Genomic DNA, 102,306 nt, shown 5'->3' with positions numbered 1-102,306 from the left:
AATGCCCACTCAGATCACACCCTGACCAAACACCCTGACCAAACATAGAAACATACAAAGCAAACTATGGGCAGGGTGTGGCAGAGAATGCTTTATATCAGCTTTCATTTCTTTCATCACATTCCCAGTGGATCAGAAGTTTACATACACTCAATTAGTATTTGGTAGCATTGCCTTCAAATTGTTTAACTTGGGTCAATTGTTTCGGGTAGCCTTCCACAAGCTTCCCACAATAAGTTGGGTGAATTTTGGTCCATTCCTCCTGACAGAGCTGGTGTAACTGAGTAAGGTTTGTAGGCCTCCTTGCTCGCACACGCTTTTTCAGTTCTGCCCACAAATTTTCTATATGATTGAGGTCAGGGCTTTGTGATGGCCACTCCAATACCTTGACTTTGTTGTCCTTAAGCCATTTTGCAACAACTTTGGAAGTATGCTTGGGAGCATTGTCCATTTGGAAGACCCATTTGCGACCAAGCTTTAACTTCCTGACTGATGTCTTGAGATGTTGCTTCAATATATCCACATAATTTCCCTCCCTCATGATGCCATCTATTTTGTGAAGTGCATCAGTTCCTCCTGCAGCAAAGCACCCCCACAACATGATGCTGCCACCCCCGTGCTTCACGGTTGGGCTGGTGTTCTTCGGCTTGCAAGCACCCCCCTTTTCCTCCAAACATAACGATGGTCATTATGGCCAAACAGTTCTATTTCTGTTTCATCAGACCAGAGGATATTTCTCCAAAAGGTACGATCTTTGTCCCCATGTGCAGTTGCAAACCGTAGTCTGGATTTTTTATGGCGGTTTTGGTTTCTTTTAAGACTATTTATACTGTGGTTTAAAGATACCAGTTTCCTCCAGCATCTTCAATGTCCTTTGCTGTTGTTCTGGGATTGATTTGCACTTTCTCACTAAAGTACGTTAATCTCTAGGCTCCTTCCTGAGCGGTATGACGGCTGCGTGGTCCCATGGTGTTTATACTTGCATACTATTGTTTGTACAGATGAACATGGTACCTTCAGGCACCCAGACTTGTGGAGGTCTACAATATATTTTCTGAGGTCTTGGCTGATTTCTTTTGATTTTCCCATGATGTCAAGAAAAGCGGCACTGAGTTTGAAGGTAGGCCTTGAAATACATCCACTGGTACACCTCAAATTGACTCAAATGATGTCAATTAGCCTATCAGAAGCTTCCAAAGCCATGACATCATTTTCTGGAATTTTCCAAGCTGTTTAAAGGCACAGTCAACTTAGTGTATGTAAAACTTCTGACCCACAGGAATTGTGATACAGTGAATTATAAATTAAATAATCTGTCTGTAAACAATTGTTGGAAAAATGACTTGTGTCATGCACAAAGTAGATGTCCTAACCGACTTGCCAAAACTATAGTCTGTTAATAAGAAATTTGTGGAGTGGTTGAAAAATGAGTTTTAATGACTACAACCTAAGTGTTGGTAAACTTCCGACTTCAACAGTTGAAAATCTGAGGTTGTTTTAAAGGTACAAATTCAACATCCTTTTTTGTTCTATTGGTTTGTCTGTTGAAATGTTGTTACCATGATGACATAATCCTGCATTTGAAATTTCACCCTCAAACCAACAGTTTACATTTAACTTTTTTTCAAATCCAATTTGCGTTGACAAATTACTTTGAAGCAACATTGATTTAACTGATCTGTGCCCAGTGGAAAAACTCTTTAATGTGTCTATGATCTCAAACCCATTCTGTATCCCAAATGCTAAATCAGTCTGTTCAGTTTAGTTCTCACAGCATCACTTCTCTAAGGACGCTAAAAGCAGCCATTGAGCAAAAAGAGGATTCCCCTTCCCCATTCAGACTAAAAACAAAATAGCACAAAACAAAGTGCAAGGCAATTTAGGTCCCAAAGTAATGTGGCATAATGTTAACAGAGGGCTAAAATAGTATTATAACACCCCCATCATGCCATTTATAAGTGGGTCAAGTGTAAAATAATTGCATAAAATCTTGTGATAATAATAATAATCAACCCATAAAGGGAATCAAAACTCCATGGAGATCTTAGTCTTTCTGGAAGTTTCTGCCAAATCCTAATTTGTCTGGTTTGTTCACGCTTCACAGTACACCCATATTCGAGAACGGTCTGTGAGGGAGGAGAGTCTTAGCGAAGGCTTCTCTGACAAGTAATGGGTGGCTGTACTGTCCTAATTGGGAAAACACAAAAAAAACATCAAACATGGCTTGCTTGATTTAAATGCTCATGTGCCTTTAGGCAGAAATGCATGTTGTTAGATGCAATATACTTCCTTCTAGAACATTTGTTAGCATTTTCTCTGTGACCATTTAGTCTGGAAGGACTTACATAATAATAGTTGGTTTAACACAGTAGCTATTTGTGCTGGGCTGTTGGGACAGTTTCAGAGGTTGTTAGGCATTGATTCCCAGCCACATGATAAATAAGCCTTGCCAGTGGAAAGCACCCAAGCAGAAAAAGGACATCATCATGGGAAATGTAATAGGATGTGCTTCAACAGCTACATGTTCAAATCAAATTTTATTGCTCACATACACTGTACACATGGTAAGCAGATGTCATTGCAAGTGTAGCGAAATGCTTGTGCTTCTAGTTCCAACAGTGCAGTAATATCTAACAAGTAATCTAACAATTCAAGAACAACTACCCAAAGGGATGGAATAGGAATATATACACTACCGTTCAAAAGTTTGGGGTCACCTAGAAGTTTCCTTGTTTTTGAAAGAAAAGCTATTTTTTGCCCATTTAAAATATAATCAAATTGATGGGTGGGGTTATATCCTTCCTGTTTGGCCCTGTCTGGGGGTGTCCTCAGATGGGGCCAGTGTCTTCTGACCCCTCCTGTCTCAACCTCCAGTATTTATGCTGCAGTAGTTTGTGTGTCGGGGGGCTAGGGTCAGTTTGTTATATCTGGAGTACTTCTCCTGTCCTATTTGGTGTCCTGTGTGAATTTAAGTGTGCTCTCTCTAATTCTCTCTTTCTTTCTCTCTCTCAGAGGACCTGAGCCCTAGGACCATGCCTCAGGACTACCTGACATGATGACTCCTTGCTGTCCCCAGTCCACTTGGCCGTGCTGCTGCTCCAGTTTCAACTGTTCTACCTTATTATTATTGGACCATGCTGGTCATTTATGAACATTTGAACATCTTGGCCATGTTCTGTTATAATCTCCACCCGGCACAGCCAGAAGAGGACTGGCCACCCCACATAGCCTGGTTCCTCTCTAGGTTTCTTCCTAGGTTTTGGCCTTTCTAGGGAGTTTTTCCTAGCCACCGTGCTTCTACACCTGCATTGCTTGCTGTTTGGGATTTTAGGCTGGGTTTCTGTACAGCACTGAGATATCAGCTGATGTACGAAGGGCTATATAAATACATTTTGATTTGATTTGATCAGAAATACAGTGTAGACATTGTTAATGTTGTAAATGAATATTGTAGCTGGAAACGGCTGATTATTTTATGGAATATCAACATAGGAGGCCCATTATCAGCAACCATCACTCCTGTGTTCCAATGACACGTTGTGTTAACTAATCCAAGTTTATAATTTTAAAAAGGTTAACTGATCATTAGAAAACCCTGTCGCAATTATGTTAGCACAGCTGAAAACTGTTATTCTGATTAAAGAAGCAATACAACTGGCCTTCTTTAGACTAGTTGAGTATCTGGAGCATCAGCATGTGGGTTCGATTAGGCTCCAAATGGCCAGCAACAAATAACTTTCTTCTGAAACTCGTCAGTCTATTCTTGTTCTGAGAAATTAAGGCCATTCCATGCGAGAAACTGACAAGAAACTGAAGGTCCTGTACAATGCTGTGTACTACTCCCTTCACAGAAGATCAATTAGCCTTTTAAAATTATACATTTGAATTAGCTAACACAATGTGCCATTGGAAGACACGAGTGATGGTTGCTGATAATGGATCTCTGTACGCCTACGTAGATATTCCATTAAAAATCAGCCGTTTCCAGCTACAATAGTCATTTACAACATTTACAATGTCTACACTGTATTTCTGATCAATTTGATGTTATTTTAATGGACATTTTATTTTATTTCTAAATGACCAAACTTTTGAACGGTTGTGTACATCTAAATATATGGATGAGCGATGACTGAGCGGGATAGGCAAGATGCAATAGATATATACATATGAAATAAGTAAAGTGGCATTATTAGCGACTAGTAATCCATTTATTAAAGTGGCCAATGATTTCAAGTCTGTATGTAGGCAGCAGCCTCTCTGTGTTAAGTAATGGCTGTTTAACAGTCTGATGGCCTTGAGATAGATGTTTTTCAGTCTCTCGACCCCAACTTTGATGGTCCTGTACTAACCTTGCCTTCTGGATGGCAGCGTGGTGAACAGGCAGTGGCTCGGGTGGTTGTTGTCCTTGATGATCTTTTTGGCCTTTGTGACATCGGGTGCTGTAGATGTCCTGGAGGGCAGGTAGTTTGAACACGGTGATGCGTTGTGCAGACCGCACCACCCTCTGGAGAGCTCTGCGGTTGTGGGCGGTGCAGTTGCCGTACCAGGCGGTCATACAGCCCGAAAGGATGCTCTCGATTGTGCATATGTAAAAGTTTGTGAGGGTTTTAGGTGACAAGCCTAATTTCTTCAGTCTCCTGAGGTTGAAGAGGCACTGTTGCGCCGCCTTCACCACACTGTGTGTGGGTGGACCATTTCAATTTTCCGTCATGTGTACGCTGAGGAACTTAAAACATTCCACCTTCTCCATTGCTGTCCCGTCAATGTGGATGGGGGGGTGCTCCTTCTGCTGTTTCCTGAAGTCCACAATCATCTCTTTTATTTTCCTGACACCACACTCCAAGGGCCCTCACCTCCACCCTGTAGGCTGCCTCGTCGTTGTTGGTTATCAAGCCTACCACTGTAGTGTCATCTGCAAACTTGATGATTGAGTAGGAGGCGTGCATGGCCACGCAGACATGGGTGAACAGTGAGTACAGGAGGGGGCTGAGCACACACCCTTGTCAGGCCCCAGTGTTGAGGATCAGTGGTGGAGATGTTGTTTCCTACCTTCAGCACCTGGGGGCGGCATGTCAGGAAGTCCAGGGCCCAATTGCACAGGGCTGGGTTGAGAGCCAGGGGCACAAGCTTAATGATGAGCTTGGAGGGTACTATGGTGTTGAATGCTGAGCTGTAGTCAATGAACAGCATTCTTACATAGGTATTCCTCTTGTCCAGATGGGACAGGGCAGTGTGCAGTGTGATGGCATCGTCGGTGGACCTATTGGGGCGGTATGCAAATTGAAGTGAGTGTTGGAAAGTCTTGTCAAATTAATGTCATGACGTTATGATGGTATGATACAGGGGATGTTGGCTAAAAGTACAAAATTTGAGTGCAATACAGTTTTCCAGTCCCAAAGTGAGTCTACTTTAACTTTAAGAACTACATTTGAACATGAAAGGAAACGGTAAATACTATGCTAACGATGGTTGATGTATAGAACTAAAATGAGTCATAAGAGATATGTACTCCAGCTATACTATCAAATTAATTATGCTACTGATAACTTTACATTGAAAAACATGAACTCAGTCATTCTGATATTCATTCTTTCATATCATCTTTGGCACGTTATAGACCATCTGAATCTCTAGGGCTCATATTAGTACACATGCGAGCAAAATAGGCTGACATGTTTTCATCTCCCACTATACTTCTATGAGGTGGATTACAGTATATAATAGGCCAGCAACATGCAATACTGTAACAAACAAATGTATAGTATAATTTTTTTTAAAGTGACAATCTTTGCATTCATCTACCATCTATCTTAAAATGATGGATTTAGACACCATGTACCTTATATTTCTTCCATATTCAGCTTACTCTTATTGTAAAAAATCTTTCGGATGGAACGTTAAACGGGTGTCCGGACTCTCTAAGGTCATTAAAGATCCCATGGCACTTATCGTAAGAGTAGGGGTGTTAACCCTGGTGTCCTGGCTAAATTCCCAATCTGGCCCTCAAACCATCACAGTCACCTAATAATCCCCAGTTTACAATTGGCTCATTCATCCCTCTCCCCTGTAACTATTCTCCAGGTCATTGCTGCAAATGAGAAAGTGTTCTCAGTCAATTTACCTGGTAAAATAACAGATAAATAAAAAAAAATAAAAGTTATACTTAAAACTGGTTCACAAGCAGATTTGTAAGAATGTCTCACCACATGTTCAAGAATGGCTTTATTCAGATTACAACCTCTAATTTTCAGTTATTTGAAAATGGAATCTCGAAAAAAATAAAAATGTCACTATTTTTTTAAACGAGCCATAGAAAGTTGGATGCAATTTCAGTTTAATCCACCAGAAAAGACAGAACAAATATAACAACAAATATTATGGTTAAACTCAAATATACTGATTGATTAAAAAAAACTAAAATTATATCATAAATAGGACTGGTGGAGTCACACATGCAGCGAACAAAAATATATGGAAATGTCTGCTGTACAACCAACTAATTGCAGCATTACCGCAAAAATGGAAGAGGCATGTGGAAAGGGGAGAATGTAAGGAACTTCTCTGTCAGCCCTTCATTAAAGACCAAAATTGGTTAAAGAAAATTGTGATAAATAAAAAAGTATACCAGTTTAATTTAAGATCGCAAAAATGGACAGCTGTGCCATACAAATTGCAAAGTAGTCGGGAAGATATTTTTAATGTACCAATTTCATGGCACATGGTTTATGAACTGATACACAAAACGATTCCGGATTCAAAACTTTTTTCAATTAATATTATTATACAAAAATCTTGCAACCAATAGAACGTTATATATATGGGGGACACAACCGTCCCAGCTCTGCACATTTTTCTGCAAAGAGAATCATTAGATCATTTGTTGTGGTACTGTCAATATGTATCTGGTTTTTGGTCGCAGGTTCAGGGATGGCTCTTGAATTGCAACATTTACCTGGAGCTAACTACAAATAGCACTGCTAGCTAATTTGAAAAGTCAGTCAATCGATCAATAATATAATAATACTCTTAGCAAAAATGTTTCTTTAATTTACCATTTGTAGAAACTATGATAATAGAACATTTCAAAACTTTTGTGAAACATCACAGCTGAAAAATGAATGGCAAATCATTTTGAAGAGTGGGACTAAAAGTAACAAGATAACTCATGTAAAATATACTGTTTCCATAAAATGTACATAGGTTCATAACTTCTGTGAAACCGCACAGTTAAAAATATATGGCCAATAGAAATCAAACTGGATGGTCTTCATAGATAGATGTGAGGGATTGAGGGTAGCTGAAGGATAAAAAAAACAATTACATACATACAGTTGAAGTCGGAAGTTTACATACACTTAAGTTGAACTCATTAAAACTTGTTTTTCAACCACTCCACACATTTCTTGTTAACCAACTATAGTTATGGCAAGTTGGTTAGGAAACTCTAATTTTTCCAACAATTGTTTACAGACAGATAATAGCACTTATAATTCACTGTATCACAATTCCAGTGGGTCAGAAGTTTACATACACTAAGTTGACTGTGCCTTTAAACAGCTTGGAAAATTCCAAAAAATGATGTCATGGCTTTAGAAGCTTCTGATAGGCTAATTGGCATAATTTGAGTCAAGTGGAGGTGTAGCTATATCAACATAACCTAAAAGGCAGCTCAGCAAGGAACTGCAGCACTGCTCCAAAACCGTCATAAAAAAAGCCAGACTACGGTTTGCAACTGCACATGGGGACAAAGATAGTACTTTTTGGAGAAATGTCCTCTGGGCTGATGAAACAGAAATAAAACAGTTTGGCCATACCGACCATCATTATGTTTGGAGGAAATAGGGGGAGGCTTGCAAGTCAAAGAACACCATCCCAACCGTGAAGCACAGGAATGTTAAAAGCGTGTGCGAGCAAGTAGGCCTACAAACCTGGCAGCATCATGTTGTGGGGGTGCTTTGCTGCAGGAGGGACGGGTGCAATTCACAAAATAGATGGCATTATGAGGGAGGGAAATTATGTGGATATATTGAAGCAACATCTCAAGACATCAGTCAGGAAGTTGAAGCTTGGTCGCAAATGGGTCTTCCAAATGGACAATGACCCCAAGCATACTTCCAAAGTTGTGGCAAAATGGCTTAATGACAATAAAGGTATTGGAATGGCCATCACAAAGCCCTGACCTCAATCCTATAGAACATTTGTGGACAGAACTGAAAAAGTGTGTGCGAGCAAGGAGGCTCACAAACCTGACTCAGTTACACCAGCTCTGTCAGGAGGAATGGGCCAAAATTCACCTAACTTATTGTGGGAAACTTGTGAACGGTTACCTGAAACGTTTGACCCAAGTTAAACAATTTAAAGGCAATGCTACCAAATACTCATTGAGTGAAGGGAAACTTCTGACCCACTGGGAATGTGATGAAAGAAATAAAAGCTGAAATAAATAATTCTCTCTACTATTATTCTGACACTTAACTGACCTAAGACAGGGAATTTTTACTAGGATTGAATGTCAGGAATTGTGAAAAACTGAGTTTAAATGTATTTGGCTAAGCTGTATGTAAACTTACGACTTCTCTCTCTCACACACACACAAATGTTTGGGACACAGCTACTCATTCAAGGGTTTTTATTTATTTTGTTACTATTTTCTACATTGTAGAACAATAGTGAAGACATCAAAACTATTAGGAAGGCTTTTTCAACAGCTCTCTCTTGAAGGAGATCCCACATATGCTGAGTACTGCTTTTCCTTCACTCAGCGGTCCAACATCCCAATTGGGCTGAGGTTGGGTGATTGTGGGGGCCAGGTCATCTGATGCTGCACTCCAATACTCTTATTCGTCAAATAGTGCAAACACAGCCTGGAGGTGTGTTTTGGGTCATTGCCCTGTTGAAAAACAAATGATAGTCCCACTAAGCGCAAACCAGATGGGATGGAGTATCGCTGCAGAATGCAGTGTCACCAGCAAAGAACCCCCACACCTCCTCCTCCATGCTTCACGGTGGGAACCACACATGCAGAGATCATCCGTTCACCTACTTCGCGTCTCACAAAAGACACGGCGGTTGGAAACAAAAATAAAACATTTGGACTCAGTACTTTAGTTCAGACCAAAGTACAGACTTTTACCAGTCTAACGTCCATTGCTCGTGTTTCTTGGCCAAATCAAGTCTCTTCTTCTTGTTGGTCTCCTTTAGTAGTAGTTTCTATGCAGCAATTCGACCATGAAGGCCTGATTTACGCAGTCTCCTCTAAACTTTGAATGTTGAGATTTCTGTTTGTTACTTGAACTTTGTGAAACATTTATTTGGACTGCAATCTGAGGTGCAGTTAACTCGAATGACTTATCCTCTGCAGCAGAGGTTACTCTGGGTCTTCCTTTCCTGTGGCGGTCCTCATGAGAGCCAGTTCCATCATAGCGCTTGTTGATTTTTCCGGATTGACTGACCTTCTTGTCTTACAAAGTAATGGTGGACTGTCGTTTCTCTTTTCTTATTTAAGCTGCTTTTGCCATAATATGGACTTGGTCTTTTACCAAATAGGGCTATCTTCTGTATAAAACCCCTTCCTTGTCACAACATAACTGATGGTCTCAAACGCACTAAGGAAAGAAATTCCGCAAAATAACTTAAGGCACACCTGCTAATTGAAATTCATTCCAGGGTACTACCTCATTGGTTAAGAGAATGCCAAGAGTGTGCAAAGCTATCATTAAGGCAAAGGGTGGCTAATTTGAAGAATCTCAAATATAAAATATATTTAGTTTTGTTTAACACTTTTTTGGTTACAACATGATTCCATGTGTGTTATTTCATAGTTCTGATATCTTCACTATTATTCTACAATGTAGAAAACAGTCAAATATAAAGAAAAACCCTGGAATGAGTAGGCGTGTCCAAACTTTTGACTGGTACTGTGTAATATATATAAAAATGTAGAGGTTTGAGGTTTGGAAGCCACAATCCATCTGCGATATTAAAGCTGATCTACCACCTAAAAGAAAATATATATTGACAAAAATAATATCAATCAACATTTTTTTTGGCTGACATTGTTTACCGATTGACGGTCTATGACTGAAATAATGACGCACAACCAAATTTCACCTCGTGTATAACAGAAAGTTGAGACCCCGACTAAGTTCCTTTTTTGTTCACAAGAGGCTGTGGGGCCCAACGCGACCGCTTATGCTTAAGGCCAGTTCTACCAAATGGCACCCTATTCCCGATATAGTGCATTACATTTGACCAGGGCCCATAAGAGCTCTCGTCAAAAGTAGTGCACTACAGGGCAAGTGGCTCACTCCAGAGCACAACCACAGTAGGCTGCCTAACTTGGGATTTAAACACCCGTCTACTATCTGGACTTACAAGCTACATCCTATGTCAGCTAGGCTAGACCATACTACATTAGAGTCCTGAGCCATGTAATCCGAGGTCATCTCTATCCATCCTAATATCATTACTTATGCACTTTGTTCAACTGAAAGAATTCCTATTCCTAACGACTGACAATAAGAAATGGAAAGATTATCCAGAGTGCCCTCTGTTGTCCTCCAGTCAGCAGCAGTGTGTGCTTAGTCTGCTCCGCGTGTGGAGGCAGCCCCCTACTGTCCTCCCATACTACAGTATAGGGGCGACCCACTCCTCTCCTGGCACTGTGGTGGAGGCTGAGGCCCAGCCATTTGTCCGGATGACCTCGCCGGATTCTCTGAGGCTGCACCATACCCGCCCGTGTCTGTTGGCGCTAGGAATAGATTGTTATCACCTCCCTGCCTCCGCCACGTACCAGCAGCACACGGTCCAGTCCATCCATAAGAACCTCCAGAAACTCCATGTCTACAGGCCATGTGGTCAAGGAGAAACAACCGCATAGACACTGACGTGGAAGAGTACTAATGGTACAGTGATTTGAAATATCAAAAGTAAAAGTCATGGGGGCAATAACCTAAAAGTCTTTAATTTTAATTTAGATGCAGACACCTCAAAGCAGTTCCTCATCAACAGTTCATGCCTATGTACAATGCCGTCTGTGAAAATGTATTGCGGATTCTCTATATTTGCATATTCTTTACACTGAATGTTATCAGATCTTCAACCAAAACCAAATATTAAATAAAGGGAACCTGAGTTAACTAATAACATTTGTATACTTGAAAAGTTACGCAACATTGGTGCTGAGCAATTACTAGATTATTTTAATTTTTTTACTAATTGACCAATGTCTATAACACTATACAAAAGTATGTGGACACCCCTTTGCTGACAGGTGTATAAAATCAAGCACACAGCCATGCAATCTCCATAGACAAACATTGGTCATAGAATGGCCTTACTGAAGAGCTCAGTGACTTTCGAAGTGACACTGTCATAAGATGCCACCTTTCCGACAAGTCAGTATGTTAAATTTCTGCCCTGCTAGAGCTGCCACGGTCAACTGTAAGTGCTGTTTCTATGAAGTGGAAATGTGTAGGAGCAACAACAGCTCAGCCGCGAAGTGGTAGGCCACACAAGCTCACAGAACGGGACCGCCGAGTGCTGTATGCACATAAAAATCACCTGTCCTCGGTTGCAACACTCACTATCAAGTTCCAAACTGCCTCTGGAAGCAATGTCAGCACAAGAACTGTTCGCCAGGAGCTTCATGAAATGGAAATCTTAACAATACAGCACACAATAACATTCTAGATGATTCTGTGCTTCCAACTTTGATTCAGCATGACAATGCCCCTGTGCACAAATCTAGGTCCATACAGAAATGGTTTGTCGAGATCAGTGCGGAAGAAATTGGCTGGCCTGCATAGAGCCCTGACCTCAACCCCATTAAACACATTTGGGATGAATAGGAACGCCAACAGTGAGCCAGGCCTAATCGCCCAACATCAGTGCCCAGCCTCACTAATGCTCGTGGCTCATATGGAAGCAAGTACCCACAGCAATGTTCCAACATCTAGAGGAAAGTCTTCCCAGAAGAGTGGAGGCTGTTATAGCAGGTGTCCACATACTTTTTGTCATGAAGTGTAGTTTAGCACAGAAAACATGGTAATTAACTACAATGATCATAATCCATTGCGTTTCTACTTGTCCGGTGTGTGTGTTTCTTTTACACATGCTATGATAGGTTAGTGTGGGACATAGAGAGAATAGAAAAGAATGTGAGCTCGAGAGGGATAGCGAGCAGTTGCTTCGCCAGGTATCTCTACTTGAAAATACATGATCTGTGATTGATAGTTGGTATTCAGCAGTCATAAAAGTATGCCTTATTTATGTCTGGCAAAAACCCTGCATTCCACAATAAGCTCCTCATACCAAAGGTCAAGCATGGTGGTGGTGGTAGTGTGATGATTTGGGGATGTTTTGCTGCCTCAGGACCTGGACAACTTGCCATCATTGAAGGAACCATGAATTCTGCTTTGTATCAGAGAATTCTACAGGAGAATGTTAGGCCATCTGTCTGAGCTGAAGCCCAGCTGGGTCATGCAACAAGACAATGAACCAAAAACACACAAATTCTACATAAGAATGACTTAAAAGAAACAAATATAACATTGTGGAATGGCCTAGTCAAAGTCCAGACCAAAATCCAATTTAGATGTTGTAGCAGGACCGGAAACGAGCAGTTCATGCTTGAAAAGCGGCAGGTAGCCTAGTGGTTAGAGCGTTGGACTAGTAACCGAAAGGTTGCAAGCTCGAATCCCCGTGCTGGCAAGGTAAAAATCTGTCGTTCTGCCCCTGAACAAGGCAATTAATCCACTGTTCCTAATGCCATCATTGAAAATAAGAATTTGTTCTTAAATGACTTGCCTAGTTAAATAAAGGTAACAAAAATAAATAAATAAAAGGGCACAATTGTTACTGAGTTAAAGCAGTTCTGCATGGACCAGTGGACCAAAATTCCTCCACAGAAATTAGAGACTGATCAACATCTACAAGAAGTGTTTGATTGCAGCTAAAAGTGGTACAACCAGTTAATGAGTGTAAGGGGGTAAATACTTTTCCACACAGGGGAACTGAGTGTTGCTTAATTTTGTTTAATAAATAAATAGGTATCCAATTTTTGTGTTATTTGTTCAGTCCCTGTATCTAATATTATGTTTTGGTTGAAGATCTGTTAACATTCAGCGTGAAAAATTTGCAAAAATAGAGAAAATTAAAGGTAGAACATGTGTTTTCACAGCACTGTACATCATAGCTTCAGTCCCTGTCAGTCTATTTATTACTGTAAGATGATACTGACTCAGACAGTGGACACTCCGTTATCCAGTTCAGAGTATACTAGTGGTTTAAAAAAAGGATACAATTCTCGTCACCACCCTTGTTTTTGGGCGGTCCAGGCATGTTCAGCAGCACCAGCTGAGCTCCCTGGGATTTGTTGACCACAACCTCATTCAACTTGACCGCGGTGTGCATCCTCCTCACGTTAGACTGGTTCCTACAAAATAGGAAAAATAACAGGTTAAACTCAAGAATAACAACTTTCATGTCTTCTACTTGGATTGAGCCCCAAAAGGCACCGTTTTTTTAATTGCCAGCAGCATACCACCCTGCATACCACTGCTGGCTTGCTTCTGAAGCTAAGCAGGGTTGGTCCTGGTCAGTTCCTGGATGGGACACCAGGTGCTGCTGGTGTTGTAGGGCCAGTAGGAGGCACTCTTTCCTCTGGTCTAAAAAAATATCCCAATGCCCCAGGGCAGTGATTGGGTACACTGCCCTGTGTAGGGTGCTGTCTTTCGGGTTGGGACGTTAAACGGGTGTCCTGACTCTGAGGTCATTAAAGATCCCATGGCACTTATCGTAAGAGTAGGGGTGTTAACCCCGGTGTCCTGGCTAAATTCCCAATCTGGCCCTCAAACCATCACGGTCACCTAATAATCCCCAATTTACATCCCCCTCCTCTCCCCTGTAACTATTCCCCAGGTCGTTGCTGCAAATAAGAACGTGTTCTCAGTCAACTTACCTGGTAAAATAACAGATAAATAAATACATTTTCCCTATATAGTGCACTAGAATTTGACCAGGCCCTGGTCAAATGTAGTGCATTATATAAGGAATAGGGATACATTGTATGCCTTATATTCTACTACAGGCTTCTACTATAAACATGACATCATACCTGTCATAAGCATTCATGATACGTGACTTGACGGTATCATGGCAAAAATGTACAGTAAGCCAATTAGCTACCCTAAGTAATGTATAACAAATGCCTCCATAGCCATACTATAGATTATACTGATAAAACATGGTTCAGGAGTAATGTCATGTTGATACTGCATGTAACAGTAGGCTTAACTAAATCTAGTTAAGGAATATTGCAGGCAGAAGTAATTGTTGATTTGACAAGAATAATATCACGCCTCAAGGCATATTTGTTAGATATAGTTGAATTCGGAAGTTTACATACACCTTAGCCAAATACATTTAAACTCAGTTTTTCACAATTCCTGACATTGAATCCTAGAAAAATTCCCAGTCTTAGGTCAGTTAGGATCACCACTTTATTTTAAGAATATGAAATGTCAGAATAATAGTAGAGAGAATAATTTATATCAGCTTTTATTTATTTCATCACATTCCCAGTGGGTCAGAAGATTACAAACAATTTAAATACTAATTGAGTGTAACGTCAAACGTTTGAGGTAGCATTCCACAAGCTTCCCACAATAAGTTGGGGGAATTTTGGATCATTCCTCCTAACAGAGCTGGTGTAACTGAGTCAGGTTTGTAGGCCTCCTTGCTCGCACACACTTTTTCAGTTCTGCCCACACATTTTTTATAGGATTGAGGGCAGGGCTTTATGATGGCCACACAATACCCTGACTTTGTTGTCCTTAAGCCATTTTGCCACAACTTTGGAAGTATGCTTGGGGTCATTGTCCATTTGGAAGACCCATTTGCGACCAAGCTTTAACTTCCTGACTGATGTCTTGAGATGTTGCTTCAATATATCCACATAATTTCCCTCCCTCATGATGCCATCTATTTTCTGAAGTGCACCAGTCCCTCATGGAGCAAAGCACCCCCACAACATGATGCTGCCAACCCCGTGCTTCACGGTTGGGATGGTGTTCTTCGGCTTGCAAGCCTCCCCCTTTTCCCTCCAAACATAACAATGGTCATTATGGCCAACCTATTTTTGTTTCATCAGACCAGAGGACAAAGTACAATCTTTGTCCACATGTGCAGTTGCAAACCGTAATCTGGATTGTTATGGTGGTTTTGGAGCAGTGGCTTCTTCCATGCAGAGCGGCCTTATGACAATATAGGTCGCGTTTTACTGTGGATATAGATACTTTTGTACCGGTTTCCTCTAGCATCTTCACTAGATCCATTGCGGTTGTTCTGGAATTGATTTGCACTTTTCTGGAATTGATTTGCAATGTTCATCTCTAGGAGACAGAACGCGTCTCCTTCCTGAGCCGTATGACGGCTGCGTGGTCCCATGGTGTTTATACTTGCAAATTATTGTTTGTACAGATGAACGTGGTAGCTTCAGGTGTTTGGAAACTGCTCCCAAGGATGAACCAGACTTGTGGAGGTCTACAATTTATTTTCTGAGGTCTTGGCTGATTTCTTTTGATTTTCCCATGATGTCATGCAAAGAGGCACTGAGTTTGAAGGTAGGCCTTGAAATACATCTGCATGTACACCTCCAATTGAGTCAAAGGATGTCAGAAGCTTCTAAAGCCATTACATTCCAAGCTGTTTAAAGGCACAGTCAACTTAAGTGTATGTAAACTTCTGACCCACTGGAATTGTGATACAGTGAATTATATATGTATTATTATCTGTCTGTACACAATTGTTGGAAAAATGACTTGTGTCATGCACCAAGTAGATGTCCTAACCGACTTGCCAAAACTATAGTTAGTTAACAAGAAATTTGTGGAGTGGTTGAAAAACGAGTTTTAATGACTAAGTGTAACTTCCGACTTCAACTGTATTTTTAGTACCAGTCAAAAGTTGACACACCTACTCATTCAAGGGTTTTACTTTATTTGTACTATTTTCTACATTGTATAATAATAGTGAAGACACCAAAACTATGAAAGAATACAGAATCATGTACAGTGGTAAACAACAAAAGTGTTAAACAAATCCAAAAAAAGTAGCCACCCCTTTGTCTTGATGACAGCTTTGCACACTCTTGGCATTCTCTCAACCAGCTTCACGAGGTAGTCACCTGGAATGCATTTCAATTATCAGGTGTGCCTTGTTAAAAGTTCATTTGTGGAATTTCTTTCCTTCTTAATGTGTTTGAGCCAATCAGTTGTGTTGTGACATTGTAGGTGTGGGTATACAGAGGATAGCCCTATTTTTGTAAAAGACCAAGTCCATATTATGGCAAGAACAGCTCAAATAAGCAAAGATAATCATTACATTAAGACATGGAGGTCAGTCAATCCGGAAAATTTCAATAACTTTTAAAGTTTCTTCAAGCGCAGTTGCAAAAACCATCAAACACTATTATGAAACTGTCTCATAAGAACAGCCACAGGAAAGGAAGACCCAGAATTACCTCTGCTGCAGGGGATAAGTTCATTAGAGTTACATGCACCTCAGATTACAGCCCAAATAAATGCTTCACAGACTTCAAGTAACAGACACATCTCCACATCAACTGTTTAGAGGAGACTGCATAAATCAGGCCTTCATGGTCAAATTGCTGCAAAGAAACCACTACTAAAGGACACCAATAAAAAGAAGAGACTTGCTTGGGCAGAGAAACACAAGCAATGGACATTAGACTGGTGGAAATCTGTCCTTTGGTTTGATGAGTCAAAATTTGATATTTTTGGTTCCAACCGCCGTGTCTTTGTGAGACGCTGAGTAGGTGAATGGATAATCTCTGCATATGTGGTTCCCGCCATGAAGGAGGAGGTGTGATGATGTGGGGGGGTGCTTTGCTGGTGACACCGTCAGTGATTTATTTAGAGTTCAAGGCACACTAAACCAGCATGGCTACCACAGCATTCTGCAGCGATACGCAATCCCATCTGGTTTGCGCTCAGTGGGACTATCATTTGTTTTTCAACAGGAGAATGACCCAAAACACACCTCCAGGCTGTGTAAGGGCTATTTGACCAAGAAGGAGAGGGATGGAGTTCTGCATCAGATGACCTGGCCTCCACAATCACCCGACCTCATCCCAATTGAGATGGTTTGGGATGAGTTGGACAGCAGAGTGAAGGAAAAGCAGCCAACAAGCACTCTGCATGTGTGGGAACTCCTTGAAGACTGTTAGAAAAGCATTCCTCATGAATCTGGTTGAGAGAATGCCAAGAGTGTGCAAAGCTGTCATCAAGGCAAGGGGTGGCTACTTTGAAGAGTCTCAAATATAAAATATATTTAGATTTGTTTGGTTACTACATGATTCCATATGTGTTATTTCATAGTTTTGATGTCTTCACTATTATTCTACAATGTAGATAGTAGTAAAAATAAAGAAACCTTTGAATGAGTAGGTGTGTCCAAACTTTTGACTGGTACTGTATATATGCTTACCATTATAAGCATATATAAAATAGTCTAGGCAAGTTAGGCAAGGTCACACATGCTGAGTGAATGTTATCTTTTCCACGTAAATCAACTAAGAGAGAGAACTATACATGCTGTTGGAAGAGGAGGAGGAGAGAAGTGAAGAAAGACACCACACACCCCTCTTTGCACTAAGACAAACTATAAGGTCACGACATGAGGGGGGGAAAAGGATCACACACATACTTAAGACTAAGGGAAACTTGACTTACAGACTCTCCCACTCTCTAGAAGAGAGGAAACAAAACAAAACATAGGTATGTTTATAATATATACATCTCACCATGGTTAATCACACATTTCAGACACAAATAGGGAGAACAGGGCATCAATGCAAGGCACACCTGATAATTGACTAGTCTGAACATCCTGAGAACCGAGTATAGTTCAAGTAAAGGTACATCATACTCAGTCTAGATATTTCAAGTATGTAACAGTACTGTAGCTATTGTAACCATTATTCTATATGTGCACTAGACAGGTGCATCTATGGATTGAGTAGTTTCTGTTGGCAGTGCTAATACCATTTTCACACTACCATAACCAGGCCAGTACAGAACAGTAAGACTCAGTTCAGTAGTGTGAAAGGGGTATGTCTGACAGTGTACTGCCGTGTGAGTCTCTAGGGGAGATACTTACGGTTTCATATTGAAGAGGTCCTTCACGCCCACGTTCGGCTCGCCGCGTTTACGGTTCCTCTCGGCGATCAGCTTGTCTTTGGTCCAGGTCATGTGGACGTGGTGGTCGGAAGTGGCGGTAGCTGTGTCACTGAGGTTGGCATGGGACTTAGTGCCCAGTTTAGTGATCAGCTGAGCCTGGGGGATAACACTGGTGTCACTACAGACCCAGGCAGGATGCTAAACAAAGCAGTGCCTCCTGTCAGATAGGATCAGGAGGCTGGCACAACTGTAGAATGGAGACTATCCTTATGTTTTGCATTATCGGCAAGAATGATAATGTTAATCCAAGCAATAGATCCATAATGGATTATGGATGACATTCTCATGGTTGCATTCGTTCATCTGTCTACTCCATGGAAAAGGCATGAAATATTACTGTACATTTCAATGCTTCAACGTTAAAATAACAAAGCTCCATAAAAACAATGCATGACATAGAAACAAAATAAAGTGTACTATAGCAAACAATAATAATAAAACATACTACAAATAAATCAAAGTGAAGTTGAAAAATGAAAATGATGGAAACAATTAGGAAAAATGGGATTACATTTCTAATCCAAATTGAAGTTGGAGGCTTGGGGTTGGCGGTTTGGCCAGCGCACCAAGAACGTTCTAAGTTTTTGGTTCTAAGAAGATTGTTGTAAAAAGATCTAAGTGTAATACTTGCTACAAAGTTACTGAGCCGATAACTCTCACGTAAGTGGATGCAGGAGTAGGGTGACAAGGACACAAGAGGACCACAGCCATAGAAATCCTATAATTCAGTTCTCTTTCATTCTTTTGCCACAGTCATATTCATTGAGTAATGGTTCAGGGCGCTGCTTCCAGAAACACATACAGTATTGGGGTACGCTTTTACTGGAACACCTTAGTCATTCCTTACGATTTCCTCAAGAATTGACAAATCACAGCTTTTTTAGAAAAATACTTAATAGCTGTGGCTCTGTCCATGTCAGATATAGGCATGAGGATGGGCTAAAGGGTGGAGAGGGAAAGGAGATTGCTTATGGGATGTTTATGGGATGGTTCTGAGGCAGACACATCACATGGCTGCTGGGCTACCTCCTCATCTTCCCGTATGTCCATGGATATGGACAGGCTTGGGACCTGTAGTGTGTTTGAGGCCTGTAGTGTCTCCACCACGGAGGACTTCTTCTTCTCGATGGAGTTACGTGACTCGTCTGTGATGCTCTGAATCTGAAGCCCAACCCGATGCGAGCCCAGAACATCCAACACAGCAGCAGGAAATCAGGACAGGCCAAAATGTCACAACAGTCAGTCCATATTACGAGCCACAAACAACAAGGAAGAACTACTGTAACAGGAATGAACAAAAATATGATCTATCCCGCGTGTGAAGTGCAACCTTTGTCCCCGTCCTTGATTTAAATACTGTGCATAGGCCTACAGTCAACATTCAAAGCAGTGACCAAGTGTTCACTTGTCAATATAATGATGTTTTATCCACTATTGTACAAAAGCTGAAGAAAATACGCACATCCAGGTACTTTCTGCAGGTGCTGGAGATGTAGGAAAACACAGTATACTGCTGCTCATGCTCCCAGGTGATTTTATTTACAACAATGTTTTGACTTAAACCCTTCAGTTTCAAAATGTACATATTGTGTCTTATCCTAACCTTCCTTGTGTATGATCATATATTTTGATACTTTTGTGAACCTATGTTATATAATTTTACCTCCCGTTTCATTAGCCTTCCGCCCCCACCTGGATATGGATGCCTGATGAAGGGTCGAACTGTTCCATATAGAATCACCTGGGATCGTGAGCAGCAGTGTGCGCCGTTTCCCTTTTGTTGTCCACTATTGAATCACCTGGTTACACCACAGGAGGCTGCTAAGGGGAGGACAGCTCATAATAATGGATGGAATGGAGTAAATGGAATGGTATCAAACACATGGAAACATGATGAGTATGATACCATTCCATTGATTCCATTCCAGCCATTACTATGAACCCGTCCTCCCCAAACCACCAACCTCCTGTAGATTAAACAGAACCTGACAAGAGTTGAGCATCACATTACCTCTCTCTCCCGCTCGGTTTTGGACAGCTGCATCTGTTTCAGCATCTGAGAGCGCTGCTCCATCACCAGGGTCTTCTCATAGGTGAATGCTGCAATGTCACTATCGTGCTGAGGACAGAAATACAAAGAAACTGGCAAAAAAAGGGGGCAAAACCGTTGACAAGTGGTTTCTTATTTATACTATAGCAGGTATGATTAAGTGTGAGTGCAGCTGCTTACCATCTCCACCACCTCCACTACAGCGTTGAGACGGAGGTGATACAGGAACATCTGCAGGTCCTTCTTCATCTGAATACTGTTGTCATTCATCTGAGCCACTGTGAAGATACGCATCTTACACTTCCTCCACACCTGGGACAGATAAGGGACAGAGATATAGAAAAAAAGGAAAGAAACTATGAGCGTCTATGAAACTGTTCTAAATGATATAGTGCTTCAGTCCAATATCAGTTGTGGAAATTGTTTAATGGCCCCTTGCAATTAACAAAAAACATTTCTGGCCATTATTAGAATGTAGTGTGTACATACTTTTTCTTCTTTTTTTACAAAGCAACAGTATACAGTACCCAAAGGCATATGGTGCCAATGCCACAATACCTTGTGTTGGCGCAGTAAGAAAGGCAGCAGCATGAGAAGACCTCCATCGTGAACAATCCACCACACGTCTATGGTGCCCTCCCCCAGACGGTCCTGGTTGCAGGGGAACTTGTCAATGTTCTTAGCAACCAACAGGGCCTGATGGGCTGACGTAGTCTCTCTCACTGTCTCTGTGGGATAAGGAGGATATTTACTGTACTGCTTGTATTGTTATCAGTGCAAGAAACCCACATAATTAGGCCCCACAGTTTTGACTGACTCTGGTCAGGTAATTTGGTCAGGAAAAACTCTTAACCCGGCCTATAAACATACAAAAATGTTCTCAGAACCTAAAACCAAATCTCAATAGATAGCTACGCTAGCTTAATTTTTCAAATGTATGTGGATGTTGTCAGAGGCTACTTATTATGACATACTTGATGCTCCTTAAATCTACTGTAGACTAGTATAGCAAACGATGGTGTGTAGTGTGGAGGATACTAGAGTATGGTGTGTGTACCAATGAAGTTCTTCCAGGGGTAGGAGTCCTCAGCCTGTTTCCAGCCCCCAGGCCAGGCCATGAGAACGGCGTTGTGTTTCATGCCCCCCAGCCCTGCCGACTGGATCAGGTGGGAGAAACCATCCCGCAGGTTAGAGGACACCACCACGTGGCAGAAACCTTTGGTACGCTCCAGGTGCATAGCCGACTTAACGTTCTGCACCAAGAAAAGACAAAAAACATCAGGAGAAAATATAATGAAAGAGTGAAGAGGAGGATGAATCGATGGGAAAGTGAAAATAAACACTTTCAAAATACCGATAGTGGATGAAACATTTGATGCAAGAATACAGTGGCAAGAAAAAGTAAGTGAACCCTTTGGAAATACCTGGATTTCTGCATAAATTGGTCATAAAATTATCTGATCTTCATCTAGATCACAACAATAGACAAACACAGTCTGCTTAAACTAATAACACAAACAATTATACGTTTTCATGTCTTTATTGAACACACTGTGTATACATTCACAGTGCAGGGTGAAAAAAGTATGTGAACCCTTGGATTTAATAACTGGTTGACCCTACTTTGGCAGCAATAACCTCAACCAGACCTGCACAAAGGGCAGGAGGAATTTTGGACCATTCCTCTTTACAAAACTGTTTCAGTTCAGCAATATTCTCGGGATGTCTGGTGTGAACTGCTCTATGAGGTCATGCCACAGCATCTCAATCGGGTTGAGGTCAGGACTCTCCAGTAGTCATATTTTCTTCTGTTGAAGCCATTCTGTTGTTGATTTACTTCTGTGTTTTGGGTCGTTGTCCTGTTGCATCACCCAATTTCTGCTGAGCTTCAATTGGCGGACAGATAGCCTAACATTTTCCTGTTAAACTTGGGATTTCATTTTTCCATCGATGATAGCAAGCTGTCCAGGCCCTGAGGCAGCCCCAAACCATGATGCTCCCTGCACCATACAGTTGGGTTGAGGTTTTGATGTTGGTGTGCTGTGCCTTTTTTCTCCACACATAGTGTTGTTGTTGTTGTTCCTTCCAAACAACTCAACTGTAGTTTCATCTGTCCACAGAATATTTTGCCAGTAGCGCTGTAGAACATCCAGGTGCACTTTTGCAAACTTCAGACGTGCACCAATGTTGTTTTTGGACAGCAGTGGCTTCTTCCGTGGTGTCCTCCCATGAACACCATTCTTGTTTAGTGTTTTACGTATCGTTGACTCGTCAATAGAGATGTTAGCATGTTCCAGAGATTTCTGTAAGTCTTTAGCTGACACTCTAGGATTCTTCTTAACCTCATTGAGCATTCTGCGCTGTGCTCTTGCAGCCTTCTTTGCAGGACGGCCACTCCTAGGGAGACTAGAGTGCTGAACTTTTCCTCCATTTATAGACAATTTGTCTTACCATGGACTGATGAACAACAAGGTTTTTAGAGGAACTTTTGTAACCCTTTCCAGCTTTATGCAAGTCAACAATTCTTAATCTTAGGTCTTCTGAGATCTCTTTTGTTCGAGGCATGGTTCACATCAGGCAGTGCTTCTTGTGAGTGTTTTTTATAAGGCAAGGCAGCTCTAACCAACATCTCCAATCTCGTCTCATTGATTGGACCAATTAGCTTTCGGAGAAGTCATTAGCCTAGGGGTTCACATACTTTTCCCAACCTACACAGTAAATGTTTAAATTATATATTCAATATAGACAAGAGAAATACAATAATATGTGTGTTATTAGTTTAAGCACACTGTGTGTGTATTGTTGTGACTTAGATGATCAGATTACATTTGATCAAATCCAGGTAATTCCAAAGGGTTCTTACTTTTTCTTGCCACTGTACTATGCAGAAAGTATGAAGAAAAATCACCCATGGGATGTAAGTCTTTATAAATGCTTTCTAAACTTGGACCTTAAGTCAAGAGTGAGTGACCAAAATAATGTTTCAACATGTATGGCTAATAATTGGAAACATCTATACAGCTGACTGCAGGAATCTTTACGGAGCCAGTGGAGTTAGATGGCACAAAGCGTTTTATTGACCTCTTCGTACTTGAAATAGACTAGTCAGAACATATCATTGAATTTGGCCAGAGGGTAGCATGACAGAACAAGACTGAAATGCAGCTTTCATCAGACTGTAATCTGGGACGAGGAAGAGGACAGAGAGTGAGGTGCACAGAGAATTATGTAATTATGTATAAAGTTGTAACATTTTGTCCCAGAGGGCAATTGGCTTTGCAGCAGGTAAAAAAAACATATAAAATCTACATGGATCACAATGGATCACCAGTACTCATCTCTAACAGCTTGCCTCTATGATGTTTCAGTGCACCCCTCTGACCTGCCAGCAGGTGGCAGAGCTTTCTGTTTTGAGATCATGAATTGAGAACTCAATACACCTCAATGAGGTGAAAGCAAAGGAGTAAGCAAGCCTGTTAGAGTCAGGGATAATAATGCATATACTAGCACTTGTAGTGTGCTTGCCAAACGCCTGCTTGACAAAGACTCCAGCCACCCGAGAGATGGACTGTTCTCCATGCTCACATCCGGCAGGCAGTACCGGTGCATCAAGGCTCAGACCAACAGACTCCTAAACAGCTTCTATCCCCTGGCCAGCCATAAGACTGTTAAATGGCTAACAACTACTGCTCTCCCTCTCCCACAGACTATCCACACAGACCATCCACAGGTCTCCACCGATGTATTACTGCATTACACTGCTGTCCATTGATTATTGATTACCATTAGTATTTATCTATTTATCCTGCTACTGGTCACTATTACTACTGTTTACATGTTTATACATACACATTAATATATGCCAGTAGTCTATTACCATAAGTATTTATATATTGCTGCTACCAGTTACTTTTTCAGCAGTGTTTACATGTACACTGAGTATATAAAACATTAAGAACACCTGCTCTTTCCATGACATAGACTGACCAGGTGAAAGCCATGATCCCTTCTTGATGTTACTTGTTAAATCCACTTCAATCAGTATAGATGAAGGAGGAGACAGGTTAAAGAAGGATTTTTAAGTCTTGAATTTTTTTGGGCATGGATTGTGTGTGTGCCATTCAGAGGGTGAATGGGTAAGCCAAATAATGAATTGCCTTTGAACGGGGTATGGTAGAAAATTGAGTGTTTGAAGAACTGCAACACTGCTGTGCTATTCACGCTGAACTTTTTTGGTTACTACATGATTCCATATGTATTATTTCATAGTGTTGATGTCTTCTCTATGTAGAAAATAGTAAAAAATTAAGAAAAACCCCTGAATGAGTAGGTGTCCAAACTTTTGACTGGTACAGATCAAATCACATTTATTTATAAAGCCCTTCTTACATCAGCTGATATCTCAAAGTGCTGTACAGAAACCCAGCCTAAAACCCCAAACAGCAAGCAATGCAGGTGTAGAAGCACGGTGGCTAGGAAAAACTCCCTAGAAAGGCCAGAACCTACCAAGAAACCTAGAGAGGAACCAGGCTATGAGGGGTGGAGCCTCTTCTGGCTGTGCCGGGTGGAGATTATAACAGAACATAGCCAAGATGTTCAAATGTTCATAAATGACCAGCAGGGTCAAATAATAATAAATCACAGTGGATGTCGAGGGTGCAACAGGTCAGCACATCAGGAGTAAATGTCAGTTGGCTTTTTATAGCCGACCATCTCTACCGCTCCTGCTGCATGTATGTATGTATGTATGTATGTATGTATGTATGTATGTATGTATGTATGTATGTATGTATGTATGTATGTATGTATGAGTGATGCACCGATATTACAGTTTTGGCCGATATCCGATAATTTCTTTGCCAAAAAACCCGATACCTGATATTAAACATTTTAGCGACCTTTTAAGCATTCTAGTACAGTTAAATAGTTAACACACACCCATGGACGCTGTGGTCTAAGTGCAAGAGGTCATTGTTTGCAGGCTGGTTGTATTGATGCTAGCTAGGTACCAAGGTAAAAGCTAGCTACTCCAGAAGCTGCGGTCGAACAAATTATGCTTTATTACCAACGCGGTATTGTCATCTACCATGACAGAGATTGGTTGATTGTCAAGGACAATGAAAACCATTATCAAGGAATTCGCCTTTGAGTTGTCTCGCTGAAATATTGTTACTCTTTCAAATGACTGCTTGACTTGTTCACTGCTCGATCCACACAGCTGACATTGTGGGCAAGTTTAGGAATGCTGTGTTGCACGTATCGTAATTTACGTCATGTACCTTTGTTATATAGGTATGCACGTCAGCTTTGACATTGGTTTTGCACATCTGGCGTTAAACTAGACATCGGGCCGATATCAATTTTGGCATTTTTAGCTAATATCGGGCCGATTCCGATATGTTCACCGATATATCGTGCATCCCTAGTATGTATGTATGTATGTATGAAAATATCAGTGATGTTATCCTCGCAAGGGGAGGGTGCTAGAGTATGGAAAACAGAGGTGACAATAATTTTGACCGTTATCTTTCGAGATTCTTAAAAAAAAATGTTTCAATAAAATCTATTTTTCTGAGCAATTGTATTAGTATAAAATAATATACCAATAATTTTGAGCATAGAATATCACTCAGTACTTGTATTTATTTTACGCAGTCTTTTTTGCTCATATTTATCAAGGTTGCCAATAATTATGGACCTAACTGTGTGACTGACTGCAATAAGGGGAATTTAAAAAGAGTGTATTGTCTTTTACATAAACAAATTAACTATGCTATTGTTGATTTGATTTCACACCACATAGCCTAGGCTACTAAGCACAGTAACATAATTCAACAAAAAATATGCTATTCTCTTCTTTTGAAATACATTTTATTTGTTGCATAAAGTTTTTTAAGGCCTGCATAAATGGAAATAATAATAGATTTCTTTGTGATGGTGTATATTAAATGGACTTAGACTGGTAAAATAAATGCCTGCAGCATTGGTCAATTCGAATTTGTCGAGGCCCGGCTATTCTAGTTTTAAAGAGAAAAAAAATAGATTTTGTGTCTGTCATATCATTAGTATTGTATCCTCTTCTACATTATTAAATTGAAGGATGACCAACATGTCTTGTTGTCAAGATTCACATGAGGGTGTTTGTGAAAGAAAGTAACTTAAAAAGTAATATAACGCGTTACTCTGCACAAAGTCATTTTCATAAAGTAACGTGTTACTTTGAAAGTAAGGAGTAAAATATGACTTTCCCAAGTAACAAATCCCAACAATGGATACGAATTCCCTGCCGCCATGATCATGTGATATGAGTGTCTCAGTCTCACCTGCTCTGCGCTCTTGGCCTCAGCTCCCAGGGTCATGTAGGTGCCCTCAAGCACAGAGCTGACGATGGTCAGGCCTTTCCCTGCCTTCAGCTGGGTGGTGAAGGACAGCAGACGAGGGTGTTTCACCCCCAGGTCTGAATCCAACTTCAGTAGCACCAGTAGCTGAGGCCTGGGGGGAGAGATAAGGTAAAGTACAGTCAGTATATGTCAATAGATAGGCATCAGGAAAAGCCCAAAAACTAGGTCACCAGACAGAACATCAAGACAACTGTGTGTATTGTGCATCAGATCTACACTAGATTCTACTGTCTTCAAACTGACAATGCACCCCTGTTTTGATTTCTAAGACATTCTTGTATCTTTCACAACTAAAGCTGCGAAATAACTCTAAATCTAGTATATATAACCTGTTTCAAATTGTCCCTTTTACGCTCAACATAGCCACTTCAAATGCCCACTCGCTCTGTCATGGGAAAAATATCCTTTCTATTTTATTCAGCTAAGTTCAATTATATTTTTCTTACTATAAAATCATATAAAATAATGGCACAGGACTTATAAGCATAACTCTTCAGCTAAACTAACAAGCCTACAAATCAAATCAAAGTCTATTTGTCAAGTGCACCGAATACAACAAGGAATACAACCTTACAGTGAAATGCTTACTTACAGGCTCTAACCAATAGTGCAAAAAAGTTATTAGGTGAACAATAGGTAAGTAAAGAAATAAAAAGTAAAAAGACTGAAAAATAACAGTAGCGAGGCTATATACAGACACCGGTTAGTCAGGCTGATTGAGGTAGTATGTACATGTAGATATGGTTAAAGTGACTATGCATATATGATGAACAGAGAGTAGCAGTAGCGTAAAAGAGGGGTTGGCAGGTGGCGGGACACAATGCAGATTGACCGGTTAGCCAATGTGCGGGAGCACTGGTTAGTCGGCCCAATTGAGGTAGTATGTACATGAATGTATAGTTAAAGTGACTATGCATATATGATAAACAGAGAGTAGCAGCAGTGTAAAAGAGAGGTTGTGGGTGGAAAACAATGCAAATAGTCCGGGTAGACATTTGATTACCTGTTCAGGAGTCTTATGGCTTGGGGGTAAAAACTGTTGAGAAGCATTTTTGTCCTAGACTTGGCACTCCGGTACCATTTGCCATGCGGGAGTAGAGAGAACTGTCTATGACTGGGGTCTTTGACAATTTTTAGGGCCTTCCTCTGACACCGCCTGGTGTAGAGGTCCTGGATGGCAGGCAGCTTAGCCCCAGTGATGTACTGGGCCATACACACTACCCTCTGTAGTGCCTTGAGGTCGGAGGCCGAGCAATTGCCGTACCAAGCAGTGATACAGCAGTGATGTTGCAGCTGTAGAACCTTTTGAGGATCTGAGGACCCATGCCAAATCTTTTAGTTTCCTGAGGGGGAAATAGGCTTTGTCGTGTCCTCTTCACAACTGTCTTGGTGTGTTTGGACCATTCTAGTTTGTTGGTGATGTGGACACCAAGGAACTTGAAGCTCTCAACCTGCTCCACTACAGCCCCGTCGATGAGAATGGAGGTGTGCTCGGTCCTCCTCCTCCTGTAGTCCACAATCATCTCCTTAGGCTTGGTTACGTTAAGGGATAGGTTGTTATTCTGGCACAACTTGATGGTGTTGGAGTCATGCCTGGCCATGCAGTCGTGGGTGAACAGGGTGTACAGGAGGGGAATGAGCACTCACCCCTGGGGGGCTCCAGTGTTGAGGATCAGCGTGGCAGATATGTTGCTACCTACCCTCACCACCTGGGGGCGGCCCGTCAGGAAGTCCAGGATCCAGTTGCAGAGAGAGGTGTTTAGTCCCAGGATCTTTAGCTTAGTGATGAGCTATGGTGTTGAACGCTGAGCTGTAGTCAATGAATAGCATTCTCACATAGGTGTTCATTTTGTCCAGGTGGGAAAGGGCAGTGTGGAGTGCAATAGAGATTGCATCATCTGTGGATCTGTTTGGGCAGTATACAAATTGGAGTGGGTCTAGGACTTCTGGGATAATGGTGTTGATGTGAGCCATTACCAGCCTTTCAAAGCACTTCATGGCTACGGACATGAGTGCTACGGGTCTGTAGTTATTGAGGCAGACTCAATCAGGGACATGTTGAAAAGGTCAGTGAACACCTGCCAGTTGGTCAGCACATGCCTGGAGCACACGTCCTGATAATCCGTCTGGCCCAGCAGCCTTGTGAATGTTGACCTGTTTAAAGGTCTTACTCACGTCGGCTACGAAGAGCGTGATCACAGTCGTCCAGAACAGCTGATGGTCTCATGCATGCCACAGTGTTGCTTGCCTCGAAACATAGCAGGATTTCTTATAAGCTTCCGGGTTAGAGTCCCGCACCTTGAAAGCGGCAGCTCTACCCTTTAGCTCAGTGTGAATGTTGCCTGTAATCCATGGCTTCTGGTTGGGGTATGTACGTACAGTCACTGTAGGGACGACGTCCTCAATGCACTTATTGATAAAGCAGGTGACTGATGTGGTGTACTCCTCAATGCCATTGGAAGAATCCCGGAACATGTTCCAGTCTGTGATAACAAAACAGTCCTGTAGTTTAGCATCTGCTTCATCTGGCCACTTTTTTATAGACCGAGTCACTGGTGCTTCCTGCTTTCATTTTTGCTTGTAAGCAGGAATCAGGAGGATAGAGTTGTGGTCGGATTTATCAAATGGAGGGTGAGGGAGAGCTTTGTACGCCTCTCTCTGTGTGGAGTACAGGTGTACTAGAAGTTTTTCCCCTCTGGTTGCACATTTAACATGTTGATAGAAATTAGGTAGAACTGATTTAAATGTCCCTGCTTTAAAGTCTCTGGCCACTAGGAGCACCGCCTCTGGGTGAGTGGTTGGTTGCCTGTTTGGTTATTTCCTTATACAGCTGACTGAGTGCGGTCTTAGTGCCAGCGTCTGTCTGTGGTGGTAAATAAACAGCCATGAAAAGTATAGCTGAAACCTCTATAGGCAAGTAGTGTGGCCTGCAATTTATCACAATATACTCTACTTCAGGCAAGCAAAATCTTCCTTAGACTTCCTTAGATTTCCTCCACCACCTGTTGTTTACAAATATGCACAGACTGCCCCCCCTCGTCTTACCGGAGTGTGCTGTTCTATCTTGCCTGTGCAGTGTATATCCCGCTAGCTGAATATCCATGTCATGGATCCACGTCATTCAGCCACGATTCCGTGAAACATAGGATATTACAGTTTTTAATGTCCCTTTGGTAGGATATTCGTGATCGTACCTTGTCTAATTTATTGTCCAATGATTGTGAGTAATATTGACGGTAACGGCAGCTTTCCCCCTCGCCTTCTGCCGATCCTCACGAGTCATCCCGCTCTGTGTCCTCTGTACCTGCGTCTCTTCCTCTTGCAAATAACTGGGATGTTGGCCTTGTTGGGTGTTAGGAGAATGTCCTGTGCGTCCTGCTTGTTGAAGAAAATAATCTTTGTCTAAGCTCCTTTTTTGCCGTAAGATACGGTTGCAGAAACATTATGTACAAAATAAATGACAAATAACGCAAAAAAAAAAAAAAAACACATAACAGCACAATTGGTTGGGCGCTAGTAAACCTGCAGCCATTTCTTCCGGCGCCATTTTCTGTCAATGCCTATGGCATGGAGCATAGCAAGATAACATAGGCCTACAGTAGGCCAACTCATACTCTGATCTTCTGAAACACATTTTCTTCATATCATAATGTTTGTTTGGACCCAACTAAAATAAATAATGGATTTATTGTGATGGTGTAAATTAAATAACACTTATTTGACTTTCTTTTTTAAATGTTCCAAAGGTGTAGGTCAGCAGCTTTGTGTGCATGAAGGCCAGGAGTGGTTAATGTACATTTTCGGTCAATTACAGTGAGACCGGCAGTCTTTGCATGACAATAACCGTCTGACAAAATTCCATGACTCTTTGAAGAGGAAGGGTTTTACCCTTAGTTCATCAGGAGTCATCGCCATCCTACGCTCTACACAGTTCTCAACCTCTCACCTCCAGTTCTTAGTGTGTGTTGGCACCTCCTCCAGGCGGATCAGAGCGTAGCGAGCAGCGTTCAGGGACAGCCCTCTGATCCCGTCTCCCCACTCCTTCTCTGCCCTGAGAGGAAAGAGAGTTCAATTATAGATTTGGTTTAACCTTCATACAACTAGGCAAGTCAGTTAAGAACAAATTCTTATTTACAATGACGGCCTACCCCGGCCAAACCCTCCCCTAACCCAGACGACGCTGGGCCAATTGTGCGCCGCCCGATGGGACTCCCGATCACGGCCGGTTGTGATACAGCCCGGGTTGTGATACAGCCCGGGATCGAACCAGGGTCTGTAGTGACGCCTCTAGCACTGAGATGCAGTGCCTTAGAATGCTTCGCCACTCGGGAGCCCGAGATCAGAGAGTGGGTTAAAAAAGGCAGGAACACTATAGGATGACAGAGATCTCACACATTAGGTAACAAAAACAATGCACCAAACTGAAACCAATGCAATGCACCAAACTGTAACTGAAGCAAATTATAACACACAGTCCATTACATGGGTTAAAGAAAGGGTGGGACACGTGTAGGGATGTGTGATACAGTGTTATATTGCATTGTGTGGGGAATGGCCACTACATAAGTGCTGTTAGTCACACATTTAAGTACCACAACCAATGTAATTACAATACAGTACAATGTTATTGAGCTGTAATTGGGAAACCAAACTCTTACCCTCTGTACTCAATGTACTTATAGATGCATCCTGCAATGGACATGGCTACCAGGGCATAGTACCAGGAGGAGATGAACATGAGGGAGAGACAGAGACTCATCCCCAGGAATGACAGAGTCCTGTAGGGACCAGAGAACAGGACAACAGGGGCTTATTTTTTGGATAGGCATTAGGTCAGTGTTCCTTAGTCCTGATATTTCTTGGACACCTACTTTTATTCCACACCAACACTAACAAACCTGATTTAATTAATCAAGGGCTTGATGATTAGTTGATTGGTTGAATCAGGTGGGTTAGTGCTTGGTTGAAATAAAAAAATCTAACTTTGTTTGTCACAAACACCGTATACAACAAGTGTAGACCTTAACGTGAAATGCATACTTACAAGCCCTTAACAAACAATGCAGTTCCAGAAAGAGTTAAGAAAATATTTATCAAATAAACTAAAGTAAAAATGATTAAAAAGTAACAAAATAAAAATAACGAGGCTTTATACAGGGGGTACCGAGTCAATGTGCAGGGGTACAGGTTAGTCAAGGTAATTTGTACATGTATTTGATTAATTGTTCAGCAGTCTTATGGCTAGGGGGTAGAAGCTGTTAAGGAGCCTTTTGGTCCTAGATGTGGCACTCTGGTACCGCCTAGTATTAGAGGTCCTGGATGGCAGGAATCATGGTCTCAGTGATGTAATGGGCAGTACGCACTACCCTCTGTAGCGCCTTATGGTGAGATGCCTGAGCAGTTGCCATACCAGGCAGTAATGCAACCGGTCGGGATGCTCTCGATAGTGCAGCTGTAGAACTTTTTGAGGATCTGGGGACCCATACCAAACCTTTTTAGTCTCCTGAGGGGGAAAAGGTGTTGTCGTGCCTTCTTTACGACCGTCTTTGGACCATGATAGTTCGCTGGTGATGTGGACACCAAGGAACTTGAAACTCTCGACCCGCTCCACTACAGTCCCGTCGATGAGAATGGGAGCCTGTTCGGCCCGCCTTTTCATGTAGTCCACGATCAACTCCTTTGTCTTGCTCACATTGGAGGTAGAGGTTGTTGTCCTGGCACCGCACTATAGGCTGTCTCATCGTTGTCGGTAATCAGGCCTACCACTGTTGTGTGGTCAGCAAACGTAATGATGGTGTTGGAGTCATGTTTGGCCACTAAGTCGTGGGTTAACAGGGAGTACAGGATTGGACTAATCACAAACCCTTGAGGGGCCCCCATGTTGAGGATCAGCTTGGCAGACGTGTTGTTGCCTACCCTTACCACGTGGGGGGCAGCCCGTCAGGAAGTCCAGGATCCAGTTGCAGAGGGAGTTGTTTAGTTCCAAGGTCCTTAGCTTAGAGATGAGCTTTGTGCGCACTATGGTGTTAAACGCTGAGCTGTAGTCAATGAACAACAATCTCACATTAGGTGTTCCTTTTGTCCAGGTGGGAAAGGGCAATGTTGAGTGCGATTGCACCATCTGTGGATCTGTTGGGGCAGTCTGCGAATTGGAGTTGGTCTAGGGTATCCGGGATGATGCTGTTGATGTGAGCCATGACCAGCCTTTCAAAGCACTTTATGGCTACTGATGTGAGTGCTACGGGGCGGTAATCATTTAGGCAGGTTACCTTCGCTTCCTTGCGCACAGGAACTATGGTGGTCTGCTTGAAACATGTAGGTATTACAAACTTGGTCAGGGAGAGGTTGAAAATGTCAGTGCAGACACTTTCCAGTTGGTCCGCGCATGCTTTGAGTACACGTCCTGGTAATTCCTCTGGCCCCGCGGCTTTGTGAATGTTGACCTGTTTAAATGACTTGCTCACATCAACTACTGAGAGCGTTTTCACAGTCATCTGGGACAGCTGGTGCTCTCATGCATGCTTCAGTGTTGCTTGCCTTGAAGCGAGCATAAAAGGGCATTTCTCTCGCTAATAGGCTCGGGTCACTGGGTAGCTGGTGGCTGGGTTTCCCTTTGCAGTCCGTAATAGTTTGCAAGCCCTGCCACATCCGACGAGCGTCAGAGCTGGTGTAGTAGGATTCATTCTTCCTCCTGTATTGCCGCTTTGCCTGTTTGATGCTTCGTCTGAGGGCGTAGCGGGACTTCTTATAAGCGTCCAGATTAGTGGTGTTCCTTGAAAGTGTCAGCTCTAGTCTTTAGCTCGATGCGGATGTTGCCTGTAATCCATTAATTCTGGTTGGGATATGTACGTACAGTCAATGTGGGGATGACGTCATCGATGCAATTATTGATGAAATCGATGACTGAGGCAGTATACTCCTCAATGCCATTGGAAGAATCCCGGAACATATTCCAGTCTGTGCTAGTAAAACAGTCCTGCGGCGTAGCATCCGTGTCATCTGACCACTTCCATATTGAGGGAGTCACTGGTACTCCCTGCTTTAGTTTTTGCTTGTAAGCAGGAATCAGGAGGATAGAATTATGGTCAGATTTGCCAAATGGAGGGTGAGAGAGAGCTTTGTATGCATCTCTGTGTGTGGAGTAAAGGTGGTCTAGAGTTGTTTTTCCTCTGGTTGCACATGTTACATGCTAGTAGAAATTAGGTAAAACTGATTTAAGTTTCCCTGCATTAAAGTCCCCGGCCACTAGGAGCGCCGCTTCTGGATGAGCGTTTTCTTGTTTGCTTATGGCCTTATACAGCTCGTTGAGTGTGGTCTTAGAACCAGCATCGGTTTGTCATGGTAAATAGACGGCTACAAAAAATATAGATGAACACTCTTGGTACATAGTGTGGTCTACAGTGTATCATAAGGTACTCCACACCTCAGGCGTGCAATACCTTGAGATTTCTTTAATATTAGACATCGCGCACCAGCTGTTATTGACAAATAGATACACACCCCCAACCCTCGTCTTATCAGACATAGCTTCTCGATCCTGCCGATGCATGGAAAATTTGGCCAGCTCTATATTATCCGTGTCATCGTTCAGCCATGACTCGGTGAAACATAAGATATTCAAGTTTTTAATGTCCCGTTGGTAGGATCGTCTATCATCTACATTGTTTTCCAATGATTACACATTGGCCAATAGAACGGATGGTAGTGGAGGTTTACTCACGAGCCTACGAATTCTCAAACGGCAGCCCGATCTCCGCCCCCTTTTTCTCTGTCTTTTCTTCACGCAAATTATGGGAATTTGGAACAGTTCCCAAGAAAGCAGTATATCCTTCGTGTCGGACTCGTTAAAGAAGAAATCCAGTTTCATCCAGTTCGAGGTGAGTAATTGATGTTCTGATGTCCAGAAGTTATTTTCTGTCATAAGAGACAGTAGCAGCAACACTATGTACAAAATACGTTTTAAAAAAAAGTTACAAACAACGCAAAAAAAGTAACAAAATAGCACAGTTGGATAGGAGCTCGTAAAACGCCAGCCATCCCCTCCGGCGCCATTCTCAACAAAACCTGCACTCCTTGTGGGTCCAAAGGTCCAGAATGGAATATAATTGCATTTGGCGCTTTTGGTATGAGAAATAAACTCACCAGTGGTAAAACTTAAACCTGGGCCTCCAGTTGGGAGTGCGTAGCAGTGTCTGGACGGCACAGGCTAGGTTGACAAACAGGTAACACATCAGGAAAAACCTGCAACCCAGCCCCACGGAAAGGACAAAGAAAAGGGACTTATTTTTGACCAACAGGCTTTTGAGGCAAGATTATTCACACAGAGCTAAACACTCACATTGAGAGAATGGGGGCAACAGCATCCAGTGATGCAATAAGGATTCCAATCTCACAGATACCAACAGTCATCAAGAGGGCCCAGGTAGGTTCCCCATTGGCTTTACCATGACCAAACACCTAGAGAGACAGACACAGAGAACTATCTGAAGTGTTTCTGTTTTCGAGATGCAAAAGCAAGGGCAGAGTCTCTAGGACCTTCCTACCTGCAGAAAGGGGACGATCCCATCGCGTGCTATGGCCTGCAGCAGGCGAGGGGCGCCGGTGAGGCTCTGCAGCCCTGCACCACAGCAGGAGAAGAAGGAGCCAATCACGATTACCCACGGAGAAGGCCATGCCAGAGTTCCAATCACCAGGTTCTTCTTAACCGAGTCCCCAAATCTGTAGTAGAAATACACCCAGTTGAATGTTATACAAACACAGGAGAGAACTAGACCAAAAGAAAGACAGGCAAATTGAGAGACAAATCTGAGCATATACTGTACACATAATGAACAACTCAGTAATAATCTTAGGCTGATTGGGACAGAGCAACTAAACACCCTATCACATGACATTGAACTTGTTGGCACACAATGTTCTCTTTACAATGCTGTCTGTTTACGTGTGGTCTTTCCTTCTAAATGTGCAACAAGGGGGTATGTGTATGATAGGTATTTGATATAGAAATTATACAGAGCAGTAAAGGCTTCCGCATCAAAGTTACATAATGACATAACTGCTATTTCCAAGTTGTAAATAATAATAGTTCTTACTTGGAAGTACTAACTGTGGAAAAAGAATAATAGATGTATTTTATATAGCGCTTTTCACTATAAAGATAATCACAACGACACTTAAATAGTACTTACTTGTCTCTCAAAACGACACCCTCGATACAGGCACCAAATAGGACCACACAGGTCATGTCTGGGAGTTGTGTTTAAGATAGTACACACACACACACCACACACACACCACACACACACACCACACACACACCACACACACACACACACATTTCCCCAAGGATACAAATAAAAGAAGTGGTTGCTATGGCCAGGATGGTGCCGATGGGAATCGATCTCTGGGCATCTCTCAGGTCTCCAGATCTGTTGGAGCCCGCCATGATTCCTGTGATGGAAACACACATACCGTACCAGTCAAACGTTTGGACACACCTACTCATTCCAGAGTTTTCCTTGATTTTTACTAATTTCTACATTGTAAAATAATAGTGAAGACATCAAAAAATACATAGTTCTTCCAAACCTCAAGTTACAGTAGCACCCCAACAATCTGCATGAGGGTGACAATCAATCAATAATGTCATATTATGGTAGTTCCATTATGTCTATGGTGCCAATATTGTCGCTATACCAACCTGTGACAGAGGGGAAGTAGATTCCCACCAGCAAAGTGAAGAAAGTGGAGATGTCGTTGAAGATGTAAGGCTTGTAGATATCTCTGGAGTTATCCTGGACTGGGACAGAAGACTGATTCTTCTTCTCTACCAACATCCCACTGGGCCCGTACTCACCCCACATGTTGTCTACGGGGGACACAGAGGAGTCACATTATACTATAAACTGTTGATATCCAATGTTTTTGTCATTAGCCATTTAACCATTTGTATTATGCAATAACACATGTATTCCAATTGAGAAATAACACAAAAAAAGACTAATATACTTTGCTTTCCTAATTCAAACGGGTTGAGAAGACAAACCAAGAATTTGTATAAGGATCCCCATTAGCCTTTGCCAAGGCAGCAGCTATGGTTCCTGGGGTCCAAACAAGATTAAAAGTTTTGATAAAACAGTACATCATATAAACACATTATTAACCCACTACTCTACAATACAACATGTATAATATAATACCACAATAATACCACAACAATATTACAACATTACAATGTAAGTGTGTGTTAGCGTGTGCCTGTGTGTGTCTTCCCAGTTTGCTTTGTTCATGATAATACTATGATAAATGATGATATGACCATGGTAAGTGAATAACTAGTAGTAAGAATGTAGAAGGCCTGGTAACATTTGTACTGTGTAGGTCTCCACCAGGCCTATCCAGTGTAGTAATGTTCGCCAGGCAGTGGGTTGTGGCTGACCTTTGATGACCCCGCTGAGCAGGCCTGGGATGCCCTGGATCTCAGTCAAGTTGTTCAGGGTAAAATATTCATCACATGTAGCGTTGAGGTGGGGGCTGCCACAGAACAGCTTCCACAGCTCAGTGGTGTACGTCACGTTCTTGATCACCTCCGTCTTCATACACTTCTCAAAGTTGTGGTTCTGCAAGGAACGGTTCCCCAGGAGACAGATTCTGTAGGAAACATACATCTATGAGGAGATCTTCTAGTGTAAAGAATTAAGAATATTTTCCTTTTGGCCACTGTAACGGCTGTAAATAGTCTAATCATATGCATCACACTGATTTCGGGCCTAAAAGACCAGATGACTGATGATGGTCCTATAAAGTGTGCCTATTACTCTGACGAGACAAACATAGGCACAGGCATTTCCTATGCCAATAGACTAACTAGAACTCATAAATCGAACTCACGGATAGTTGGGTGGTTCTATGATGGTCTTGATGACTCCAGCGTAGATGGCCATGATGGAGAGCACCACACAGGCCAGGAAGACCAGGGCCAGCTTGTTGACATATTTGACCCCCACAAACACCACTAGAGCCATAAGTGCCAGACAGCAGGTCCCATACACACGCATGTTATTCAGCATGGCCTCCGTCTCGTCCTCCTTCTTCTCCGCCACAAACACTGCAGTGTTCGGCACGATGTACGTCTGGAACAAGAATAGGAGTCAACTAGGACAATAGCTTTATGAAACATTGGTTGGGCTTGACCATGTGACATGTCCAGGAAAAACTCTGGGCCACAGTTATCGGCTATAACAAGGTAACAACTCCTGGAAGAGTCATGTGGTCATTAAAAACTCCTGTCTCAAAACATTGTGCATGTCCTACAGTATATCATGACCAGGCATTCTGTTTCATCCTTACCAGTAGGATTTCAATGGTACCCAGAATGTACATGGACCCAGCGAACGTGGTGCCCAGGTAGAAGCACAAGCCCACAGCCCCACCAAACTCTGGACCCAAAGACCTGGAGATCATGTAGTAGGAGCCTCCAGCTGCATGGGGCAAGAGAACAGATTCATGTAAAACGACTAGAAAATAACAAAAAAGTATCCACAGTATCTATAGAGCATATGTAATACATGTAATAGTAAATAAACCACCAAGGTAAAACATTACTATAGTGTTAAATAACCATGTCTCCATAAAAACACAGTTTGAGGTTTCTTAATCAAGGTGAAAATAAGTTGAAGTTGAACTGGCATTACCTGGCACTACACCATTTGTTGCAATAGCGCTCATTGATATCGCTGTCAGCATGGTCTGTAAGGGAGGAAACAATACAAAATACTAGCATTGTTGAGTGTATGGATACAATTTCCTCAGGGAGTAAAACATGAGATGACTAAGATCGACAGAGAATACTACAGTATAGTACCTGAAACTCCCTAAAAGAAAGAAAAGTAAATAGTCATACTAGATGTATCTAGACCTATATTTTTCACACCTTGGTACGCTTACATAGTTCTATAGAAAAGTACTCACACAGGTACAGCACATGACGACAATAGCGAAGGACTCCATGATGCCAGCGGTGCCAACGATCCAGGTGAGACGCAGGAAGAGGATGACTCCGAGGATGTTCTGCATGCAGGGCAGGTACACACCGATGAAGGTGCCCATCTGAGAACTCTAGAGGTGCCAATGCAGAGGGCCAGGGAAGAGGAGAAGTAGGATTACAATGAGTCAGGTTATGGTACAGTAGGGCCTTGTAAGGTATACTGTAACGCCGCAATACAGCATACAATACAACATTGTACAATCCTGTCAATTTTTTTAAATATATTTTTTATTTATTGAATATTAAAACATACAATCTACCTGCAGTGAAGCGGCTCAACATTTACATTACATTCAGTCATCTAATCAGAGCAGTCCACAGAAGCAACCAGGGTCAACGCCCTGCCCATGGGCACGTCGACAGATCTCCAACCAAGTCAAAAAGGGGACCCGAACCAGCAACCTATCGGCCACCGGCCCAAGCTCCCCAGCTCTGTAATCCTCATTTGAAAAAGAGAAATGCTTTGAAAAAGGTTTCATTTTAAATTAAAATCGAAAATTTGACATCTATCTGCAGAAAGGCAAAAATGCCATTTTGGTAAAAAGTAATAGTTTTGTATAAGTGAAGCTTTTAGAGAGAGGATTAGTGCTTTTATATTTAATAATCTCAACTAACCCAGTTCATATTCTTTATATAGATAGGCACGCTTTAGCTTGTCTGGTTTAGAAACTCAGATAAAGCAAAATATTTTTTTCTCATGATTTGAAAAAATAATCAGGAGGAGCAGCGCCATAAGTAAGTGAGAAAACTGAGATATGACTAAGGAGTTAATCAGGGCAATTTTTCCATAAATAGACAGGTATTTACCTCACCATGGTTGAAGGATCTTGTCTATTTTTACTCGTTTTCTATTGAAAATCATTGTGGAGAGCTCATTTATATATTTTGTGATATGAATACCACGTATGTCTACTTCACCATCAGCCAATTATATAGGTAAACTGCAGTGTAATGTAAAAGTTTTATTTTTTAAAGATCCAAAACGTAATATGGTACACTTATCATAATTAGGTTTTAGTCCAGAGAGTCCAGAAAAGTTATCTAGATCTTCAATGAGACATTGCAGGGATCTAGCTTGCAGACTTAAAATAAAACTTGAGTCATCGGCATACACGGACACTTTTGTTTTTAAGCCTTGGAATTCTAATACTCTGTTATTTGATTTTAATAGCTAGCATTTTGATGGCCATAAAGAATATATATATATATATATATATATATATATATATATATATATATATATATGGTGACAGCGGACCCCCTTGATAATTCAAAACTCTCTGAGAAGTAGCCGTTATTTACAGTTTTACACCTGGGGTTGCAGTACATTACTATTACCTATTTTATAAGAGACTCACCGATATTGAAGAAATCCATGCATTTATACACTGCATTCAGAAAGGATTCAGACACCTTCAATTTTCCATATTTTGTTACGTTACAGCCTTATTCTAAAATGGATTAAATAAAAAAGTCCTTCATCTACACACAATACCCCATAATGACAAAGCTTAAACAGATTTAGACATTTTGGCAAAATCATTACAAATCAAAAACTGTAATACCTGATTTACATACAGTGCCAGTCAAAATCTTGGACACATCTACACATACAAAGGATTTTCTTTATTTTTTACATGGTAGAACAATAGTGAAGACATCAAATAACGACATCATATGAAATAACACATATGGAATCATGTAGTAAGTGAAAAGGTAATAGGTAAAATATTTTGATTTGTTTATTTAAGATTCTTCAAAGTAGCCACAATTTGCCTTGATGACAGCTTTGCACACTCTTGGCATTCTCTCATCAGCATCATGAGGTTGTCACCTGGAATAAATTTCAATTAACAGGTGTGCCTTGTTAAAAGTTCATTTGTGGAATTTCTATCCTTCTTAACGCGTTTGAGCCAATCAGTTAAATTGTGACACGGTAGGGGTAGTATACAGAGGATAGCTTTATTTGGTAAAAGACCAAGTCCATATTATGGCATTAGCAGCTCAAATAAGCAAAGAGAGTCAATCATTACTTTAAGACATGAAGGTCAGTCAATGCGGAAAATTTCAAGAACTTTTAAAGTTTCTTCAAGTGCAGTCACAAAAACCATTAAGCTCTGATGAAACTCGCTCTCATGAAGACCACCACAGGAAAGGAAGATCCAGAGTTACCTCGCCTACAAAGGCAAAGTTCATTAGAGTTAGAAATTGTAGCTTAACCAGCACGGCTACCACAGCATTCTGCAGCGATATGCCACCCCAATTGGTATGCGCTCAGTGGGACTATCATTTGTTTATTCACAGGACAATGACCCAACACACCTCCAGGCTGTGTAAGGGCTATTTGACCAAGAAGGAAAGTGATGGAGTGACCTGGCCTCCACAATCACCCAATCGTAACCCAATTGAGATGGTTTGGGATGATTTGGACAGCTGAGTGAAGGAAAAGCAGTCAACAAGTGCTCAGCATGTGGGACTCCTTCAAGACTGAAAAACATTCCAGGTGAAGCTTGTTTAGAGAATGCCAAGAGGGTGCAAAGCTGTCATCAAGGCAAAGGGTGGATACTTTGAAGAATCTAAAGTATATTTCGATTTATTTAACACTTTTTTGGTTACCACATGATTCCATATGTGTTATCCCATGGTTTGGATGTCTTCACTATTATTCTACAATGTAGAAAATAGTAAAAATAAAGAAAAACCCTTGAATGAGTAGGTGTGTCCAAAGTTTTGACAGGTACTGTAAGTATTCAGACCCTTTGCTATGAGACTTGAAATTGAGCTCAGGTGCATCCTGTTTCCATTGATCATCCTTGAGATGTTTGAACTGATTGGACATGATTTGGAAAGGCACACACACCTGTCTAAATAAGGTCCCACAGTTGACAGTGCATGTCAGAGAAAAAAAACAAGCCATGAGGTTGAAGGAATTGTCCGTAGATCTCCGAGACATAAAAAAGTAAAGGGGTCTGAAAAATGTTCAAATGCACTATATATAAAATCCAGTCCTACTTTATCAAAGGCCTTTTCAAAATCTGTTGTAAATACCAGGCCAGGTTTCTTAGATGTTTCATGTTGTTCTATTATTTCTAGTAGTGTTTGTACATTATCTCCAATGTATCGTCCATGTAAAAAAAACTATCTGATAAGGATAAACAATATCTGGTAAAACCTTTTTAATTTGGAGTGCTATGCATTTCACTAGTATTTTTTGTATTTGTAAAATTGAAGAGGCCTCCAGATCTTTATATTCGCAATCTGGGTCTTGTTTTAATAATATTGAAACCAGACCTTCCTGCTGAGTACGTGACAGAGTACCATTTCTATAGGACTAGTTAAAACATGCTAATAATGGAGCTTTGAGCATATCTAAAAAGGCTTGATACTTACAGTTGAAGTCAGAAGTTTACATACACCTTAGCCAAATACATTTAAACTCAGTTTCTTAATTCCTGACATTTAATTAATCCTAGTAAAAATTCTTAGGTCAGTTAGGATCACCACTTTATTTCAAGAATGTGAAATGCCAGAACAATAGTAGAGAGAATTATTTATTTCAGCTTTTATTTCTTTCATCACATTCCCAGTGGGTCAGAAGTTTACATACACTCAATTAATATTTGGTAGCATTGCCTTTAAATTGCTTAACTTGGGTCAAGCATTTTAGGTAGCCTTCCACAAGCTTCCCACAATTAAGTTGGATGAATTTTGGCCCATTCCTCCTGACAGTGCTGGTAACCGAGTCAGGTTTGTAGGCCTCCTTGCTTGCACATGCTTTTTCAGTTCTGCCAACAAATTTTCTATAGGATTGAGGTGAGGGCTTTGTGATGGACACTCCAATACCTTGACTTTGTTGTCTTTAAGCCATTTTGCCACAACTATGGAAGTATGCTTGGGGTCATTGTCCATTTGGAAAACCATTTGCGACCAAGCTTCAACTTCCTGACTGATGTCTTGAGAAGTTGCTTCAATATATCCAAGTAATTTTCCTACCTTGTGATGCCATCTATTTTGTGAAGTGCACCAGTCCCTCCTGCAGCAAAGCACCCCCACAACATGATGTTGCCACCCCCATGCTTCACGGTTGAGATGGTGTTCTTCGGCTTGCAAGCTTCCCCCTTTTTCCTCCAAACAAAACGATGGTCATTATGGCCAAACAGTTCTATTTTTGTTTCATCAGACCAGAGCATTTCTCCAAAAAGAACGATCTTTGTCCCCATATGGTGGTGGTTTTGGAGCAGTGGCTTCTTCCTTGCTGAGCGGCCTTTCAGGTTATGTCGATATAGGACTTGTTTTACTGTGGATATGGATACGTTTGTACCTGTTTCCTCCAGCATCTTCACAAGGTCCTTTGCTGCTGTTCTGGGATTGATTTGCACTTTTTGCGCCAAAGTACATTCATCTCTAGGAGACAGAATGTGTCTCCTTCCTGTGCGGTATGATGGCTGTGTGGTCCCATGGTGTTTATACTTGCGTATGATTGTTTGTACAGATGAACGTGGTACCTTCAGGCATTTGGAAATTGCTCCCAAGGATGAACCAGACTTGTGGAGGTCTACAATTTTTTTGTGCTCTTAGCTGATTTCTTTTGATTTTCCCATGATGTCAAGCAAAGAGGCACTGAGTTTGAAGTTAGTCCTTCAAAAACATCCAAAGGTACACCTCCAATTGACTCAAATTATGTCAATTAGCCTATCAGAAGCTTCTAAAGCCTTTACATAATTTTCTGGAATTTTTCAAGCTGTTTAAAGGCACAGTCAATTTAGTTTATGTATGGGGCGGCAGCGTAGCATAGTGGTTAGAGCGTTGGACCAGTAACCGAAAGGGTGCAAGATCGAATCCCCGAGCTGACATGGTACAAGTCTGTCGTTCTGCCCCTGAACAAGGCAGTTAACCCATTGTTCCTAGGCCGTCATTGAAAATAAGAATTTGTTCTTAACTGACTTGCCTAGTAAAATAAAAGTAAAATAAATGTAAACCTTCGGACACACTGGAATTGTGATACAGTGAATTATAAATTAAATAATCTGTCTCTAAACAATTGTTGGAAAAATGACTTGTGTCATGTAGAAAGTAGATGTCCTAACCGACTTGTCAAAACTATAGTTTGTTAACAAGAAATTTGTGGAACCTAAGTGTACGTAAACTTCCGACTTCAACTGTACCTCTACTGGTACGAAATCAAGCCCTGAGGTTTTTCCAGACTGATCGGATTCATAGCCAACACTGTTCTTTTTGTGCATTTAAAAAAAATATATTATTTAGAAAGAGTTCCTTACAGCAATCGTCATTCAGAGGGTGAGGATGAGACATAAAAGTAACAAATATTAATCTTCCTCTTAAAATATAATTCAGAGAATGATAGTCTTTAGTAACGAGTTTCTGTCAAAAACATTGGCAGCGTTCCTGTGTTGGCGATTCATGAAGAATTTGTTGCATTTTTCTCCATATTCTATCCAGTTTGCTTTATTTTTGTAATAGATTAGATTATTCTTAAATAAATTACTCCAGTTCTTCTGGTTTTTCCTCTTACTTGTTTTGCATCTCTGTAGTACAGTTTTTATTGCTATCTACCTGTACTATTAGTTTGTATATTTCCCTTGTCTGTCTTGTTTCTTTAGACAGAAACATGTTTTTTTTTAACTTACGAATATGAATTGAATGACCTCTGACAGTACATTTAAAAAGGTATCTCAAACAATAAAGGGATTTGCTGAACCTATTTTGCACGGAATAAATTCAGTAATAAATTATTAGTTAAGAAAAAATTATCCTCCAGTAGACTTAGAAAGAAACAAAGTAGTCAAGACGACTAGCTAGCTTGATCAAGTCTCCTGCACAATACATTTTACAGCTGAGATTACAATTGGTGTTATTCCCCAGATCATTTTTGGTCTACAAATGTAATGTGGGCAAAAAGAGTTGGTAAAATGTTAACAGAGCTGTACACTATTTGTAAATGTTAATTTTAAAATTGGCTCATTAGCAACCATCTCATTTGGAATGTGGTCACTGGCAGCATAAAAAAACAACAATGGTGAAGTCAGTGGTGTGAGGTCAGCTGCTTAACTGTGCCCTGTAGTGATATGATTCAAACCCCGTATCAGGAAACCCCATCATTTAGCTGGGTTACTCACTACACTAAACATATACAAAACCTTCACATGCAAACCATACCATGCCAATCCTTCTACAACAGTTCTCACCACACAAGTTGTTTTGTTTTAAGCCTGTTCCATCCCCCATCAATCTTCCTGTGTTTGCAAGTGAATTTTTTTATAAATATTGGCTAATAAAATTATGTAAACACAACTGACAAATGTATTGCAGAATAAATGTGCGTCACAGTTCGGAATTTAGAACTTTAATAATTATATTTCTGGAGTCTATGAAGAGTGAACATATGATTAAGTTTGCATTGGCATGCATTTCAGACAGTGAGTGGACAGATTTATTGCTCAAATACATTGCAATGTGCTTTCTGCATTTAAGAAAACACCAGAAGTGGATCCTTAATCTCTCGTGAACAGACTACGTAAACATGACTGGTACTAATTACGCAAGATTTTAGTTCTGGGTTAACTAAGATTAATCCTTCCTCAGTGTTAAGCCCTTTGTCAGCATTTATCCATTCATGCTCACATATAATAACAGAAAAGTATTTTAAGTTGAAAACATCATGTTGAGACCCTTGCAGTCCTTCAGAAAAATCAACAGAACGATTCAAATAATACTATATCTGTTCTGTGTGTATGTAATAGAGTTCGGAAAGCAGGACGATCCAAATATTACACCCAAACACAGCCTACTGTTATTGGCTACCTTTACAATGATCTGTTTGACCTCATCACAGCCATACAATCCATACCCTGACCACCACAGGATAAATTAAAAATTTCAGCGTATCATCTACTGGTTGATGACACGACCGGTAGATGACACGCTGAAATTGTATGCCCCACAATGCAATTCAACATTCCAAAGTTACAACGCCACCCCACTCTTTTGAGATCAGGGAACCCTGCAAAAACACACCTACAATCACATCAACAGCCCCCCCCCCCCCAAAAAAAAGAAGCCGCGGCGTAAATACACAGTACATACCATATATCCCATTAGACAACTCAGCCCTCTCTCAATACTGCTGTTGGTTCTCCTGTACGCCTTTTTACCAGGCTCAATGTGGCCCTTGTTCATAGACCATTCACAACCTGGAGTGGCATCTTTATGATCCACTCTGTCTCCAAAACCTCCCTCCCCAAGCCAATCAGATCTCCAGCAGGGAGATGTGCTGGAGTAATTGTCAGGGGACAGAGGCATGGTTTCTGTGGCCTTGCGGTGGTGCTCTGACGCTGAAGAGCAACAGTAGGGGTATTTCTTTGGATGGGATTGGTAGCAACGGCTAGAAGGATGTGAAGGCAGCTATTAAAGAAGTTTGCTCAAGGCCTGGCATCAGTTATAACAAAAATAAGCCTGAGAGAACCCAGCCTGTGGTCACAAGAATGCTGCTTTATATTCTCAAATTCTCACTCTGTTCTCAGAGGAGCTGCTGAATAGCCATCACGCTCACCAACCAAGGTTGGCTTGCATGAAAATAGAGCATTTTTAAGAGTTAATTGATTGAGAGTTAATATAATGTCTGTCTTCTACTGTACCTCTTTAGCAAGGTCTCCCACAAAGTACCCACTAGGATGACAACGGTCATACCTTGACTGCAATCTTTGTGACCCCATCCTCATTCTCATATTCCTCGTGCTCAGTGACGCCCTGGGTGAGGTTGGTGTAGTTGGCCAGCTTGTTGAGGAGAGAGGACACCATGGGGTTGCTCTCAATCTCTTCCTGTCAATAAGGACACGACGACATTGAAATCAGGACACCATGGCATTGAAGACATCCAAGTATACAACAAACAAGCACAACACATGTTTGGATGATATGTAGTCTACAACAAGATAATCCAGGTAATCATTTAGCTCCCACTTTAGATTAAGTGGCATAAAATGTATGTGGTAATTAATTACATTATAATATCAAAAGCATTGACATGTGGTATACCTCAAAGAGAGCCATGTTCTTGCCATCGTAGTAGTTTCCTCGGTCATGGTCAGTGTTGTTGATGAAAGGGCTGCTCTCTCTGGGAGTGTTATCTCCTGGGAGACAACAGAAAACATGATAGCGTAAGATAAAACAAACCTCTACAGTACAATGGGAAAAACGGGATACCCAAACACGCTTCAGCCCAGCTTAAACAAAAAAGGGGAATCAAGTGCTCGACTAAGGGACTTGAAAATCCAAAAACACATTCCTTACCCCAGGATACTTCAACTGGTGACTAAGAAGGTGAATAAAGAAAAAGGAGCATTCTGTTTCTGCATAAATCTAATAGGTTTATTGATGGGACAAACAAACAATAGGCTTACGTTTCGGCATGAATCACCTTCATCAGAGCCTTGAGTAGGAAAAGGGTTGGAGTCACCAATATACCCTTGCATTAGAGTGTCCCACTGGTCATGTCAATCAAACATGTCAACACTGTCAGGAGTAGCAACTAAACAGGTTATTCATACAAGAGTATGAACATCATTCAAGAATCCTACATATACATTCCACTTAAATAACAAAAGAAAGAGACAAACTAAGAAAAACGCATTTACAAAAAAGATGAGAAAGAGAGCTGTTCATTCAGACCCTTTGGCTTGGCGCAATCTAAGCAGTCGAGCCAAAATGCCTCTCTAACAATTTCTTCACAATATTGCCCCCTCTGGAAATAAGGGAAACTTTCTCAATTCCCCAGAATTTTAAGGTTGAGGCTGAGCCCTGATTGGCACTCGCGTACAGTGGTGGAAAAAGTACTAAATTGTTATACTTCGGTAAAAGTAAAGATACTTGAGTAATTGTCTATTTAGGTAAAAGTGAAAGTCACCCAGGAAAACACTACTTGAGTAAAAGTCTAAAAGTATTTGGTTTTAAATATACTTACAGTTGAAGTCAGAAGTTTACATACACTAAGGTTGGAGTCATTAAAAACTTCTTAGGGCTGTTGACGGGATTGATATTACCCAATTCTTCTTCTTCTTCTTCTTCTTCTTCTTCTTCTTCTTCTTCTTCTTCTTCTTCTTCTTCTTCTTCTTCTTCTTCTTCTTCTTCTTCTTCTTCTTCTTCTTCTTCTTCTTCTTCTTCTTCTTCTTCTTCTTCTTCTTCTTCTTCTTCTTCTTCTTCTTCTTCTTCTTCTTCTTCTTCTTCTTCTTCTTCTTCTTCTTCTTCTTCTTCTTCTTCTTCTTCTTCTTCTTCTTCTTCTTCTTCTTCTTCTTCTTCTTCTTCTTCTTCTTCTTCTTCTTCTTCTTCTTCTTCTTCTTCTTCTTCTTCTTCTTCTTCTTCTTCTTCTTCTTCTTCTTCTTCTTCTTCTTCTTCTTCTTCTTCTTCTTCTTCTTCTTCTTCTTCTTCTTCTTCTTCTTCTTCTTCTTCTTCTTCTTCTTCTTCTTCTTCTTCTTCTTCTTCTTCTTCTTCTTCTTCTTCTTCTTCTTCTTCTTCTTCTTCTTCTTCTTCTTCTTCTTCTTCTTCTTCTTCTTCTTCTTCTACTACTACTACTACTACTACTACTACTACTACTACTACTACTACTACTACTACTACTGAGTAGCAGGCAGCTTAATTTGGGCACACTTTTCATCCAAAATTCCCAATACTGCCCCCTACCCCAAAGTAGTAAAAAAAACTGCACATTATTGTCCCCAGCACAAGGTGCACTGGTGTAGTGATTAATGTGAACTAATCCTTTGTGGAAGACTAAACTAAAAGCCAATTTAAGCTTGATCCGTAAATGTGTTTGGAGCATCCATATGGAGAATGTGACAATTGCGGAGGCTCCAGAGGCATGCAGAGGCCAAATCGAGCTCCATACCGCATCGATATGCGCTTTCCAAATTTTTAAACACACAGGCCTCTGTATAGCTCCGCATTGACATGATTGGTTGACTGTAGGTGGAGGCGGTACATCCTGTAGAAAACACAAACTCACTTCCTTGACAAAAGCTCTGCACTGCTCCGCGAAGCGCAAGAAGTATGAATACCCTGACTTCTGCTGAGGCCGTATCACCGTAAATGCTGCATGGCCAATGCAGACGTCGGATTGACCATGCGCCCAGATGCACTTCTCTCTCCAGAATGCGCTCTCTCCCGCCAATTTGTGCACATTCATTGTTTCATAACTTTATTGTGTTGATTGTTCATGTTTGATTGTTAGTGTTATTTAAATTCTCCATTACATATCACCAGTAGTATATTTACTGTTCATTCCTAATCTGCAATGTTGGTTACTTTGGTTACAGTCATTTCTGTTAATGCATTCAATATTATTATTCTAGGACTCCAGTTATCATTTTAGGAGTGGATAAATTGTAGCATAGGTTGTGCACTCTGGAAAATGTTGCGAGAAACCAGTTTTGGTTCATTTCACTCCATTTATGAGTTTTGTCAATTTAGCAAATTGTCTTTTGTTTGAGTGCTACTGTTAATGTTGAATAAGGATGCACACGCACAGAAGTAGGCCGAAAGGTTACATAGCCTGCGCGCAAATGTAGACATACAGTGAGAAAGTATTCAGACCCCTTGACTTTTTCCACATTTTGTTACGTTACAGCCTTTTTCTAAAACTGATTTCATCAATCTTAACACAATACCCCATAAAAACAGGTTGAGAAATTGTTGCTTATTTATTTAAAAAAATAACTGAAATTGTTGTATATCACATTTTTTTATTTTTTAAATTTATTTAAATCGGTGAACATATTGGAATAGGATGATATTAGCTAAAAATACCAACATCGGCCCAATGTCTAGTTTAATAGCAAAGGCTCTCTAGTGGGTGGTGTGGTCTGCCCAACGCGTCACACTGCCTAACCTCCAGGACATCTACAGTACCCGATGTCACAGGAAGGCCAAAAAGATCATCAACACCTGAGCCACTGCCTGTTCACCCCACTATCATCCAGAAGGCGAGGTCAGTGCAGGTACATCAAAGCAGGGACCGAGAGACTGAAAAACAGCTTCTATCTCAAGGCCATCCGACTGTTAAATTCTGTTAAATAGCCATCACTAGCACATTAAAGGCTGCTGCCTATAGGCATAGACCAGATATCACTGGCCATTTTAAGGAACGGAACACTAGTCAATTTAATAATGTTCACATATTTTGCATTACTCATCTCATAGGTATATACTGTATTCTATACATCTTAGTCCGTTCCGCTCTGACATCGCTCGTCCATTGTATATAGTCTTAATTCATTCATACTTAGATGTGTGTATTGGGTATATGTTGTGTTATTTGTTAGATATTTCTGCACTGTCGGAGCTAGAAGCACAAGCATTTTGCTACACCCGCAATAACATGTTAATCACTTGTATGTGACCAGTAAAATTGGATTTGATTTACTAGAGGCTGTGAACAAGCGATTCGGTGGCATTCACTCTGAGCTGCTTTACTGTGTCGCCACCACGCTCGATGCTAGGTACAAGGACCGCTACTTCGATGCAGATAAGAAACAGGGTTTACGTGAAATGTTAGACACAGCTGGACAAGACGAAAACGGACACAGTGACAGTGCGTACCGAGGAAGAGAACCCACGACAGAAGAGGCCACGGACAGGCAGAGCTGAAACTTCACTGCTAGACATGTATAATGAAATCCTGGTTGAGAATGAAACGACTGAACAAATGTACAACTAAACAGCACAGAAAGTAAGTGAAAGAAATAGGTTTTGATTGTGTTTTACTGCTAATGGGGATATATGTAAATGCCAAACAAAATCATTTTTGGGGTCAGCGTGTGTGATTTTCAACTATTTAACTGTACTAGAATGTTTAAAAAAGGTAGCTAAAATTTTAAATATCGGTTATCGGTATCAGGTTTTTTTGACAAGGAAAATATTGGATATCGGTATTGGCCCAGAATTTCATATCGGTGCATCCCTAACAGAAATACCTCATTTACATAAATAATCAGACCCTTTGTGATGAGACTCAAAATTGAGCTCAGGTGCATCCTGTTTCCATTGATCACCCTTGAGATCTTTCTACAACTTGGAGTCCACTTGTGGTAAATTCAATTGATTGTACAGGATTTGGAAAGGCACACACCTGTCTATTTAAGGTCCCACCGTTGACAGTACATGCCAGAGCAAAAACCAAGGCATGAGGTCAAAGGAATTGTCCGTAGAGCACCAAGACAGGATTGTGTCGAGGCACAGATCTGGGGGAAGGGTACCAAAACATTTCTGCAGCATTGAAGGTTCCCAAGAACACAGCGGCCTCCATCATTCTTAAATGGAAGAAGTTTGGAACCCCCAAGATTCTTCACAGAGCTGGCGCCCAGCCAAACTGAGCAATCAGGGGAGAAGGGCCTTGGTCAGGGAGGTGACCAAGAACCCGATGGTCACTCTGACAGAGTTCCTCTGTGGAGATGGGAGAACCTTCCAGAAGAACAATCATCTCTGCAGCACTCCACCAATCAGGCCTTTGTGGTTGATTGGCCAGACAGAAACCACTCCTCAGTAAAAGGCACATGACAGCCTGCTTGGAGTTTGCCAAAAGGCACCTAAAGACTCTCAGACCATGAGAAACAAGATTCTCTGGTTTGATGAAACCAAGATTTAACTCTGGCCTGAATGCCAAGTGTCACATCTGGAGGAAATCTGGCTCCATTCCTACAGTGAAGCATGGTGGTGGCAGCATCATGCTGTGGGGATGTCTTTCAGCGGCAGGGACTGGGAGAGCGCTCAGGAACTGGGTTGAAGGTTCCCCTTCCAACAGGACAACTACCCTAAGCACACAGCCAAGACAATATAGGAATGACTTTGGGACAAGTCTCTGAATGTCTTTGAGTGGCCCAGCCAGAGCCCAGACTTGAACCCGATCAAACATCTCTGGAGAGAACTGAAAATAGCTGTGCAGCAACGCACAGGATCTGCAGAGAAGAATGGGAGAAACTCCCCAAATACAGGTGTGCCAAGCTTGCAGCGGCATACGCAAGAAGATTCGAGGCTGTAATCGCTGCCAATTGTGCTTCAACAAAGTACAGAGTAAAGGGTCTGAATAATTATGTAAATGTAATATTTAAATTTTGTATTTTTAATAAAAGTGCTAAAATGTCTAAAAATCTGTTTTCGCTTTGTCATTATGGGGTATTGTGTGTAGATTGATGAGGGGAAAAAACACATTTTAGAAAAAGGCTGTAACGTAAAAAAATGTGGGAAAAGTCAAAGGGTTCGAATACACTGTATAAATGTGCACATTTGGGGATCAGATGGTATTTCTGATAGGCTTAATGCATCACCACTAATGACCTGTGGAGATTCTCAAAGTAATGTTGTTTTCTTCACCTCAAACACCAAGCAAACAGTCTGTTTTTACATCCATTGAGAATTACAATAGTTCCTCAATGCATTTGAAAAATCTTTCCAGCGTTTCCACCTTACGATAACCACTCAGCGTGAAAGGGAAAAATGTCACACTGATCCAGTGGAAACATTTTAAAATAGGCCTACCTGATTACTTATCAGTGCTTGACTTGAACTGAAATGGGTTTTGGTACTCATTTTGGATGCTGGTACTGTTTATATTTGGGTGCAGGAGCTCTACAATATTATATTCTATAAAGAGGAACAGGAGCTCAAGTAGTAGAACATTTGTGGTGCCGGTACTCAGCTACAGTGAGCTCCTGCCCAAGTCAAGCACTGCTTCTTATTTATTTGATTTATTTCACCTTTATTTAACCAGGTAGGCAAGTTAAGAACAAGTTCTCATTTACAACTGTGACCAGGCCAAGATAAAGCAAAGCAGTTCGACACATTACACAGAGTTACACATGGAGCAAAACAAACATAGTCAATAATACAGTAGAAAAATAAGTCTATATACAATGTGAGCAAATGGAGGTAAAGGCAATAAATAGGCCATGGTGGGGAAGTAAATACAGTATAGCAATTGAAACACTGGAATGGTAGATTTGACAGTAGATGAGTGTGCAAAGTAGAAATACCGGGGTGCAAAGGAGCAAAATAAATAAATGAATAAATAAATACAGTAGGGGAAGAGGTAGTTGTTTGGGCTATTTATAGATGGGCTATGTACAGGTGCAGTGATCTGTGAGCTGCTCCGACAGCTGGTGCTTAAAGGTAGTGAGGGAGATAGTGTCTCCAGTTTCAGACATTTTTGTAGTTCGTTCCAGTCAATGGCAGCAGAAAACTGGAAGGAGAGGCGGCCAAAGGAGGAATTGGCTTTGCGGGTGACAAGTGAGATACAGTGGGGCAAAAAATTATTTAGTCAGCCACCAATTGTGCAAGTTCTCCCACTTAAAAAGATGAGAGAGGCCTGTAATTTTCATCATAGGTACACTTCAACTATGACAGACAAAATTATAAAAAAATAATCCAGAAAATCACATTGTAGGATTTTTTATGAATTTATTTGCAAATTATGGGTGCAAAATAAGTATTTGGTCACCTACAAACAAGCAAGATTTCTGGCTCTCACAGACCTGTAACTTCTTCTTTAAGAGGCTCCTCTGTCCTCCACTCGTTACCTGTATTAATGGCACCTGTTTGAACTTGTTATCAGTACAAAAGACACCTGTCCACAACCTCAAACAGTCACACGCCAAACTCCACTATGGCCAAGACCAACGAGCTGTCAAAGGACACCAGGAACAAAATTGTAGACCTGCACCAGGCTGGGAAGACTGAATCTGCAATAGGTAAGCAGCTTGGTTTGAAGAAATCAACTGTTGGAGCAATTATTAGAAAATGGAAGACATACAAGACCACTGATAATCTCCCTCAATCTGGGGCTCCACGCAAGATCTCACGCCGTGGGGTCAAAATGATCACAAGAACGGTGAGCAAAAATCCCAGAACCACACGGGGGGACCTAGTGAATGACCTGCAGAGAGCTGGGACCAAATTAACAAAGCCTACCATCAGTAACACACTACACCGCCAGGGACTCAAATCCTGCAGTGCCAGACGTGTCCCCCTGCTTAAGCCAGTACATGTCCAGACCCGCCTGAAGTTTGCTAAAGAGCATTTGGATGATCCAGAAGAAGATTGGGAGAATGTAGTGAAGCCACTCAACAACTACACCACACCAGTCAGCTCGGGTGATTCAATCTTGCAACCTTACAGTTAAATAGTCCAACGCAATAACGACCTGCCTCTCTCTCGTTACACTCCACAAGGAGACTGCCTGTAACGCGAATGGAGTAAGCCAAGGTAAGTTGCTAGCTAGCATTAGGTTATTGACTTGTTTATTGTTTACTCCATGTGTAACTCTGTGTTGTTGTCTGTTCACACTGCTATGCTTTATCTTTACCAGGTCACAGTTGCAAATGAGAACTTGTTCTCAACTAGCCTACCTGGTTAAATAAAGGTGAAATTATGATATTACTAGATATTATCTAGCGTGTCCTGCGTTGCATATAATCAGACTGAGCATACAAGCATACAAGTATCTGGCTGAGTGGTGGTAGGCAGAAGCAGGCGCGTAAACATTCATTCAAACAGCACTTTCGTGCGTTTTGCCAGCAGCTCTTCGTTGTGCGTCAAGCATTGCGCTGTTTATGACTTCAAGCCTATCAACCCCCGAAATGAGGCTGGTGTAACCGAATGGCTAGCTAGTTAGCGCGTGCTAATAGCGTTTCAAACGTCACTCGCTCTGAGCCTTCTAGTAGTTGTTCCCCTTGCTCTGAATGGGTAACGCTGCTTCGAGGGTGGCTGTTGTCGTTGTGTTGCTGGTTCGAGCCCAGAGAGGAGGGAGGAGAAGGACGGAAGCTATACTGTTACACTTGCAATACTAAAGTGCCTATAGGAACATCCAATAGTCAAAGGTTAATGAAATACAAATTGTATAGAGGGAAATAGTCCTATAATAACTACAACCTAAAACTTCTTACCTGGGAATATTGAAGACTCATGTTAAAAGGAACCACCAGCTTTCATATGTTCTCATGTTCTGAGCAAGGAACTGAAACGTTAGCTTTCTTACATAGCACATATTGCACTTTTACTTTCTTCTCCAACAGTTTGTTTTTTGCATTATTTAAACCAAATTGAAAATGTTTCATTATTTACTTGAGGCTAAATTGATTTTATTGATGTATCATATTAAGTTCAAATAAGTGTTCATTCAGTATTGTTGTAATTGTTATTATTCCAAATAAAAAATAATATATATTTTTTTTAAATCGCAGATTAATCGGTATCGGCTTTTTTGGTCCTCCAATAAATCGGTATCGGTGTTGAAAAATCAGAATCGGCTGACCTCTAGAATGGTGGGATGTGAGCAATGGTAGACGACACACCCCTTCATCATGCATACTATAAAATAGACCAAACTCATGGCGGCGCGCTGAAACTAATCATCGGATTACTTTTGATTTCTAGAAAGTGTATTACTCTATTTCGATCAATGGTAAGCTCACCCGTGATGTAGTTAATAGTAATTGCTATTAGCTAATTCATATTGAAGTCTGTCAGCCAAGCGTTGTAAAAATATGACCGCTTGTGTTGCGCCAATCTTTCCTCAGTTAGCGCTAGGACAAATTTAGCCTACATTTTTCCAGTTTGGATGATTGTGTTATGCTATAGATACTTATATGAACATTGCATCCAAAAATAAACTGCTCACATTCTGGACATAAAGACTGTGTTTGTGTGAAATGTTTCTGAAAAAAGTGGCCAGCTCAAATGCTGATTGCTGCGTCATTCGAAACTGGCCATTCTAAATAAGCATTCTAAATCACACGGGTGTGATCGTACGCTTCAGGGACCACTGTAGAATGATCACACCTGTGTAATGGTACGTATTGCGTCAGATAACAACATTGACGAATACGCTGATTCGGTGTGCGAGTTCATTAGAACGTGCATTGAAGATGTCGTTCCCATAGCAACGATTAAAACATTCCCTAACCAGAAACCGTGGATTGATGGCAGCATTCGTGTGAAACTGAAAGCGCGAACCACTGCTTTTAATCAGGGCAAGGTGTCTGGTAACATGACCGAATACAAACAGTGCAGCTATTCCCTCTGCAAGGCTATCAAACAAGCTAAGCGCCAGTACAGAGACAAAGTAGAATCTCAATTCAACGGCTCAGACACAAGAGGCATGTGGCAGGGTCTACAGTCAATCACGGACTACAGGAAGAAATCCAGCCCAGTCACGGACCAGGATGTCTTGCTCCCAGGCAGACTAAATAACTTTTTTGCCCGCTTTGAGGACAATACAGTGCCACTGACACGGCCTGCAACGAAAACATGCGGTCTCTCCTTCACTGCAGCCGAGGTGAGTAAGACATTTAAACGTGTTAACCCTCGCAAGGCTGCAGGCCCAGACGGCATCCCCAGCCGCGCCCTCAGAGCATGCGCAGACCAGCTGGCCGGTGTGTTTACAGACATATTCAATCAATCCCTATACCAGTCTGCTGTTCCCACATGCTTCAAGAGGGCCACCATTGTTCCTGTTCCCAAGAAAGCTAAGGTAACTGAGCTAAACGACTACGGCCCCGTAGCACTCACATCCGTCATCATGAAGTGCTTTGAGAGACTAGTCAAGGACCATATCACCTCCACCCTACCTGACACCCTAGACCCACTCCAATTTGCTTACCGCCCAAATAGGTCCACAGACGATGCAATCTCAACCACACTGCACACTGCCCTAACCCATCTGGACAAGAGGAATACCTATGTGAGAATGCTGTTCATCGACTACAGCTCGGCATTCAACACCATAGTACCCTCCAAGCTCGTCATCAAGCTCGAGACCCTGGGTCTCGACCCCGCCCTGTGCAACTGGGTACTGGACTTCCTGACGGGCCGCCCCCAGGTGGTGAGGGTAGGCAACAACATCTCCTCCCCGCTGATCCTCAACACTGGGGCCCCACAAGGGTGCGTTCTGAGCCCTCTCCTGTACTCCCTGTTCACCCACGACTGCGTGGCCACGCACGCCTCCAACTCAATCATCAAGTTTGCGGACGACACAACAGTGGTAGGCTTGATTACCAACAACGACGAGACGGCCTACAGGGAGGAGGTGAGGGCCCTCGGAGTGTGGTGTCAGGAAAATAACCTCACACTCAACGTCAACAAAACTAAGGAGATGATTGTGGACTTCAGGAAACAGCAGAGGGAACACCCCCCTATCCACATCGATGGAACAGTAGTGGAGAGGGTAGCAAGTTAAGTTCCTCGGCATACACATCACAGACAAACTGAATTGGTCCACTCACACAGACAGCATCGTGAAGAAGGCGCAGCAGCGCCTCTTCAACCTCAGGAGGCTGAAGAAATTTGGCTTGTCACCAAAAGCACTCACAAACTTCTACAGATGCACAATCGAGAGCATCCTGGCAGGCTGTATCACCGCCTGGTATGGCAACTGCACCGCCCTCAACCGTAAGGCTCTCCAGAGGGTAGTGAGGTCTGCACAACGCATCACCGGGGGCAAACTACCTGCCCTCCAGGACACCTACACCACCCGATGTCACAGGAAGGCCATAAAGATCATCAAGGACATCAACCACCCGAGCCACTGCCTGTTCACCCCGCTATCATCCAGAAGGCGAGGTCAGTACAGGTGCATCAAAGCTGGGACCGAGAGACTGAAAAACAGCTTCTATCTCAAGGCCATCAGACTGTTAAACAGCCACCACTAACACTGAGTGGCTGCTGCCAACACACTGACACTGACTCAACTCCAGCCACTTTAATAATGGGAATTGATGGGAAATGATGTAAATTATCACTAGCCACTTTAAACAATGCTACCTTATATAATGTTACTTACCCTACATTATTCATCTCATATGCATACGTATATACTGTACTCTATATCATCGACTGTATCCTTATGTAATACATGTATCACTAGCCACTTTAAACTATGCCACTTTGTTTACATACTCATCTCATTTGTACATACTGTACTCGATACCATCTACTGTATCTTGCCTATGCTGCTCTGTACCATCACTCATTCATATATCCTTATGTACATATTCTTTATCCCCTTACACTGTGTACAAGACAGTAGATTTGGAATTGTTAGTTAGATTACTTGTTATTACTGCATTGTCGGAACTAGAAGCACAAGCATTTCGCTACACTCGCATTAACATCTGCTAACCATGTGTATGTGACAAATAAAATTTGATTTGATTTTGTACGTGTGAAAGGGTTAATGAATAGCGGTTTTGTTTTAATAAAAAATAACAAACCGAGTGTTTTCCAGCATACAGTGTTCAGCTGCGCACTCTGATGACGTATCCACTCTGATTTTTTACATAGTTGGCAAAGGCAATAGAAGTTACTTTTTAGGTCAGCATCATTTTTATTTAGATCTAGATCGAATTATGATTGACCACATGACAATGATTGAGGCATGAAGACGTTACTATAAATTCAATTAAAGTTTTACGAAAATAAGCATATGCAAATCATAACTGGCACGCAGATCGGTAGAAATGGTAAGATAAATTGGCATTCCAAAGTTGCCAATTCCTTGTGTAGCCTATTACCGGAAATCTCTGGAGAATAATGGCAGAATCTGCTAAAGCCAGCAGGAGCAGGAATGGAATGGTTGGGTCAGGTTGTTTTTTTAATTCTGATTATCTAGGTCTCTGGCGCCCTCTTATTTCATCAAACCGTAAGCTTAAAGAATCAGACAAGCTCAATGCATATACTTGATTTTATTAAAAACCCAGTGTTTGACTGTATATGGAAAAATACACATTCAAAAATGTAGACCAATCGATTGGTCGAAATAACAGACGACTTTTGGTTTACTAAGATTTTTTATAGTCTGGGTCAGCCCTATTAATGATAATACGGTTTAATTAGCTTCCTGATATGCCACACCTTTCAGGTTGATGGATTATCTTGGCAAAGGAGAAATACTCACTAACAAGGATGTAAACAAATTTGTGCACAAATTCTGAGATAAGCTTTTTGTGCATATGGAATATTTCTGGGATCTTTTATTTCAGCTCAGTAAACATGGGACCAACACTTTGTGTTGCGTTCATATTTTTGTAGCTGTAAAACTGCACATTTTTCCTCTACGCCCCATTGCAAAATGAGTAGAATTGCATGAAATTAGTTATTAAATGTTCTCTCTACCCCATGGCGAAATGTGTAGAATTGCAACAAACTTGCTTTAGAATGACAATATTTTATCTTCGCCCCATAGCAAATTGTGCAGACTTGCAGGAAATGATCTACAAAAATTAAGAAAATAAAGATAAATCGCTGACATTACATGTCATTAGATTCAACTTTGACATTCTCAAGGATCTTTAGCACATCAGTGGTGTCCCCAAGAATGCTGGGAGGGGAGGAACTTTATGAAAAAAATAATAATAGATATCTACAAAATTGGGATAGGGGTTCCGTGAGGCTATCATTTGACTATATGCCTCAGGAGGGTCAGACAGTTTCTTAGGTAGGCCATAGTAAACTGCATATCTCGGTGAGGGGTGATGAGGAAATCTCTCATTTTCAGTAATCCAAACCATGGACTAAAGCACTTAATATATGCATCAATGTTACTCTCAATACGATCTGTAGGGTTTGCACATAAGGGGACATTTAATTATCTATTGTTCAGATGACTCATAATGGCCATGTGATACTGTTCATAACTTTGTACCACAACAGTGCCACCCTTATCAGCAGGGCAAACTACAAGATTACAGTGATTTTGTAGACCTTTGAGCGCTACAACCTCTTCTGCAATGAGGTTACCTTTAGAGTATTTATGCTTACTGGCAACTTCTCGAAGGTCATTTTGAAACAGGCGTATGTGACTCAAATATGTGACTCAGATTAAAGATTGCCTTTTCAGACTTCTTTTTTAAAGGGTTAGGAATTCTCACTCCCTGATTGGTTTCAATATCAGTATTCACCTGATTTCAAAAACAGAGGTGAAGAAATGCTTAAATGCAGTTGTCTAAAGAATCTGAACGTTTGTCTTTTGAATCACTATGGATTTCCTGGGAGTTTTTTCCACTTGACCAAAGTACTTAACATTTTCAGTCATACGTGTCTTAGGAAACCCATATATACCCATATTCCGTTGTTCACTTTGCCCTGCTACAGATCAATAAATCTGAGTTTTGTTGATTGTCATTGCCATGTGTCCTGTGGGGTTTTGTGCCTTTGTCTGTGCTACAATGGAAAAAGCAGCACTGTCTGTAACCTTCAGGACCTCAGATGACCTTCACCTCTCAGATTACCATATGTACTCAGTTCTGCTCCAGTGTGTCAGCACCAGCGGTGCCTTTGAAGACTTCTGTGGCTGTTTACACCGACAGACGTTTCACTGTTTAACTGCCAAAGAGCTGATCTCTGTTTAAATAATCTGATATGAAATCAGGAATAGAACAGCAGCAGCATTGCACACTAGAGAATTCACACCCCTGTAGCGGAGTAAATGTTATGACAGGCAACCTGCTGGTAGCACGCACAAAGCTACTGGAATCAGAGCAATCAATGCCATCATATGCACCAGATGAGGGTGCTGATGACACTGGTCAATGAGACACTAAGGTCTGCACTGTAGACATCCTGTACAGTATGATAATCAAAAGGTCAAACTACCTTGAAACAACTTTCTCTTTGCAATAATGTTATTTTCCCATGATTGCTCCCCCAACTGGCTAAGACGAGAGGTGCTCACCAGTGCTTTGTCATACTACTAAGGAAATTGCGTCTAATGTCATAATGAACCATCTAATTATAAAGTGCAGCCTAGTATTCAAAACTAACAGCAGACACTGTTCCATAAAGGAGATTCGCAATGATGCCATTTATGATCACAATGTATCATCCATTTACATTACCTTTTAAATTAGATGTGGTGCTACATCCCAAGAGAGTTTCAATGAAAAGAGCACCATTTCTCAATCATTGGATTCTCTTCATTCCTTTGCAAGCCATAGTTAGTTTGCCCTACAGTAATCTACCACAGTCGCAGTCTCTAACAACATAAGTTTGGCAAAGCGAGACTAACACACCCAGCCTATTGTAAAATGTGCTGGCTGAGGAAAGCACGGCAGTTTTCTGAAGAGAAGACAAGGGCAGTGGTAGAACCATCCATCACCATGTACTAGCTGTCTGCTCTGTTCATTACACACACACACAGGGAATGCATAGGAATCAGTTGTATCAGACTACAGCGATACATTAGACAATGGTGATCTGACACTGTATAGAGAAGAGAGGTGGACAGGTTCAGGTTCATGCATTCAATCTGGGAGATAATCCTCGTGATTTACGTTAGTTCCATTGACAGTGATGAACAGCACTGATCACTTAAGTGAATAACTTCAAGGTAAGAATCTCAGAAACTAGGAATACCTTAACTCCTATGTACACAAAATAAATACAAAAAACGTGGCTGATTTAACATACATTTTCAATATTTAAAGTCCCCTAAAAGTTTACCAAATGCCGAAAAATCCCTCCACAGAACGACACAATCTCATTAAGTAGTTTGCTAACAAGGAACTACAGTAAGTGACGCATTGCAACCTATGATAATACATGACAATGAGATCTACTTATAACTAGTTAAGCCTCCACAGTGGAAGATTCATAAGCTGCCTAACACACCTGAGCCTAAAGGTAAGATGCACAGACAGAGATATGAAATCCCTATATTTAACCCTGGGTCCTCCCAGCACCACAGATTAACGACGACAATACACAAGGACAGACAACACTGTACATGCAGTAAGTACATCATGATGGCTTAACCATCACTTCCACAACAAGAGAAACAGCTGTGGTAATGAGCAAAAGACTTACTACAGACCAGACGAATGTGTAAATACGTCTAGCCTGATTATTTCCTAACGGTTCATCACACAGAAGAGCTTACCTGATTGTCGTGAACCCTCCCCATGCTCCATGCTAGGGGGGAGGTAATGCTGGAGTCCCACAACTCTCTTCCAGTATGCTACTGCAAACCACAGTAGAGTTACAGACCTCAGTCTGCTCTGTCTAGTCCCACTTTCATGGAGTTGACTTGAACCGGTGTAACACAGCACTATATGAATATCTGCCTATCTGTTCTGCAATAGGGAGCTTGGCAGCTTTGGTTCAGGTAGTAGACAGGCAGGTATCTATGTCTGCAGTGCCCTGGGAATCAGCTGCTCCAGCCCAGTGAGTTGTGGACATCCCTACTCTGTCCTGTTACCTTCCTGTCCTGTCCAGTCTGGGCACTCTGTCGGAGGCAGTAGAGCAGCATCAGCACTTGAGCTCCTGACCCCTCATCCGCTCACTGGAGGGAGGGGTAGAGGGTGCAGCTTTAAAGCTGCAATATGTAACTTTTGGGGCGACCCATAGAAATGGGTGTTATGGATCTGTCATTCTCACTGAGAGCAAGTCTAAGAAGCAGTAGATCTGTTCAATATGCACTATTGCTATGCTTCCCGTTCTTAAGATTTGTTTTTGCGTCTTTAACTTTCAGGTTTGTACACCAGCTTCAAAACAGCTGAAAATACAATATTTTTGGAAAATGTATTTCACAGCGATTTAGATGGTACAATGAGAGTACACTATAGTTGCGTGTTTTGTGTCAAACTAAAATTAGGCGAACTATTAGAATTTTAGAAGCCAGGAAATTTCTGCATTGAGCAGCATCATTAAGTTATTGAAGGTGAGCTACTGCGCCTGTCTGCGCCCTGAAACACAGATTAATGAGCTTACAGTGCATTCCCCCCCACACACACACACAGCTATTAGCTTACCATTGTAACCTAGTATGCAGCTTGCAATAATTCTCAAACATGTCCAGAACAAATTCAAGGAAACGTACAGTATTCTACAGGGACATGAGTGCCTGGAACTCCCTTACATCTCATATAGCGCAAGTGAAAAGCAAACCTGGTTCCAAAAAAAAAATAAATCAACACCTCACGGCACAACTCCCCCATGTGGCCTACTTGTGTGTATGTACTGACATGTGTACTGAACTGAGTTACAGTTCATATAAGGAAATCAGTCAATTGAAATAAATGCATTAGGCCCTAATCTATGGATTTCACATGACTGGGAATACAGATATGCATATTTTGTACACAGATAGCAGTGTGGATCAGAAAGCCAGTCAGTTTCTGCTGTGACCACCATTTTCCTCCTGCAGTGCAACACATCTCCTTTGCATAGAGTTAGTTGTGGCCTGTGGAACGTTGTCCCAGTCCTATTTGTAACTTTTGTATTGATTTTAGCCCTTTGTTCTCCCAATTTCAATTCCGATCTTGTCTCATGGCTGCAACTCCAACTGACTCGGGAGAGGCAAAGGTTGAGTCATGCGTCCTCCGAAACATGACCCGCAAAACCGCACTTCTTAACACCCACCCGCTTAACCCGGAAGCAAGCCACACACACCAATGTGTCGGAGGAAACACCGTTCAGCGGACAACCAACGTCAGCCTGCAGGCGCCCGAGCCACCACAAGGAGGCAACAGAGTGTGATGAGCCAAGTAAAGTGGAGGCTGCTGAGGGGAGAACGGAACAGAGCAAATGGAAAACCATGCGTTTGATGAAATTGATACCATTCCACTCCAGTCATTACCACAAGCCCATTCTCTCCAATTAAGGTGCATTATCATGCTGAAACATGAAGAGATGGTGGCGGCTGAATGGCACGACAATGGGTCTCATACTGAGATGACGAGATCCTCTCTGTACATTCAAATAGCCATCGATAAAATGCAATTGTGTTCGCTGTCTGTAGCTTATGTCTGCCCATACTATATCCCTACCGCCACAAAGAGGCACTCTGTTCACAACGTTGACATCAGCAAACCGCTCGCCCACATGACGCCATATACATGGTCTGCGGTTGTGAGGTCGGTTGGATGTACTGCCAATTTCTATAAAACAACATGGTAGAGAACTGAACATTCTCGCAACAGCTCTCGTGGACATTCCTGCAGTCGGCATGCCAATTGCTTGCCAAAAAACTTGAGACATCTGTGGCATTGTGTTGTGTGACAAAAAAATGAAATTTTATTGTCTCCAGCGCAAGATGCACCTGTGTAGTGATCATTCTGTTAATTCAGCTTCCTGATACGTCACACCTGCCAAGTGGATGGATTATCATGGCAAAGGAGAAATGCTTATAAACAGGGATGTAAACAAATTTGTGCACAAAATTTGACAGCAATAACCTTTTGGCCATATGGAAAATGTCTAGGATCTTTCAATTTCAGCTCATGAAAAATGGGACCAACACTTCACTTCACACGCGTAAATATTTTTGTTCAGTGCCAGTCAAAAAAGTGTGGACAACTACTCAGTCAACGGTTTTTCTTAATTTTTTATATTTTCTACATTAAGGAATAAGTGAAGAAATCCAAACCATGAAATAACACACATGGAATCATGTAGTACCCAACAAAAAGTGTTAAACAAATCTAAATATATTTTAGATTCTTCAAAAGTAGCAACCCTTTGCCTTGATGACAGCTTTGCACACTCTTGGCACTCTGGAATGCTTTTTCAACATTCTTGAAGGAGATACCGCTTATGCTGAACACTTGTTGGCTGCTTTTCCTTCACTCTGCAGTGCAACTCATCCCAAACCATCTCAATTGGGATGAGGTCGAGTGATTGTGGAGGCCAGGTCATCTTATGCAGTACTCCACCCCTCTTCTTCTTGTTCAAATAGCCCTTACATAGCCTGGAGGTGTGTTTTGGGTCATTGTCCTGTTGAAAAACAAGTGATAGTGAGACTAAGTGCAAACCAGATGGGATGGTGTATCGCTGCAGAATGCTGTGGTAGCCATGATGGCTATGTGTGCCTTGAGCGTCACCAGCAAAGCACCCCCACACCATCACACCTCTTCCTCCATGCTTCACGTGGGAACCACACATGCAGAGATCATCCATTCACCTTCTCTGCGTCTCACAAAGACACGGCAGTTGGAACCAAAAATCTCAAATTTGGAGTCATCAGACCAAAGACAGATTTCCACCAGTCTAATGTCCATTGCTTGTGTTTCTTGGTCAAAGCAAGTCTCTTCATCTTATTGGTGTCCTTTAGTAGTGGTTTCCTTACAGCAAATCGACCATGAAGGCCTGATTCATGCAGTCACCACTGAACAGTTGATGTTGAGATGTGTGTGTTACTTGAACTATGTGAAGCTTTTATTTGGGCTGCAATTTCTGAGGCTGGTAACTCTGCTGCAGAGGATAAGTTCATTAGAGATAACTCTGGGTCTTCCTTTCCTGTGACGGTCCTCATGAGAGCCAGTGTATTCATACACTTGATGGTTTTTGCGACTGCACTTTAATAAATGTTCAAAGTTCTTGAAAAGTTCTGCAATGACTGACCTTCATGTCTTAAAGTAATGGAATGTTGTTTCACTTTGCTTATTTGAGCTGTTCTTACCATAATATGGTCTTGGTCTTTTACCAAATAGGGCTATCTTCTGTATACCACCACTACCTTGTCACAACACAACTGACTGGCTCAAAGGAAATTCCACAAATTAACTATTAACAAGGTACACCTGTTAATTGAAATGCATTCCAGGTGACAACCTCATGAAACTGGTTGAAAGAATGCCAAGAGTGTGCAAAGCTGTCATCAAGGCAAAGGGCGGCAACTTTGAAGAATCTCAAATTTACATATATTTTGATTTGTTTAACACTTTTTTGGTTCTTACATGATTCCATGTGTTATTTCATAGTTTTGATGTCTTCACTACTATTCCACAATGTAAAAAAGAGTAAAAATAAAGAAACCCTGGTACGATGTGTAACTGATAGATGCAAACACACACAAGCACCACATGTTAATGTTTTTTAATTTATGTATGTAAATTGCAACGTCTGTCTAATGTATGTTTATGTGTCGAATCCCAGGAAAAATTGCTGTCGCCATTGTTGTCGGGTAATGGGGTTCCTAATATAATCCTAGAGTCTTGTGCATTTTTTACATTTAACAGCTCAAGGGGAAATAATTATGGAGTAGCTGAGAGAGATGACATGAAGGAATATTCCATCCCTATCCCATTCCTCTGGGAAGTAAAACGTGCCATCCACATCAGACCAAGCAGCGAAGTCAAACTGCTGAGTTGTTGTCTGGCATCAAAATAACATGGACCTGAGTGGCCTCTGACAGTGACATTGAAAGGTCTGCCTTGGTGATAACCAGCACATCTGATGTGATATTTCACAGCAGACTATTAGATTGGGTACTACTTATGTTTCAATATAAAGCTTTATCCCACACTATTCCATGCTATGTAGAGCCTTGCCACAAGATGTCCCTGTTTCACAAGAGCTCTAATTCAAGCATTCAGAATGAATGCATTCAGAATGAGCATTCAGAATGCTTATTGAACAATCTTTACAGACAGCTTGATCAGACAGTTACAGACAAACTTCTTCCATTAACCAACATAACTTGTACTAAACTATCCATGAATAAATAGTGGCTGAAAAAGGTCAGGGAGAGTGAGCACTTGTGACAATATGGACTGCAGTCTCTTGGTAAATAGTGTGGTTTACAGCTTATCATAAGATACTCTACCTCAGGCAAGCAAAACCTCGAGAATTCCTTAGATTTTTTTGCAGCAGCTGGTGTTTACAAATTTACATAAGACAAAAAGCATAAAACCTGCCAGCTGTATGTTAATCATGTTGTCGTTCAGCCACGACTCGGTGAAACATAAGATATTACGGTTAGATATGTGATCGTAGTTGTCTATTTTACTATCAATTAATTTAATGTTGACTAATAGGACCGATGGAAAAGGTAGATTACCCTCTCTGCGACGGATCCTTACAAGGCACCCGGACCTTCGTCCATGATATCTCCGTCTTTTCCTCCTGCGAATGACTGGAATGAGGGCCAGGTCGGGCGTCCGAAGTAAATCCTTCCCATCTGACTTGTTTAACCTCTTGGTATTAGGGGGCAGTATTTTCATTTTTGGAAAAAATGTTCCCGTTTTAAAACGGCATCAGGAAAAGATGCTAGAATATGCATATAATTGACAGCTTTGGATAGAAAACACTCTACGTTTCCAAAACTGTAAAGATATTGTCTGTGAGTATAACAGAACTGATGTTGCAGGCGAAAGCCTGAGAAAAATCCAATCCGGAAGTGCCCCAGGTTTTGAATGTGCTGCCTTCCAATGACTCCCTATTCAGCTGTGAATGAACCATCAACGAGCTTATGCTTTCTACGTATTCCCCAAGTGGTCTACAGCATTGTGACGTAGTTTTACGCATTTCTGTTGAAGAATAGCCATAGGCGGCCACATTGCATAAGTGGTCACATGGTGGCTCCGAGAGAGATTCTCGCGTCAAGTATAGGAGGTAGCCATTATTCCAAATCGGTCCTAGTGAAAAACGAATTGTCCCAATGGATAGATTATCGAACAGATATTAGAAAAACACCTTGAGGATGGATTCTAAACAACGTTTGCCATGTTTCTGTCGATATTATGGAGCTAATTTGGAATTTTTTGGGCGTTGTGGTGACCGCAATTTCGGGCGATTTCTCAGCCAAACGTGGAGAACAAACGGAGCCATTTCGCCTACAAAAATAATATTTTGGGAAAAAATGAACTTTGGCTGTCTACCTGGGAGTCTCGTGAGTGAAAACATCCGAAGTTCATCAAAGGTAAACAATTTAATTTGATTGCTTTTCTGATTTCCGTGACAAGGTTGCCTGCTGCTAGCAAGGCATAATGCTATGCTAGGCTATGATAAACTTACAAATGCTTGTCTAGCGTTGGCTGTAAAGCATATTTTGAAAATATGAGATGACAGGGTGATTAACAAAAGGCTAAGCTGTGTTCCAATATACTTCACTTGTGATTTTCATGAATAGGTATATTTTCTAGGAAGATTTATGTCCGTTGTGTTACGCTAATTAGTGTCAGATGATGACAACGGTCCCGTTCACGGGATGGGGTGTCACTACAGGTTAAGAAGAATTCCTCCAGTACGGGGTGAGTAATGGCTGCCCTGATATCAAGAAGCTATTTTTCAGTCATAAGACACAGTGGCAGAAACAGTATGTACGAAATAAGTTACAAATAACACAAAAACATACACAATAGCACAATTCGTTACGGAATAATAAAACGGCAGCTATCTCCTTCGGCACCATTATTATGATGAATGAGCTTCTTCGGCTACACAGACTCTTTTCCAGATGAGCCAGTGCGCAATCCGCTATTCCTCTTCTCTTGGAGTCCCAAAAGCCTATTTAGATAACTGTCTGCTGCTACTATGAAAATGAAAAAAAATCTGTTGTCGAGGACGTTTGCTAGGAAGCCATCAATGTGCATGATATCTAACAAAGTGCAGTGAGGGTAGGAAAAAAATATGAAACGTGGATAATAAAAACAAGTTTTTCAAATCCTCCTAGAGGTTCATTCAGATCAGATTTTCTATTTCTTTACACCATTAGAAAGAGCAGATTCTAAGGCTTCTACAAGCAGCTACACATACTTGTATTTTTTTATATATATTTTTTTTTAAATCAGGGCATGGGCTGTTTGAAAAAATATCGCCTTTTGCACGCATAACATGGGTTCCACATAGGGTGGGACGGTATCCAGAATTTCATATCGTCCTTTTCTTATCCTAGATTTACAGTATTACCAGCTTAGTACACAAGGGGGTGCCAAAAACAACATTGGGAATCTATTACCATAATGCTAACAAAATTAGCACAAGTAATAGAGAATTTCCATGGAGGATGCTAGCTAAATAAATATGCTAATGATAGCAAATGAAAATAAATGAATTGCAGGACAAGATAGGCAATCCAGCTTGTAAAGTTATACATATGCAGTGCCTTCGGAAAGTATTCATACCCCCTGACATTTTCCACATTTTGTAAGGTTACAGCCTTATTCAAAAATGTATGACAATGATGAGGGGGGAGGGGAACCATCTACACACAATACCCCATAAATATTTACAAAGCAGATAAAGGAAATTTTTGCTAATTTATTAAACATAAAAAAGTATTCAGACCCTTTACTAAGTACTTTGTTGAAGCACCTTTGGCAGAGATTACAGCCTAGAGTCTCCTTGGGTATGACGCTACATGCTTGGCAAACCTGTATTTAGGGAATTTCTCCCATTCTTCTCTGCAGATCCTCTCAAGCTCTGTCAGGTTAGATGGGGAGCGTTGCTGCATAGATATTTTCAGGTCTCTCCAGAGATGTTCGATCAGGTTCATCCCCACATCATGATGCTGCCACCACCATGCTTCAACGTAGGGATGGTGCCAGGTTTCCTCCAGATGTGATGCTTGACATTCAGGCTAAAGAGTTCAATCTTGGTTTCATCAGACTAGAGATGACCATCAGACCATCTTGTTTCTCATGGTCAGCGTCCTTTAGGTGGCTTTTGGCAAACTCCAAGTGGGCTATCATGTGCCTTTTACTGAGGAGTGGCTCCCATCTGGCCACTCTAGCATAAAGGCCTGATTGGTGGACTGCTGCAGAGATGTTTGTCCTTCTTGAAGGTTCTCCCATCTCCACAGCGGAACTCTGGAGCTCTTGTCAGTGACCATCGGTTTCTTGGTCACCTCCCTGACCAAGGCCCTCCCCCGATTGCTCAGGTTGGCCGGGGAGCCAGCTCTAGGAAGAGTCTTGGTGGTTCCAAACTTCTTCCATTTAAGAATGATGGAGGCCACTGTGTTCTTGGGGACCTTCAATGCTGCAGACATTTTAAGTTACCCTTCCCCAGATCTGTGCCTCGACACAACCCTGTCTCCAAGCTCTACAGACAATTCCTTCGACCTCATGGCTTGGTTTTTGCTCTGACATGCACATGTCAACTGTGGGACCTTATATGGACAGGTGTGTGCCTTTCCAAATCATGTCCAATCAATTGAAAACCTATTTTCACTTTATCATTATTGGGTATTGTGTGTAGAATGCTGAGGATTTATTTTTTATTCATTATAGAATAAGGTTGCAACGCAACAAAATGTGGAAAACGTCAATGGGTCTGAATACTTTCTGAAGGCAATGTATAGTCAAGAGCTACCGAATGTCATTTTTACTGAGTTTGGACATTTACAAGCAAAAGTGAATGAGATACATTGGGCAAATGAACAAGTGTTGACGCATGCTTGTCTGAAGGAAGAACAGTACTGGCTCTGGAGCAGCATGTGTACACACTGCGTCTGTGTGAAGTCTGGTGTCACTAAGGCATTGGGCCTCCCTGCTTTGCTCGGGAGAAGATGAGGGAGGAGCAGACAGGCAGAGAACAGAGAGGAGAAAAAACAAGGATCAAGCTGCAGTGGCAGCAGTACAGATAACTCTTCCAAAATGCTTCTCAAACACGGCAGAAAGCTCTTCACAATATAATGCACCGTTACCTTATTAATTCAGCCACATACTTAGATAACTAGCAAGTTAAACTTAGGGGTCGCATTAACACAGCATTCTTTGTTTTTCAAGCATTAAAAAAAATATAAAAACACATGTAAGAAATCTTGCTGCGTTTTATAAATACAGATCTAAAATGCTTCTCATTGTAATTTCAGCTCGGCATCAGACACATTTTATGCTTCCGTTGCACTTCTCTACTCGGATGAGAATTCACAAACTGGCACTGTATCAGCAGACCGGTTCATTCTCGACAATGCAACAATAAGAAATAAGAAAATAAGAATATGAACACTTTGCCTGTTACTAGGCATAAATAATGCACATGCTGCTGTGAACTGTCCCATGCCGCTCAGGCATTTAACAATCTTCAATTAATTCACAGTAGCCTACAATGACGCAAGTCATTTCTGTTTCATTCATATTAAAAAAGAACACACAAGCAACACTGACATTCCCTGCTCTGACATAGTTGACGATGGTATCATGTAACACCATGCAAAAGACTATAATATCATAACTACTATGTTCAATTACTGTAAACAAGATGCTGTTATCCAACCTGGGGTCACTCAGAAAAAAATACTGTTTGTCATCAACCCAGAAGGAGAAGGTAAAACAAAATTAGAGCACCATTGTCATGAAAGGCTATGCGAATTACAGTAGCATTGAACATTAAAAGCCATCACATGCATATGCATACAGCATGGCACGGCAGAGGACTTTGTGTTAGGGCTCTGTTTGGTGCTCTTATTGTGATAGGCAGTGACGAAGTTGAATGCCCTGAGGGTAGACTTATTGAAAAAGACAGTAGGCCAGGCCTACACATTCTTAACAAGCTTGCGGATGGGTTGGGCGTTGGCCTGTGGTACTCTGTGAACAGGATTTCAACAGTCTCATGAGTCACTGTGTTGAAGTCACTCTCCACAGAATAAGGAGAAATTATCTACAGTTAGGTCGTGCAGACTGCGGAAACAACAGATCTTGCTTAAATTAATAGGAGAATCACATTGTAAACAAACTGAGGTTAGCCTGAATGTAACCACATGGGCCCCTGGGTCTTCTCTCTATCTCTAGGAAGACAGAAAAACAGATCTGCACAACAGATTGTAATCTCATCCTAGTCCCAAGTGAGGGAAGTCTGACCTTTTACTGCTTCTGCCAATGGGGGAGGTAGTTTTCAGGAAACAATGAAGCAAAGTTAAGTCAAAATGATAAGCATGTAGCCCACCATGATACTGTTGCTCAAATTTGGTTATCCTATATGTCAAAACAGCAAGTAAGCCTAACTCTACCTCATTCATAAACAATTATGAATGATAGTGCTAACTATCATTTCTCACACTGCCTCAGACTCTGGCTCACTGAATGAAATTAACAGAGAATCCACTATTCATAAAAAAGATCTGGCGACAGTGTTTTGCAGAGGGGGCACACTGACTGGACCAGGCAAAGAGTACCCCCCCTATTCTCCCTAGTAAGTGGTTCCGCCCAAGGTGCATGGAGCAAAGAGATGCCTAGGGAGGACGTTAGATACTGTAGTCCAGTGCAGTGGTTCTCAAACCGGGGGTCTCAAACATTTTGTGGGGGTCGAGAGTATGAAACTGAATGGTAAAAATATATTTTTCGTACATATTTTAATAAGCTACATATACCATTTATATTTGATATGTATACCTTTGCCTATTTGATCAGGTAACTAACACAGGCCTACGGTATTGTACCATGAGATTCAAACCACTCCTTTTAGGGGACCAAAAAGTTTAACCATTGCTTTGGTATGGGCCGTATCTTCAGTGGAGGAGGAGAGAGTGTAGAGCAGTGGTCACCAACCTTTGAGTCAAGATCACGGAATCAAAATTCAAGCCAAAAAATAAAGAAAAATGTAAGCCTATGCAACATTAAAAACAGTACTGTAGCAATAAGGTTTGTGCCGTAGGCTATAGGACCAATACATTATCACCGCATATGGACTTGAATTGCCCTACCAATGACAAATTAGGCTGCACTCCACCTATTGGCTACTTAGCTTATTCAAGCCTGTCTCAAAATACAACACTGCCCCTTTAAGACACAAAAAGTTATTTACCTGACTAGCATTTCAAAGATGTCTAGAAATGTACACATTTTGTGCTCTTCCGGGAAGCAATCACTACCCTAATGCTGACAAATGATATATAACTGGGCGATTAACTCACTAACTAGCAAAGGATATGAACAAAATGTGCAAACAAGCACATCTACTCACGACCACAGCTGTAAAGACAGACCCATATATGGCAATGGTCTATTTGCATTTAGGCCTACTGCAGCTCTGATTGGTTATACTGCACCGGTCTGTGTAGAGTACTGGCTGAGTCATGTGTCAATCCAATAGAATCCTAATCTGATGCGTTCTGCCTACAACAAAATCTCTCGCATAGTTCATTTTGTTACGATATGTTGCATTGAAAGTGGCTAATATTGCATTGATTCGATCAGAATTTCCACAGTAAAAAGGGAAACGTTGATAGGGGATGCTCTAGAAAGTTGAGTGAAATTCAATCTCGTGCTTCTCTCCGTGGGGGAGCTGCCAGGCAGTCTCGGGGCAAACTAGCCTAAGTATCTTTACATATAATTAGGCATAATGATTACGGCTCTATATTGTAGGAAAAAGCTGTTTCAGGCGTTTAAAATAATGGGTGCATGACGCCCCCGAATAGAAATACAGGTTTTATGAGTTTATTGATGTTAAGTTATGACAAAACAAAAAAGCCTTTATGGGCTGTATATTTAGTGCATTGCAGGGAGAGAGACCCACGATGCTGTGATACCTGGCACTGTCTAAGCAATCCATTTTGGAAAACTATGTTTATACTGGACGTATTGTGTGGAGACAGCAGTGTGCGAGTACAGGTACTGTAGGCATAAGAACAGAGCGGAGAGCACATGACGTAAGTCTTCCTACTGCTGATTACAGCCCAATAATGACAACAGACCAAAGCCTGCCCTTACGTGTTCTGTGTGACTCATACTAGTGTTGCACGTTATATTGAAAACTTCAGTACTTCTGATAAAAATAACCAAATAAATAGGTACTAGAATTTGTTAGTTTCGGTACGTCTGCCAAATGTCTCAAGTGATGAAGTCTGTCTATCAGCGCAACCCCTTAATAGCGCAAAGAGAAAAGTGCCTGCTCCACTTCCTCATTCATTGCTAGAGCTGTCTGGGCTGCATCGTTAGCTCCCCACCACCCACATGCTGCACAGAAATTAGCACACTTAGACAATACAACATTGCGTGTAGAAATGTTTAAACTGTTTATTACTGTCCGCAAAACAATGTCCACACAGGCTAAAACCAGTGATGTAAAGTTCACTGAACAAAAATATAAACGCAACACGTAAAGTGCTGGTCCCTCTCTCAAATGTTGTGCAAAAATGTTTTTACATCCCTGTTAGTGAGCATTTTAGCCTTTGTAACGATAATCCATGCACTTGACAGGTGTGGCATATTAAGAAGCTGATAAAACAGCATGATCATTACACAAGTGTACCTTGTGCTGGGGATAATAAAAGGCCACTCTAAAATGAGCAGTTTTGTCACACAACAATCAACAATGCCACCAATGTCTCAAGTTGAGGGAGAGTGCAATTGGCTCTCAACTGGGTGGACCTATGCTGCGCCCCTGCCCAGTCATGTGAAATCCATAGATTAGGGCCTAATGACTTTATTTAAATTGACTGATTTCCTTATAAAAAACTAACACAGCAAAATCTTTGAAATTTTTGCATGTTGAGTTTATATTTTTGTTCCGTATACTTAAGTAAAAGTACTTTAAAGTACTACTTAAGTTGTTTTAGGGATATCTGTACTTGACTATTTATATTTTACAACTTTCACTTTAACTCCACTACATTCCTAAATTAATATGTACTTTTTACTCCCATACATTTTCCCTGACACCCAAAATAACTTGTTTCACTTAGAATGCTCAGGCAGGACAGCAATATGGTCCAATTCACACACCTATCAATATAATGCGTTTTCATCCCTACTGCCTCTGGTCTGGCGGACTAAACACAAATACATTTGTAAATGATGTCTCTGTGTTTGAGTGTGTAATTATGCCCTCTGGTTTAATTAATATAAGGAATTAGATGTATAGCATTTACTTTTTACTCAAGTATAACAATTGAGTACTTTTCCACCACTACTTAAGTACATTTAAAACCAGATACTTTCAGAAGTAGTATTTTACTGGGTGACATTCACTTTTACATGAGACAATTTCTATCAAGGTATCTTTACTTTTACTCAAGTATGACAATTGAGTGACTTTATAGGCTAACTTTCATTGCTAGCTTACAGCTGAAGAAACATCAATTCACTACCCTAGTACTTCGTTTGCAAACCATAACGCAAAATATGCTGACTTCAAAGCTAATTGTCAAAAAACGTTATTAATGAACTTAGTTACCACTAACACCTCATTCGCTTCCTCGTCTCCCTGCCCACCCGTCTGGTTTCCACTAGATTCCATATGCCACATTCTGCCTTGCTAATGAAGTAAATACTTTCTTAAAAAGAGACAGCGCACACTTTTACAAGAGAAGAGACTGCTTCTTATATGCAAATGTTGTTGATCAATACAATAACATAATATATGTTCTCTTAGCAGTTGCAAATAAAATACATCCAAAATGGAAAGGATTGTTTGTAATCTGTCATCTGTAGCCGCATGAAATCAGCTAAAACAAGCTCAATAACTCAATGCATGTACACACTCCTATTTACATCATGTGCCCCGCACGTACCTTCAAAATTATTTGTCAATCGTCATTGACTTGAAAAACACAATTTCCATCATAATTTGTTGCAATAAAGTTATAATCCACCCGTTGAACAAATAAAAATTGAAGATCTTTAGAAAATGGCTCCTATATCTGCCGTTTCCATTACACGTCGTAATTATTATTTTTTGCGACAATGGTATTGTCTAATCACCTGGGTAAATGGAAACCTGCCTACTGATGTCTACACAATTTGGAGACAATCATAGAAAGTACTCATCAGTAAATATATTTTATAAAGCAACTAGAATCTGGAATTACTAAGGTTTTATAAGAACGGTGTTGTGTGCAAACACTCAAATAGAATCCTACAGTACGAGCTGGCAGTCAGCCTGTGACATTCCAATAAATTAAGGGAAATTTAGAAATTAATTGGGGTGGTCCAAAAAAGGGGAAGGTTGTCAAACTTATTTTTAAAAATTGCTTTGAGGGTTGTGTGTTTTTTTTATTTTTATTGGGCACAGGAGAGGGCAGTGAGTTTTTTACATTTACCCTTTTGCAGGTTTTACTATATAATTTCTTCCATTCTAGCTACATTTCTTCATCTGCTTTCATGCGCCGCCACTATATCAAGGTGTTTTGGTACATCCCTTATGCACTACGCTTTTCTACGCGCTAACTATACAACAGGTGTACCAGTCTAACTGTCTATCCTGCCCTCTATCCACCATTCACAGAGACAATAGTGGTAGGTGGATCATTTGTCCAGATCTGCAATATGCTAACTAGCAATCATACCACACATCAAATTATTCAAAGCTGCACCAATTTTCAAAATAAGCAGAGGGGCAGGTGTATGAAAGAACAGTGAGACACGCACCTTAAAAAGCTCCCCTATTGAGCTTGCTTAAGGACAATACAATCATCCTACAACACCACATTCCAATGAATAATTGCATTATTATTTTTAAGTGAGTACAAAATTCTACTCAAGGCTGTAAACTGCAGTGAAAATGTATACTGAATAACAGCGCATAAGCCCTGTGATTTTAATATTTAATTCCATTTGTATCAGTTGTGGGTCTACTCTCTGCAGTTTATAAGGGCCAGAAAAGCACAGTAGCAGGCTAGTCTGACTGTATTTTAAGTTCTAATACTGAGATGTACTGTCTGTTGCGGATCATCATTCTCCCAAGTCGTCCTATAATACAGGGCCTTCAGAAACAATTCACACACCTTTTTCTTTTTCAAAATGTTGTCACAGCCAGTAGCGGTGCGTGGGTAAAATCACTGGGGAAGCCAGAAAAAAAGCCATATTACAACCTAAGTTTTGTGATAATTGCATTGTTTGCTCTATAACCTGTTAGTTCATATGCCTTGGCACTGTGATATATAGGCCTAAAGGCTGAGACAATAGTGGGAGAATAAATTCAACCACACCTTTGTTTTATCACAAAACCAGATGGCAAACTCTGTCTGGTTTAGTCCACAAAGCATATTGCATGAAAACAGAGAGTTACATGACCTACAGCATGGTCAAGCAACCGAATGTTTCCAACATTTTCAGACTACTAAACAACTATTGATTTAGAACCACAGAGAGTTACCGAAAGTCGCAAAGAAAACAGGGGCCACTATTCCAGCACCAATTCAACATCAAATCACCTTTGCTTAGTCTAATACAGTGATAACTAAAAGATACCAATCTTTACCAATCAACGTAAGCTAAGAATTAGTTCTACTGTGTGTGTGTGTGTGTGTGTGTGCGCGCGCAAGTAGATAAATGTTGACTGACCCTACTTGTAGAGAAATGCCAATGCCATCCTCCTCTCATGTTGACGAAACACTGTCATACAGTACACACTTAAATTTCTTTGTATATTTCGTAGCTGTTTATTTACCACCGCAGACGGAGGCTGGCACTAAGACAGCATTGAATGAGCTGTATTCCGCCATAAGCAAACAAGAAAACGCTTACCCAGATGCGGCGCTCCTAGTAGCCGGGGACTTTAATGCAGGGAAACTTAAAAAAGTTGCCTCATTTCTATCAGCATGTTAATTGTACAACCAGAGGGGGAAAAAAAACTCTGGACCACCTTTACTCCAAACACAGAGACGAATACAAAGCTCTCCCTCACCCTACATTTGGCAAATCTTACCATAATTCTATCCTCCTGATTCCTGCTTACAAGCAGAAATTAAAGCAGGAAGCACAAAATAAAAAAAAGTAGTCAGATGAAGCAGATGCTAAGCTACAGGACTGTTTTGCTAGCACAGACTGGAATATGTTCCAGGATTCCTCCGATGGCATTGATGAGAACACCACAGCAGTCATTGGCTTCATCAATAGGTGCATTGAAGACGACGTCCGCACAGTGACCGTACGTACATACCCCAACCAGAAGCCATGGATTACAGGCAAAATCCGCACTGACCTAAGGCTAGAGATGCCGCTTTCAAGGAGCGTGACTAAGCCGGAAGCTTATAAGAAATCCTGCTATGTCCTCCGACGAACCCTCAAACAGATAGTGTCAATACAGGACTAAGATCGAATCGTACTACACCGGCTCGGACGCTTGTCGGATGTGGCAGGGCTTGCAAATCATTATAGACTACAAAGGGAAGCACAGCAGAGAGCTGCCCAGTGACACGAGCCTACCAGAAGAGCTGAACTACCTCTATGCTAGCTTCGAGGCAAAAAACACTGAAACATGCATGAGAGCGCCAGCTGTTCCGGAAGACCTTTAAACAGGTCAACATTTACAAGGCCTCAGGGCCAGGCGGATTACCAGGACGTGTACTGCCAGCATGAGCTCACCAACTGGCAAGTGTCTTCACTGACATTTTCAACCACTCCCTGTCCGAGTCTGTAATAACATGTTTTAAGCACACCACCATAGTGCATGTGCCCAAGAACACTAAGGTAACCTGCCTAAATGACTACCAACCCATAGCACTCACATCTGCAGCCATGAAGTGCTTTGAAAGGCTGGTCATGGCTCACATCAACACAATTATCCCAGAAACCTTAGACCCACTCCAATTTGCATACCACCCTAACAGATCCACAAATGGTGCAATCTCTATTGCACTCCACACTGCCCTTTTCCAACTGGACAAAAGGAACACCTATGTGAGAATGCTATTCATTGACTACAGCTCAGTATTCAACACCATAGTGCCCTCAAAGTGCATCACTAAGCTAAGGACCTGGGAATAAACACCTCCCTCTACAACTCGACCTGACGGGCCGCCCCCAGGTGGTAAGGGTAGGTAACACTACATCCGCCATGCTGATCCTCAACATGCCCCTCAAGGGTGCGTGCTCTGTCCCCTCCTGTACTCCCTGTTCACTCATGACTGCACGGCCAGGCACGACACCAACACCATCATTAAGTTTGCCGATGACTCAAGTGGTAGGCCTGATCACCGACAATGACGAGACCTCCCAATAGGAGTTCAGAGACCTGGCCGAGTGGTGCCAGGACAACAACCTCTCCATCAACTTGATCAAGACAAAGGAGATGTTTGTGGACTACAGGAAAAGGAGGACCAAGCACCCCTCCATTCTCATCGACGGGGCTGTAGTGGAGTAGGTTGAGAGCTTCAAGTTCCTTGGTGTTCACATCACCAACAAACAAACATGGTCCAAGCACAACAAGACAGTCGTGAAGGGGGCACGACAAAACCTATTCCCCCTCAGGAGACTGAAAAGATTTGGCATGGGTCCTCAGATCCTCAAAAGGTTCTACAGCTGCACCATCGAGAGCAACCTGACCGGTTGCATCACTGCCTGGTATGGCAACTGCTCGGACTGAGACCGCAAGGCACAACAGAGTGTAGTGCGCAAGGCCCAGTACATCACGGGGCCAAGCTTCCTGCCATCCAGGTCCTCTATACCAGGCGGTGGCAGAGGAAGGCCCTAAAAATTGTCAAAGACTCCAGCCTCCCTAGTCATAGACTGTTCGCTCTGCTACCGCACGGCAAGCGGTACCGGAGCGCCAAGTCTAGATCCAAGAGGCTTCTAAACAGCTTCTACCCCCAAGCCATAAGGCTCTTGAACATAAAATCAAATGGCTACCCAGACTATTTGTAATGCCCCCCCTCTTCTTTTACACTGCTGCTACTACTCTGTTATTATCTATGCATAGTCACTAATAACTACCTCAGCTAACTGGTGCCCCCGCACATCGACTCTGTACCGGTACCCCCCTGTATATAGTCTCGCTATTGTTATTTTTATTTCTTATTCTTAGCCGTATTTTTTTAACTGCATTGTTGGTTAGGGACTCGTAAGTAAGCATTTCACTGTAAGGTCTACATGTTGTATTCTGAGCATGTGACTAATAACATCTGATTCGATTATATTTGTTATCCTGGGCTACCTTGCTAAAATGCTTGCTCGTTAGACTAACTTCCGTTCATAGGCAGCGTTAGCTAGTTAACATTATCCTTCTACATCTAGCTACATATTGAACTTCCATCCTCTCGGGCCAGGGGCACAACAATGTATGTATGAATGTATGGAATAGAATCGCCGTTATAATTTTTTTATTTCACCTTTATTTAACCAGGTAGGCAAGTTGAGAACAAGTTCTCATTTACAATTGCGACCTGGCCGATACGGAGAATTAAGTAAAACCAAGTCCAAATCCATATCTCCATCCATGACTAATTTAGGAAAGGGACCACTTTAGCTAGTCAGCTAGCCACTGGAGGACACTAACACAATGAGATGCAACAATTCAAGTGTTCTCTGTCAATGACGTATGTTCTCAGTGTGATTTGATAGGAGTGATACCAAAATCCAAGCTGGCTTCCCCTGACATTTTTTTGGGGTGCACCAGGACCATTCACTGTTGATCTCATATTGGTTAAATTGTTATACTTTCTATCAAAGGAGGCCAAATGCTTGCTGGCTTCCCTTGCATTCCATTCAATGCTACGGGCGGAAACAAAGTCATACTTGTTTGGACCAGACAACATCAGATAGACGGCCTACACGTAGAGAGACAGAGGGGTGCTGTCATGCTCGCTCGGATGCTTTCTCCGGTGAGATACAGTCAGCCACTTACGAATTAAAGGAAAACTATGAAACACCGAGAGACGAAAGATAAAATATTTTTTTTGTTGAAGACTGGCTTCCCTTGGCACCCATGAATAAACACAACTAGTTACAGACTTAATCAATTTAAAATTAAATTGAGTGTGTCACTGGCCAACACACAATACCCCATAATGTGGAATAATGTTTTTTTTAATAAAAAATGAAAAGCTAAAATGTCTTGAACCAATAAGTATTCAACCCCTTTGTTATGGCAAAAATGTGCTTAACAAATCACATAATAAATTGCATGGACTCACTGTGTACAATAGTGTTTAACATATTTTTTTTTTGTGATGCACCGATATTACATTTTTGTCCTAATCTGATATCCGATATTTTCTTTGCCAAAAAAAAAACGATACCGATAACCGATATTTACATTTTTAGCAGCCTTTTAAGCATTCTAGTACAGTTAAATAGTTAAACACACACACAGCAGTCTAAGGCACTGCATATCAGTGCAAGAGGCGCAACTACAGTCCCTGGTTCGAATCCAGGCAGTATCACAAAACCTATTTCTTTTCACTTACTTGCTGTGCTGTTTCATTGTTCAGTCGTTTCATTCTCAACCAGAATTTCTATGGAACGCCGTTTGGGTCTTTGCATGTCAAATAACACTATGTGACGTGTCAAATAAGCTTGTTGACCAATCAGGACCTGAATATGACTGCGCGTCACATAATAATTAAACGCTTTAATACATTTTTACGTAGTTATTAAACATTGATTACACGATCACTCGTATTTCATATGTCACAACGATTCATCAATACATATGCTGATGCTGGTAAAGTTGTCTCGCGCACCTACAGTGGTGGTCATAAAAAAAACTAGCTAGCTCATGGATGCAAACAATGTTCTTCCCCAAAAACATAGCAAAACGACAATCTGTTTCAGTAGCTACAGTGCCTTGTGAAAGTATTCGGCCCCCCTTGAACTTTGCGACCTTTTGCCACATTTCAGGCTTCAAACATAAAGATATAAAACTGTATTTTTTTGTGAAGAATCAACAACAAGTGGGACACAATCATGAAGTGGAACGACATTTATTGGATATTTCAAACTTTAACAAATCAAAAACTGAAAAATTGGGCGTGCAAAATTATTCAGCCCCTTTACTTTCAGTGCAGCAAACTCTCTCCAGAAGTTCAGTGAGGATCTCTGAATGATCCAATGTTGACCTAAATAACTAATGATGATAAATACAATCCACCTGTGTGTAATCAAGTCTCCGTATAAATGCACCTGCACTGTGATAGTCTCAGAGGTCCGTTAAAAGCGCAGAGAGCATCATGAAGAACAAGGAACACACCAGGCAGGTCCGAGATACAGTTGTGAAGAAGTTTAAAGCCAGATTTGGATACAAAAATATTTCCCAAGCTTTAAACATCCCAAGGAGCACTGTGCAAGCGATAATATTGAAATGGAAGGAGTATCAGACCACTGCAAATCTACCAAGACCTGGCCGTCCCTCTAAACTTTCAGCTCATACAAGGAGAAGACTGATCAGAGATGCAGCCAAGAGGCCCATGATCACTCTGGATGAACTGCAGAGATCTACAGCTGAGGTGGGAGACTCTGTCCATAGGACAACAATCAGTCGTATATTGCACAAATCTGGCCTTTATGGAAGAGTGGCAAGAAGAAAGCCATTTCTTAAAGATATCCATAAAAAGTGTTGGTTAAAGTTTGCCACAAGCCACCTGGGAGACACACCAAACATGTGGAAGAAGGTGCTCTGGTCAGATGAAACCAAAATTTAACTTTTTGGCAACAATGCAAAACGTTATGTTTGGCGTAAAAGCAACACACCATCCCCACTGTCAAACATGGTGGTGGCAGCATCATGGTTTGGGCCTGCTTTTCTTCAGCAGGGACAGGGAAGATGGTTAAAATTGATGGGAAGATGGATGGAGCCAAATACAGGACCATTCTGGAAGAAAACCTGATGGAGTCTGCAAAAGACCTGAGACTGGGACGGAGATTTGTCTTCCAACAAGACAATGATCCAAAACATAAGGCAAAATCTACAATGGAATGGTTCAAAAATAAACATATCCAGGTGTTAGAATGGCCAAGTTAAAGTCCAGACCTGAATCCAATCGAGAATCTGTGGAAAGAACTGAAAACTGCTGTTCACAAATGCTCTCCATCCAACCTCACTGAGCTCGAGCTGTTTTGCAAGGAGGAATGGGAAAAAAATTCAGTCTCTCGATGTGCAAAACTGATAGACATACTCCAAGCGACTTACAGCTGTAATCGCAGCAAAAGGTGGCGCTACAAAGTATTAACTTAAGGGGGCTGAATAATTTTGCACGGCCAATTTTTCAGTTTTTGATTTGTTAAAGTTTGAAATATCCAATAAATGTCGTTCCACTTCATGATTGTGTCCCACTTGTTGATTCTTCACAAAAAAAATACAGTTTTATATCTTTATGTTTGAAGCCTGAAATGTGGCAAAAGGTCGCAAAGTTCAAGGGGGCCGAATACTTTCGCAAGGCACTGTATAGTTAGCTAGCTAACTATATAGCTAGGTGTCATCATCTAAAATAACCCTAATTTATAAGACAGTTTTAATTTGATTAATGGTGGTCGGACCCATCTATGTGAAGCTTGCCACAATAAGGATTAGCCACAATAGTGGACTTTGCGGTTACCCTTCAAATTAAAAGTATGGCATAATTCTACTATTTGTATTCACTTGCATAACTGTCAATGGCATACTTTTATTTTGAACGCAAACCACAAATTCCACTATTGTGCCCAATCCTTATTGTGTCTAGATTCACAATACATAACCTGGTCTTGTCGAGCTTCACTAGCCAGATGAAGCTGGCTGGCTGCTTATAACATAGGCTTTGGGCAACAGAGTTAAGTAGCTGGCTAGCTATTTTTTTCATGAACTGAAGTTTAATTTCAATAGGCTAGCAACAAGCTGTAACCTAGCTAATATTTACTCACAAGGATTCCTAAATCATTGCTAAGAATAACGAAAATGACTGCAGTTTCTAATGGTCATTGTTTTCAGGGTGGTTGTATTGGTGCTAGCTAGGTACCAAGCTAAAGCTAGCTACCCCAGAAGTTTAGGTCAAACAAATGATGCTTTATTACCAATGCGGTATTGTAAACATATCGTTTGCAGACTTTTCTGTACAGCTTTGACAGTGCTACTGTATCTTTTTTGACACATAAAGACTCAAACGGTGTTCCATAGTAGGCATGTCGTGAAGCTAATAGCAGTGACGCTATTACTGTGTAACTCCGATAGGGCAACATCTGAAAAAACTAGTGTGTACCGGTGCGCACATGTGTACTGGTGCCCATCACCCACGACAGAGAACGGTTGATTGTCAAGGGCAATGAATTCCATTACCTTGGATTTAATGGATTTTGCCTTGTCTCGCTGAAATGTTCTTACTCTTTCAAATGATTGCTCGACTTGTTGACTGCTCAATCCACACAGCAGACATTGTGGGCTAGGTTAGGAATGCTGTGTCAGAAGTGTAGCGCAACATTTTATGTGGCGTCATTACGTCATGTTATATAGGTACAGTGGGGCAAAAAAGTATTTAGTCAGCCACCAATTGTGCAAGTTCTCCCACTTAAAAAGATGAGGCCTTTTCATCATAGGTACACTTCAATTATGACAGACAAAATGAGAAAAAAAATCCCAGAAAATCACATTGTAGGATTTTTTATGAATTTATGTTATCTGATGTAGCTCTCTAATTACTCCTGATATTTTGGAGGCATTTCTGAACATGCCGTCAATGTAAACCTATATTTGTGGATATAAATATGCATATTATCGAACAAAACAAATGTATTGTGTAACATGATGTCATATGAGTGTCATCTGAGGAAGATTATCAAAGTATGCTGATTAATTTTATATCTCTAATTCTGCTTTTGTGACCATCTTTGGCTGGGAAAAATGGCTGTGTGTTTTTTTGGATTTGGTGGTGATCTAACATAAATGTTATGTTGTGTTTTCGCTGTAAAACATCTTAAAAATCGGACATGATGGGTAGATTAACAAGATGTTCATCTTTCATTTGCTGTATTGGACTTGTGTGCAAGTTAAATATTTCGGAAAAATATTTTTGAATATCCCGCGGCCACCTTTTCAGCTGAAGGGGGGGGGGGGGGGGTTCCGTTAGTGGAACGTGTTTCCTAGACTTAACTTCTTGTAACTAGTGGGCACTATTTTCATTTTTGGAAAAATAACGTTCCCAGAGTAAACAAGCTATTTTGTCAGGACAAGATGCTAGAATATGCATATAATTGACAGCTTAGGATAGAAAACACTCTAAAGTTTCCAAAACTGTAAAAAAAATATTGTCTGTGAGTATAACAGAACTGATATTGCAGGCAAAAGCCTGAGAAAAATCAAATCCGGGCGTGACTCATGTTTTGACAGCTCTGCGTTCCGATGTGTCCCTATTGAGCAGTGAATGGGCTATCAACCAGATTCCTTTTTCTACGTATTCCCCAAGGTGTCTACAGCATTTTGACGTAGTTTCACGCATTTATGTTGAAGAATGCGCGTAAGCAACTATATTGCGTAAGTGGTCACCTGATGGCTCTGAGTGATTCTTGTGTAAAATACAGAGGTAGCCATTTTTCCTCTCAGTTCTACTGAAAATTATTATCGAATATATATATATTTGAAAAACACCTTGAGGATTGATTATAAACAACGTTTGCCATGTTTCTGTCGATATTATGGAGCTAATTTGGAATATTTTTCGGCGTTTTCATGACTGCAATTTCCGGTCGATTTCTCAGCCAAACGTGAAGAACAAACGGAGCTATTCCGCCTACAAAAATAATATTTTTGGAAAAAAGGAACATTTGCTATCTAACTGGGAGTCTCGTGAGTGAAAACATCTGAAGCTCATCAAAGGTAAACTATTTAATTTGATTGCTTTTCTGATTTGTGACCAAGTTGCCTACAGCTAGCTGGACATAATGCTATGCTAGGCTATCGATAAACTTACACAAATGCTTGTCTTGCTTTGGCTGTAAAGCATATTTTCAAAATCTGAGATGACAGGGTGATTAACAAAAGGCTAAGCTATGTTTCAATATATTTCACTTGTGATTTCATGAATAGGAATATTTTCTAGTAATATTTATGTCCGTTGCGTTATACTAATTAGTGTCAGATGATGACAACGATCCCGGACACGGGATGGGGAGTTACAACAGGTTTAAGGAACACCTGTTAATTTAAATGCATTCCAGGTGACTATCTCAAGAAGCTGGTTGAGAGAATGCAAAGGGTGGCTATTTGAAGAATCTCAAAATATATTTTGATTTGTTTAACACTATTTTGGTTACTACATGATTCCATGTGTTATTTCATAGTTGAGGTCTTTACTATTCTACAATGTAGAAAATATATATTTTTAAATAAACAAAAAGCCCTGAATGTGTAGGTGTTCTAAAACTTTTGAACGGTTATATATATATATATATATATATATATATATATACATATATAGTTTTATTTACTTGGCGGACCGAACCTGCCTCCGCCCACCCTAAAAAAAAACTTCAAATTAAAATAAACAAATAATACACTAGAATATACACAGCAAAGTACATACGTGGGACCATTCTCGCCAATGAGAGGGCAGATACATGCAGGCACAACTGGGTCATTTTTCTCAATATTGCCAGAAAGCAATGTGCATCCACTTATATCAGTACATTTCTAACAACCTAAACATTACAAAACATATATTAGATTAAATAAGCATCAAGTAATTCGACAATCGCCCATAGACCTCCATACAAAATAGGTATGGAGCTTATCTCACGGGACAGATTTTGGGCAGAGTGAATCCTCGAGTCACCTCTTCCTCTCTGCCCTAACCCATTTTAACTACCAAAATAAAAGGAAACAATTGAGTAAATTAGGGACAAAAAGTGTATTGATAGCTGGTGTTTCCACACAGGTGTCGTTCCTTAGTTGATTAAGCAATTCAAATAAAATGGTATTTGTCACATGCGCCAAATACAACAGGTGTAGTGAAATGCTTACTCATGAGCCCTTAACCAACAATGCAGAGTCTTTAAAATGTCAGAAAAATTTGCTAAACTAAAGGAAACATAGTAACACAAAATTACAATAACGAGGCTATATACAGGAGGTACCAAGTCTATGTGCAGGGGTATGTACGGGTTAGTTGTGGTAATTGAGGTAATATGTAGGTAAAGTGACTATGTATAGATAATAAACAGAGAGTAGCAGCAGCATATGTGAAGAGTGTGAAGGAATTTATGTGTGTGTGTGTGTGGCGTCAATATGCATGTGCGTTTGTTGGAGTGTGAGGGTAGTCCAGTGAGTGTACATAAACCTTGTGCAAGAGTTGCTTAAGACAGTGTTTTCCATCACCATCAACAAAACACCAAATGATGGAATTTCCCTCCAATAGAGTTCCAGACACTTGTAGAATCTATGCCATGCAAAAGGTTAATTGAAGCTGTGCTGGTAGCTCGTGGTGGCCCCAACGCCCTATTAAGACACTATGTTGGCGTTTCCTTTATTTGGTAAGTTACCTACATCTCCCTTCCAACAGGTACAGAACAATGAAGTTCTACTGATTCACAGCAAGTTAATACTTGACAGAGGAAAGGCATTTTTGCAGTGAATGCCACTGTGAAACGCAGAGCTGAGAAACCTTTAAAAAGGTAATACTATAAATATTGATTTCACATTAATCATGGTCCTAACACATGGAGGGAGAGCAACAGGGAGAAAGATTGTGTCACACTGAGGGCAAGCTATTGAATGAGTCGAGTGAATTAAAGAGAGACAGACAGAAAGAGACAAGAAACACAGCCTGGTGCAGCAAGGGTACCGAGAGAGGCTCGAACACATGTGTGCTCCTTTGCCAATATCGATTGCTGCTTTTATCAATTTTCATAATTTGAATATGCGAGTTGTTATAGGTTATCATATTAGAGGTTCTTTGAAATACAAGACTTTTGGTACACATATTAAAGTTGCACTATGCAGAAATTTCTCCGCCATTTTCTGGATGCTAAAACTAATAGTTTGCCTAATTTCAGTTTGTGACATAAATAAGCTAGCATAGTGTAGAGAATTTCTAAAATATATTTTCCATAACAAAAAAATATTGGATTTTCTGGTGTACAAACCCAAAAGTAAAAGACAACTTAAGGGAAGCATAGAAAGTGCAAATAGAACAGATCTACCACTTCTTAGACTTGCATTCAAGTAGAATGATAGATCTATAACTCACATTTGTATGTGAATTTTGTAGGGTTGCCCATAAAGTTACATATTGCCACAAAGACATGCCTAAACAACCAATGCACGCACGCAGGCCTAAAAAGCTGGTTTACTGTTCAAGATGAGGATATATGGAATCATGTATTTTTATGGTTGTGTACAAGTCGAGGATGTCGGGACAGTAGCACTCGGTCTTAAATCGTTGGATATCAAATAGACTGTAATGATGAGATTGTAAAACTACTGGAGTATAACAGTGTGCAGTTTTCTGTCGATTTATACAGCTTGTCGTAAGGGAGATCCAAGGCAGGTTGGACTAACTTGCACACAGGGAAGGACAAGGGAATCTGTTCACAATACAGAATCAGTGGGCAGTTAAGAGTAATTTTATTACCATGTATAGACTCAACAAATCTGGATCGATGACAACAACCACATGTTAATGCAAGGTGTAAGCACAGCTTCTGTCTCCTTTGTGGAGGCAGTAAAAAGGGTAGAAAGAACAGAAGATCCGATGTCAGTGAATAACAATGGAACTACACAGTAACATGCACCAAGGCCTGCATGTCACCAGCAAGATTCAGACATTCTTAATTTGAAGAAAGTGGCCTTTGTGACATATATAGCAATGGTGATAAACGGAACTGCACTTTTCTCTTGTAATTTTTTTTTGCATCCCCATTCAGTTGGTGGCGGCAATACACTTTTTTTCGTCAACTTTGCCATAAAACCCAAAAGAAGAGTGAGATTGAAATTGAATTTAGAGAGAGAAAGAGAAATGGAGGCAAGGAAAATCTCAGGAAGCACTCGCTTGTTTTTGTTTCTCAGAAGATGCAAAAAGTTCTCGTCTTAAAAAAATATATATTTCATCCCCTTAGACAGGAGAAAAATAAACAAACAAAGCAATATCATATTTATGTACGTTATGTGCTAGGGTAAACGCAAAGTGAACATGTTCAGCTGTTCTACAGAAGCTGCTTCGCTTGTCTGAGCCTGTCCTGACAACGTCAACAGTGTGCCCTCACCTGAATAGGGTCGTCGTGGAGTAATATCTTCCTCCCTAAACACAAGTTCGAGACTTGACTTCCCGGCCCCGCCATCCTCCACAGGGACCACAGTGAAGTTGGTGGGCATTTTATCCCCTCACTGCATTGACTCTAGCCTGAGAAAATCAACGTCCTTAGTCCCGCTCAACATCTCAAGGCACAGTTCGATGTGTTCTCTCCTGTTACGTCTCTCTCATCTATATCGCTTAGATTCTGCCCCCATGTGACCAGGCGTTCTCCAAATAAGGAGTGTTTCTGCAACTCCTCCCTCAGGAAAAAGTCCTCTTACACTCAACTTCCCTCTCTAAACTATAGTCCCTACGGCAGACAAGACTCCTAATTTTACAACAGGCACCTCCTGAAAATATTTCCATTCCTTTAATGAAAAGAGCCCTCTATCTCTATGTTTCCATTTACTTGTCGATTTTTAGAACGTTGCCAAGAAAAATAAATACGACATTGCATGCTACTTTGCGTTGCAATTTAACTATTGTTGATAACAAAAACAGCTGCACGTGTTGACGTCACATCCCCCCTCAAAATAAAAAAAACTTTTCGCAAAAACCAACAGTAGCTAGGTTTCCATCCAATTGGCGACACATTTTCATGTTTATATTCTGAAATCTGCATAAAGAAAATATGCGCATTTTCCCACCAGTAGTGTAGTTCCACCATATGGACTTGTTGCCAATACAAATCTGCGCGGGATGACGTGGTACACAAAATGTAATTGTTCGCTTAAATTTTAGTGTACCCCAATAAAAATCGAAAGTGCAATGTGTGTCCATCGCATTTTCAACTCTTTAACGATAGTTTGTCACTCCCCAAAAACACAGCTGAAAATTGTTGTTCTGATTAAGAAGCAATAAAACTAGCCTTCTTTAGACTAGTTGAGTATCTGAAGCATCCAAATTTGTGGGTTCGGTTACAGACTCAAAATGGCCAGAAACAAAGACCTTTCTTCTGAAACTTGTCAATCTATTCTTGTTCTGAGAAAAGAAGGCGAGAAATTACAAAGAAACTAAATATCTCATACAACGCTGTGTACTACTCCCTTCACAGAACAGCGCAAACTGGCGCTAACCAGAAAATAAAGTGTTTCTTTGTCATTATGGGGTATTGTGTGTAGATTGATGAGAATATTTTTAAATATATATACTGTATTTATTTTTATCTAGATGGAGGATTGGAAATGATGCAGACAATTACATTGATAGAAGCTACAATCTATTTGCAAAATTAAAACTGATCCACCCCCCCAAAAAAAATAATTGGTCCATGTGCCCTTCAGCAATGCACTTAACCCTAATTTGCTCCAGTGGCAGCATACTAATATGGCTGAGCCTGTAAAACAAAACATTTCACATCACCTATCTGGAGTACTGTATGTGACAATAAAACATCCTTTTTTTGGACAGTGTAGAACTATGGTAAAGTGACTCAGGATTTTGTCTTCCTTCCTCTATGTTTTCCCACCCTGTGTAAGTCAGAAGTCTGCGACATTAAGCACAGGTAAACAAAGGGGTGTTTCCTTTCCCACAGAGTAATTCAGAGGTGTTGATCGCTAGACTGACCCTGCCAGTTGAGAGAGAGGGAGAGTTGCCCCCTGTGGTAAGGCAGCAATCAACACAAAGGCCCTAGGCACGCATGTGAATCACTTCAGCCTGAGGGTGCCCCAGAGGAAAAATATGGAACAATTGGTCTAATGGATTCTTAAAAAAGCTGAAAAGAGAAAGATTTAAAAGACTGAAGGCTATTCATGACAATGAACATTCTGGAAACATCACATGAATAACGCTGAACACAACAAAATTGTAAAAATCTCACATCTACTCTTGGTCTATTTAACCAAAATCTCCCAGTAATGCCAGTATAGATTATCAGAACACCTTATCCTTGCATTGTATACAGTTGAATGTACTCTGGAGCAATAACAAGGTGTGTGTAAGTCATACTGTGTTCTGGTTGTGTGCAGTGTGATTATAAACTTTGTCATGGGAAGATGAAGGGAGATGAGATAAGAGATATCATTCAATGCTTTGTTCCTTTGGCAGTACATGCAGGTTGTTTACTGTTAAGACTTTCAAACTATTGTCAGTGCAAAAACAAAGGCACTTCAAAATAAAAGCACAATGTCCACAGGGCAAACCATTGGGGAAATGCTGTAGGAGGCATATAGGCCTATTTGTTATGGTTGTCAATCATCTGTGGGTTGGATAATTTGATAGTTCGGTAGTACAAAGTACCATTGGAATTGTAAAAACATTTGGTGAAATTTGATTGACTTGTCAATCTGTCATTTGTTCTGACAAAGCAACTTATCCTTTACAATTTATACTGAACAAAAATATAAACGCAACATGCAGCAATTTCAAAGATTTTGCTGTGTTACGGTTCATATAAGGAAATCAGTCAACTGAAATAAATCAATTAGGCCCCAATCTATGAATTTCACATGACTGGGAATATAAATATGCATCTGTTGGTTACAGATACCTTAAAAAAAGTAGGGGCGTGGATCATTAAAACAAGTCAGTATCTGATGTCACCACCATTTGCCTCATGCAGCGTGACACATTCCCTTCGCAAGTAGTTGATCAGCCTGTTGATTATGGCCTGTAGAATGTTGTCCCACTACTCTTCAATGGCTGTGAGAAGTTGCTGGATATTGGTGGGAACTAGAACACGCTGTCGTACAAGTCGATCCAGAGCATCCCAAACATTCTAAATGGGTGACATGTCTGAGTATGCAGGCCATGGAAGAACTGGGACATTTTCAGCGTCCAGGAATTGTATACAAATCCTTGCGACATGGGGCCGTGTATTATCATGCTGAAACATGAGGTGATGACGGCAGACGAATGGCACGACCATGAGCTTCAGGATCTCATTACGGTATCTCTGTGCATTCAAATTGCCATCGATAAAATGCAATTGTGTTCGTATCTTATGCTTGCCCATACCATTATATATGTTTGACATCATTTAGCAGACACTCTTATCCAGAGCATCTTACAATAGTGAGTGCATACATTTTAATACTTTTTTTGTACTGGACCCTGTGGGAATGAAACCCACAAACCTGGCATACTCTACCAACTGAATTACACAGGACTATAACCCCAGAGCCACCATGGGGCACTCTGTTCACAATGTTGACATCATCAAACCGCTCACCCACACAACGCCATACACGTGGTCTGCGATTGTGAGGTCATTTGGATGTACTGTCAAATTCTCTAAAACGACATTGGAGGCTGCTTATGGTAGAGCAATAAACATTGAATTCTCAGGCAACAGCTCTGGTGGACATTCCTGCAGTCAGCATGCCAATTGCACACTCCCTGAAAACTTGAGACATCTGTGGCATTGTGCTGTGTGACAAAACTAAGCATTTTATTGTCCTCAGCATAAGGTCCACCTGTGTAATCATGCTGTTTAGTCAACTTCTTGATATGCCACACCTGTCAGGGGGGTGGATTATCTTGGCAAAAGAGATATGCTTGCTAATAGGGATGTAAATGCCAGATTTGAGAGAAATAAGCTTGTCATGTTTGTCACAAGTTACCATAGCCACAAAAACATAAACTGTGCCTATTTCTACAATTTATCTTCTTAAAATGTGATTTTTAAACCTAACCTTAACCATTACCTTAACCACACTGTTAACCTTATGCCTAACCCTAACCTTAAATGAAGACCAAAAAGCAAATGATTGTTTTCATTATATTTTACGATAGCCTATTTTGACTATGTGGCTGTGAAATCTAGTGGAAACCGGATGTCATGGGTCCAAGCATAGACTTAGATAGACAACTCAGCTTTGTATCTGTCCCATTGTGGCATCTGTGAGAGCATGGGCAGTACCACTGAGGCCATCTCCATTTTGAAGTAGTCAATTTTCTTCATCCACTGCTTTCATGAGTTGGTAAGAAACTGAAAGGGTGCATACTGCCACTTGGAGTGTGGTTGAACAGGTATAAACCCAAGATTGGCGATTTACTTTACTCAGGACTTTGTTGAAGCACCTTTGGCAGGGTTTACAGCATCTAGTCTTCTGGGGTATGACACTTCAAACGTGGCACACCTGTATTTGGAGAGTTTCTCCCATTCTTCTCTGCAGATCTTCTCAAGCTCTGTCAGATTGGATGGGGAGCGTTGCTGCACAGCTATTTTCAAGTCTCTCCAGAGATGTTTGATCGGGTCAATGTCCAGGCTCTGGCTGGGCCACTCAAGGACATTCAGAGACTTGTCCCGAAGCCACTCCTTCAATGTCTTGGCTGTGTGCTGAGGGTCATTGTCCTGTTGGAAGGTGAACCTTCGCCCCAGTCTAAGGTCCTGAGCCCTCTGGAGCAGGTTTTCATAAACGATGTCTCTATACTTTGCACTATTCATCTTTACGTCAATCCTGACTAGTCTCCCAGTTCCTGCTGCTGAAACACATCATCACAGCCTGATGCTGCCACCACCATGCTTCACTGTAGGGATGGTGCCAGATTTCTTCCAGACATGACACTTGGCATTCAGGCCAAAGAGTTCAATCTTGGTTTCATCAGACCAGAAATTCGTGTTTCTTATGGTGCCTTTTTGGCCAACTCCAAGAGGGCTGTCATGTGCCTTTTACTGAGGAGTGGCTTCCGTCTGGCCACTCAACCATAAAGGCCTGATTAGTGGAGCGCTGCAGAGATGGTTGTCCTTCTGGAAAGGTTCTCCCATCTCCAGAGAACAACTCTAGAGCTCTGTCAGAGTGACCATTGGGATCTTGGTCACCTCCCTGACAAAGCCCCTCTCCCCCGATTGCTCAGGTTGGCCATGTAGCCAGCTCTTGGAAGAGTCTTGGTGGTTCCAAACTTCTTCCATTTAAGAATTATGGAGCCCACTGTGTTCTTGGGGACCTTCAGTGCTGCAGAAATGTTTTGGTACCCTTCCCCAGATCTGTGTCTCGACACAATCCTGTCTCGGAGCTCTACGGACAATTCCTTCGAACTCATGGCTGAGTTTTTGCTCTGACTTGCACAGTCAACTCTGGGAACAAATATAGCCGGATGTGTGTCTTTCCAAATCATGTTCAATCAATTGAATTTACTACAGGTGGACTCCAATCAAGTTGTAGAAACATCTCAATGATGATCAATGGAAACAGGATGCACCTGAGCTCAATTTCGAGTCTCATAGCAAAGGGTCTGATTATTTATGTAAATGAGGTATTTCTGTTAGGGATGCACCGATATGAAATTCTGGGCCAATACCGATATCCAATATTTGAATACTTATATAAATAAGCTATATTTGTTCTTCATTTTTAATAAATGTGCAAAAATTTAAAAAAGCTGTTTTCATTTTTTCATTACGGGGTATTGTGTGTAGATTGCTGAGGATTTTTATTTATTTAATCAATTTTAGAATAAGGCTGTTTCAAAAATGTGGTAAACGTTAATGGGTCCGAATACCTTCCGAAGGCACTATAAATATATACACACACACACACACACACACGGTTTGGGTTGAGTTGGACTGCAAAGTGAAGGAAAAGCAACAAACAAGTGCTCAGCATATGTGGGAACATTCCAGGTGAAGCTGGTTGAGGGAATGCCAAGAGTGTGAAAAGCTGTCATCAAGGCTTGGGTTTGGGTTGAGTTGGACTGTAAAGTGAAGGAAAAGCAACCAACAAGTGCTCAGCATATGACTATTTTGAAGAATCTAAAATCAGATTTGTTTAACACTTTTCTGGTGACTACATGATTCCATATGTGTTATTTCATAGTTTTGATATCTTCACTATTATCCTACAATGTAGAAAACAGTAAAAATAAAGAAAATTCTTGAATGAGTAAGTGTGTCCACACTTTTGACTCGTACTGTATATAACGAAACTAGTGTTTATTCCCAGTGCTGAGCTAGTAACTGACTTGTAATGTTAGCTAATGTTTCATCCCCTCTAGACTGAGTTGAGTGAATAAGCTACGCTAGCTGGTAGCTACCACAGCCAGGTCAGCTCTAGCCTATTTTTACTATCTAACAGCTGTTGTTTGTATGGAAATGTTTTGTAGCCTTTATTTTGTCCCACTTCAGAAGTAAATGAAACCGGCTAGCTTTTGCCAGTTGATGTATCGTTAGAGAGAGAGAGCTGGCCAAAAGTTGGCTAACGTTAGCTATTATTTTTGCCTCAATCACACTAGACCTGAATCCATCTATGAAATCGTCATTCAAGGGATTGAATATTGATATTCTGACGTTCTTTTCAGTGCAATGTGAGCTTTATTAGTCTGTATGACAATGTATTGTTATTGATCTGTTAGTTTACCGAGCTAATTCCCCACTTTTCAGACTGACACAGTAATAAACAGCTCTAATGTTACAGGCTTCACTGTCATGGTGCACAGTGGAGGTCTGCCAGGGATTTTAACAAGATCAGATTGTGACAAGGGTCTACGGAGCTCAAGTGAACTTGGCAGTATATTTACAAAATCAGTGAATGATACAAAGTTCTATCTTGAGTTAGACCTAGATACAGTAGATACAGGACAGCAGATTAAAGCTACAGTCTGGGATCTGGGAATAATGGTCATTTCAATTATTGAACCATTATATTATCCAAGAATATAATCAATGTATAAATGTGTACACCAAGATAATTCTTTGTCATGCCTCATTTTAGGAGGATCAGATGGTGACGAGGTCTCAGCGGGGTCAGGCAGCCAGGGAAGACCAGTTTGTGACAGAGGTGAGGTGAATTGCAGATACAACACTTTATTCTCTCTGTGCAAACACTGGACAAGCCAGATTATATTTTAAGGCAGTCTGACAAACCTCCAAAGTTGATTTCCAAACTGTATCAATGGTTGATAGAGGCTTTTCCCCATGACACAAAACATGTACAACACATTTGCATATGTTATGGTCTTGTGAAGGATGGCTGGATTCCTGCAAATAGTATGTTATTTTATCTCAGTATGTCTACAGATTCTCCCTTCATGTTTTTGTTTGCTTGAAAATGTTGATACTGGAGACTCCATACGGTATATGGCATCCCGACCTTATGAAAGTTGCCCAGTATACCTTTAATCTTGTAGTAAATAAAATATAGTGATACATAACTTGTTACGACTCCCACCGAAGGTGACTCCTCTTCCTGTTCGGGCGGCGCTCGGCGGTCGTCGTCACTGGTCTACTAGCTGCCACCGATCCCTTTTCCCTTTTCTGTTGGTTTTGTCTTATTGGTTACACCTGTTTCGTGTTTAGGTTTTAGTTGGGCTATTTAAGCCGGTATACCCGTCTGCTCTTTGTGCGGGCTTATTTTTTTCTCTGTTGATGTTTGTGCGATTTACTTTGTTTTTCTCCGGACTGGTTGGGTCCTGGTTTTGCGCCGGTCTTAATATTTTGCGCCCTGTGTTTGGCGTAACCATTTTCCCTGTGCCGGAATAAAACATTGTTCCTTACCCTCTGCTTCCTGCGCCTGACTCTGCACCCACTACGCATAGAGTGCGTAACATAACTGGACATTATAGGAGGATAACTGAGCATTTATAGCGGCTAAGAAATGCATTGCCATTAATTGGAAGTCTGGTTATCCTCCCACAATGTCAAGGTATGTAACACTATATTTTATTTATTACAAGAGGTCTGGATGCCATATACTGTATGCAATACAGTATGACTAAAGGAGTCTATTGAAAACATGTCCACGTCAAGGTAGAAACTTATTTAGGCAATCCCTAGCTGCTGGGCTGCTCAGTCCTGATCATGGGGGTCTGCTGTGCTGTGGGTTGTCACTCTGGCCTTGGCCTAACGCACACGAAACCAATAATGAATGTTTCTCTAAGATCCTGAAGTTGAGTGGGGTGTGTTGGGTTGGGGGGCTGCTGGGTGTTGAACTAGGAAAGACTGAACTGGGAAGGAAATGGTCTTTTCAATAGTTAATTTGTTAAACTATTGGCTAAAGGTGCAACAATATTTATAATTGAATTACATTTTTATCTAGTTCAATCTTATTAATCACTTAAACATTCAATGATCTATTACCGAGCTTGATGACTAGGCATTTTTGCTTTCTATTTGTCCTAAATAGAGACGGCATATTGGATTGTGTAAAAATTGAGGAAATTAACTTTAGATGACCACCCGCCAGGCTATGTCCACCCCACCCCTAAAACCAAAGTGGCACCCCTGTGTGTCACTCACTGACAGTTACTCAATTTGCCCATGTTTTGATTGATTAGTCTAGGTGGAGGTAGTCTAGCTAGCCAGCTATCTAAACGTGTAGTTATCATGGCCGAATTACCGACCGGGCATGCAGGGCATGCCTAGGTACCCTAACCTCCAGGGGGAACACATTGATTTAGTTAATCAGGCTCACTCAGATATCATATTAACACGGCATGAGTCATGGTAAAATGTGTAAAATTGCAGGAAATGTGCTTAACTGCAACAACATATGTAAAGCAAACTTATTTTTTAAACGTTTGTTAATTAAATATTTTTTCTGCTAACAGATCCCTAAGTACGTTTTAATTGAGTTAATTCCGGAGTTGAGTTAAAGTGAATGAAGCTACAGCAACCACTGATAATGGCTGGGGGCATTTGGCTTGCTTTTGCTGTTCTCCAAATAGCATTTTATACAGTGCCTTGCGAAAGTATTCGGCCCCCTTGAACTTTGCGACCTTTTGCCACATTTCAGGCTTCAAACATAAAGATATAAAACTGTATTTTTTTTGTGAAGAATCAACAAGTGGGACACAATCATGAAGTGGAACGACATTTATTGGATATTTCAAACTTTAACAAATCAAAAACTGAAAAATTGGCCGTGCAAAATTATTCAGCCCCCTTAAGTTAATACTTTGTAGCGCCACCTTTTGCTGCGATTACAGCTGTAAGTCGCTTGGAGTATGTCTATCAGTTTTGCACATCGAGAGACTGAATTTTTTTCCCATTCCTCCTTGCAAAACAGCTCGAGCTCAGTGAGGTTGGATGGAGAGCATTTGTGAACAGCAGTTTTCAGTTCTTTCCACAGATTCTCGATTGGATTCAGGTCTGGACTTTGACTTGGCCATTCTAACACCTGGATATGTTTATTTTTGAACCATTCCATTGTAGATTTTGCTTTGTTTTGGATCATTGTCTTGTTGGAAGACAAATCTCCGTCCCAGTCTCAGGTCTTTTACAGACTCCATCAGGTTCTTTCTTTTCTTGCTTTTACGCCAAACATAACGTTTTGCATTGTGGCCAAAAAGTTAAATTTTGGTTTCATCTGACCAGAGCACCTTCTTCCACATGTTTGGTGTGTCTCCCAGGTGGCTTGTGGCAAACTTTAAACGACACTTTTTATGGTTATCTTTAAGAAATGGCTTTCTTGCCACTCTTCCATAAAGGCCAGATTTGTGCAATACACGACTGATTGTTGTCCTATGGACAGAGTCTCCCACCTCAGCTGTAGATCTCTGCAGTTCATCCAGAGTGATCATGGGCCTCTTGGCTGCATCTCTGATCAGTCTTCTCCTTGTATGAGCTGAAAGTTTAAAGGGATGGCCAGGTCTTGGTAGATTTGCAGTGGTCTGATACTCCTTCCATTTCAATATTATCGCTTGCACAGTGCTCCTTGGAAGGCTTAAAGTTTGTGAAATCTTTTTGTATCCAAATCCGGCTTTAAAGTTCTTCACAACAGTATCTCGGACATGCCTGGTGTGTTCCTTGTTCTTCATGATGCTCTCTGCGCTTTTAACGGACCTCTGAGACTATTACAGTGCAGGTGCATTTATACAGAGACTTGATTACACACAGGTGGATTGTATTTATCATCATTAGTCATTTAGGTCAACATTGGATCATTCAGAGATCCTCACTGAACTTCTGGAGAGAGTTTGCTGCATTGAAAGTAAAGGGGCTGAATAATTTTGCACGCCCAATTTTTCAGTTTTTGATTTGTAAAAAAAGTTTGAAATATCCAATAAATGTCGTTCCACTTCATGATTGTGTCCCACTTGTTGTTGATTCTTCACAAAAAAATACAGTTTTATATCTTTGTTTGAAGCCTGAAATGTGGCAAAAGGTCGCAAAGTTCAAGGGGGCCGATTACTTTCGCAAGGCACTGTAGTTTTTAAATTGTATAGAAATGCAGTAAAAGAGCTTAGACTTTCTTAAAATGTATTGGATGGCACCATTAAAAGTGTTTTACAGAAGGGGGATTGGGGGGCAGGTGTTTTAAATTGTGCAGTATTTAGCTATCACAATAGTCTGGTAGCAATAGTTTGGATGTGTGTAGTATGAATGTATACTGTATGTGTGGGTGTGTGAGTGTGATTATGTTTGCTAAGGTGCAGAGAGTCAATGCAGGTGGGCAGTCCAGTGTTCAGCAGTCTGGTGGCTTGTCTGACTGAGCCTGTTGGTATCAGACCTCATGCTCCGATATTGTCTGGACGACGGTAAGGGAGTGAACAGCTTGGATGTGTTGGGTCCTTGATGATGCTGTGGTAGTATATGTCCTGGATGGGTGGAAGCACAGTCCCAGTGATGTACTGGGCCCTCTTCACCACCCGCTGGAGAACCTTAAGGTTATGGAAGGAGAAATTCCTGTACCAGATCGTGATGCAACCAGTCAGGACTTTCGATAGTGGAGGCTGCTGAGAGGAGGGCGGCTCATGATAATGACTGGAATGGAGCGAATGGAATGGCATCAAACAGATAGAAACCATGTGTTTGATACTATTCCACTCATTCCTGCTCCAGCCATTACCACAAGCCTGTCCTCCCCATTTAAGGTGCCACCAACCTCCTGGGGTGCAGGGGTAGTATTTGTAGAGGACCCGGGGTGGCATTCCAAATTTCTTCAGCCGTCTTAGGAAGTAGAGATGCTGTTGCGCCCTCTTGACAGGAGTGGTGGTGTCGGTCCATGTCCTCAGTGATGTGGATGCCGAGGAACCAAAAAACTGCTGACTCTCTCAACTGCAGTTCTGTTGATGTGGATCGGGGTATGTTCCCTCTGTTTCCTGTCAACAATCAACTCCTTTGTTTTGCTGATATTGAGGTAGAGTTTGTTGTCCTAGCACCACAATACAAGTTCACTTACCTCCTCCCTATAGGCTGACACGTCGTTGTTGGTTGTCAGGCCAACAACCGTGGTGTTGTCAATAAACTTGATGAGGTGTTGTTGCCAATCCTCACAGCCTGTGGTCTGCCCGTAAGGAAGATTTACAAGTTCATAATTTCCATTATCATAGATAGCCATTGGTAAGTGTATAGAAATGCCAATGTAGACATTTGAGACAGTTGAGCATGAACAGACGAAATCAGTAAGCATAGTCTGACATTCTTGAGAACAACATAATCTGGTTTACCTTTCACAATTCTAACCTGACTGGTAAGAACTGATCATGGTCTACAGGCCCCCATTAATGGGGCTGTACTGGAGCGGGTTGAGAGATTCATGTTCCTTGGTGTCCACATCACCAATGAACTATCATGGTCCAAGCACACAAAGACAGTCGTGAAGAAGACACGACAAAACCTATTCCCCCTCAGGAGACTGAAAAGATTTGGCATGGGTCCCCAGATCCTCAAAAAGTTATACAGCTGCACCCAAGAGCATCCTGACCGGTTGCATCACTGCCTGGTATGGCAACTGCTCGGCATCAACTGTAAGGCGCTACAGAGGCTAGTGCGTACGGCCCAGTACATCACTGGGGCCAAGCTTCCTGCCATCCAGGACCTATATAATAGGCGTGTCAGAGGAAAGCTCATAAAAATGTCAGACTCCAGTCACCCAAGTCATAGACTGTTTTCTCTGCTACCGCATGGCAAGTGGTGCCATAGCATCAAGTCTAGCCATAAGACTGCTGAACAATTAATCAAAATGCCACCGGACTTTTTACATTGACACCCCCCATTTGTTTTGTACACTGCTGCTACTGACTGTTTAATATCTATGCATAGTCACTTCACCCCTACCTACATGTACAAATTACCTCAACTAACCTGTACCCCAGCACACTGACTCAGTACAGGTACCCCCTGTATATAGCCTCGTTATTGTTATTTTATTGTGTTACTTTTTATTATTTTTGACTTTAGTTTATTTAGTAAATATTTTCTTAACTCTTCTTGTAAATGCATTGTTGGTTAAAGGCTTGTAAGAAAGCATTCCACGGTAAGGTCAATGCTTGTTGTATTCGGCGCATGTGACAAACAAAGTTAGATTTGAATTTGTAACCTGCTGTTGCCACCTGCTGGTCATAGGCTCATACTGTACCAGAATACAAACTATCTGGTAATGTGCTGTCTGTGCCTCTAGATGGCAATCACACCATTCATTCTCTTCTGGATTGAAGGCAGAGTGTTCCAGGTGGTGAGTGAATGATGCTATAAAATGCTAGTAGACTTTTATTGCATACATTTGATATGATCAAATAACTAAGAATTTGTTTATCTAAAATAACAACCTACAAAAATATATATAGTTCAAATATTGCCTTGCTGCGTCTGTGATGGGCCTACATCTAAAAGTGTTTCCCCTTTGCAATGTCACAATCCATTTTCAACACAAAATAAGAAAAATAGGCTAATCTTCTGTTCAGTAAAGTAATTTCTGTAATATTGCCTTCAACTGTAAAAAAAAAAACAAAAAAAAAACACAAACACCATGGACAGAGACGCAACTGACAACATCTACGACCTGATAGACCGTCATCATTTCAAAAAGCAGGGTTTGCAGCCAAGACATCGTGGGTGGTCAGAGAAACAGGATAATAGAGCAACAGTCCCCAGGCACCTGTGAATTGGAATTGCTGCTTCCACTGAACATGAGGCGGTGCTACTTCCAAATGAAGGATACACCCGTAGCCTAACAACAAAGCAGGTTGGCTGATAGCCAATAATGCTGTTCTGGGATTCTTTTACACAACAACGTCAGGAGTGTCTGCTTTTCAAAGTGATGAAAAAAAGTAGTTGGAACGTTACATCGCAGGGCTTGCTGGATGTGATATGTTTCCAGCGGTTTAGGGAGTTTAGAGCGACCACATAGGCGACAGCCGCGCACAGCGCGAGACCACACCTGTGACAGGAGCATACCGTCCAACTTTCCAAACCGCGCGAAATACGGACCAAAATGCCGGTTCGGCGGGGACACGTGGCTCCTCAGAACACTTTTCTGGATACAATTATCAGAAAATTCGAAGGACAGAGTAAGATTTTTCCTATTCAACATTTTGGGGAACCCATGGTTAGAAATCCTTTTGGTTAGGGGTTTGGAATAAGATGCAAACAGCCTCTTTCTATTTTCAAAGGCTTCTTTTGGCAATAACTGAAAAAATGTCCCTTTTGAAATTAGAGTATTAGGCTATTATTGAAATCTGCATGTGTTGAGTTAATAGGTTTAATTAGATCTATGATCTTGCACTGTAAGCTGTTGTGATTCTCTTGTAAAAAAAACAACAATAAGTATAGTACTGCAAATGTATGAGTTATGATATGACTGTCGAATTTGCACCTTAGTTTAATTATTTTTCCCATCTGTGTATATTAGAATGTTAGGGTACAAATGATGATAAAATCTGATTTAGGCCTATGAGCCACATTTCTAAATGACAGACTTACTGGGAGAGTAATATTTCAAGGATATAAATATAAGGCAGCAGTGTCTATCAGAGCATACATTTGGCTCATATCCAAACAGGATCAGTAGTTAGTTTCTAAGCAGGATAGGAGAGAATAAAACAGCTACATTTCAAAAACTGATATGCATCACTGAATGTTTCCTTCTGGGGACATATTTTGATACCAAAACATAATCTACTTGTTTTTTAAGGCTTTAAACAGTTAACCGTTTTTATGTAAACAGTTAGTTTAGTAGTAGGTGAAAACAGACTTGCACCTTACAGATGCTCCCATCTTAGTTCTCTTGCAGGTTTTATTAAATTACTTGGTTATATGCCTTGGT

General features: G+C 41.1%; 1 protein-coding gene across 5 annotated transcripts; it reads right to left on the bottom strand.

Annotated features, from left to right (window-relative positions):
- Positions 1–6,210: 6,210 nt before the first annotated feature.
- Positions 6,211–89,065, bottom strand: LOC110508667 (solute carrier family 12 member 7). Of its 5 annotated transcripts, XM_021589369.3 has the most exons (26): positions 88,356–89,065; positions 46,816–46,910; positions 46,468–46,599; positions 38,685–38,831; positions 38,408–38,462; positions 38,064–38,194; positions 37,605–37,846; positions 37,153–37,364; positions 36,415–36,582; positions 36,066–36,164; positions 35,903–35,960; positions 35,258–35,432; positions 35,053–35,171; positions 34,857–34,955; positions 31,373–31,492; positions 30,661–30,765; positions 26,637–26,805; positions 21,371–21,566; positions 20,872–21,041; positions 20,494–20,625; positions 20,275–20,382; positions 19,290–19,424; positions 18,184–18,359; positions 17,757–17,771; positions 13,305–13,438; positions 6,217–10,845 (listed from the first exon to the last, which is right to left on the bottom strand). In XM_021589369.3, the coding sequence occupies exons 1-26, from the start codon at positions 88,462–88,464 to the stop codon at positions 10,754–10,756; spliced, it is 3,393 nt and encodes a 1,130-aa protein (XP_021445044.1). In that variant the 5' UTR covers positions 88,465–89,065; the 3' UTR covers positions 6,217–10,753. The 5 variants fall into 5 exon arrangements, with proteins under 5 accessions (XP_036822931.1, XP_090081696.1, XP_021445045.1 ...); XM_036967036.2 differs by lacking the exon at positions 19,290–19,424 and having other exon boundaries at positions 6,211–10,845; XM_090225570.1 differs by lacking the exons at positions 19,290–19,424; positions 88,356–89,065 and adding an exon at positions 61,694–62,094 and having other exon boundaries at positions 6,211–10,845.
- Positions 89,066–102,306: the final 13,241 nt, after the last annotated feature.

The sequence above is a fragment of the Oncorhynchus mykiss genome, chromosome 28 (genome assembly GCF_057628025.1).
Source record: "Oncorhynchus mykiss isolate SJ-2025 chromosome 28, ASM5762802v1, whole genome shotgun sequence".
Lineage (NCBI taxonomy): Eukaryota > Metazoa > Chordata > Actinopteri > Salmoniformes > Salmonidae > Oncorhynchus > Oncorhynchus mykiss.
The sequence above is the reverse complement of the archived record's forward strand: the minus strand, read 5'-3'. Positions and strand labels throughout refer to the sequence as shown.

Coding starts and splice junctions, on each gene's coding strand:
- LOC110508667 (XM_021589369.3), bottom strand. CDS start 88,464: ATGCCCACCAACTTCACTGTGGTCCCTGTGGAGGATGGCGGGGCCGGG. Junction 38,195..38,407: donor AACAAATGGTGTAGTGCCAG/GTAATGCCAGTT, acceptor TGCCCCATGCAG/CTGGAGGCTCCTACTACATG. Junction 21,567..26,636: donor AGGCCAAGAGCGCAGAGCAG/GTGAGACTGAGA, acceptor TTCTTGGTGCAG/AACGTTAAGTCGGCTATGCA.